Source organism: Lycorma delicatula, chromosome 2, assembly GCF_047948215.1.
Source record: "Lycorma delicatula isolate Av1 chromosome 2, ASM4794821v1, whole genome shotgun sequence".
Classification (NCBI taxonomy): Eukaryota; Metazoa; Arthropoda; class Insecta; order Hemiptera; family Fulgoridae; genus Lycorma; species Lycorma delicatula.
Window position 1 is genome coordinate 225,441,308 of NC_134456.1, and position 144,179 is coordinate 225,585,486.

At 29.6% G+C, this 144,179-nt stretch overlaps 3 protein-coding genes across 4 annotated transcripts; 1 reads left to right on the forward strand and 2 right to left on the reverse strand.

The window, feature by feature from the left end:
• Positions 1-2,629: 2,629 nt before the first annotated feature.
• Positions 2,630-25,737, reverse strand: LOC142319707 (general odorant-binding protein 83a-like). Its single transcript, XM_075357283.1, has 6 exons — positions 25,580-25,737; positions 22,249-22,324; positions 17,461-17,552; positions 8,927-9,026; positions 4,639-4,706; positions 2,630-2,851 (listed from the first exon to the last, which is right to left on the reverse strand). The coding sequence occupies exons 1-6, from the start codon at positions 25,649-25,651 to the stop codon at positions 2,834-2,836; spliced, it is 426 nt and encodes a 141-aa protein (XP_075213398.1). The 5' UTR covers positions 25,652-25,737; the 3' UTR covers positions 2,630-2,833.
• Positions 22,269-56,749, forward strand: LOC142319708 (GTPase-activating protein and VPS9 domain-containing protein 1-like). 2 transcript variants are annotated; one of them, XR_012755257.1, is made up of 4 exons: positions 22,269-22,358; positions 47,335-47,597; positions 51,170-51,304; positions 56,120-56,749. XR_012755257.1 is itself a non-coding variant. In XM_075357284.1 (3 exons), exons 2-3 carry the CDS (start codon positions 47,351-47,353, stop codon positions 51,208-51,210), a joined length of 288 nt encoding a protein of 95 aa, XP_075213399.1. In that variant the 5' UTR covers positions 22,269-22,358; positions 47,335-47,350; the 3' UTR covers positions 51,211-51,661. The 2 variants fall into 2 exon arrangements, 1 of the variants encoding a protein (XP_075213399.1); XM_075357284.1 differs by lacking the exon at positions 56,120-56,749 and having other exon boundaries at positions 51,170-51,661.
• A 1,627-nt stretch (positions 56,750-58,376) lies between these two features.
• On the reverse strand, positions 58,377-98,765 carry LOC142319709 (activating signal cointegrator 1 complex subunit 3-like). The gene is made up of 17 exons (XM_075357285.1): positions 98,630-98,765; positions 97,048-97,135; positions 95,397-95,622; positions 92,127-92,268; positions 91,506-91,617; positions 89,496-89,664; positions 85,430-85,650; positions 85,136-85,241; positions 83,285-83,580; positions 76,818-77,078; positions 73,018-73,158; positions 71,547-71,735; positions 69,471-69,773; positions 66,180-66,370; positions 62,951-63,119; positions 60,392-60,576; positions 58,377-58,620 (listed from the first exon to the last, which is right to left on the reverse strand). The coding sequence occupies exons 2-17, from the start codon at positions 97,105-97,107 to the stop codon at positions 58,551-58,553; spliced, it is 2,841 nt and encodes a 946-aa protein (XP_075213400.1). The 5' UTR covers positions 97,108-97,135; positions 98,630-98,765; the 3' UTR covers positions 58,377-58,550.
• Between the last annotated feature and the right edge of the window lie 45,414 nt (positions 98,766-144,179).

Sequence of the window (144,179 nt, forward strand, 5' to 3'; positions counted from 1 at the left end):
CATAATTTTGAAAGTTAGATAAAATTACAAAAATCCCATCTAGACGTAAGATATGGTGCATTTATAAATTTATTAGTGGACCAGTAGTGCCTACGTCTAGGTTTTTTACAACACAAATGAAAAGTTATAGGAAAAAATAAGTACATTTGACAGTCTCCCATCTACTCCAAACATTATTTGGTTTCAATTTATTATTTCTTTTTAGTTCATCTGTTATACATTTAGCATATCTATTAGTTTTGGTTTTGATCAGTTTTACACTTGATTCAGGAAAAAAAATAGAGAAGGCTTAAAATGGTGTTGATGTCCCATCTATAGCAGCTGTTAATGCCAAACAAAATGGCCATAACCTTGCTTTTCGCCGGCAAGAAACACATGTTGAATAAACTGACAGTTTCAAAAATATCTAACAGATCGCAGTAAGAGTTACTCAGAACCGTTCAAAATGAATTAAAGAATAATTGTATATATCCTAACGAGAATAATTCACATGCCAGTTGTAATAGAATTAAATGTAGAACTCTGGCTTCAGTCATCCATCAAATTAATAACTCAGGCTTTGGTCAAAATTAATGACAAATTTTGTTCAAAAAACTAATTTATACAGCTGATTCAAGAAACTGGAAATTCTGTAATTTATGACAGCACTGAATTATGTATAAAAGCCAGCTCACATCATCTTGCCATTTAGTTATCTATACTTGAAATGGTACACAATGTCCTTTTACCATCAAAGCTTTTAATAATGACAGTGTCGTTATTTTTGATTCTCTACACACAGAAAATTTTGCCGCTAGTTTAATTTAAGAAAACATGATTGTGTAATTAGCACATAGATGTTGGACGGACCTGTTTCAATCTTAACAGATTGGTTAATAAACAAATTTTTTTTGTGCTCAAGAGAATCCTAAACAGCTACACAGCAACAAGGTTACTATGTTGTATACTATGCCATCGTATGGTGTTATAGGCCCTTATTTATTTTTTTGACTACAGACATGATCATGATAATTTTGTTGAGCAAAAACTACAAATTTTTAGAAATGATTGACATTGCTTAGTTTCAGCAAGATGGATTTCATGTATTAATATCAGAGTGCACATGACGTACAGTAATATTGTTGGCTGCTGTTTAGCAACTGTATAATTTAAAAAAAGATGACATTCCATGGTTTCCTGATTTGTTGGTCCGTGATTTCTTTTTGTGGAGTCACTTTAAAAGTAAGGTGTATAGATGTTTATCTGCTACAACATAAGAACCAAAAGCCAAGATCTGATTAACAATTGTAATGTTGCATCAAACCCTGCAGAGTTTCACAAGACTGCAGAAATGGAGCTCATCTGCAAAATGTGATCTTCACAAAAAATAAATTTTGTGTGCGTTCATAAATAGGATAGTAGTTTTTCTATTAAATGTAATAGATACATTTTTTCATAAGAATATTCCATTTTTAAAATTTCCCGTTCTCTGAATTGTCTGTTTGTATAATGTCGATTTTATAAATGCATATATTCAGTATTAACAATTTAACCACCAAAGCACACTAACAGTAAAATCTAAAAAAAACTAATACCAATTTTCTACTTTCATGGGATCCCTGCATCATCAGTCAGTACACAAATTCTATAATTACTTAAAAAATTATTAAAAAACTTAAAATTTATAAAACATAAAACACTGTTAATAACCACAAAAAATGTATGAACCACACAACTCAACTGGCATCAACATCATTTTGATTCCAATAATGGCAGTGGGGTTGTGTTCATACAGATTTTGTGGTATTAATAATGTTTTATGTTTTCTTAATTTCAAGTTCTTTAATATTCGTTTTATGTAATTATAGAATTTGTGTACTGACTTTTAATGCAGGATCCTGTGAAAGTTGACTATGTTGGTAATAATTTTTTTAGGTTTTATCTGCTACTGTGTTATAGTTGTTAATACTGAATGTAATTATCACAGTAGTCAGTATGTTGAATTTTCAAAAAATACATAAATATATATTATGAAACAAATAATAAGTCACATTTTTAGGATTAAATTTTTGTATTTTATAATATATTTGCATTTGTTTTATTTGGTTTTTGTTGAATACCGTGAAAATGGATATGAGTATACTTACAAATTTTCCACTCAGTGTAAACAGTGTGCATAGTTTTTTTTTCAAATGCTCTCTATTTAATTTAAAAATTAATAGATTTCAACTAAAATGGTGTAGAAAAAAGTGGAATTTTAATACAGAAAGTGATTTTTTAAGAAAACTTATTTTTGGAGAAGTAACAAAAAAATTTAACACTAGTTCATAAATGAAATTCAGTCCCCAAAAGATGGCACTACCCAGCCACTTTGAAGTTTGTTAAAAATTCAGAAAGGAACTTTCTTGTCTACCAAAATATGTCCATCAGAATTTTTTTGTCCACACTGCTGTGGACAAAAGCTATAAGTTCACACTTATAACTCTTCCAAGTAAATATTGTGTATGTCACTGTCTGTAGGAACAAAAGTTTTTCTTTCAGTAACAAGAAGGTTCACAGCTGTGTTACAGTTTTAACGTTTTTTATCACAGATGTGGGAAAAAATTGCATTTACAGTTTTTAAGATTTGTTTAATAATTAATCTCATACATAGGTAATATCACTAATATTTATTTATGTACTACTGATTTTTTTAAATATTTATATTATTACATTTGACACTCAATTTTACTGAGAATAATAAATCTTAAGATATTTTTTTTATAAAAATAGTATCAGTATTTTTATTCTTTTCATGGTTTATTTTTCTTTCTAAGTAGAAGATTTAATGGCAAGAAGTAACAGCTGATTATTTCTAAGGAGTAAAGTAGGCCTGTAAAAAAAAAAATTAAAACAATCAGAAATTAATGTTAAAATAGGTTTGATTGTAAGAACAAAATATTTGTTCTTTTTAAGCATGAAAGAGTTCCCATAAAAATATCTTGTTACATTTTCAGTATCCCTGAAATAATGTCCGTAATATAAATAAATAAATTTATATAATTGTAAAAATAGTGTGGCACCATTGCCTAACCTGAAATGGTTTATGTTTTAAGAAACATGTAGGAAGATGGACAAAAAAATCTTGGTTCTGTTTAAAAGAAAAGAAAGATGAATGCCATTTCAGTACTACACATGTTCAGAGGATTCACTGATGAATGGATCAATGTTTGTTTTTTTTCTGACAATAACTGTTAGTGAATTCAATCTGAAGGTGAAATGAAAAGTTACTGTTCTTGTATGATTGTAGTAGTTTTGTTTACTGATATCCCAAAAAAAAGAAAAGTAATTAAAAACGAGTTTTATCACCAATTAATTTTCTCATCAGATTTTACAGGAAATCACATCTTTGTGATTACCATCTTGGTACAAAAAAGTTGTATTCAAGGTGACGAGTAGCAAATTTAAAAACACTTTGAGGTTCAGTTTATTTATAACTTTGCATATCTGGGACTGCTACTTCACCACATTAATATTTGTAACAATGAAATTAACATCCTTTTTTAACTTTTATTATAAATGAATTTTAAAACAGTTTTAAAAATAACTGAATTTATAGAATGATTATTTGTCTATTTTTACTTTACTACGAAAAATTTTGGTTTTCAGATTTCAACAGCGATATCCATTTTGACCATCCTTGAGTCCATTTTGACTAGTTTTGGCGTGACATTTGTATGTACATATGTATCTTGCATAACTTGAAAACAATTACCTGTAGGATGTTGAAATTTTGGATTTATGTTTGTTGTAACATCTAGTTGTGCACCTCCCCTTTTGATTGCAATTGACTGGACCAATAGTGTTCAAAAAGCCCAAAATCCAAAAACATTATGATTTTGGACTTTTTCTTAGTGCAGTAATAGCCCTCATTAAGAGCTTTTCAACAATATATCGTAAGTAGTACTTATTTTCATTGGTTCCAGAGTTATAGCGAAATTAATGAAATAATCTACAGAAGTTCGTGTGAGTAATACAATTAAAATCCTTCAGTATAAATGCTTTGATTATTACATCAAACCTTTACTAGGAAGATTATCAAAATTTCAAAAGCAGGCATTTCCTAGATTACTCAACATACAAGCACTTCTCAGTACTACCAAGTGTATAGTCATTTTTCAGAAATTATTGGTAGATTGTAATTTTTAAATTATTTTTTCTTAAAAAGATATTCATTATTACTGTTACTTTAGACAAAAATCTATGAAAAAGTTATAATTTTTTTATCTATTCTATGTAAGTAAAATAATGAATTTTTTTTTTAAATTGCAGATTTTAATAGTAGCATACTCTGCAGTAACTAGTTTTGTAAGTACAGTTTATATTTCAGTTATATAAATTATAATAGTTATATTTCCATGTTGTAATATTTATAATATAACTGCATTCATTAAGATTTTAAAACTGAAAGGAAGAAAATAGGATTTTAAAAATAGTATGATTGACATGGAGTACATAAAGTTATTTGACGTCACGGTAGGACAAGGAACTTATTGAAAAGGACTAAATGAAAAAGGATAAGGGCTCCCCATGGTTAATGTCAAGCAACAAAAATTACATATATTAAAAAACCCTTATAAAATTATAGTAGTAATAATAAACAGAATTTTCTTTACTTACAGATGAATCTTCATTATAAATGCATTTGTGGATGTTGTATGCTTTATCACAAGGACTGTTTCCACCAGCTACAAAAACACACAAAATTATAAGAAAGTACAGTAACTTTAATATATTTATTATGAATCAATGCCAACCTTCTTGATGGAATGGTAGTGTTTCATCTAGATGGTTCTGGGTTTGAATACGTCAGGTTTGGCAGTTTTCTTATGCAAAAAAATTTATCTAACATTAAATAACTGTAATTGGGCATCAGCCAGTTGTTTCTGGAGTAAATAAATAAGACATATATAAGCAGATTCAATTTAATGTAAGAATCAACTATTGCAACTAGTATCGTTTGAGTGAGTATGAAGCTTGTCACTTATTTCTATATACATCATATTATTAAAAAAATATGTTTATAAATGCAATTATTAATCAATTTATGTATATATATATATTAAAAATAAAAATAAAATAAATAATTTAACAAAATAGAAATACATGTTAACTAGCTAGCCAAATTTATGAAAGTCAAATTTGGCTAGCTAGATTTTTTTTAGTTTTTTTATAATTTTAGTTTAATTTAGTTTTTTATTTAATTTTATTAAATGACTTCATATTTCTACATATGCAATTTTTCCTTTTAATTTCATTTTTAACATTTTTATTTTTGATCTTAATTTCAATTAGGAACAAGAAATTTTAAGAATTTTTAAATTTTAAATCTTAAGTATAATATAGAATGATTTTCAATTTCAATTTTAGTTGAGATTTTAATATGTAATTTAATATGAATATTTGTAAAAAGTTGATGTGGAGCAACTGATGTGAGTAATTTGTGAAAGCGCTCTTGCATGCATAATAGAATAAGGTAAGCGTCAACCACTTTAATTTATTTATTAATTCAGTAGTTCGGTTGATCAGATAAATAAAGTATGTACAATTGAATAAAACATTTTGTATGAATGTTAATTCATACACATGCACATAAATGTGTGCATATATATATATATATATATACATGTGTGTATGTGTGTGTGTGTATGTGTTTGCATGTGCTCGTGTAACTTTTGATGGTTATATCTTAAAAATAACAGTAATAGAGTGAAAAATGAATATTTCACAATATAATTTATACATCCCTTAAAAATACACACTGCTTGTGTAGATGTGCACTCCACTTGGGAAAATGATAATATTCTCACATGATGTAACTGTTCTTGCTACATGTTTATTTTACTATTCTTGCTCAGACTGTTCAGACTAATCTGTTGAAGTTTCACTTACAGTTATGATCTTAAATGGGTTTTCTCTAGCTTTTCTGAAGATCATTAAGATGTAATAAATTTCAATACATCATCAGGTTTCCAGTGACAATTTTTAACCCTCTATTGGTTGTGACTAAGAATACCATGCCATTGGTAGCATGTTAGAATTTTTCTAACATTACTGGAGTAATTGCTTTTATCCTTGATTTTTTTTTTTTTTATTAAGTATTTATTTTTATGAATATATCATTTTTATTTATATATTTTTTTTTTATTTACCACATTTATTTCATGTTTACAACACAAGTAAACTTTATTGCAGATAACATTTATTAAAGCCAAGATATAATTAAAAATTATTCAAATAAATGTAAAAAATATAACAATATCTAGTACAAAGTGAGTTAATTTCAATATAATAATACAAATTTTATTTACTAAAGCAAAGATATAATGTTTAATAAAATAGGTATAAAAAATAAACCCACTGGGTTGGTCTAGTGGTGAATGCATCTTCCTAAATCAGCTGATTTGGAAGTCGACAGTTCAGCGTTCAAGTCCTAGTAAAGTCTGTTGTTTTTATACGGATTTGAATACTAGATCTTGGATACCAATGTTCTTTGGTGGTTGGGTTTCAATTAACCACACATCTCAGGAATGGTCGAACTGAGACTTCAAGTCTACACTTTATTTACATCCATACATATCATCCTCATTCATCCTCTGAAGTAATATCTAAACGTTAATTACCGAAGGCTAAACAGAAAAAAAAAGGGTATAAAAAATTGCCAGCCTCTGTGACACGGGTGGTAACATCTTGGCCTTTCATCCGAGGTCTCAGGTTCAAATCCTGATCAGGCATGGCATTTTCACATGCTACCAATCAATCATCTCATCCTCTGAAGCAATACCTAATAGTGGTCCTGGAGGTTTAAAAAAAAAAAAGTAAAAAGATTACATGAGTTAGAAAAAAACATATTAAAAAACGTTTGTTATGAACTACTTTTAGGACAAGTCTGAATCATGTTGACTGTGCATTCTTGGCAGATGTATTTTGTTTTGCCTGTGTGTTCTTTACAAATATACTTCATGCACAAGTCACACTTATGGCCTATAAACCTGTTTTTTCCCTGGGACAGAAATTACATCTTGGTTTTCTATTGCTTCTTATCCACAAAGTCTTTGCAGTTAATGCAGCTGTAGAAGGTACATACTGATTTTTGATGAAAAATTATAGATAAAGTTGGAATTGCAGCTCTTTTCATCATATGCAGAGTGGTCTTTCCCAATTCTTTTAGGCAATCCTTTTGGCTGACTTTTTTCCCTTTGTTTTCATTGTTTATAATTTCAGCATTTATACCTTCAATATTCAGTAATAACAAAATTTAGTGAATAGCCACCGGCTGTTACTGATCCTAGTTACAAAATATTCTGATTTCATCTTGTCAACCACATCTACTTCTCCTTTAGTCAAGTTGTAAAAACATATAACTTTCAGTTTTAAATCCACGCACTAAGTTTATTTTATCATCATTGTGAAAAGTTGATAAAAGTAAAACATTTTTGCTCATTTTCAGAATGTAAGATACAAGTAAACATTTATTTATGTCTTTGCCATAAGCAAACATACTGTACATTTCATACTTTGCCGTATGAAAACATACATATCAGTTTAAAGTGTGAAAACTGGAGGAATCTCCTTCTTATTTTTTCTAAGAGTCCAACAAGTATTGTTTTGTAATTATACAATAATGCATTTGCCAAAGGCATTGACGTAAAATAATTATCTAAAGTAACATTCCAGCCAGAATCAAGTAAATGTTTCAAAATATCACAATACTTTTTGCATCATTAGATAGATTATAAGGACCGTTGTTGATTATAAGGACTCAGGTTGTTTCCTAGCATATATCTTTAAGTTATAAGAACAGAAAATCCTGGTGTTTACAGCAGTATTCATTTTTATATTGTATTTGGCTGGTTTTTTGGCTATGTACTGCTTAAATTTACAACGACCACGAATCTGTTTAAATATCTTATCCATGGTTACATATTCTCCAACAGAATAACTCTCTGCAGTTCTCAGTGAAATTTTCCAATAATAATTTTTTTTTTCTGTTTTACTTCTTTGTTTATGTAATTTTCTCTAAAGCCCAAGTGATCCTGGCCCTTAATGAGTAAAGCAATTCCAAAACATCTTTTGTAGGTAAACCAGCAGACTATTTATATATGCTGATGTTTTAATGTATGTGTACACACTCTCACTCTCTTCTTTTTTAGTTTATGAGCAATCCTCCCAACTTCCAGTAATTCTTAATAAACTACGTGGCAGAATCATTTGCCCTCTTCAAGTCAACAGCTGACAATTCAAGATTAAGTTTGCTTTTCCTTACTAGTAAATGATCTTGAATAGGCTTGGTTTCCTCCTCCTATCCACATTTTCCTTCCTTTTTGGGGAAAAGGAGACCCCTTTCCTAAACAGTACCCAAACCAATGCTATACTCATTAGTGATTTGACTGTGTCATGTATTATGTGCTTAGTAGCTTTTATATGTTTTCATAAGGTTATATTCATTGTATTAGACAAAAACAACAAATACTTTTATATATTATTGAAAATAAAAATTTATAAAAACTAATTAAAAATAAATTATAAAAGCACAGGGATGAACCAATTACAGAGATAACGACACAAGCTTGAACAAGTAATCAAAAATTGAGTGCCTGATAACAAAGCAAATATTCCTGACACAACACAAAAATTTCCTCTGTTCAAATTAATTTTTTTTACTACTGTGTTAACTTATTTAACATGTTACAGACAAAAGTGACATTCAAGTTAGTTTGCAATGGTAAGCATGCATAATGAACAGATGATACTTTGTATTACTTTGGATTGATGCTTCAGAAACCTTTGATATTGCACCAAACTCCGGCAATTTATTCTCAACATAATGATTTAAGTTATTTACATATGGTTACCTATTATTATTCAACAAAAGTAAATAAATATGTGAAGGTTATTTATCAATTACCTGATTTACACTTAACAATAAGTCCATACAATTTATCTTTTAAATCAGCAGGTAGCAAAACTTGTAATACATCTTCGTCAATTTCACCCTCATCTGACATCTATAAATGAAAAAAGTACATGTGACAGTTGAGCTGTACATACTAACTAAATATTTATTCTTGTGTGTTTATATATATACACACACACACAAGATAATTTCAAAAGCACAGATAATTTCAAATCACTAAGTATTTTTTAAAAGTCTTAAGTATTAAAACTAATTCATTACAAAAAATAAAAAACATAAAATGTTACAAAAAAGTAGAACACATAGGATCGAAGATCCCCACAATATTTAAATTATTTATAACATTCTCGTATCTGATGTAAATGAAAATGATTGGTTTAATAAAAAAATAGATTGTAAATAGTTAATGATGTAAAAACCAATGATTACATAAACAGCTCCTAAAATAAAATTTCTATTCTTTTCTTTAAAAATAGATCACTTTACAATATATAAAAATGTGATTTCGGAAGATCTTGTTGGTGTTATTATCCAGATCCTTTGTAAGTGTTGTTTCAGGTAGTGCTGTTACTAATATATCAGTCTAAAGTGAATAGTATAACCTCTTTAATGTTAGATGTACCAAATATTTAAATATATATATAATTTTTTTTTTTTTTTTGTACATTATGCAGGCATTAACTTCTGTCATTGGTCCTTGTCACATTGTTTAAAAAAAAAGAATAAATTCAACTGCAGGGTTGTCAGATATAAGGGTGTATAGGATCTACACATTTTAATAAAACACAAAAATATGAATCATTTAAACAAAATGTACACATTAACACTTAAAGAGCTAGCATTTACATAAAACTCAAAATTGTAACTAATAAATTAAACATACAGTAATAAAATACCCAAAGATGTTGGATAATACCATGTCAATCTGAGAACTATATTCATGTGTAAAGTGCCTTCGCAAAGAAGATTCTCAAACATAACACATACTGACTTTATTGAACTTTATAAACGTGTTAATAACTCGCTGGCAAGTAGGTAAGAATCTATATTTTCTTCTTGATCATTTTCTAAATTGCAACAATATTATTTCTTAGTCCATACCTTGTTCTTAGGTTTTCATATAGTCTGGAGTCAGTTTCACGAAACTGACTCCATATGAGACGCCTGTGGCATATCTGATTCCATTGTTATGTATGATGTCTAAGTTTCTCAGATGCAACTTTCTAGCAGATGAATATGCAATACACAAGAAATCAAGCTTTGAATGAACCAATGCTTTATGTAATTGGTGTAATGTCTTTTTCTGAGTCCCAATTAATGTTCAATAAGCATTTTACAGTGTTAGGACTTTCTTGCATCTTACATGTAGTCCCCATGTAAGGAATTTATCTAATAATAAATCTAAAAAACGTACATTATCTTTATACTGAATGGGATGGTTATCGATGGTCAAAACAGGACTATGATGAGTTCTCTTCCTACAGAAGTGTACACAGTAAGTTTTCTCTGGTAAAAATTTTAATCCGTTAATTCTTTACAACTTCATTGAGGTTGTTTATCGCTTGTTGCAATTTATACTTCACCATAACTGTATTGCTAACTGGCATTTCAATCTTCAGATCATTGATAAACACTTTTGCTGATTTCTGTTGTATGGCTAATATCGGTTTATTGATGGCGATTGTGAGCAAGGTACTGCTCAACAGTGAGCCTTGTGAAATGCCATTTTCCGATTTTTTTCTCATTATAACCTGAACTTAAAAACTACGGTCATTCATGTAGTTACCAAGTAATACAGGTTAATTGCAGTGAATGCCCCATTCATGTAGTTAAAGTATTATTCCATGATGCCAAGTCATATCAAAAGCCTTTTGCAGATCAAAGAAGACTCTGACTTCCTAGTTATGAAACTGTTATATATAGTGTTTTCTAGGTTGGATCATTTGGTCAGTAGTTAAATGGTACTGTCAAAATCCTGCTTAATGTGAGGATAACTTCTCTTTCTAAAATCCAAACGAGTCGATTATTTTCATTTTTTAACGATTTTTCTAATAGGACACGTCAGGAAATAGAAACTGCTTGCTGATTCATGTTTATTTCAATTTCTTCATTTCTTCGGTGGTATCTCTAGTCGACGCTAATATGGCTACTCCACCTCTAACTCTTATATTTGGCTGATAAATACTATATTTATATCTCAGCAGAAATGTGTTTCTTGCAGATATATTCAAATTGGGTCCACATCATGTACCAAGCATTGGAGCTCAAGGATGTTTGACAAACATCCATTGTTGTACTACTGAGGAATCGATTTGTTTATATTATTCAGTTAATTTCAGTGTTTACCCTTTGGCCCCCATTTCCTTTTTTCTTCTTTCTATCCTTCAAACAGCTTCGTGTTGTAGAAGTATGTCATCGCTTGTGTAGTTTCCAGCCTCTGAGTCGGAGACCAAGCAAGCGAGACTCATGGACAGGCATGACTCAGCACTTGGTTTAGGCACCGATTGAGAGGCAGGAACAATAGGAGTTGCACTAGCCGCCACAAGGGGGGAAACAGGCCCACGTGTTTAGGTGGTTTCTGTGGTTTTGTTGTGAGATCACCTCATAAGTGCATGGCTTCAGAACCTCCTTAGGGGGTCCAAATCAATCTTGGTCTTAACAGGCTCATCTGACAGGTTATGTTGATGATACTGAACCTCATGTTTATTTTCCTTCCTGTTTCTGCTCAGATGCGCTTTTATTCTAACTTGATTTCATTTTATTATCGATTATTCTCTCTATCATATTAGCCAAAGTCAGAACAAGGTTGCTGAGGAGCTGGCCTACAACAACAATTGGAGTAGGAATAGTGGCATATGTTATTGTTGCTCTTGGTTTGCGCTGATTACAGTTTTTTTGGCTTCGAAATCTGACCTTCGTAAGATTTTCACTTCTTGATCAGCTACTTCATCTTTGTAAACAGGGCAGTTTCTTGATCAACATGAATGCTGTTCTTTGCAGTTAATGTACACGGGAGGATCCTCGCATGGCTCTCCCTCATGATTTTCTTCAACACACATGCATATTTGCATCTATATCTAACTGCAATGTGGCAAAATTGCTGACACCTGAAGCATCGCATAGATTGCGGCACGAATTAAGACTGTGTCTATACCAGCGTGCACTTTCTCTGGCAGAGGTAGGTTTATTAAAGATGAGGACATGAGAAGCAGAAGTAGAATTTCACCATTTCTTTTCATGTTCAGCTTTCAGCAATCTACTTCTCCCTACGTTGACAACTTCTCAACGATTTCTTGTTCGGAACAATTAAGTAAGTCTCGACAGACAACAATACTCTGAATTATTGAGAGTGATGTGAGGATCTACGCGTGCAACAAACTTACATATTTTACTTAAAGCAATTATTTTCTGCTACTGAATGTCATTGGTTGTCTTGTCATAAAGACCAGTGAATCTTTTTTGTATTTCTTTTACTAGGTCACTAGGCCCAGTAAAGGTCCAGGGCCTACCCTCGTGAAATTTCTATTTTCCTTTGTAATGACCAGGTATTTAGATCTGGGTGAACAGTTTTTGATAGCAGTTCTCTGCAGAATCTGCTCTTCATGTCGAATTCTTCTTGATTCAGCACTCTTCTTCCAATTTGCTTACAGCAAAATGACCGATTCTAAATTAGGATGTTTACGTGAACCCACTGCAACAATAGGTTGTTCAATCTGCATGATGAATTAATCCCTTCTGTAGCAAGGCTAACTGCCAGGGTATATTCCTGTTCCAGGGCTATCAACTCTGGAAGTCTGACCTGGTACTGCGATGGATGACCTAGATGTGCATTCTCTGTACTACTCCCAGCCCCTACTCACAGAAGCTTTCAGGACTCCCGTGCACCGACATACATTGCACCTTACTAATGTTTGCTATCACGGGGAACATGTGGACAACAGAAGGGTCTCTGTTACACTTTCTATCATGTCGACCCTGGCTGCCACATCACTAGCTCAAAAGTGGTGTACATCCTTTTACATTATCATTTTCAGTCGTGCATGATCTGCATTAGCCAAAAAGTTCATTCCTTACAGTGACTTGTAAAAGTAAATCAGGTCAAAAGAGAGTAGCCTCTTCCCAGGAAAACACTAGGAGCCTCGTTAGCCAGCTACATGTGTTGTACTTATGTATAGCTGTTACTGCCCTGGACATAGAATGTATGGTATGTTCTGGATATGGGATTATCTATGGCAGGGTTATATGTATATATTATTTATATATATTTTCTCTAAAGTACTGGTGAAAACCTTCATCTGCTTGTGGTAGAAAGGGAGCAATGATTACACATACTGCTTATAATAGTCTGTGTAAGCGACTAATGAAGGCTGGGACCGAGCATCTCCTGGGATTTGTAGATCCCCTTCTACAAGTGCCAACAGCCTCTATGGAGGTAGAGGAGCAATTGAAGGCAGGACACCCTCTTGCCCTTGGAATGAGAAACCATTCCTAGGCAGGTAAAACCATTTAAGGCAGATGAAACCAAAAGTTTAATGGCAAAGGATGTGGAAGGTAAGGGGAAACCATCGCATTAAAGACCTTTGTGGTATCCCTAATTTTACTAGCTTATGCTTTACGTTTGGAAGTTCCCCATAACTGATGATGAATCTACAGGATTTGAAAAGACCTTATTAGATTGAAGGTAGTATCAATTTTGCTTTATATATGAGGTGTGTGAGAAAAGTAATGAAAGTGGTAACACTGTGAGTGATCTGGCAACGCTGTGTCTACCGGTTTGTTCATCCCTTCCACATACTCAGTACAAGTTTCTACTCTGTTCAGCCAACACATTATTTTTGACGCCATCAGTGAAGTTGTGTGTTATGAAAATGGAGCACCAGAATTTAGAGCAACATTGTGCAATCAAGTTTTGTGTTAAACTTGGGGAATCCGCGAGTGTGACCTTTGAAAAGTTGAAACAGGCCTATGGGGAACATTGCTTATCAAGAGCACAAGGTTTCCGCTGGCACATAACATTTTTGGAAGACTGAGAACACATTGAAGATCAACCTCGCTCAGGGAGACCTTCAACTTCAAAATCTGACAAAAACATTGAGCGTGTGAAGGTTCTTATGAGATCAGACCGTCGTTTAACAATAAGGATGATGAGTGAACAATTAAATTTAAACACTTTCACCATATATCAAATTTTGATTTGGACATGCTAAGATTTGGTTTGTGCAAAATTGGTGCTGAAAAACCTCACGACGGAACAGTAGGACAATCGAAGAAATGTGTGCGTTGATCTTCTTGAGAGGATTGACAATGACCAAGAATTCTTCAATCATGTGATCACAGGGGATGAATCCTGGATATTTGAGTACATCCTGAAACAAAGCGGTAAAGTGAAGAGTGGCACACTCCGCCAACCAAAAAAATGTTGAATGAGCAAATCAAAGATCAAAATCATGCTGATTTGCTTTTTTGACAGTAGGGGTATTGTGCATAAAGAATCTGTTCCTCCAGGACAGACTGTCAACCAAGTGTTTTACAAACCTGTCCTTGAAAGGCTCAGGAAAAGAGAGATTCACATGAGACCAGACATTGCAGACAAGTGGATGCTTCAACATGACAATGCCCTGTGTACGTGGCCATTTCCATCACGGAATTTTTGATCTCAAAATGCATTCCTATGATTCCTCAACCCCCCTATTCGCCAGATTTGAGTCCTTGTAATTTATTCCTTTTCCCGAAATTGAAACATGTCTTAAAAGGACGTCATTTTGGAAGTCTGGAGAACATTCAAAAGACTGTGACCAACCAGTTAAAAGCCCTACCAGTTGAAGCCTTCCAGCGCTGCTACCAGGAGTGGGAACAATGGAACAATGACTTCGCCGGTGTATAGCTGCCCAAGGGAACCACTTTGAAGGGGATAATATTGTTGTTTGAAAAAAATAAAATCTTTGGTAAGTAAAAATCAGTCTCATTACTTTCTCACACATCTCATATGTGTGCCTGGTGGTTTATAAATACTAATTATAATTCAACACACAGGACAATATATTTGAAATATTAACATATGTAATTACATATATATATATATATATAAGCTGGATGGTGCTCACTTCACTTGCCAGAACAACTAGTCAGGGGCGGAGCCCACAGGATCCCTGGAGCCCAGGCGTACCTCGGATCCGACCCAGGGACTTCTCAGGGCTATGGGACCTACCCCAGGGTCACAGAACTTGTTTCGCTTATCATTTTCATGTGCTTAGGGACTGTACACCCCTGGACCCTGCAATGTTTATTACCCTCATGAATGTGAGAATAATACTGATAAATAACAATTAAAGTTTTCAGGCTTTATATAAACCTGAAGAAGAAACTAAATGTAATGTAAAATGTAGTAACTATGGTAATTAAAGCTTACAAGCCTTTGACGATGAATGATTCATAACTTATTTCTGTTGCCATGGTTACAGAAATATGAAGTAAATGATTGATTCTCACACAATCAAGAACAAACAAACAGACAAACCTTCGGCTTTATATATAAGATAATATTATATATATATATATATATATGTAATCTGTAGTGTCTGTACATTTCATATGCTGTTTTTACCAAATCTTTTGTAAATTTTGTATTTATCAAGTATATTTCAGTTTATTTTTGTTCAGTTAATTTATTTACACAGACAAATTCTGTTTTTGTTTTACTTATAGATACTTCATATGTCTGTGGCTGAAGGGCACATCCCTGTGTGCAACCTCCCTGATCTAATAATCAATGCAGTCACTTAATTTGTATTTGAAGGAGCTTCACAATAATCCTAAAAGAATTTTCTAAATATATATCTGTATGTAAACAAAAATATATAATTTTTTAGATTGCTTTTTTACAGTTTGTCTAACTGGTGAACAAAATTTCCTAATGTAATGGTTTTTTTTTACATACAGTTGAACAAATAATACAAACTTTTTATTTATAAACCATATTTTATGATGAATACCTAATGATTATTTTCCATAAAATGAAATTATTAATAAAAAAAAAAGATTGCTGTCAAAAAACTAAATCAATAAAATCAGTTATAATTTTTTAATGTAAAAAAAATTTCTCGTTTAGGTTGTTTTACCTTTGATTATTGAAATGTCTGTTAATGTAAACTTTATGCTTTCAATTCTGCATGTTATAAATGAATTTTCTCTCAGTTGCTCTTCGTTTATTCTCTGGCAAGGGCCAATTTTTAACACCTATTATATCACAGTTTCCTTGATAAAATATGAGCAAAAGCATATCCAAGGTCATAGTAAGCACTTAAAGTAGGTTAAAGAAAGTATCATCCAGAATTATACTTAAATAAGTTCATCTAATCAAAATTTATCAGTCTAGGAACACACAAAGAAATATACTTTGAAAGAATTGAGTTTGTTATAGATTATCTTGCTCTTACTTTACAGGTAATAATTAAATTTTATCAGTGTTATTAGGCCACTGAGCATAATAAGTTAGTTAACCACCGAGCATAATAAGTTAATGTTTGTGAGCATAAAAATAACTCAGTAGCCTTGTTTTATACTGAACATAGTACAGTGTGTGAAGATGAGATAATAGTAAATCTAAAATGGTTTTTAAACATTTTAATTAATTAATTTGTTGAAAATTGAAAAATAATTGTTAATGGTTTAATAAGTGAGGAAATTAATTACATTTACTTTAATAACATCTATATAAAGACTTCTATAGAAATAAAGTAAGATTATGGTTTCTAAATAGAAATAAGATACACAAAATCTGTGAGTGCTCCTATCTGTATGATTGATCTTCCATTGTGTTTCCCCTCAGTACCTCCTTTTACTTTATCTTCCTTTCTTTCAAATTAAATTAAACCAATTTTTTTTTTTTTGTATTTCTATATATCTACTCTCCTTTCCATTAGCTGATTTACTTCATTGACACTACATTTCTTAAATAAGTGGCTTTACATTCCTTTCATAATATTAAATTCTATTTTTACAACCTTTTTGGTTATGCTAATCTGTCATTTCACTTTCTAATTGATAGTAAAGAAATTTATCACTGCTAAATAACTTTTCAATATTGCTTGGGTGGCAGTTGCAGACCTATCTCTGGAACCCACCAGGTTGATCTAGTGGTACACTCATCATTGCAAATCAGCTGATTTTGAAGTCGACACTTCTAAAGTTCAAATCCTAGTAAAGGCAGTTACTTTTATACGGGTTCTAATATTAGATAGTGGATGCTGGTGTTCTTAGGTGGTAGGGTTTTAATTAACCTCATATCTCAGGAGTGGTTGACTTGAGATTGTTCAACACTATACTTCATTTACGTTCATACATATCATCCTAATTCATACTCTGAAGTATGAATTATACCACCAATAATACCACCATAAGATATTATCTTATGATGGTTCTAAAGGCTAAACAGAAAAAGAAAGAAAGATCTACCTCTGGACTGATAATGAACATATTCACTAGGAAATGTGATTACACTACATAAGATTACATGCCATCCTTACCGCAGACATTGTACTCCATATACATTTGAAAAAACATTTCAGCTTATCATCATCTGGCGGAAAAATTCCTTTCTTTGTATCATCTACTGCCTCTGTAACCAATGAAATAATGCTATTTAATTATAATAGAATAATTTGATAGTTATATATATTCCAATTAATTTTCCACAATATAGTTATTGCGCAAACCACATCTATCTTGTTTTTCCTATAATTTCAATTATAACTATAAAATTTTACTACCTGATTTCATTAATTACATCTGAGGTGGTGTCATCTTGACAGTAGAGAGACTGGCAACTCTATCACCTAAGTTAGCATAATCGCTTTTCAGCTTTACACTATTTATTATTTTTTCGTATCTATGTAACAAAAAAGTAAAGTGATATAATAATTATATCTCTGTAATTAATAAGTTCAAAATTCTATCACGTCTATTTATCATTTAAAATTATATTAGAATACTTCCATCCATAAAAAATATTATTTTATTTATGAGTTTTTAAAATGTGATTATTATTATTAAAAAAAATTGTTAATTTTACCCTTATTTTATGCATATGTAAGTGCACAAATATTTTTCAGTCAGCTTCTTCAAAATATTACTCATTCTGTCTGATTTTATAAATTTATCTTCTGTATTTTTTCTTATAATTGTGATATTTTTACTTCCAGGCAAATTCTGCAGCAGTTTCTTAAGTTACAGAACAGTACCACACCTACTCATTACTCACATGTTTTACAAAATACGTAAAAGTTTAAAGATCTGATCACAATATTTATTTATTCCCTTTAAATCATCCACCTTTATTTCCATCTGTTCACGTTAATCTAAGAGAAAATTGTTCAATATTATTTTTCTGGTCTCCACCCTGTCAAGTTGATTTATCTTTTGATCTACATAAGTGGTCCATTATAGGGAGATATGGAAGCCCTGAAAGTTCATACGGAACAGTTACGGATTGAAAATCCCTCATGTGAACATGATCAGCCTTGGTAGTGGATGCTTGAGGTTAGTAGCCTAAAGTGCAGATATGATTACATCTCCAAGCAGACATTGTAAAAACCAAAACCAAAATTAATTTTGAACAGAATTCTTAAATTTATTCAGTTTGAAATTTGTCCCAGTGTACTAAATTGGGACAGAAATCCGGGTATTCCATGTGAAATAAAAAAGACCAGTGTCAGGATTAGATAGAAAAAATAAGGAAATATTAATCCTGTAGTGATTTTAATAAGCTACAATTAATTACAATTCTTCATTATTTGTTTATGAAGCAGTAATTAATTGGAACAAGACAGATTTTAAATGAAATGTTGACACTCAAAATTATGTCACAAGAAATGGGACAAGTAGGTTTATGGAAGTTTATAATGACATCAGAAATAAGCAGTCTTATATGGATCCCAAGTTTATGGAGAAATTAGATTTGACATTAGATCCTGTGATAATACAGCTGATATGTATAGTACAGTATCGTGTATTACAGTACATATTTGTATTTTTTCACATTTCAAGTTTTAATTTAGATAGTTTCAATGTATAAAATAATTACTAAATCAGTTACAGAGTTCATCAATTTAAGAAGAAAGTTATAGAAATTTTACTCAAGATGGAGGTTTATTTTAGCTTAACCTCCAGGACCACCATTAGGTATTGCTTCAGAGGATGAGATGAATGATTTGCAGTGTGTGTGAAAATGCCATGCCTACCGGGATTTGAACCCGGAACCTCTGGATGAAAAAGGCCGAGATGCTACCACTTGCACCACAGAAGCCAGCCCCCAAAATGGAGCTAACTTCTGCTAAAGATTCTTCAGAGACTGATGCTGGAAACAATGAATGTTATTGTTATCCCTGAAGGACAAGATACCCGCCTTATAACGATCCCGGTCGTCATACCCCCGGCATAGTCCTGATGGCTTTACCGGAGATCGTCTATTAGAACTGATAACACATCACAATCAGCATTTTAGCCTCTGTCAGGATGCCATCGATGCAAATGCCTCGGCAACATTTCCATCACTGTATTTACACAATGCCTTTGTATGGCCTCTTCCAACCATGACCAGCTAACATAAATTACAACCCTCAACTATCAAATTAACCAATTCGCGGATGCATTCCTTCCTCCAACACCGAAGGTTTCACACAAAACTCTTCTTATATCTAACTTCAATTAGACTATGCACTCAGATCATTATCAAAAATACTATCTATAATGATCTTTATAGACTATATAGTATATATACTATATATAGTATATATAATGGTCTTTAAACCAAAAATACTATCCTCATACCAACAAAACAAGTGTTGATCGTAACAATGACAATTTTGTCCTACAATTCAATTTTCTAAAAATCTTGATTTGCTTAGAAATCAAAAAATAGGCTGCATTTGAACACTCTCTCTCTTTTTCTGTTTAGCCTTATTCGTATGATATGTATTCAAATATTTGAATATGTAGAATGAAGTGTAGTCTTGTACAGTCTGAGGTCGACCATTCCTGAGATGTGTGGTTAATTGAAAACCAACCAGCAAAGAATAAAATAACTATATATACATTTTCTTTATATATATCTTTGTTTTTTCGTGATATCCACGATCTAGTACTCAAATCCGTATAAAAGTAACTGTCTTTACTAGGATTTTAACCTTAGAACTCTCGACTTCAAAATCAGCTGCTTTGCGATGGGGAGTTCACCACTAGACCCATCCAGTGGTTACTCCATTTGAACACAATATACATTTAAATAACTGAGAGGAATAGTGCATATATGTTATTATTTAACAATGCCTTATACATTTTCCAACGAAGAATAAACCCATATCATTTTTGTTTATGGTTTCTGCAATGGAAACTCACGAGTTTTGCAGTGAGAATATCATCAAAGATTTCCAAATAGGAGGATTCCAGACGAAGAACTTTGCTTCGGTACTTCTGTTTTTATGAACCACTGGATCGTTGCTTCTTCTTCATATACAGCTGAATGACAAGAATATCATCATGTAATTTAGTATATTGAACGTTGCCCAGGCTTCAGTATCAGAAGAATTTCTTACCGTACTGGTTCTAGCACAAAGTAAGGTATGGCGAATACTTCAAAAAGATAATTCCATCCTTTTAATCTACAAAAGTACAAAATTTACTTTCTAGATATCTTCCTATGCGTTTAAATTGATGTACTAGATTCTAGACAATGTTAATAACGTAGATTCTATTTTGTTTACCGATCAAAGTCACATTTACTCGATGTGGAATTTTTAGTTTAAATAATAACATATGGAGTTAACGAAAATCCACGCGCACCATCGAAACAAAAAACCAACACAGGTTTCACGTAAATGTTTGGTGCGGTATTATACGCAACGAAATATTGGGGCCATTTATTTTCAGTGAGAATATTTTAGGTTCTTTATACTTAAACGTTTTATAGAATAATTTACCAGCACGATCGGGCAACTCCACACTTTTCTCTAGCAGATAGACAACATTTAAATACTTTTTAAACACGTGGATCGGACGTCGTGGACCTATTAACTGGCTTCCAAAATCGAGGTTATCACCTTTGGACTACTCCCTGCAGGATCACTTGAAGTCATTAATATTATAACAAAAATGTAAGAGAAGAGTTAATTATTTAGAATTCTCATTACGGTACAACTATAACAAAATAATTCCATTGAAAAATACGGAAAGCCACCAAAAACATTATTCGTCGGTTGCTGTGCTATATCCACTGCAGCAGAGTATACTTTCACTAGTTTATTTAATTGTTTATAAGCTGGTTTTATTTTTGTTTGTATTTATTATTTATCTAAAATATTTAATTCTTTTGTTTCGTTTTAAAGTTAAAATCTGTCACATATTGATATATTTTGTTTTTAATAAATTTCAGAATTCTTGATAAGTTTGCACATGGTTTCTGTGGACTTTATTCATACCATTTTACTAAGAATCTAAATTCTGTAAAAGTTTTGTTTTAAATTGTTATTTGTTCATTACCCAGTTAACAAAATTATTTTTCCCCACACATAAAGTAGAGTGTTTTTAGAACTCAATCTTTTATCCCAGAACAGTTCTGGGATCTTTTTTAAATTTTTCAGGCCAGATTTTATTTAAAAAACGACTAAATTTATCTATTAATTTGGGTGTCAAGAAGTCTCAGGCGTAATTTTACCTAAGATGTCGAAATCAAGGCGAAATCTTTCGTCAGCCTCGCTAACAAAGCGTTTCCAAATTTATGTTTATGTGAACTTCGATATTTATTTTTACCAGCAGAACATGCTCTGAAACTTTTTCATACATCGTGAATCATTCTGTATAACAAATAACAAAGCACTTCACTTCACCATTGAATCCATCTTTGCAATGAAAAGTCAGAGATCGGCACACATAAAAAACGTACTTATTAAAAATATGGGGGAAAATATGCTGGAGGATCCCTTAATATGCAAGTGTATTAAAACAACATTACAAATTAACAAAGACAATTTAAATCAAACATATGATAAACAAAATTCTTCAAAACTTAATTTAAATACCCCAACCAATGGCATGATAACTTTCTCAATGCTCCCAATAGCAGTCTCAGAAGTTTGATTCAGACCAAAAGCTAGGTATGAATCAAATTAAGTTTTTTAACTTTCATTTTAAAATAAACTATACATAAAATTGATTTCAAACAATTTCTGAAATGTTCATAATTAACATTTAATTACTGCTGAATTTATCGTTGCTGTAAATTTAATTTAAAATTTTTATTTCATGAATAGTAAACTCACGACCAGTTGCCCCAGTTTCTTCTAAACACGTTGTTCGTAATTGATTCATCAATTGTAGTTCTTCATCAGTAAAACCCTGAAACAATTAACACAATACTATATTTCAGAGTGTAAGTTTATTTCTATCAATAATCTTCTAATAAATGTTTTTTATCTATTTACATTAGAGTGTAATAATAAACACCAGCAGGATAACTGGAATAATACCCGTTATCCTGAATTTTCTAACCCCAAAAAGAAAAAATTAGTATTTAATATTAACGATCTGATAATCATGAAATTTAGTAAAGGAAAATATTATTAATAAAATATTTTTGTAACTACTGTTCTGATTCATAAAGTTTTCAATTTGTTTTATTCGTTTTTTTTATATAAATAATATGTAACTTAATAGTGACAGAAGAGCAACGTGAAAATATTTTTGATCGGGGTAAGTTAAATCTTTAGTGATTGTCAGAAGTTGTATTTTAGATAGATTTCATAGGAAAGTTATCCATTGCAATGGTTACCGTTATTCGACTTTCGAAAAATTTCGACATATCTTCGCGTTTCACATCCCCCAGACCCCAAAACCACTGTCAGTTCAAAAGTTTATATATATTTCACTTTCTTGTGGACACGACAACTGCCGTAATTTTCCGCAATTCACTTTCAAATTTATACATAAAATATAACGACCCAAAATTTCGGTCGAGTTAGTTAATGGCAAAATCGGACCTTGGTGTAGAAATGGGGGGCTTTTACAAAAAAAAAACAAGATATTGCTATAACTTTCTTATAAAGTAAAATATCGAATTCGTTTAAAGTTCCTATTATTCTATGGATAAGGGCCTAAAACTTATCTATATAAAGTATTTTGATATCACCAACCACTGGCTCAGGGGGTGGAAAAGATGGGATTTTGAAGACAAAAAATATCATTCCTCCCTTAATAGGCAAGTATCGAATCGGTTTAAAGTGGTTGTTAGTCCTCTAAATATTACCTAAAACTTTTGTCTGAAACAATTTTTGATTATGATCAAGCCTTACAGCAAGGGATGATCAAAATGTTGCTGGAATCAAGCCCCATTTAAAAAGATGGGGCTTGTTATATACTAAACACGTAAAACTTTTTTTCACATGCAACCATTGTCATATTGAGTAAATTAGAAGTTTTTCTTTAAGGTAGAAATCTTTTTTATCCCCTAGTTAGCACTGGTGAAATCTACCTCCACCTTCTAGCATGAAAGGAATTTTTTGTTTTTATAACGAACTAAGAAAATTCTCAGCTTTATCTGATTGGTCGTTATGTGTTACAATCATTTACTCATAGAATCTGTAAATATTATTCCCCAAAAAATTGATTAGATAAAATAAACAAAATATACATTTAATTAGAAGGGATTTTGATCGAAACTAAAAAAAATAACTATAATATAATAATAATTAATTTATCAAACGTGGTTACTGCTGATATATTATTTTATTGAAATTAATCTTTTGAAGATTCATTTATTCCTAAAATGATTTCAATCATGACTGAGAATGCCAGGATGCCACAAAAGTACCATCATGATAAAATGCAGGTAACATATATCTTACCTCAAAATTTGATACAAAAGCCCCTTTTATTTTTAATTTGAAATTTGTTAAATTAATCTAAATAAGTAAACAGAGAAAACAATTTTTTAACAAAGAGAAAGATCCTGGTTTCAAAATAAAAAAAAATGTTTCCAGTATTAATAATACAAATTTTATAAGTTTTGTTTCTGTAGTTTTAGCTGTTGTATTTAAATTAATACTGAATGAATTTTTAAAAAAGAAATGATTTAAAAAGAATTGTTTTTTTTTTATAAAGCCTTCAGCATAAATATGTTATTTGAGAATTAGAATATATTTAATTCATGATTGTAATTACCTTCCGATGCAAGTTTCATTATATTAGGATCATTTCTGTTTTCTATTAGGTGATAAACAAAAAAATCAACAAATAAATATAAATGATAATAAATTGAATCTAACTGAAAGTGCTTGCATTAAATTCTTTAATATTAAAATATAAAACAATCATCATATTGTGAACAATAAAAAGAAAAGAGTTCAACTAAATGCAAGATATATACAGATTTCATTAAATATTGGTTTTGCCAAACATTAATTTTTATGTAAATTGTAATGCTTGACCCAACTTGAGTGCTTGGACAGCTTCAGTACTATTGAATTTTTTACTTCCTTCCAGAAATAGAAGAATTTTTTAAAAAATGTTTAGAAAGTACAACATATATTCAGTGTTTTTTTTCTTAATTACTAAATTTAGAGGGTTCCAAAGGATTCCAATATTTTAAACAACACTATCGTTTTTTTTTCCTTGAAGGAAGAATGTATAGTGAAGCCTACAGTTCCATCATAGTAAGTCAGTTTTTGGTTACATGTAGGCGATCAATATGGTACAAACTTTTTATATTAGCAAGTATTTATTATCTTTCTCCTTGGATTATATATATACATATATATATATATTTTATAAAAAGACAATTTTTTTTTAGAATATGTTTTACTTTCAGAAAAGACTGACAATAATGATGTCTAAAAGTGTCTGATCCCTTGCCTCCCAAGTGTGTTCAGCCAGCTATTTTCCCGTCAATTAACAAAAATTAAAACTGTTGATATTTGAATTAAACTTTTAAAAATATATTCTGTTTTCAGAGAAAAACTAATGAAGATTGAAATATTGCAAAATCAGAAGTCTTTTTTTAATGTGTTATAACTTTCAAAAAAATTAAAAAACCAAGAAGTATTCTTCTTGGTTAGTTCCAAGAAGTATTAACCTTTTCCCTCCAAATGCTTTTAGCTCCCTTTAATTCAAAATTGTAAGATTGGTATATTTGTACCCTTCTTTTTCAGAATATCATGTTTCTAGGGGACCAGTAAAAATCTTATGATATCTAAAGCTTTAATCTAGGTATAGATATTTTATGAGCCTTATAAATTTATTAGTAAGTAGACAATATTTACTGCTTCAATGAGTGTTGGGAGTAAATGATTTCCATCAGAGTGAAACCAAAAATAAAATATATATATTAGTACTAAACCATAATTTATAATAATTATTTTATTGAAATTAATCTTTTTAAGATTCATATTATATCTAAAATGAAATCAATCATGACTGAGGAGTGGGATCCCACAAAAGTACCATCACGATAAGTTGCAGGTAAGATATATCTTACCTCAGTATTGCATACCAGAAGGTTTAAATTAGTAAAATTTAAAATTCAATTTAATAATATTATTACCATTGACATAATAAGAAAAAAATTAATAATTATAAATAAAGTAAGCTTAAACTTACATGAACCAAGCTGCTTAAAAAAAGAACAAATGAAATTAAATATAATTGCTTCATCTCTGTTGTAGTTCCCATTAATAAACCTACTTAATTATCTCTTGGTTCCCACAGATACTCTGTTTCAACTGGTCACAAATTTTTATCTTTCTTTTATATGTATATTGGAAATGAATAATTATTTAAAAGGACATTTTTTAACCTTGAATGTTAGTTGCGTAAATCAAATAAGCAGCCACTGCTTTAACTAGCTAACCATAATTATAGTTGCCTATCTAATCTAGTGATATCTATGACCTTTCCTTTGGCACTATTTAGCAGTAGGCAGGCAACACACGAATATCAATAATGTTAATAAGTAACATCATTAATTGTAATTTACAATTATTTTAAAATTTACTTTTTTCCTTCTTTTTTTTGATGGGCATACAGCTGATGATTATTTATTAATTTATTAATCTTAATATGTTTGTATAGGGTTAACATATTTTTTTTATATTACTATAATAATTCGTTAAGAGTATACAAACCCTTACTGACAACCATAATCCCACCTAATCAGGAGGCCAGCATGCCAGATCATAGTTACAACTTGCTACCAATGTAATGCAGTTATACATTTAAAACTATTAAAAAAAAAATACAATTATTCCTAAAATACAAACCCTTATCCGTAAGTTCAATTTAAAACAAAATTGTCATTCCCTGTAGCTCATCCTAACCCTTGTAGGGGATGACACCTATCTTGTGACAATCCTAGTCACCACACCGCCCCCTTTTTTCTTAGTCATAAGCACTTTTACCAGAGCTGTTTTTAGACCCTCTAAAACTGATAAAATACATCACAGGCTTCTGTCAGGATGCCACCAATAAAAATGTCTCAGCAGATATTTACATGTACTATCATCACCTTCATATGGCTTCTTCCAGCCATGATCATCTATCAAAATTTGCCTCAACTATCAAATTAACCGATTCGCAGAAGCGTGATGTCCGTGCTTCCTCTAACACCAAAGGTTTCACACAAAACTCTTCTTATATCTAACTTCAATTAGACTATGTACTCAGATTTTACTGACTCACACCTTACTGAGTCTTTAAACCAAAAATACTATTCTCATACCAACAAAAGTTGTGTTGATTGCACAGTGACAATTTTGTCCTGCAATTCAGTTTACTCAAAGTCCTCTTGACTTATTCAAAAATTAAGAAATAAATTCACAAATTTAATAAACTTCTAATGAAAACATACCGTATCTCTCTCTGCTCTGGTCCACTTTTGGGAGCAAGGTCAGTGCCCTCACCCTTCCACAGTGCAGCTCCATCTCATAGTTCCCCATACATTCATTCTCATCCTAACAACGAATATATCAGCTAACCAGTGCTCGATGCAAAATGCCTACCTTGGAGAAGTAAGCACCCAAATGGGCCCCTAGCCACATGGGTTACTATTCTATCTATAAAAGCATCAGATCCTCTCAGCCATATTCCGCAGGTCTAAGAATCTAAGGAAGACTGTAACTATGTTTCATTTCCTTTCATTTTCCAAGTAACTTGCAGATCAAAACCACAATTGGTCTTCACATGCTCTCTAGCTACTTTGGTACATTCAACTTTGTAACTGAGGTAGATGTATAAGACATGGTGTACATCATCAGCGACCCTACACTCTGGACACAAGCCTGAATTAATCAAAACAAATCAGGCCGACCTATCTCGAAAAGCACCATGTTCAGAAAGAAACTGTAAAATGTGCCGATTGGGGGAAATCCACTTAAATATCTGCATACTTTTCACATCAGGAAACATACCATGCATATAACGGCCACTGAATGTTTCAGTCCACTTGACCTGCCATAAATAGAAACCTTGGTGGTTTATTTCTTTTATGTGCCTAGAAGTAAGTTGGCCTAACTTCTTGGCATCATAATGTAATTGGCACTCAGTTGTAATATCAATGGCTTAATAACAGAAATCACAAGGAACACCTCGGTAGAGATAGTCCTATAGACACCAATCACAGATAACAATAGGAGATGCTGGACTCCCTCTCTCTCAGTATACTGAAAGTGCTCTCATCAAGGATAGCTCCTAAATTCTTTTGCAGAGGGATACACCTAATTTGATGACTTGCCCATTGATACAAAAGGTCAATGTGTCTGCCCTTGAGCAACATTATCGTTGTTTTCTCTGGGCTAAACACCATCTTACGCTTAGCTACTTGATACGTGGTCATCATTAACAATTCAATCAATCAAATAGACATTTTTAAGTCAAAAGTAATGCAAAAAGAAGTATGAAATTTCAAGTATAAAAAAGTTTTCATAAAAACATTAAACAATTGTAGCTGATGCAACTTGTTTACCACGTCATATAATTCATTTATTCATAATCATACTGCTTAAATTTAGAGAAAGCCTTTGACACAACTATTTTTCCTTCAAATCTTCCACATATGAGTCGCCTTATGGTAATTGGCAACTATAGTAAAGTCTCTATGCTAAATTCCTGGAAAATCTTTGCTAATTTTTCTAGTCTGAACTCAGGCAAGACCAAAGCTAACATGCTCCCAACTGTTTTTTATGAACAATTTCCACTTCAGAGTAGGTAGTTTCTCTCATTTCAATATTATTTCATTGAATATGTTTAAGATCTTTGCAATCTGAAGATTTTTAAAATTTCAAGTTTTTATCTACAGAACTTTGAAACGTTCAAGATTCTTTTCCTAAATTATTTCTTGTTTTATTTTTTCCACTGCTGTATTAATAAGCAGTTTAACAATAAGGATTGAGTTCAGTAGTTAAGAACGATGTGTGTTCAGAAAATAAGCAAACATTTTTAATGACACAACAACGGAGATGTTTATTGGCAGCATTGTGTTCCCTAATCTCCCCTGAAACCATATGTTGTTTGATTGTTGATACCTCGTTTTGTTATCGTGTTATTGTTATTTGAATGCAACATGTTTAAGTGTTAATAACGATTTTCGGGAGCAACAATACAACATAAAATTTTGCGTGAAACTGGAGAAAACTTTCGCAGAAACGTTTCAACTAGTGTAACAAGTTTACGGAGATGATACTCTAGGTCGTACGAAATGTTGCGAATGGTTTACACGATTTAAAAATGGTCGTCAATCAGTTGAAGATGACCTGGAAGGTCTTCGACTTCAACTGATGACACCCACGTTCAGAAAATCAACAATCTATTGTGTGAAAATCGCCGATTGACTGTCAGAGAACTTGCAGCAGAGGTTAGTATTTCAACTGAATCATGCCATGACATTTTGATTGAAAAATTAAACATGCATCGAGTTGTAGCAAAGTTTGTTCCTCATTTCATGACCGAACAACTGAAAAAACATCGAGTGGACGTTTGTTGACAACTTCTTCATAACGGAAGACGAAGCTGGGTTTACGGCTACGACATTGAGACAAATGTTCAATCATCCCAATGGATTGGTACGCCTCAAGAAAGCGCATAAGTCTCGATCCAATGTCCAACTGGTGCCCTCTGTTTCGATTTTAATGAAATTGTGCATTTTGAATTCTTGCCTCATGGTGAAACGGTGATCCGTGCGTACTATCAAGGTCCTTCACGACAATGTACCCGCACACCCGGCTTTGTCAATGCGTCACTTTTGTGTCAAAAATCAGATGACGAAAAAATTAATAATAAAAAAATCAATTTCGGTTATTTTCTGAACAGACATCACAACTGTTGTATTTGTGAGGTTGCAATTAATATTTTTACAATTATAATCTATGCACAATTAAGTCTTTGTTTTCTCTTGAAAACAAAGTTAAGGAAATTTTAGGGTTCTTCTTTTCATTAAAACTTGATTAAGAGGAGATATTGCTTCAATAAAGATAATTTCATCTGTAATAAGTTTTGCCCTGAACAAATTAATGATGGGTTTATAAAAAATATACTCACAGTTTGTTATGTCTGAAAAAAATATGAGTTTTATTATTTTTATCTTCATTATATTTCTTCCCATATCCTTTTATGTCATGTAGAGAAATACCATTTATAGTGTTGGGATTTTCGTAGCTCCATAAACTCGTGTTTTGTGTAACCCAAGAAGTGAAACCTCATTCATGTAGAATATATACAAAAAAAAAAAATACTGCTTGCTGGAAAGATTTGAGATCAATAACAACAGCATACTTTCCATTCATGATCAGTTTCAATGAAACTGTAAAGTATTGTTTTCTAATAAAAGGAAGGTTGAAATATTTTTATGTGTTTAATTACAGGACCAGTATTTCTCTGTAGGACCTTTCTTATATAATATTCTTGTATTAATATAATTTGATAAATTAGCTCTTTCGAAATGTTATATGTTATGTATATTAATAACTTGAAATTAAAATAATTTATAACCTTGTTATTTTTTTCTTTAGTATATGACCATTACTGTATTTCTCTTCAGTGTATTCTAATTAGTGTATAATTGTTATGGTTAGCTTAAATTATGTATGTATTTAGTCTTGAAAGATAGTTACATTTTCAAAGATTGATTAAACTGACTCATTTTTTTTTTAATGTATGAACATTTTTTCCAGAACTAGTATGTAGCATTTTATCGATGATGAAACATTTTTAAGAATGATGGGTTGTACTTTGATAGATCTCAATTTTTGTTTAGTAGAGGTAGCAAAGAGACCTAGAGAGTCTGCAAACCTTAAGCCTCTTTAACACCATTAATTTTTTTACTTTTCCCTGAAGGTAGAACACATTTTGAGAAAGAAAGGCTTAGATATTACATTTTTTCAGTTTTTTCCCTAGTGATTAATGAGAATGGATTATAGATAGTTAAAGTGAATTATGGAATGAAGATTTTTTTTACAAATTTAATTCATTATAAAAGCTAATGCTTGTGCTTGGAAATATGGTATAGAATATTATGTTATAGAAATACAAATATATATATATATATATTATAGAGTTATTTTAGTTGTATATTCCAAGTCATATCAAAATTTGAACTTAGAGCCTTCTGGATGAAAGAGACATGTTATGCCTATTCTTTTGAGGCAACTTACTTAGAGGAGTTTAGCTAGTGAATGCATTTTCCAAGAGGCCACATTAAATAAATCTTATTTGGTATAAGTTAAACATACTTGTCTCAGTTTCCTTTTTAATGATAAACTTTTGATGGTGTAATTATATGTGGAGGTTTGAACTCATTTTTCTCTCTCTCTCTCTCTCTCTCTGTATATATATAAACACTGCACTGTAAAAAAGAATACCAGCCTTATTAAAATTAGCCAATTAATGACAAACCATCTGATGCACTAATTACTTGGGTTTGATTCCTACAATAATGAAAACTTTCAGGCATCAAAAAAATAAATTTTGTTCACAATGACCCTGGTTCATGGTGATAATAATGATATTGAAAGACTGGATGACCCTTCAGAGGCCTTCAAAAAATGTTCTCCAGTTATTTTTTATTAGTATGCCAATTGCCAAAAAAAAAAAATCAAGAAGGACATTAGAAAAAATTTGATAATTTTTCAGCTGTTTTCATAAAATAAATGTCCATAAGTAATAATTCTTTTATAAAAACAAACCTTGTGCACTCTGTTATTAACTAATTTATAATTTGTTTAATAAGTCTCTAATTTAAACTATCTATACAATTTAGATGTTATTGTGTACGCTTTTATAACTACTTTATGACTGATCTCAAATTATATTGTTTTTCTCTACCAAACATGTAATTATTTACATGCAATGGTCATAGAATATAAAGCACTAATTTGTAGTAATACCATTACCTGTATTTTAAATAAACATTAAAAACTATTTCCTCTGTTCACATTATTTTGACATCAGAAAAATAATTAATTATAATCATTATTTGTAGAATTACAGGAAAATATTATTACTTAAGTTGACATGATTACTGTAGCTTACTTTTTATTTTTTGGTAAAAAAATTGTCATGATTTTAAACAACAATTCTACAATCAAATATTTGAATTACTACTTTTTTATAAAATAAACCTTAATTTTAACAAATTCAATGTAAACTTTCAAACATCAACTTTTATTAAATTCCTGTACTTGGCATTCTGAAATCCCCTCCTTGACAAGTGCCAGACACAAAATTATTGATTCTCTCATTTCAATCTCAGTCACCCAGATGTATGATAACTCCCAATTTATTTAATTTTACATTTATTTTTTAATTTTTTTGGGGCCTGTTATGAAAGGCCTTTGGAAGGGTAGTTACATTAATTTGAGAGTAACTTATTTATTATTTAATAATTTTGAATTGACACAAAATCAACCTACCAAAAAATAAACAACAGAAAGAATGTTAAGATATTTTTTAGAAATGCTGTGCACAGTTAAATTTTAACCCAGCCTGAAATCAAATTGTGTAACTGTAATATTACAGTTTTTATAAAGTATCTCTGATAATCATGAATACATTATAATTAATAATAATGACACTAAATCTATAGATAAGTAGGAATATCTGTAAGTATGTTTGCATGGACTGATGACTTAAAAATTAAGACCTGTTGGAGCAATCTGCATGCTACTATTATTATTTTTTACTGAACTTTATGATAGTTTTAAGTATAAATTTAATGATAGAACTCCATTATTGACTGAACAGTAAAGTTTAAACAGATACTGTTATATTTTACAATATCAATTTTCATGTAATAATATTTTGATTCATTGACTAAATAAATACCTTCTGTAAAAAATAGCTCTTCATTTTCCGAGTGGAATTTAAAAAAAGATTTATTTTATTTTGTTATTATATTTATCATAACTGGTAAATATTTCTCAAGATATCAGTAATTTAAAATTAACTTCTACCCTATCACAATTTTTATAGGTAGGTTTGCACTATGTACATATTACATATGTAATTTAAGGTTACATGTTAACTTAATATGCATTTTATCTTTTTATTATCTTTAATGAATTTATTTCAAATATCTCATTAGAATTAGTTTATTGGTGGTTTAAGTATGAACACCTTAACCTTTAATATAATTTGCAAAGAATACATAATCTAATTAAACAGCAATTAATATGATGAAATCTTAGTCATGTTTGTTATTCTCGCATGAAATATTTACCACCAGACATATATTATCATTTGATGAAAAATAGATTTTTCTCCTAAAGATATACTTTACAAATTAAGAATATAAAAGATTTAAACCGCTTCTTTTTTTGGTTAAACATTTTTAATTTATTCACCAGGCTACACGTTTGCAAAAAATTTCATTTGAAAAAAATTTTCAAAAGATTTCCCTCTTATTGGCAGAATTATTTTTACGGTTTACTAGCTCAGAACGCATTTTAGTAAAAAATTTCAAGTACAAAAAGTAAATCAAATTTTATATAAAAAGCTTTTGCACAAAGTATATTGAAATTACAATGTAGGTCCTTAATTCATTTCCCTATCTTGTGTGAAAGTTTTTTTTGATTCTGTGACTGAAAATGAATTTAGTAAAAGATTAAGGGTAAAATAATTAAAGCAAATGAAACTACAGTTTTTGAACAGAATACACTGGAAATTTTATCTAAAGGTACTCTTTCAAGTAATAGATAAAAATTGGTATTTGGAGGATCAGCAGTTACTTCACCTTATAACAATATAACACCATCTATCCAATAAACTAATGAAGTATAATTATTTAGCTTATTTGTGGTTGACAATCCAGCTAACTTTTTTTTAGTAAGCCTTTGATTTCATTCCAAGGATAATAAATCATGTTTACATCTCTTTCATTGTATTTAATTGTTAATCAATTCAGGATATTGCATACTGTTAAATAATGAATTTACTTCTCTTCTTATACATTTAAAATATAGCTAATTAATTACACTTCATTAGTTTATCGTATACATCGATATGTTATATTAAATTTTATTATTACAAGGTGAGGTAATCTTCCAAATACCAGTTTTTATCTATTACTAGTCATAGATCCCACTAATTATATGTGTTATCTGTTTTATTTTAATGAAAGAAACAGGAAATCGATTGAAATTCATTGCCAGCCGTACAGGTTACATAAGATAACTTATGTAAAAGTGAAAAAAAGAAAATGGCTTGATTCTTTTTCCCACTTAGATGTACAGGACGCAACCCACCAGATTGGTCTTGTGGTGAACTTGTCATCGCAAATCAGCTGATTTTGGAGTCAAGAATTCTGAGGTTCAAATCCTCAGTAAAGTAAAGGCAATTACTTTTATATGGATTTTATTATTAGATCGTGGATACTGGTGTTCTTTGAAGGTTGGGTTTCAGTGAACGACACTCAGGAATGGTAGACTTGAGACTGCTCAAGACTATTTTTCATTTACATTTATACATATCATCCTCTGAAATAATAATACCTTACAGTGGTTCCGGAGGCTAAACAGAAAAAAAAAGATATAGAGGATGCACGTTTTGATGTATAGCAAATCATGACATTACCATCAGTGATGTTAGTACATGTAATATGCTAGAAATTCATTTCTTGTCTTATCTTTTTTTGAAATTTCTAGGGTGCTCTTTTGAAAGGCATATCAAACCATTTCATTAAACCGTTCTGGCTACACAGAATTCTAAAAAAAATCTCAACTGCTCACTACTGTATAAACTTGACAGCAACAAATGGATCATTTCTTGGTTACAAAGTTGATTTTACTAACTGATTTCAGATGTTTCTGCACCTGGAGGGTTCGTTCTTTTCCTGCCAACATTTCAATGATGATAAGCTTCATTCCAAATAAGGGACTTAAAAATCTGGTGCTTGATTATTACTTTAAACAGATAAAATAAAAATTAAGTTAAAAATAAAATTAATTTTTTTTTTTTTTATAGTTATTCTAAATGTACCTAATATAAATTACAAAAATACCAGTCCATGGAACAAATATCATTCCAAATAAATTGTAATATACTGGATAACTGTCAAGCAGAATTAATATTGTTGCAAAGAAAACCACCAGTGTTCTAGTTTTCATTGCATGAAAACTAATTGAAATGTTTTTGGCAAACATAATTTACAAAAACCAATGGAATTATTAATGTACTTGAGTATTTCTTATACAGTGTACTTTAAATTAATGATCTTTGTAGATGACTCCTTTGTTGTTTCTTTTCACTTTCCAGTAATACAAGTAATGTTAAGATTGCCATTTGTAAAATTGTAATCACAAAATATTAAACTATTCTTAGTGTGGGAGCAGCAATTTTCCCACCATCAACTTGTGCAATTGTGGGTTTTATTATGTCAGTTACATACGAGGGTTATTTTTTTTTCAAGGTCCGATCGGTCACGAAATTAAAACCACAGTGAAAATAACAAATTTTTTATTTCTCTACATAGTCGCCACTCCGATTTAGACATTTTTCGTAGCGTACCAACTTTCCAAGAGCCGCCTGTGTTTTCAGCTGTATTTCTATGCTGGCCTGCAGCTTGATGTCTGTGCCAAAATGTTGTCCTCCTCGCCAACGTTTCATGTGAGCAAAGAGGAGAAAATCGGATGAAGCCAAGTCCGGGCTGTATGGTAGGTGATCAAACACTTCCCGACGAAAACGCTGCAGGAGCTTCTTTGTTACAGTTGCAGTGTGGGCCTGCAGAAAGACGATGCGTGATGACAACATTCCTCTCCGTTTGTTCTGAATTGCCTTTCATAGACGTTGAAGAGTCATGCAGTATGAGGTTGCAGTGATGGTAGTGCTACCTTCCATGAATTCCACCTAGAGAACTCCATTCCGGTCCCACAACACAGTAGCCGTACACACTTTCTGTTGGAGAAGGTTTACTGAGAGAATGAGAATGCATCCACTGTTTGGATTGTTCTTTTGTTTCTAAAGTTTCGAAATGGACCTGTTTCTCGTCCCCTGTGACAATTTTGTTAAAAAAATCTTCTCCTTCATTGTGGTAGCGCTGGAGAAACGTTAGGGAGGCGTCCATTTTCATTGTTTTGTGATGGTCGGACAGCATCTTGGGAACCCATCTAGCACACGGTTTACGGTACTGAAGTCTCTCACTCACAATGGTGGGTAGAGAGCTGACCTTGAAATTTCAGGAAACGAATCACTCAATACAGAAATTGTGAACCGACGATTTTCTCGAATTTCCTCATCCACTCGTTCAACGGGATCATCGGTTGACACTCGCTTCCTTCCCTGACCGCCTGCATTATGAACATCTGCACGTCCTGCTTTAAAGTACCTGCATCATTATCGCACTGCTGTCACTCATTGAAGTTTCACCGTACACATTACATATTCGTCGATGAATTTCAGCTGCATTACAACCCTCAGCCTGAAGAAATCGAATTACCGCACGCACTTCACACTTGGCAGGAGATGCTATTGTTGTAGACATGTTTACGTGCTAGCTGCATGTTCAGAACTAAACGAAGTGACGCGGCGTGATTGAAGGCCACACTAGAGACGCTGCGCAACACATATGCGCAAAGGTTCATCCGATTTTTGCGCGGGTTTTTATTTCGCGACCGATCAGATCTTGAAAAAAAAATAACCCTCGTATAATTGACTAACGTACCCCGTCGCGAGTATATTGTTCATCCACAATATACTCGTAGATGTAGCTTCACTCGCAATGCTTTTTTAATAGCAAACATTTTTGTATTAATAAAAAATAATTTAATCAACAATATTATATTTAGATTTTCATTAAATCCTGATAAAATGGAAAATAAAATTTTTTATGAAAAATACTGAAGGAATATACGATAAATAATGAATTGTTGCTCAAAACTTAAATAAAGGAAAACAAAAAAGGAAGATAAGAAAATCGAACAATATTTGTTAGACCGATCCATTTTACGAATGAATTAAAATAGTTCAATATAAAAGTCCAATTAGGATAAACAAAAAATTTATTACAATCCCATATCTAACATCCCCATCGCGGCTTCGCCCTTGCTGTATGGTTACTTGTGCATCCCGTCACGATCAGCGGGTCATGGCTCGCTTCGCTCTCCCTTTCCGTTACCTTTTCCTTCTACCGTTTCTATTTCCCTTTCCCCTTCCTCTTTCCTTTTTTCTCTTGTCCATTCCTTTTCCCCTTCTTCCTTTTTCGATTTTTCCCTTCTCCCTTCTTACCCGGTTTTCGATGAATTTCGATATAGATTCATTTTGCCGCTAAGCAGAAATCACGGTAAAACTCTTTGTTATTCCTAATTTAAAAACAAAGCCTTTTCCGGACACATGTTTATTATGAACTTTTTTAATTATTTTAAACAGAGAAATACAGCTGTAAAATTTAACGACATTCTTCTGGAGCATTCACACATTCATGATGTGGTTCTGCGCGCGCACATGACGTATTAATATTACTTATTTGACAGATGCAATGAATTATTCATTTCCATGCATTACCTACGCTTTTAATCTCGACCAATTTTTTTGCATCTGACGTCTTCAATTATTTGCTTTACATATTCTAATTTTTTAATTTAATTACTTACTTATTTTAAATTTAATATTATTTTATTTAATTTTAATTAAATGTATTTAATTCCCTTCCTCTTCCCCCATTTCCCTTTCCACCTTCTTTTTTATCTTTTCCATTTCCTTTTCCCTGTTTCCTTCTTTTTCCATTTTCCCCTTCTTCTCCTTTACCTTTTTCGCTTTCTCCCTTCTTCCCTGTGCATAAATCGGTCCAGTAGTTTTTTAGTCTATAGCGAACACACATGGGAAACATTGCAATGGAATCGTAAAATATTTAGTATATAGCGTATGTTGTTTTTACATCCAACAGATAGCGCTGTTAACATGAAATTTAGTTTATCGATTTGAACCCCTTAAAATCAAAATTTTGCGAAATCCTTTCTTAGTGCACGCCTACTTAAAGATACGAAAGGTACCCTGAAAAATTTCAAGTCTCTACCTATAATAGTTTTGATTGTACGTTGATTATGAGTCAGTGAATCTGTCAGGACATTCTCTTTTATATAAGAGATATAATAATGTTATATTCATCAGTGCACTCCATTTAAACAGATTGAGTATTTAAACCCGTTGGTGGGAGCTTGTTCCTAAGGCATGACATTACGTTCAAAAATTAAGTTACAAGGTATACTAATTAAATTAAAGTATTTATAGATAAAAGCATTAGTGAAATTTAGCCCTTTATATGAAACCAAAAATGATATATTTAATGACCTCTTTATATTAATTAAATAGTTGATTAAATCTTTGTAAAGTTATTGACTAAAGTCAGTAATCTTATTCACAGAAAACAGTTATTGTACTTTCATTTATGTACATAAATATATTAATCCAAAATTGTTTTTATTTTGTTACCAAATAGTTACCATCGTAATAGACAAAAATTAGTTTCAAATCCTTTAAGACCAGGAAGTCAATTAACAGGAAAGTAAATTAACCAGGAAGTTAATTATTTCTATAATTAACAGAAACAAAAAAAATTAGTTTTAGCAGTCTAAATATAAGAAAAGGATAAAAAAAAATGTTAATATAATCAAGTAAATACAATCTTAATGATAAATAGTAATTTACAGACTTTTTCTGTAGTTTGTTGTTTTATTATTTAATGAGTTCACTTTCATCAAATCAATAAGTATAGAAAAATAAAAAACCAAAAACTATACTATAACAATATTTGAGTCTTAGAGTGCTTGGCTCTCATACTAAGACCCAAGCACTCTAAGACTCGAACACTATTGTACAACAGTTTAATTGTACTGACTTTACAGATTAAATTCAACACAAAACAGTGTAAAAAATTATGTAAATTTATTCAGTAATTTTATGTTACAGCATAGAAACAGTAAACAAACACAGAAAGTAAACAAATGTTCGATCCAAATTTTATATTATGAAAATGGCTAACTTTTTATACTATTTTAAGCATATAAAAGTAAATTCAGTGCTTATTTTTAAATTTTTTTTAATATGTGGTCTACTGAACCTAAATGAAATCTCCATAGAAGTTAAGTAATGAGTAAAAAAAAAAAAATTGTCAGATTTTACTATCTAACCAATTTTAACGTTTAAAACAAGAGAAATTATTCTGATGGATGATGTATAGTAGGTTTTAATTCCACAGGGTTCAACATTAAATTCTTACACTAGAACTGGAATATTAGATGAAAGTAAACAAATTACACACTTATTTCTTACTGTTAATAAAACCTCACGATTAGAATTATTTTAGTCAATTCAAATCCTATTTATATACACTAGAAGTTGAATTTTTAAGAAATATTTTTATTAGGATCCCAAGATCTGAGTGGAAATTTCCTATAAATTTTAGTTAATAAGAGTGAGCACAATTGATATTCTACTTACATATGTAAGTAGAATTAATTAATTAACCTTTATAAAATATGTCTTAAATGACTTAATACCTGTATATAGTTTATAAAGTTAGTGTTTTAATATTAAAAAATCCAACATTTCTGTTAAATATGTTAAAATATTTTTTATGTAATCAAAATATATATGAAAAGGAGATAAAATCATTTCTTTTTAAAATTTGAATTTTTTAATTTATTTTCTGTGTTTAGTTGCAATTTTTATATTAGCCTTTATAAAATAATAATGTCTCAATTTATTCTCACATAATTAAGTAAATAAACTTTCCAAGAGATTTAAAAGATTAAGGAAATTAAAATTGTTTATCATCAAGACAAAATATGGATAAATGAAATCCTGAACTGTATCATATTTTTGCAAATCCTTTCTTAGAAATAAGTGCCCTACGAAGATTTCAGTCACAAGTGCAAATTTTATTTAAAGCAAAAACAAATCAAGACCTCAATGTACTTAAAAAATTACCAACTCATATTTGACAAGACCTGCATATTAAACCGGCAAACACTACACTGATTAAACCTTTTGTTACTTATTTAAGAAGTTTCCTTAAGGTAGGTGCCATTTGCAACAATGTCACAGGCTTTTTAAAACAAGTACTTAAGTAAAACATCTGTTTTTCACTTTTCTGTTTGTTGAAAAAGCTACCCAATTATGGAGAGAGCTCAGTTGTTTATACTACTGGGTAGTGATTACATATAAAAAATGTTAAATTCTACAAAATGTAGATATGGTTATTTGAGTAAATTTTTTGAACACATCATTAGTAAAGCATATTGTAAAACTTGCCCCTTCCAAAAAAAAATTAATTGTTCTTATAACATAAGAATATATTAGTCAAAGTAATAATGTAAAAACTTAGGATAAAAAAAATTGTTTTCATAGTTGAATTTTCATGATTCATATAACATTTGAACTCAAAGACTTGCTGAACTTATGTTCAAGAATGTTTATATAAATTCACTTCTTTAGTTATTAGAACTACTCATTCATTGTGTAACTTGCGATCATATTAGTACAATAAATTAAATTGTTTTACATAAGCTTCATACATGACAATGATGGTTAGTTCTTCAAGTTAAATAATAAATAGTACCTCCTCCAGTTTTAGAATTTGTCAAGTTTGTAAAAATGTAATTGTTGAAACCGGTTTCTTATTTTTCTTCTTTAAGATAGCAGTCTGTTGTCTTCACCTCAGGTGGTAGGATATTCAGGTACTTTATGCTAGTGGTATTTACCAGATGCCAAGTCACAGCCGTAGAATGAATATGAAAGAACTACAATGGATATTTTGGATGAATGGTTTGGTGCATTGTCATGCTGAAGATCCATGAAGAAAGAAACTATCTTTTAATGCAAATGCAAAAGTTTTTCCCCAAACATTCTATAACTTATGCTTAGAAAATTTGGTCCATTCGGCCCTGTGGTACAAATTCTCTCTGAACAATCCCTTGAAAATAGAAAATATGGTAATCATTGGTTTGCTCTTGTGAGCTTTCTTTGGGCGAGATGATTTGGTAATGTGCCTTCTGCACTTTGGCTTTTTGAATTCAGGTTGTTTTTGAACACCCGTGATTTATCTAGTGTGATCACTTGAGCCTAGAAATCAGGTTAAGTTGTCAAACGATCCAAACATTTCTTGGCTGTGCACAGATGACTATTTATTCAAGAGTAAAGTTTTTGCAAAATTTTCTACGCATCCAATTCCTGTCTCACAACTTCATAGACGATAGTTTTAGGGAACCCAATTCTTCTGCAATCATTCTGGAAGTTAATTCAGTGATTATTGCTCAAGACTAATATCTCAGATTTGCATGTCATCAATTTTTGATGTGGAAGAGTACTCTGAACATTATTCATCTTCAGTGTTGTCATGACCCTCTTTGAAAGTCCTGTGCCACTGTTATACATGTACCGATAAAATTAGCTTGTTCATAAGATTTCTTTAACATTTAAAGTGTGTCTGATCACGTTTGCTAGTTCCACACAAAATTTGATGGCATAACATTGTTCCAAACTAATTTAATTTTTTTTTCTTATTAAGGCACTTGAAAAAGTACCTTGATACCTTACTTGAAAAAAGACATGAAAAGAGTAATACAAGATTAGAATATACGTGAGTCCTTTTGAGTACCTGAGATCCCAACCTAAGTTGTTATGGAACAGGAATCCCTCAAAGTTTATTCAAAAAAAGATAAGTTATTTCATTCTTATTGCTTTCCAGACAGACCTGTGTAAGAAATATTTATTTGTTATGGGTCTTGGAATCACATATTTTTTGAAAACACTGTTCTAGTATAGGATTAGAAAATGTTATATTATTCTTTATGACTTTTTATTATTTTAATGATTCTCTATAATCTGAAATGTTATTCAAATGATCTAAAAAAAAAAGTTGAAAGATTCTTTAATGTAGTATCCCTTAAAAACTAATTTTTACATAATAATACACGGTAGCTGCAAAATGTTTGCAAAGAATGAGAACCAGTTTGCCTTATAAATTGTTATTTATTCATAAAGTTTGCATATTCTGGATGTCACAGTACGCCCACCTTAGCCCACTTGGTTTTGGTCTAATGTTTAACTCTTCATTAGCTGATTTTGAAGTTGAGAGTTCTAAGGTTCAAATCCTAGTAAAGGCAGTTACTTTTATATGGATTTGAATACTAGATCATGGATACCGCCAGTGTTCTTTAGTGGTTGGGTTTCAGTTAACCACAAATCCCAGGAACGGTCGACCTGAGACTATACAAGATTACAGCACTTCATTTACATTCATACATTTCATCCTCTGAAGTAACACCTTACAGTGGTTCCAGCAGCTAAACAGTAAAGAAAAGAATGCCCACCTTGTTCCTCACCAATAGCTGTAGCTATGTTTTTATGTCATTTTACAATTGTATCTGTTTCCGTCATTTGATAAGGTACAGATGTCAAATTTTGCAAAAAAAAATTGCTGTTAAAAACATTAAACACCACATGAAAAAGCAACTGTGAAATTATAATGAAAAAAAAAGAAAAGATTTATGATTGTTACAAGCATTTCTGTGTGGATTATTTAATGTTAATATTGAGAGCAGATGTCTGTCTATTCCGACAAGTGACAAAAATATTGGGTATGTTCAAAGCGACTTAACGAAATCTGTTTAGGAAATAAGGTCAGAAGTGTGACATCAATTTGAGCCATTACTGAGATATCAGTGCACTAGTATTAACCACATGATCAAAAAATGCATCATTTTTATTGATTGTTCAAAAATGTTGTCAAAGCTTTGGTCTACACTGGTTAGCACTAACATTAAATAATGTCTTTAAAGCATACTCTTCCAACATGGCATCAGCTGGTTTTCTTTTTTAGTTGAAATCAACCTAAAAGAAAGAGGTACAACATTATTATATGAATATTACTGCTATTCTGTTATGCTACAATGATGCTCAAAGAGGTTTGATCAGTAATCAGTTAAATAATTGGTTGAAGGAATGTTCCCAGAAACTTAATTAAAAACTGAAGGGAAAAGTTGCTGTAGAAAACTACTTTGAAAGTATGTCTAAAACCGTGGTTTTTCTAAAATGAACGCATTGCAAAAATTTAGAAGATTCATAAATCTACGGTATGCAGTATAAAGGACTAAAGTCAAAAACTATGATTTTTCAGGAAAGCAAAAACAATATTCAAAAAACTCTGCAATGATTGATTGAATATTCAAAAAATAGCTCATGCTGTTAAACGTATTTTTCTTTTTAATCTGCAAATTCACCTCTTTTTTAGGTTTTAATATCATTTTTCACAATTTTTCATTACTGATGTACGGACTTAATTCTCTTGGACCAAACAAATCTTGACTTAAGCCTTTTTTACCAAAATGTTCTAATGTTTCTGTTTTTAATGGACAGTGATCATAAACTTAGTAATAATTGTAGGATTAGTGGTAAGTAAGCTCTTCAATTATTCTTTTTCACAATAAAATAGTTATTGGTAAAATAATTTCTTTATTAGAAAATCTGATGTGGACACCACATGACTTTCTTGTACGCCTATTAAATTATACATACACGTTTTTTTTTTAATAAAAAGTACATAAAATTTTATTTCATTAATAACTTCTGATATTTTTTTATAAATTTTCTTTATTGTTATTATTAAATTATTATTTATCGTAAATTTTTTTTACAATCACAGGTTAATAATTGAAGTCTGATTTGAACCAATGTGCCTTCCCCTTGTAAGTTCCAAGTATTTCATTTGGGTATATCTCTGGAACCAATGAAAATAAGTACCAATTATGATATATTGTTGAAAAGCTCACAATGAGGGCTTATTATTGCAGTTAAGAAAAAGTCCAAAATCCAATTTTTTTGGGGTTTTTTGGACACTTTTGGTTAAGTTGTTGCAATCAAAAGGGGAGGTGCAAACTAGATGTTACAACAGTTCTAAAAGCAAAATTTCAACAACATACAGCTAATCGTTTTTGAGTTATGCAAGATACATATGTATGTACAGACATCACCCCAAAACTAGTCAAAATGATTTCACGAATGGTCAAAAAGGATATTTCTTTTGAAATCTGAAACCAAAAATTTTTGCAAGTAAAGGAAGTCGCAATACTTCCTTTACTTCGTACAAGGAAGTAAAAATATAATGGTATTAAACAAAACAGTTTGTGAAATGACACAAAAATTGCCTCATTTTACAAACTGTAAACTGCTTCTTCTGCTCAGTGCTCCTTACCAACTCATACCAATCATGCAGATGATATATCAGCATAGAAAGCGGCTTTTTTTTCTTTTCAATTAATCCGTGATCACACTCCATGTGAGAATGACCAGGAACCAAAAATTTGTGATGTATGACATTAAAATGTGGAAAGTCAACCACTGCTTTCAGAAACATAGCAGATATGTGAGAGCTTCCATTCTGCCCATCACAGGTGTCAGAATAAAAGATAACTTCTTCTTTTACATTTTTAGAAATTGTACTTAAATGACTGTACCCATATGAGGCAATTTCATTAGCTCCTCTTATAGCTAAACCCTCATGCCACATATGTGTTGAAGTTCCAGATGTATCATGGATTGTTAAATTGAACATCCACAACTAGCATTTATAAAATACAACAGAAATACAGACAGATGGTGTTTGTAAACACTGCTGTAGGTCAAACACAAAAACCTTCTTTATTTCATTATTTTTTGCAGCTTCCTTATTGATTCTCTTCGATTCATATGCTTTCATCAGCAGCTTCTTGCTGCACTCTAAATTCATCTTCAGCTTCTGATTTTACTTTGTCATCTGCAGTTTTTATCTTCATTGTTAGTGTCACATTTGTGACAAGTGTCAACTTAGTTTTTTAAAGAACAATTTCATGCTGTGGTATTCTCTCATAAATTTTTCTTCAGACTGGTTTTTCTGTCTTCTCACAATACTGATCATACATGATTGTTAAATTCAAATGAGATGAAGAAATTTCTTATCATTTGTCCTTTGCGAGTGAAGGCTTTCGTATGAAGGGAATGATTTTATATGGGATTGTACTTGTTCCAGTTCATTTTCAGTTATTAATTGAAGGATGCTTCCCTCGCTGATCACTTTTAGTAATTTCAGATATACTTTAGGATTTGTTTTTAAAGAGTTTCAAATAAATTTTTGCTTTCTCATCTAGGGTTTTGGTAAAACAGTCCTTGCAAACAACATGTCTTTCTCCTTTGAACTGAATAAAATATTCATAACTAACATTTCTTGATTTTGAACTTTCAGGCTTTCTCTTCTGACTGAACAATACTTTGTTATTAGCATGTGCAGCTATAAAATCTACTCTTACCGTGGGATCCTAAGCTCCAATACTCCCAATATGAAAAATAGCAATGTGAATTTCATCAGTTAAAAACTGATAACATTCATTTCTACATTTTTTTAGTGGTTTCAGTAATTCCCTTGCCGATACTTCTTTCCCACTAAAATTAGTGTAGGCCTTACCATTTTGAATTTTTGTTTTCTTTCTTTATGAATTTCCTTGCCCATTTCTTTAATTATTTTTTATTCTGCTGGTCTAATAGCCTCTCTTCAAGAACTACAGCACAGCATGACTTTGTGAGCAATTTTCAATCTGCCTTATATTTCAAAATTTGCATTATGAATTTCATTAACAATAATTTTAGACTTTTTTTCGTTCTTGACTTTTGTTTCCTTGTAATTGAAAGTGTCTTGAAAATCTTCACTACTATCACTTTCTTGTGGTGGAACATATGTTTCATCTTTATCTTAATAAGTCTGCATAATCACACTGTCGAAGAATTGGAATCAGAGTCATTGCAACTGGGATATACTTGGCGAATTACTGGATGTATCCATGTATGGAAAGAAGAATAATCTGAAGTGTGGGAGTTAGATTATGAGAATTTAGGCTGTTTCAAAGATCCAAATCAACTGATTTGGAAATCGAGAGTTCCAGTGTTCAAGTTCTAGTAAAGACAGTACTTTTATACAGATGGTAATAATAGATCATGGATACCGGTGTTCTTTGGTGGTTGAGTTTCAATTAACCACATGCTTCAAGAATGGTTGAACTGAGACTGTACAAGATTATACTTCATTTACACTCTTACATATCATCCTCATTTATACCTGAAGATTAATTCCCAGAGGCTAATCGGAAAAAGAAAATAAAGGTTATTTGAAACATGAGAACAAGTTAATGAGTTGTACAAGTCATTATGTCAAACAGAATTACTACTCAGGCAAATACTTGGTTGTAACTTTTTTTAAAGTATTTTCTTTATATTTGTACACATTTGATGGCAGAAGGAAATCCTTTACCAAAAATTGAGTTCGAGAAACAGAAGTACATCAAAATATTTCAATAATGAAGGATAATTCGCAGAATTGTGCTAAACAGTAGAATACATTTTATATCGCCTAGAATTAACAAAAAAGATTATGCCATTTACCAGTCTTCTTTTTCAATGTTGCTTCTTAAAGCCATATTCTATATCTTTCATGAGCGATCACCCATATTTTATTACTTTAAATTTTAACAAGTAACTTTAAATGAACAATATTATATTTTCCATTTTATCAAAAAAAAAATGTCATAATAAAACTTAATACTCACACTACAATATTTTGTAACCTTATAGAAAACAGCTGTACAATATCAGGAATACTAACATTACTAAATCATCTGATTTTGTATATAAAATTTACTGAATGTAAAAATATGTTTAAAAAAATTAGTTGGCTGACAAATTTTATGTAATATCAAAATAAAAATATTGACTTAAACCTTTTTGAACAGACCAAAATTAACATGAAAAAAGTTTAAATAGAATTAAGTTGATTTAAGTCTTTTATACCGACCTCACATTGTTAGAAAAATATGGTCAAAAAGAATTAAGATGTCTTATGACTTAAAAAGACACAAGTTGAATTAAGACCATATTACCAACCAAAAGTTTGAAAAATTGAATTAACTCGTTTGTGTCACTGCTTGTAAAACCAATCATAATAATAATTGACTTAAACCTTTTATACCATCTGAAAGAGAATTTTTTTATGCATGTTGTTACCATTGAAAAAAACATTTATTTTTTTTACTTAAGTCCTTTATACCTCTCACCATAGAAATAATACTGATGTGCCAGTTCTTTTATCATTCTTGAAAGCAGCAAATAAAAGGTAAGTTTTAAGAGACTAACCGGAGAATAGAGATGTATAAAACACTTGCTGAAAAAAAGAGAGTAGAGTGTTAAACCAATTTTTATTTTTTTAAAGAAAGTCGACAATTGTAATAAATTAGAACGTAGGATCCAGGATATATGTGTAAAAGAATGGTGTAGAATTTCTGTTTTTTGTCTCATTAAAACTTTTTTTTTTATTAATAAATGAGAAATCCATCAACCAGTAACTAAGTAACTGATAAAAAAAATTATACTACAGTATTTGAGTAGACACCAACCTGAAATTCTAAAATTTTTAAAAATCAATCTACGATATTCCATGTATCTTTGATCTGCATATTTTTGAATAAGTCGGTAAATTTAATAGTTTTCTCACAATTTAATTTTATCACAGGTAATGCAATGTATGTATTAAAATATTATTCAATTTTGTATTTATGTTTTATAGTTAACAGCTTGAAAACATTAGAATATAGTACAGGTAAGCAAGAAATACTCACTGCTATAAATTAAAATTGTTATAAAATAAATTTTTAAGTATATTTTAATTACCATTAGTAATTATTTTGGTGGATAAAAATGTAGTAGCTGCCTTCTTAACACCTCAAAAAGTAATATGTTAGCACTCATCAAATTATAAATGTAATATTACAGTAAAGATAGTTTACAAACAATAAGAATGAAATAATTATTTTGTTGATTTAAAAAATGTTTACTACAAAAAGTATTTTTCTTTTCAGAGTACTGCATGAACACATGAACAAGCTTTCTAAAGTTATAACACCAAGTCACAAAGATTTACAAATTCCAAAGATGTATTATTATGAGTGCCCTTGGCCTTCAGCCCAAGCTGATATAGCAGCAATATCAGCATATAAAACACCACGTGATAAGTTATACTGTGTATTTCATTGTTGTACTACTACCATGAATTTATTGTCATTAGCATCTGATCGCAGTGTTCCTGCATCTTATACCAGTTGTAGTGTATGTTCTCATCAAGGTAACTGTACTCTTTATTTAATACATCATACATTTATATTAGATTTGTTTATATTTAATATTAACGAATAACTGCTTTATAGAGTAACTGAACAAAACTCACATTAAGAGAAATGTGTATGAAATTGTTTTAACAGTTTTAGATTTGTTCAATGTGTTGAGAATATTAATACTTCTTCATGCAATTAATTACTAATCTGAATGTAGCCAGATTTTAATCAGTTATCATAAATATATAAAGTAGAACTAGATTCTGGAATGTTAAGGTTAGGCAAATTTTCTATAAACAATGAATATTTGTCAAATTAGACAGGGCTGATAACATTTCCATTATTCACAAAAAAGATAAGATTTTCTATATTCACAAAAGGCAGATTTTTTCTAGGTTATATAGGCTGTTACTAGATGGATTCAGAATTATGAAAACATTATACCCTTTTTTAACAATTTAACAAAGGAGTTGATTTACTCTACATACTTCAATATTCAAGGTTTTGGTTTTAATTACAAAAAAAAAAAGTATTAAAAAAAAACAGAAAAGTTTTGGTGTCCCACCAAAATACATTAACTGATAAAACTATTATTAACCACAAAATCTGTATGAATGACAAAACTCCACTGCTGTTACCGGAGTCAATGATGACTGCCATTACTGTATGTGGATCCCACTAAAGTTGACTATTGGTATTTTTATTTTTTTAGTGGTTAAGTTGTTAATGTTGGATTTAATTAGCACAGTGGTCAATATGTTGGTGAAAAAAAACAAAAAATAAAATATATATATATATATATTTTTATTCCATAACTATAATAATTATACATAGGGGTTCATAAAAAACATGTGTTGATTTATGCATGGAAATAAAATCATCTCTGGGTTGATTAAAATCAAGTTTAATTATCACATCTCTGTAAAGATATTTTCTTATCTGAAATATATGGAAGTATATTTGTAATACTGGTTATCTAGTTATAACGTTCGTTTTTGTTAATGCTGATTTTGCAACTATGAAATATCATTCGCTGAAAATTTATGAAAAAGTCAGTTGTATGATTAAATATGGAATTAGGATTATAAAAGTTAACTTTTATAATTTGTCAAACACTTCATCTTAAACATAATCTGTATTTATTATTAAAAGGGAAAAATTTAATTAAAAAAAATTACAGTAGGTAGGTCTAGTTGATAACCTGCAAAATAAAGAAATAAAGATAATCTTTTTAATTTTCGGTTGTTGATAAGTAGTGGTATGAGTGTTTATTCAGAACTATGTTTTCTTTCATATTGTAGCAATAATTATTCTTTTTTTTTTTTTTTTTTGTTAGTAGCCAATAATGATTGGTAATATTTGTGAAGAACAGATTGATTCTATTTACAAGGTGAACTGGATAATAATTCCTTTTAACTATTTTGATGACAGTGCCAAAATTAACTTTGAATCTTCACTTTTGAGTTCTATCCTCAAATATTATAGTTTAGTTGGTGTCACGATTTATTTTCTGCTGTTGTTCTAATTAGACATGTTTACTGAATACAGTTCATGTTTACTTACAAACAGTTACTAAAATAATCTAAAAATTAATACTCATTTAGAACAGTTTTCTGATTTGAAGAAACTTTCATAATGTTTTACCCCAAGTTTAATTAATAAAACAAAAGTGTCTTAATTGTTTGTAGTTATTTTAGGTAACAAATTTTACTTTGTTTTAACAATTTATTGAAAGTTTCAAACTTCTGAGAATATAAAGAAAAAAAAACATCCGTCAACTTGTAGGAAATACTTTTCTTTTAACATAATATGAATATATCCTTCTGGTGCTGTATTTTAAGACTAATTTATGGTAATATGAACCATATTTTTCGGTTTGGGGAAAAATATCATTTTAAAGAGGTTAGTGATGCTTTTAAAAATTTATATACGTTTCCAACCTGCATTAATATGTTTATTGCAGTTAAGATAAGATTCATATCATGTATATGTATACTTACATATCATATTCTTTTCTTTGTATGCCTTTCTTTTTTAATTCATATGAAATCTGAAGAGGGTTGGGTATGTTATAGAAAGAAAATTTGGAGCTTATGCAAAATAACTGTATTTGTAGCTTTGTATAATAACTCCTGACCCTTATAATACATTTCATGTAGCAAAATCCATGTTTCAGTGTTAAGATATTATATTTTGTAGTGCAGTAAAGGGTAACATCTTTACTATCAAACACTTTTAAAGCAAATGTATGCATTTCCTTTGTTGATTTTTAACCCAGTTTGGATATTAATAATATGTGTACTTATTCATCTTTTGCAAGAAAATTATTTTGAGTGAATATATACATGTATGCCCGTGTCTACCAATATTGATACATAGTAGTACATAAAATTAAGTATAATCTTTATTTACTGTGCTTACAACAAATGTCTTTTTCTACAACAAAATTTTTACATTTTTCTTTTTATAATAATTGAAGACCTCACGCAAAGTCTTACTTAAGTTACATTTGATTCTTTTCTAGAAAACAGTGATTTTTAGTAAAACAATTTAATTGATACTTCCCTGAATCCATAATATTCAAACGTGAATTTCATGGGCATGGACAGTTTTTTCCACAAAATTACTACTAGTTTAACTTGTGAAACCATTCAAATTTAATAGATGTTATTTTAATATTTATAAATCTATTTATTTAATGATGTTATGTAATATTTATAGACTATTGTTATTTTTCCCTTTCAGATATAAAAAGCATAAGTTCTAAGTTTCAAAAAATTGAATTTTGAAAGAATTATTTTGAAAATCATTAATTTCTGTTTTGAAATGAAAGTATGTTTAATCTTAATAATTACACTAAAAATATATTTTATCTTTCATATCTAACATTGAACTCTGTATTAGTTAATAATATTTTTAACAAAGAACTACATAAAATTATCATATAGATCAATAAATAGATAAATATAATTGCATTAAATGCAAAGTTGTAGGTGACCCTACAACTTACAGACAAAAATGCAGTGTGTACATTACTGATGTGGCCATGAACGACACAGGTTTGCCAACCATAAGGAGAGAAATTTCCCAGCGATCTTTACTTTAGATATCCCTCATATTTTTAAAATTGTAAAAATGTAAGAAAAACAATCAACAAGGTTACACACGCATAAATATTAACTGATTTTTTTTTTATAATTTATAATTTCACATAAATTAATTAAATTTTTACTTTTAAAATAGAACAACTTTCAAGTGGTTGAGAGAAAATATCAACTAAAAGAAATAGTATAATCCATTAAAAAAAAGTAAACAATAAATAGAAATGAATTACACTTTGACATATCAGAAATGGTTCTAAATGGAATATTACAAAGTAACCAAAAATGTCTAGTCCCTACCAAAGTCAATAGAAACTGTGATTTCAAGACAAAATTGCAGAATTGTAGGCCTGGAATGGACCACCAGCAGTAGTACCATCTGGAGAGTATACTAGTGATTGTGTTTGTGACCACACACTTATAAGAATTTTTCTGTGTAAAAAATATTTAGATTAATATTTAATTTTTTATTTTGTTCTTAGGCAAATCCTCCTTCTCTTTTATCAACCATTCAGTATATTAACAGTTTTTATGGCAGTCGTCTGGAAGGTGAAGTTAGGTATTGGTGGGTCCAGTTCTGCTCAGCTATTGAATTCATTAAGACCATGGATTATGTTGTCAGTGATTAAATTATTATTTACTATGATTAAATATGTTTAATGAACAGTAGTGTATATATATATATATATATTTTTGCATTTAATAATATCTGTTGTTTTTTTAATGCATGCTTGCAATATATGTATTGTGGTATACTTAAGGTAACTTTATTGAAAAAGAGCAAGTAGTGAAGTATATATTTAGTAGTGCATTTATAGTAACAGATACATGCACTCTTTTAAATTTAATAGTTGAGGTTTTAGTGATAAAAGTATTAATTTCTATTTAAAATTACGGTAATTTTTTTCTTTAAAAAATGCTACTTGCTTTACTTTGTATATTTATAACTGTAGTTATTTAAATGTATTATGAATTTTCTGTATAACAATTTAACTTTAAGAATAAATAACTTGTTATCAATTTATTTCTCTTATCAGTTTTCACAAATAAATTAATTGAAAGATGACATTTTTACTTATTCCATTATAAAGAATAAGGGTCTTATTATATTAATGTAACTTTTCTGTTTTATTGTAAAATTGCAATAATTCTTGTTTTATATAGTCTGTTTATTATTATAAAAACTCATAATGATATTTAAGTAAAATAATTTTTATTTTTATTATTTTTAGTTATAATTGAACATAATATGTAGTATATATAAAGTTTTAATAATTCTTATAATATATTTATATAAATTTTTTTTTTTTTTTAATTGTGCATAATGTTATACACAAGTATAACATACTGATTAACTAAATTGTTTCTTTTATTGTTAAAAAAAAGTTTAAGTAAAAAACAATGGAAAAGCGAGTTCATAGTTCAGTAAAACTGCGGTTTAATTATTTATTCTAACAGTATTATGTGTCGCCCATTTATTCAGTTAGGGAGAATGGGAGCTGATAAAAGTTTTATAATGTATATTCAGTTATTTTAATTTTAATATTTTATGAACAATTATTTGAGCTTCATTTTTTTTTATCAATAATTTTTTTTGACTGATTAATATATCATTATATGATTGAATTTTATTAAAACAGTGGTTATTGGTGAAAAAATTCATAACTTTTTTTTAACAAATTGTGATATTAAAAAGAAAAAATTAAAGAGAGAGTTAGTTCATTGTAGGTGGGCCCAGGGATGTTGTAATAATTAATGATAAAAATTCTGCAATTTTATAAATAAGATGTGTACATCTGTGCATATACACATCTACATACATATATATATATGTGTGTGTGTGTGTGTGTATTTTATTAATTAGGGAAGCATGTTTTTCTTAATGTAAAACAATTTTATACTGTTATTCAGGACAGTTTAAGTAAGTTGTATGCTCTTGATATTAATAATTTAATTATCTTTCTAATACATCTTAACAGTTCAGTTGTAGTAAGTCATATTATAAGGTAACTAACTTGTAAGTTTACATTCAGTTATTTATTTAACAACTAAATATATGAAGCTTTTCTTAAATAAGGTTTAGTTTTTTATTGCAGGTATGTTTTTAAAATACTAAGTGGTTTATTATTTTTTCTTTGAAGTTTTTATTTACTTCAAAACAAATCTGCAAAAGTAATTTCTGCTTGTCAGAGATAATTATTTTTATAAAAATTATCCATAGAGTTATCAGTAAGAAATTAGGAGCATTCGTATGAAAATGCATTTCTGTCATCCAAAATATAAGTCTATCAGCTTCGTAAAATCTTACGTTTGATAACTTAGGCATGTTTTTGTTAACTTATTTAAAATTTACTTTTTTTTATAAACTAGGTGTTAGTCATATAAATAGTATTCAGAGTAACAATGACTATCATTCATTCATTATATATAGTGCATTACTAGTCGTGCAAATGTATGAACAGAAATACATAATTTTTTTTCTTCATTTTTGTTCTTGTAAAACATAAACCTTTTTTATTTACATAACCTTCAAGATAATACTATATAACAGCCTGCTAAGAAAATATATAATTCTTTTGGTTTTGCTACTTATTTTTTTGTTGTTAAAAGAAGCACCACTGGTAATTGTTTCTCAGTAAATGACCAAATGTGAAAAATGTATAAAATGAAATAGAATGGTCTGAATTAATTTTATATCTGTATTTACTGAATGTTTCTTTATTGCCATGGGCTCAAGTTTTAAGGATAGTTTATGGATTAAGTTTTTATTAAATTTTTTTAATATAATTGTTCTACCAGATCAGGAATTTTTGTTACACAAAAGCAGCAAATGTCACTTCTATTTCAGTCAGGAGTTAAACAGTTACCATTATTTACTCTTAAATTCAGAATAATAATTGTGACAGTTGACAAAGAACATTGTATTAGCTGAATTTTCTTTTTCACCAATCTAAAGTTTTCGGTTTTTTAATTAATTTTTTTTGTGATAAGAGAATTTAATCAGGTTTGAAGGAAAAAGTATTAAAACTTTTCTTGTACTAAAGTTAGTGACGCATCACTCATCATTATTAGATTATAATGATCTTCATCTGTTTGTTTTAATATTAAATCTATGATGAAAAGTCATTGAGACTAATTGTTAAAAGTAAATAGATTTTTTTTTTGTATAGTAAATGAAGGTTTAAAAGAATATATAGACAGTTAAATAATTGAGTTAAGAATGTGACAAATTATTTGTGGTTATATTTTTGTAGTTAAATTTTTTAATTACTATTTTACAGTACAATGGTGCATTTTAAAAAATTTATGTTGTATTTTTTAAGTTAAATTTGTACATTGTTGTAATCATTGTTTTATTGTGTTATCTTTGTTTAAAGATTTTTTTTGTATGTTGTTATGTTTGTTTTTATTTTCTTTTTCATTTATTGGTCATAAATGATTTTTAAATTAGTTTTTTACAGTAATATTTGGTTTATAATTAGTGTTGAATATATGTTTGTATATTTTAAATAATTAATGTATTTACTTTTAATTATTCTGTTTCATGAGGCTTTTCTTTTTGTGGCTGCAATGAATATTAATTTAGATCAAAATATTTTTTCTCCATTTTAACCATTTATATTGTTATTTTATTATATCAATAAATTTATTCAAACATGCAATCCTTTTCCAAATAGGATTTTATTTTTGGCAGTGTTAAGTTAAATGACAATTTTTTTTAGTTTAACAAACCCAATAAAAAAGATGCTAACTTGTGATTTTTTTTATTTCCACAGGTGTGTTGTATTAGTTTTCTTTCATTTTTTCTAAATGGTTTATTAATGCAATAGGGGTATTTTATCCTTATTTTCACATCTTTTAATCTCAAGCAACATAGGGTTCTAAATGTAAAATCTAACAGAATATTATTTTCAAATTTGTTGAGAGCTATTATATAACTATTATCAAAACAATAATTAATATTAATTCTCTTTTGTAAAAGTTAAAAGTGTCTTACAGATGTATCGATTTGATTATTCTGAAGCTCAGTCTGGTCAAGAATAATTATGATAATAGAACAGTTTTGTTCGTCATATTTTGCTAATAATAATTTTGAAGGAATATGAATTACCATTTTGCTAGTATATAAAAAATTATATCTCATTTATGACCTTTAAATAATGCATTTATTAGTAAAGTTTTTGAAAGAATAATATTTATTTATACAATTAAGTAGTATATACTATTTTAAAGAGCATAATGCTTACATATGTTAATTAAATATTGTTTTTTTTTTTGTAGAATTGATAATTTACAATATTCTATTTATTGTGTGTGTGTGTGTGTGTGTGCGTGTGCATGGGCACATGTGTATGTATGTACAGCAGATTGTCTGGCAATGCTGTTATATAGCAATAAATACTTCATTTTTAAAATATATTTATTCTCTTTATGAAATTATGAAACACTAACATGATATTTACGGTTGGCATTTGTTATTGTTATTTTTTTATGTAATATTTTAAGTGCTTCCAACATTTAAAAATATAAAAATTATAATAGCATTCCATGCAATAAGTGTAAATAAAATATTTATTATTATTTTTCATTTATTTGCAAATTGTTTTATCAATAATTGGTAAAGGGATATATTATTAAATTTTTGTTTTTAAAATAAAAGTAATGAAACATGTAAATTTAAGTATAAAACAAATGGATTTATAATGTACAGTAAATATTATGTAATATTAATATAAATATTTTATTTTTTTATGCGTGGATATTGACATTCAATATTGTGTACAGAAATTGTAATTTTATTATTGTGTATTCATATTATGTAATTAAAATGAAAATCTGTCTTTTCAGTAGGAGCAATTCTCGTTTGATTAATGATCTTTGGAGATAAGATTGATATTTTTTTTTAAATTAATTTGTCACAAATTTATCTTTAATGAATAATGAAATGTAATAATAGACTAGTAGATTTTATCATAAACTTAGAAAGTTTTATTTCTCTGTATGCATGTGTATATAAATCTGACATGAAGAAAATTTAAGTTCTGGGTTTTTGGTTAGAAGCATAATTATAACCCACTAATTACTGTTAAAAAAGAAAAATGTTATTAGCATTTGTGTCTGAATTTTAATAATATTATTTCAATATGCATATCTTGTGTAAATTTGTGTTAAAAAGCAAGATTTGCTCTAATTAATGAATAATCAGAATATTTATTTATTCTTACATTTAAATTGCTGAGAAAGTACTTCTAAATAATGATATTTCAAGAAATAAGTAAATAGATATGGATAGAAATTATTTGTTAAATTTATATATTTCCTATCTAGTAAATATAAATACTGTCAATTTTTCCTGATAGTTCACTGTGCTTTTTTAAATATAATGAATTGTAAAATTAGGTAGTTTATAACATTATATTTTTGCTACATAGGACCTCCAGATGAAAGGCCGAGATGCTACCACTTGTGCTATGAAGGCTGGCATGTGTCATTTAACTAGAAGCAATGTTTCATAGAAACAAGATGGATTATTATAGGCTGTTACGTAAGATTAGCATAGCCAATGTAGCTGCATAACAATTCTGTAAGATTTCTGAGCAAAAAAGATTGGTGTTTATTAACATATTTTAAAAAAAAGTGGATGTAGGATTTCCTGCAATACAGATGTATAGATAATTATACACATTGTTGGCACTTCATAGACAGAATGACTATGCTGCTTGAAGTAAAGTCTAGTTAACTATCAGGACTTATATGTATCATATATTCATGAAAAATGTAGCAAATAATTTATTGCATTGTTACATAATATTGTCGTTTTGTTAAATACATAATATAGTAAATTAAATTACAGATCCTTCTTATTAAAAATAAACTCATTCAGTTTGTTTATTAATATTTAAAATTATTTAATGCGCCATACAAGTAATTGTGTATTATTTATTATGAAATAAACTGATAAAAAAATAATTATAATAATACAATTAGATGTATAGCTTTAAAAATTATATTTTTTTAAATAAAATTAAAAAAGTTAATAGAAAAAGGGAAACAAATATTTTTTTGTGCCTTGTAATTAATGAAATAATAAAAAATTATCTCTTGTATGAAAGTATTTTTTAATTAACATTATAATTCTCAATTAAAACAAATTTTATTTTTAAAAAACTGATTGTACTTAATGTATATTATAAAAACTCAAAAGATATTTAATATTTTATTAAAAAGTCATTTGATATTAATTCTTTGAAAATTAGTAATGTTTATTCTATTATTTGCTATATTATTTTAATAAAAAAAAAGAATTATTAAAGATTTAGATGGTAGTAATTGCTTGAAAATATGATATCTTGTATTGTAGGTACATTTAACTTGTTGAAATGTAAGATAAATTTGTAATCATCAATTCTCTCTCTTTCTCTATGTATATAGTCGAAGTAAGCTTTTTTTTGTTTACAGGTATGGCAGATTCATCATTAATAATGTGTAGATATATATAGTAGTAAATTTTATATACAGTTTTATATAAAACTGTAATAGCTACAGCTTAATTGAATTTTGTATAATTTTCACATAAACCATCATAATTAATTTTTTTTAAATTATGTATTGATAAATGTTCTGTTTGACTGAAATGGAACTGATTTGGAAATTGATTTGAGATGGAACAGAAATGAAACTATTTGACTTCATTCGTTTACAATATATTGATGCAGCAGAACAACTCCATAGTCAAAACTTATTGTAGTGATACTTTTAAATTTTTGTTACCCTTTTATATAGCATTTAGTCAAGGCCCTCTTTATTTCCCTTTTTGACGTCATGTCTTTATCTGGCCTTCTTCATGCTTATTTGTTATTAATGGTTGTACTTATCTTTTAATTCTTATTTATTACCTGTTTTCAGTAAATTGAAGTTCTTGAGAAGGACATCTGCTTTATTGTTAATCTGTTCATTGTTTAAAGTGAATTAATTTCATTAACATATTAATTGGGATATATTCTTTTATTAATTAATTAACTGTGTTGATAATTTAGAATTTTGTTTTTTATTTTAAAGAAGCTTAACTTTTATAGCCTTAACTTTATAACCAATTTTATATTTACTAAAGAACTGTTTAATTGGGTAAATTTACTCACAGTGTTAATTTCTTTTTTATATGTAGGTTTCTTTAATGGTAATTTATTATGTAGTCTCTATCTATCATCTATCTAAAAGTTTTTTTTTTTTAAATATTCAAAATCTGGATAATTTCTTTTTATTGTTAGGTCTGAAATTTCATCTGAAAAGATGAAATTATTAATTTTTTAAAGATATCAATAAAAGAAATAATCTAGATTTTGAATTTCAAAACTCTTTTTTTTCATCGTATATTTAATGTTATGGTAAAATTTGTTCATTTCTTACACAATTATTTTTCAGTATTTCTTTTTTTGATAACAAATTTAATTAAAAGTGGATGTACTTTTCAAGTACTATACTGAACTGAAAATTTACAGAAAATAAGTAAAATTAAAAGATAAGTACAACCATTAATAACAAACAAAAATAAAAAAGTGTACAATAAGTTTTGATAATGGGTTTCAAATACTTCTACAATAAATGAATGAAGAAGCTAAGAAAAGTAAAAAGCAGCACCCAATAAACTGTACCTCATGTTCACTTAATAAAAAAAAAAACAAAAAAACACTCTTTCTTATTTATTTTTATTTCCTATAAAAAATATAGTTTTACCTTTTATTATAATAATTAAATCGTATAATTAAATAACATATTTACAAAACTTTATGTACATTATCTATACAAAATATTATTTAATACATATCAACAGTTTTTGCTGCAATTGGTGGCAGTATGTCCATCTTAATGTTGTACTGTTGATCTAGTCCCAGGTATGTATCTGACATAATGTATAGTGTAAGTACATGACGGCCTAAAACAAAAAGAAATTGTCATTACTCAGTTTATATACAAAAAAAATTTAATTTACCTATATCAAAAATGTCAATTACAAGTACTTTCATTTTAATGCTTCAAGGGTATTGCATTAGTATGTGTCTCAAATAAGAATATCCTAATTTTTTGAGATTATGGCATTTATTTAAAATGTTGTTCACTATCTAATTGTGTTTAATGCAAGTTAACCATTCTACTGAGAGTTTTACAGTTAGATGAATGAATATTCAATGATATCGATTACTGAAATGAGCTGGATCCAATTAAACATACAGCCTACAATTCAACAAATGATTATAATAACCGCTGTAGATGTAAACAGGATTTTCAGAAAATATATATGAACAACCACATAAAACTGCCAAAAGTGAAAATTAAAGAAACATTCACAACAAAATATGGTGACACATTCTCGTCCATATCTTTTTATTTATGACGACATATATTTATCAGTATCATGAACCGACAAGCAAAAATGCAAATGCGTTTCAATTTATTACAGACTGGAGATTTGTAAGCTGAGGTTACATCACTAAATTATTTGATAAAACCAAAATTTAAAATATCTTTCATCCCCTGTAACATAAATTACAATGAAATGAGAAAAAAAGTAAAATATCTGTTGCTGCTGGAGTTGTAAATAGAAGCTGTTGTGTTGTATGATGTGTAACAGGCATTACTCTTTTCAATGCAAGCAATTCTTGAGTTTCAATACTGCCAAGTACTAGGAACCAACCAGGTTCTACTGCTTTAGAAAATTTAGGTGCATGTCCTTTTCTCTCTCTAGAAATAATTTCAATAGATATACAAGTTTAGAAAAAATAAATAACTAGCTTTGTTTTAAATATGATATGCTTAATAAAATAAGCGCTCTAATAAATTATTATAAACCTGAATGTACATATAGTGAAAAACTGGCAAGTTTTATGTTGAAAGATACATTTTTTATGCAGCAGACATTATCAGTTTACATATAATTAATCTACAAAATTAATGAATCTTTACCATGAATTGATTAACAATTAATTAGTAATTATTCATTCACATTTTTAAAGAAAGGTTTCTAATATAAATAATTATTACTACGGATAATTTTGTTTTCAACAGCAAGTTGCGTGTGGTTGAATAGAATATATCACACAGTAATTTTAATTACTGCAGCAATATTCTGTCATTACCAAAACAAACAACTTAATTAAAAAGGTATATGTACAGGACTAATCATCACAGTATACGATGATATTGGGGGATGATTGTATAATGTCATGATTTAACCTCAAACTTTTATTAATAAGATCATTTTATCTTATCTAGTGGTCATTGGTAACCAGATAATCATGAACTCGCTTCACAATAATGTTTAGATGGTTTCAATATTTTATGCACTTGGAATTTTTAAACTAACCAAAAACAGCAGCACTTTTTTCATACTACATATTCCTGCACAGTTAACAGAGATGGCACAGGGTTAGACTTGTCTCCTCAAGTATGAGGAAACAATACTAATCAAGGAAAAAAAAATTGCAACAATTGACATAACTGTAATAACAGTATGTATGTCAAAACTCTTAAAATCAACTTGTACTGCTTTAAGTTTTAGATTAGGAAAAGTGTCTTTTCTGTATAGTTATAATTACAGACAACTGAATTAGGTAAACATTATTAATGTGGACTCTCTTAGTAACTCGCTAGTTTTATTAATTAGTATAGAGGTAAATCTTTAAATGCTTGTGAAAAATTTATTTTACCTAGTTTGATTTAACCTAATCATTTTAATGCAAAGTGTATATTCTTGATCAGCATGAAGAACAGTAGGAGGTCCTTTATCATTTCTGCTAATTTTTCTGTCTTTATCTTCTTCTTCACCTTCCCAACAGCCACGAACAAAAAACTGTAATTTTAGATCAGGTAGTTCTCTTATCACTTTATATATCTAAAAACAAAACAAAAGAATTGATGTAATATATATAAGAGATATAGTAATAAATTAAAATGTAATGATGCATATAAAAAAATGTGTGATGTCTTACATTTTAGGCGAAAATCAAAAAAACGATTATAGAATTTCTTTAAGATAGAATATTTTCAATTGAATTAATTAAAAACATTGTACATAGAAATCCTAAATCTCAGAATATTTTAAAAATATGTGGGCTTATTCAATTCAAATCAATAACGTTAGAAAAAAGTTTTTTCTTCGCTGAAATAGTTTAATATCTTTTTCTTAGATATTATAATAATGCAGTAAAAACTGAGAAAATACAGAAATTAAACGTATAGGATGGTTTAAAAATAAAACAAAATTGGGTAGTTTACATACAAATATATATTTTTCTTAAGTCAATACTTATGACCCATATTCCTCTACACCAATATATTGTATTTTTTATAATCAAAAATCAATTTGAACAACCCAAGTACAGAATTATAAATCAAATGAAGTGACTTTTTTTTTCTTTATTCCAATAGCACTTTCACAGGATCCTGCATCAAACTAGATTTTTAGAACACATTAGAAATTATAAAAACGGTAAACTGGGTTTATGTAATGTTACCTTATTGATAAAAAATATTCTGTATCTGATATTCAGAAAATCAAGAAATTTAATTTAAATAATAATAGTAAAAGTTTGGACATCTTGGAGAGATTATATGTATAAGCAAAAAAGAATTTCCAACTTGATCAACTTTCAGACAGAATATGAAGATGACACTCTTATAAAAGCAGCAACTATCAGAATGTATATAAATAATTTCAAATTCAGTCAGTAATACATTGGCTAGCCAGATTCATGGTATACATTTTCTAATTATTTTATTTTAAAATTTAATTTTAATTCTTAATTGACATCATATTTAAATACATGTAGTTATTTTTATTTAATTGACTTCATGTTTTGTATATATGATAGTAATTTTAATCTTTTAATTTTTATTCTAAAAAAAAAAATTGTTATGTTTGATATGTAATTTTATATACAACTGATGATGCGGGATCCCACAAATGTGCTATTGGAATAAAGAAAAGAAAAAAGTAAGGTAAGGGTCATTTCATTTACTTTGCAATTCTGAACTTGGGTTGTTCAAGTTGTTTTTTTATTATAAAAAATATATATAACATTACAGCTAAGAGAGCGTCTGCATTTCTGCAGTCTCACTTAACTGTTTTATGATTTGTCAAGAGGTCTGCTTGACTAATCACGAAACAAAAAAATTAAGAAAATATACAGCGACATAAAATACTCGAGTAGCCCCTGACCTTGCTTGTCTGATTGAATTGTGAATTGCTTATGTGGTAACTCTTTGCAGGTTGAGAGCTGAATATTTCATTGTGTATATAAAGTGCTATACAGATTTAATTTAAAGAAATTGCCATCTGTTATTGTATCAATTTAAATATTATTACATTGGAAAGTTTCTATTCACATTGGTATAAACATAGTCCAAACGTTTAATATAATAAATAATATTTTGTAGTAGCAACTAACGCATTGCTATCATTAATCATTCTACATTATTTTATATCAGGAGCTAAACAAAAATAGGTGGGGGTTTAATTAGTTAGTATGCACGGCTACTGTTAAACAGTTAATTTTAAAAAATAATTTTTTGTGTTTATGAATTTGGTATTGAAAATTTTAATAAAAAATAAAAATTAATATAAGGTAACACACAACTTATGTTTTACAACAAAAATCAGTGTAATCATCATAACATAGTTGTGCACAACCACAGATAAGAATTGGCATACACAGGAATTATGCAATTGTTTTTATTTAAGTCTTGATACTTAGTTACATGGGAAAAATAGTAATAAAAATGTAAACTTAAGTAAAATCAAATATAATACTGCAATACTCGTAGATTAGGAAATCGAGTTAAGTCTACAATAGTACCTGCAAGAGTAATGATAAGTCAAAACCTATTACACCACAAAATTTAATAAATTACACATCAAACAAAAACTAAAGATCCTTTATACTGTTTTTAAATTAAATAAATTACACTTATTTTAAATATAAATAAAACGTTCACAAAATGCTATGTGTATGGTGTTCATGCATAATACTACCTGAAAATAAGAAAGTAGTTACAAAAAACTAAGCCTGATAAAAGAATTTCATATTTGAAATCAGCATGAAAAATACTATAAGAATCAGTTATTCACTCTCATTTAACAAAATCATTGTTGGATGGTGTAATCTCTATCATAAGACCACAAGATGTGCTTAGAAAAACAAAAAAGAAACAGATATTTAACTAAATAATAATATTTACTAAACTGTAAACATTTTATAAATACTTACCTGCAATATTCTGATTGCTTGATCAAGAACAGATTTAAGATCTGTGTAATAATCAGACATAGGTAATGGTAGGCGTGAAAAATGAGTTTGAAATAACAATAATGCTTTTGTGTGTGGAGAATCCATTGTTAATGGGTCTACTGGCAATGGGCAATCCTTGGCCAGTTCACTGCAGAAAAACAAAAATCCAAGTAAAAAAAATTTTAAAGTACTGAAGAGACAAACTAGAGATAAATTTGTGAATATTTAGAACAAAAAATATTAGAAATGTTGCTAACACAAAATGAAATCAATTAGTAGAACTATATCTAGTAACCAATATGAAACATGCAACTTACATCACCAGAGCAAAAAACAATTAACTATAATTAATTAGTAATGCAAATTAATAATAATTATGTAAAATTAGAAGTAAACATAATTTTATACTTAATATGAAAAAAATAAAATAAAAATAGAAACAAAAAGTTGTTCAATAAGAGCTACCAGGTATTATCCAGTTATGCTTGTCAAGTGGTAGCACTGTTTGATAGTTGTGTTCCACATATATCATCTTTTAGTTATGCAGTAATACGCAAAAGAATAAACACATCCCTACCAGAGTCAGACATTGTATTTTATATTCGTATTGTATTTTTCATACCGTATAAGATTTCAATTCCATATTCATACAAACAAGCTTCAAGCTTAAAACACATATTACAAAATCACACTTCAGAACTTTGTAATTTTTTTCAGTCCACATAATTTGATAACAGATAATGCCTAATTCCTGGGAGTTAGGCATCGCATTGTGAATGTTATGTTCAGCACTGTTTTTTACATAAATTTAAGAAAACATGATCTGTAAAAGATGTACAGCTTCCTGAGTGACTTAAAGGGAAAAATATTGTACTGGTTAATAAAAGTGTTGCTGAAGATCCAAGAATGTTAATTCAAAGCTGTTAGCAGAAATTAGGCACTACCGAGACCACTACATGATAAATTAAAAAAAAATATTTGGCTTTACAATCATACAAGGATCAACTGACACAGTAATTAAGCCCAGGAGACTAAAGATATCATTTGCTAGTTGACTGAATTCTTGAAAACAAAACAGCTTTCTACAAGAAAATTATTTTTGGTGATGAGCCCATTTTATTAATGAGGATATTAACTAGCAAAATTGTCGCATTTTGGGCAATGCATATCCAGCAAAAATAATGGGCTGAAAGCATTATCAAGTTCTATTTTTTTTTGAAAATGAAAATGGCTTTCAGAATAGATTAGCATTAATAAATCAATGAAATTACGACTACTGAGAACAAAGTTCAGATGCATAATTTTCCTTCAAACAGTCATATCAACTGACCTCCAAGATCATACAATTTAACACCACTGTTTCCATTTCCTTTGGAATTGTGTGAAAAGTTAGGTACACGCAACAATCCATGAACTCAAAGATGAGTTAACATCTAATTACATAACACTGAACCACAATTGTGCTCAGATGTTACTGAAAATTTTGATAAAAGGGAGGCCATTTTATGTATCAATCATACTACAGAGTGATTTTTTAGTCCTGTTACCCAATTTTAAATGTAATTTAAGAAAGGGAAATTTAGGTGGAATAAAAAAATATATTTGTTACATACAAAAGAGATATAATAAAAAGCTATTACTTACATAATTGTTAAAGAATATGCTCAAAATGCCCACCCCTTGCGGTTATACACGCACAGACTCTTTTCAGCATATTAGCAGAAACCTTTTTAAGAGTTGCATTGGAAATATTTGTGATTAAGTCTGTAATATTGACTTTAAGTTCATCAATAGTGTGAGGATTGTTTTTGAAGGCCTCGGACTTAATATAGCCCCACAAAACGTAGTCAGGAGATGTGAGGTCTCCTGACCTCACTATTGGCCTCCTATTGGAGGCCATAAGTCCTTGCTTATTATTTGATCATCAAAGAACTCTTGCAGAAAATCCATGGTTTCTTGAGACGTGTGGCATGTAGGACGCCGTCTTGCTGAAACCGGCAATACCGTTCTTGAGGTTCCAGGAGGGACATAAATTGTCCCTCCTGGAACTTCAATACTAGTGATACCAATAGTTAACTTCAATACCAGTGAACCAATTTTTATTTTATTTGTACCGAATTACTTGTCATTCAAAGGGCTTTCCAATGAGGTGTCACAAGCTACATAGTCTCATTTAAAAAAAATTTTCACAGTTTTAATCCACAGATTATGATTACTTCAAATGGTTTAAGTTATATCACGTAATTTTATAGTTATTTTTGTTGAACTGAAAATAAAAAAAATACAACCCCAAATGGTTTTTCACACCTACCGAGCGAAGGGGTAGGCGAATTTTAATTTTCTTTTCACCAAAATTCATTATTTTTTTCGGGTTGTCAATTAATGTAGTTAAATGTTATCAATGCCATTTAAGATTTTTGAGTTGAGGTAGGTGTAGCAGAGGGCTGGGTTCCAACCCTACAAAAATAATTTTAAAAAAGTTTCCCCAAGAATGATATACATGCCTACAAACAAAAATACAATGGGACTAATAGCTGTTTAATAAATGCGTTAACTTTTCAAATGAACATCTGGTATATGTGCTTGTCAAAAACCTTAGATCTAAAATAGTTATCATAGCAACATTTCAAACAAAACAAACATTGTCACAAGCTAAATTAATCCATGAAAACTTAAATATGTTGTGAATGTAATTTATAGTTAAGTAAATAAGGTAACTAACCTAATAATAGTAAAATTTCTAAAATAAGCAATTAAAAAAAAAAATTTACTGATTACTGATTTACTGATTACTCATAACAAGTGAAATTCAAAGAATAACAAAAAATGTTGAAATATATTCTTATTAAATGAAACTGAACAGTATTATAATTAAGTATATAAAATAATACAATATTATAAAATATTTTCAGATTTATATTATACTAGAAATCACTTCCATGCACAGTAGTTTTGTTTGCAAAGTGGACATCCTGATCCTGACATTTTACCATCTAAACAACTTCAGATCAGATTTAGTCTGTAGGCAATAGACCCTCCACTCTATGAAAATCTGTTGAGATCCACAGTAAAATATGAGCAAGGCATCAGTGCCAATGAGACCAGCAAAACAATGTAGGTATCAAAACACACCCTTGATGCATTTCAATGTAATTTTTAAAAAAACAAAAGTATTTTAATAAAATAAATAAAAATTCAACTGATTTACCCATTGACTTGATCTTCATTGTGCCTGACGGGAAGTTGACTATATTCAAATGCATTACAAAATTCTTCTAGCAATTGTTCGAGAGTTAGTGACGAGTTTAAATGTGATCTGAAATGTAGCATTGTTAAATGTGATAAATAATAATATGATGCAATACGACCCATTGATGTAGCAGTCACTCCTCTTCCATCCTAAAAAAAATAACACTATAAAAACAAAAATGACAATATTGATAACTACATAAAGATGTTGATCTAACTGAATATTTAATTCGTTTTAATAATGCTATTATAATTATTGTTATTATTATTACTACTTTATGTGTCTTGGTAATGTCTCTTTTAAGTTTTATTCATTTTTTCCTCGGATTACTAAGAAGAAAAAACTTTACATACATTATAAAGTTTCTTTTTTCATAATTTTATTTATGTGTAACATTATATACACTTGTGAAGTAAATGTAAATGTAAATGTGAAGTAAATCATGTAAATGGATGATATTATAAACTTAAATATTATATCAATAATATAAATAAATAATAATAATATAAATATTATATTATATCAAGTGCATAACAAATTGTTCTGGGATAAGATTTATTATATTGTTATAAATTAAGAAAATCGTCTTCTGCACAAAATTAAATCAGTGTGAGGAACATCATAGTTACATTAAGTTCGTAAATTATAAGCGGTGTTATAATGAGTATTAAAAATGAAAAATGTGTCTACTTTCATTTATATAGATTACCAAATCTTTTAAATAAATTTGTTTGATGGTAATAACATTGTACTCATTAAAATGTTTGTTGCTGGGATAACATCTTGGTTTTCCAAGTGCTGCTTTAAATATATTGTTTTGTATTAGAATATTTTATTAAAGTGTATGTTAAAAACACCACCTCATGCTCTTATCTCTCATTGGAGTATAGATTGTGCATATTCAGAATAAATGTTTTTAATTATATTTTTATATTTCATCCACTGATTTTATAAAATTTAAAAATTAGATATTTTAAGTTTTGACAAATAAAATGCTTACTTTTATTATTTCATTATTCTTAAAATTTTATAAATATTTTCAATAATGATTTTAGATATTCTTAAAAAAACATTAGCTAATGAGCATTAAAATTAAATTTTTATAAATAAAAATTATATTTAGATGGTATTTTTTTTATTTATTGAATTACATGCAATAAAATTAGCCTCTTCATAATGGTTCTCTCATTTTAAATATCATAAAAATAGTCTATGTATGTATCTTAGTACAGTTTTTGTTAGCTAATCTTCTTTAAAAACAAAATATTGACTCACTTAACAATATAATTACCTCCGTAATTATATTGTTAAGTGTTGAAAAAAGTATTTTTCTCTATGTGGCATACATTGGCACAGATGGCTATTCTTATGTCAATGTCTACGAATTGACAGTGACATTAATTTACCTATAATCAATTTGTGTGATTTCTTATAATTCTAGTACATTAATTAATATATTAATTTAAATATTTCCTGTCTGTAAAATAATGTAAATACAAGGGGGGCTAATCAGAAAGTAACTTCATATTCGTTACTTAAAAACCAATTTATTACACACAGTACATCTTATAGCTACTTTTCTACATAATTGCCATCCAAATTAAGACACTTGTCATATCTGTAAACAAGTTTTTGTATACCCTTGTCACAAAACTCTGCCATCTGTGAATTAAGCCAAGTATTAACATAATTTCTCAACTCTTGTCATTTTCAAAACGCTGCTTCCGGTAACCATTTCTTCATTTTCAGATAAAAGTGATAATCAGCCAAATAAGCCAAATCAGGGCTGTATGGAGGATGGAGGATGGACTCCCATTTGAAACTGTTGATTTGGCATTGAATGCGTACTGCAGTATGCACTAATGAAGGAAAACGATGCTGAAACTCAGAATGCCACTTTGTTTTGTTTAGCCCTTCTCAATTTCTTCAATGTCTCGCAGTAAGTTTCAGTATTAATTGCCATGCCTCTTTTCATAAAATCAACCAAGATCACACCTTTATGGTCCCAAAAAACTAATGCAATTAGCTTTTTTGAAGAATGTGTTTCACGGGTCTTTATGGGTCTTCAAGGAGAACTGGTATACCCCCACTGCACTGATTAAACTTTTGTTTACATGTTAAAAATTTAACTCATATCTCATCGCCTGTTACAATGAGGTAAAATAGCGATTTGAAAATGACAGGAGAGTTGATAAACGGATAAAAATAAATAAAATAATAAATAAACCGATAAAAATAAATGAAATAATGGATAACTGAAATAAAATGATAATTAAAATAATGGTTTATTGCTACAATTTTACAACAAAATGGATTCAGTTTCTTGCTTCAGCTGTGATACTAAATATGAGATTTCCATATAATATATAGCAATATAATATAAGGTTTCCATAAATAAGAACTAATAATTATCTGCATCATATTTTAAGGAACATAAACAATTCTAATTAAATCTCAACTACATTTCTTTTTATTTAGGTAGTACCTAAGTAGTTTGTACTACCTCTCTCTTAATGATACAGAATTTTAATATAAATCTGTTATTTTTCATATTAAATTTTCTAAAAAAATCTTTATCTAGAAAACCTGAATAATGGTAATTAAATCCTAAATATGCATTATATAAGGATAAGTTAATTGAATAGTTTGAAATAAGAATTTTAAAACAATTGGATATCAGACAATTTTTTTGTAGTTCTCAAACAAAACCATCCAACTAAATAAGACTTCATACAACAAATCAGTAAAAAAATGCAATTAGTTGTCATAGTTAAAAAATGTTATTATAATAATTTAAATTTCATGTCAAATACAAACATTTGCATTCTGCTGTACGAATGTTGCTAAAAATAAGCAAACCTTTATTAAAATGGTTGCTATAAGAGGAGGATTATGATTTGTGACTGCTCAATTTTAATTTTAATCCTTTAGTACATAAAAGGGTTTGACAAAAAAGTGGTATATAATTAAGGTACCAAAAATTCTGAACTGCTAGAACAAAGAAAACTGGGAGAAATGTTAGTACTTACTACAAATCTTTTAAGTACAAAAAAGTAAATAAAAATCTATATTTAATAAATATTTAAATATATATTTTATGTATAAAAATAAAAAAATATATATTTTGCAGAGTAACAACTTATGATATGTTGATTAATCCAACTTCCCTGAAAATATTAGAAATAAAAATTATAAACATTATTTAATAATATAGCATCTTTTTAAAAAAAGGAATAAGTTTCAACTAACCTCTTCAAAATAAATACAATGAGCATCAGAAAGTGTGTTTAATGATTTTTCAATAAGAGATGATAAAAACATATTAATATCTTTTGGTTCAAGTGTTTCTAAACCATAATAAGATGGATTTTGTAATAATCTACGAGAGAAGTAAGTCCATGTCAGATAATCTAATGCTTCTTGACGAGTCTTAATAGATCCAGCAACAATTTCAGCATTTAAATGATCAGGTAAAACAGAAAGTAAGCTAGATTCAACAGGAAATGGCTCGTATAAAAACTTTTTATAAAAGTTCTTTTTCACATCATGAACCTGCAAAAATTGTAAAACACAGCTATTACTACAGTTTTAAAATCAGTGTGTTTTTAATAACTTATTTACTTCTTACACTTTATCAAATAACAAATGTAAACAGCCAATTTCAGGGCTAACATCAATCTATTAATAATAACAGATACTACTAACTATTACACAAAATAATAATCAAAGATAAATATAAATAAATAAATCCAATCATAGATATACTTATTTTTAGATATTAATAATAACTAAACATGAATATTTTACATAATTTGCATATACTTAAAAAATAAATATTAAACAAAAATTGAAGGTTACATAAGGAATCTAAATCTCTTAAGTCCTTTTCACTTAATAATATGGTAATTTGATTAATTATTGATGGTAATTATTAAAGTAATTTATATTATTCCTACCAATAATAAATTTTTTTATATATATTTTATAATGGTATATAATACCTATCATAACAATTAACTTCCAGGATCACGTATCTATTAAAAAGAAGTTAATCATAACACATTGAAAAAATGTGAATATAAATATTAATTAATACGATTAAATTAGTGAATTTAAATCTTCATCAAATGCAATACTGTAACTGCAGACAACAAAATGGTGATCAAAAATTCCTTTCTCAAATCAAAAAACTAAAGTGGTTTGCTGCTGAAATGGAACATTCGTGATAAATAAACAAGTTATAAGTATTAGTTATGCAATACCAAAATATGTTTGGTTTATTTATTTAAAAAAAAGAAGATACAATAAATATGTACACAAATGTAACACTTTGAATGTTAACATTAATATTGTGAAAAATACATAACAGAAAGTTTGTAGAATTTCTTCTCTTTAAGACAATGAATATCAAAATCTAAATTTACACTCCTGCTTTTTCAGAATATGAGCACAAAGTATGAACAATAATAACAAGTCCGTTTATGAGGCAGGCTAACATCACGAAAATTACAAATTCCAGGGATAAATTGGTCTAAGATTAGGCCTAGGCCTACTTGTTACAATACTATATTATAATTTGAATAGAATATCTTTCTTAAATGAATAAATAATTACATACTGGAAAAAATTATTAAAAAAAAGCATCAAAAGTATAATTTTTACATAACAAGGAAGACTATAGAATTGTTGGCATTAGAGAGTTAACAATTATTTCATTATCTATCAACTGCATATTCTCTTATCACATTCAAGTAATAAAAAGTATAGTTGATGATTTTACATTTGGTTTGAATAATGTGTGGTAGGTATAGTCTTTTGTTTAACGCTCTCGTTTTTGTTTAATACAGAGCATTAAACAAAAACAAGATTATACTGAGAGTGCTCTAATTCTTACCACACTGTACACAGTCAACTTTTAATTTTTGTACAATTAGTGTTTTCTATAGAAGTTTTTAATTTTTATAGATTTGACCACATTTTTAGAATTACACGTGTACTGCCAATTATTTAGAAATTACAAGATTTTTCTAAGTATTTATCTTTCATCTGTGTGAAAAACACATGAGCAGATGTCAGTATGCCTTTGCCACAATTATAATTTGTTATTATACTTATATTACAGATCTAGTGATCCGTAGTTAACATGTACAACAAATCTATTTATCAAATTTACAAGAAATAGCAGTAACATTAAAAATACAATAGTATCTTATCAACACTACATTTAACATAATTAGTTCTAATTATGTTTTTGTCACAAACATTAAAGAATAAAATAAGCAGAATCATTTAAGTGGCTCAGAAAATAAAATTAATATTATTTACCAGAACAACAGCAATTACCTGATTATCAAACTGTGGTCGACCAGCACGGCCCATCATTTGCAATATATCAGTAATGGGCATGTCCACATATCTTTTGACTTTACCATCATAATATTCAGTCCCTTTAACAACGACAAGATGTGCTGGAAAATTAACACCCCAAGCTAATGTAACAGTTGCAATTAATACCTGTGAAAAATTAGTTATGAGCATGTAAACTTTACATAGCAAGATGATGCTATACAGAACAATACATTATATAACTGTAACAAAAGTATAAATAAAATTAGCACTAGTTTATAAGTGCAGCATAACAGTAGACTTCAATTTAAAAGAAAATAAAGATGTAATTTCCTATGCCCAGACTAAAGTTATTATTGAAGTTTATACTATATTATCTATCATATTCATCAAAAAATTACAATTATTTCATTATCTATCAACTTCACAATCGCTTAACATACTCAGATAAAAAAAAAATTGCAGTTTCTATGATGATTTTACATTTCGTTCGAATAATGTAAGGTACGTAATGTCTAGTTTTTGTTTAATGCTCTAGATTCTTACTAAGGCTTCGTACCATACAGTACAACAATCAACTTTTAATTTTTGTATAATTAGTGTTTTCTACATAATTTTTTAATATTTATAGATTTGACCACATTCTGATTTGTATAAGTATTTGCCTTTCATCTGAATGAAAAAACTGAATGAACTTGAACTGAATGAAAACTTTCATCTGGATGAAGTTATGAGGAGAAATGGAATATTCCACAGAAGATAAGTAAAAGGAGCAGAGAAGAAAAGGAATATTCCGTGGAAGACAAGGAAAAAGAGTGGTACAGCAGGGATAGATGATGATAAGGATGATTCTTGTTTGTAACGTAGACCCAAGAGCCTAGAGTTGATTGAATAAGTTATGTTCATATATAAATACATTAATGCTATATATAAATTTAAGTCTCTAAAATATAAAATTATACTTATACTAGAATAAACATACCTATAATGGATTTACTTAACCTAATGTTAACAGGTCTCACTATATAACATTACTAATATAAACAAAATATCATTTTCAAGTAAAATCAAAATGATTGATAGTGTTTGAGAAGAGGGCACTCCCTCAAGAGAAATTAAAGGTGAGGTATGGAGGATAGAAAGGAAGAGAGATGATATAAAGACCAAAATATTACCGCTAAAATCAGAACTTGCATTTACATTAAACTGGGCACATCATAAAAAGAGAAATTTCCAGAGATTAAAGATCTATGGAGAGGAAGAATCTCAGGATATTCAGAGCACAGAAGGACCTAGCTGCAGAAGATGGTTAAAAGACAAATTGCCTAACAAGTCCAAGAAAAATCCTAGTGTGCTTAGTTTCTCTGCTACAGTAGTAAATAAATACAATTAATATCAACCAAAAATGGTCAATGTCAACCATAGTTAATAAACTGAATTAATTAATAACCTGAATCTTTTGATTAACAAATAATTCTTCAACAGTTCTTCTATCTCTTTCTTGTAACCCAGCGTGATGCATACCAATACCAAATGCTAATGTCAGTTTCAGATTTGGATCTTTAACAGATCCAACAATTTGTTCCATTTCCTGAAAATAAGAATAATAATAATACAAAAAGATTTGCTATTACAAATTTAAGAAATGACATACAAAGTATTATAATGATAGTACTGGTGACTTAAGAAAAATTATATCTGTAGAAAGATAATGTTCTTTAAAAGAAATTAAACTTGCATTTTAATAAGTTAAAATATTAAAAATTAACACAATTTAAGCTGATGTTACTGACGGCAGTATTTTTCCAGTAAGGCAGATAAGATATTTAGAATATAATTGAAAGATAAATTGGAATTCCACCTGTTCATTAGTAAATCAGTGTTTGAGTGCATTAAAATGTCGTATGTTTTCATGAACATATAATTTAAAACCAAAAATAAATACAAAAAATACCCCATCTTAGCACACTTAAACATTAAATAACAAATAAATATACCAAATACAAAATCCCTACTGAAAATATTCATGTTATATCTTTTTATAATTTCTGTTTAATTTTCAATTAATATTTTTTTACATTACTATTTATTCTTTTTAGTGGATTTGAATCCAAGACTGTTAAGAGATGCCACCATTTAATCACAGATGTTGATCATTTTTCATTTCATTAAGACTGTCATTCATACAAAAAGTTCACATAAAAATTGAGTTTCATGGTCATTCATTCATTCATTCATTGATGAAATTGTTTTGCTATAATTAAATTAGGAAATAATACTTTAAAAATTAATGTAATTACATAAATGTATTCGCAATTTATTTCTTTATATTTCATTAAAATGTGCTTATATATTTTCCAGAGCCATGTTTTGAGTTTCATGTTTATGATACGTGATTACATGATTACAATTTTTTTGAAAAAATATATATCAGGGGTGAGTGAAATGTAAGGCACTGTCGCTCATAACTCACAAATGGAGAGACAGATAAATGAAACAAATATAGCATAAAAGTACATTTTATTTGCTACAAAAACTTACATTTGTTTTTCCACTTAATCACAATTTACAGATATACATACCAACCTCCACCATGTATCAGTTTTCTTATTCAGTCAATAAAGAATGCTGGTGGTCCTTCCTTCATCCATGATCTCACTATGTCTTTCAGTTCATCATCCATGGCAAAATTAATACCTTTAATAGCCGCTTTAACCACAGAAAGAAGATCGCAGAGTGCCAAATCACATGGTATAGAGGGTGTAGAATAAATTCAAATTTCAACTTCACAATAACCTTGGTAGTTGCATGCGATATGTATGGCTGAGCATTATCATGTTCCAGAATTATCAGCACCATGGATTGTTGAACATGACACATACACACACACACACACTTCTTCTAAGGTATTTTGACTCTATGAGTCACACAGAATTTAGTCTACCCAGTTTTCACAAGAAAATATTAATATTTTAACACAGATTAATAATTATTAAATTTTTAGGTATATTTGTGACAGTTGATGAGACTTGGGTTCATCATTACACTCCCAAGACAAAACAGCAGTAAAAAAAATGGGTTAGAAAAGGTCAACCTGCTCCAAAAAAAGCGAAAATGACTTTTTTCATGAAAAAGTTATGGCAACTGTTTTTTTGGATTTTTTGGGGACTTTCATTGATTATCTAAAGATGAGTAAAACAATAAGTGGCGAATAATATTATGCAAACCAATTGCAGCATCTCAACGATGAAATATCCAGATCACACTTGTCATTATAATGGCAAGAATCAACGAATTATGGTTCAAATTCCTCCAACACCCTTTATATTCACCTGATCTGTCTTCCAGTGATTAACACCTGATTCCTAACTTTAAAAAATGGCTTAGAAGGAAGAGATTTTCAACTAATATGTAATACTTTTCCAAAATATCTAGATTTTTATTATTATTACTTTTTATATCTCCTTTCTTAATTTCCAATATTCCTAAATTAGTATTAATATCTGAAACAGAATGTTTATTATTAATGAGGTGATCAGCAACATTAGAGAAACCCAACTTTTTATTTTTATAATGCCTAAAATGTTTTAAAAAAATCTGGCTTTAAAAGATCTATTGGTTTTACCTACGTAAATATTCTTGCAATCATTACACTTTATCTTATAAACCCCACATAAATTGTATAAATTATATGAATCAGTATTATTATTATTGCTTTTTAAGTAATTTATTATGTGGTTGTTTGTTTTATATGCAGGTTTAAATTTATTATTATGGTAAACTTTAGTTATATTTTCAACAACGCTATCTGTGTATGAATATTTTAAGTAAACATTTTCAACCTTCTGTGAGTTATTTATTGGTTTTTAAAGTTATTGTACTATTAACTTTTGACATTTGTTTTTTTTTATATATTATCAATTAACAAATCACTGTATCTATTAAGAATTGTAATATGTTTTGTTTTATAGTATTTATTTCCATGTTTAATTTATTTTTATTATTTTGTGTATAATGGATTGCTCTATTAATCATATTTGTATGTATGTTGATTTTGTGAGCCCAAGGCTGATCTGATCTTCTATGAACTGTGAATTTATCGGTTATAGGTTTCCTGTATACTGAAGTTACAGTTTAATTATTATTAATTTCAATACTAACATCTAGAAAATTTATTTCTAAAGGAAATTTTAAATTGTTATATATGAATTAAGCTTATTTATAATTATGAAGTGTTCATTATATATAACCAAATTAAACACAAAACATCAACATGAAGAGTCCATAATAAAACATTACGTGTATGAATAATGCCATAAACATATTTATTCTCAAAATCTTGTAAGTAAATTTCAGACATGATAGCTGACAAAGGAAATACCGTAGGCAAGGTATTTTCCTGTGCAAAACACTTATCATTAAATCTGTCGGTAAGTAATTTTGTTGGCATATATTCCTTATAATAGCGATGATGTTATCAATAAATTTAAGTCTTCATGATTATTTATTAGTTTATTTTTTATTATATGAATTGTTTTTTCAATAGGTATGTTAGGATACTTAATTTGATCATAACTTACCATCCTAGTATTTTTTTCCCGAATGAGACCTTTGATTGATTTTACATCTGCTCCATCTTATATTATTTTCAAAATAATAGATAACATTCTTAGGATAAAAATGAATTTACATTATCATTATAATATAAAACATGGGTAAGAACAGAAGGAAATTATAATTCAAGAGTTTTGTTTTAATTAGACTTCCAAATGTATTTTAAAATTAGTGGTAATTTTTTTAACAAATATATGATCAAAACGTTACAAATCATGCATATACATTGTGGGTAATGAAATTTCCTTTACTGGAAAAATAAATGATTTTATCATTTTCTGAAAAATAAAACTGGCACCTTTTGAAAGCTAGAAAGGAAGACCCCCCAAACAACTTTATATTTTTTTAAAGCATTTTACATATAAGTCATTCATTCATTCATTCACATAATTAGAAAACTTCCATCTTTTCATTCACAGGACTTTAATTTATATAAAAGGAGTCCATATCTATTTTTAGTGCTTGAGCTACCTAATTTATCTTGTAACTTTAAAAACATTATATTTTTAAAATATAAGATAAGATAATTAATGGTATACAAAACTGTATGTTCTATTTCCCCTCACAAACATATCATTTTTAATCAAAATTACCAAATAAAAAAAAGTTAAACTGTATTTAGAGATATAAAATTACCTGTTCATTTGTATGTAACCACTGTTTTGGTTCTTCTTCGCCAGCAAGGAATGCAATTAGATCTAGAGCTGTTAATCGTGTTTGACGACGAGACGACACAAATATTAAAACTGGCTGTGCAGGAGAATGCTGCCGTATTGCCTGAAAAGTAGGTCTATTCATAGTTGCCATACGCGGACAATAATGTTTACCGGGAAATCCAGATATATGAACTTCAAGTGGTACTGGACGAACAGATGGTCTGAAGTTATATAATCCCATCTACAAACAAAATAAAACATACACACACAATCTTCATACTAACTAAATAAACATCAATGTACACTAAAATAGATTTTAGCTTTATGGTATTACATGTAATATTTTGAAATCCAAAACAGAAAACAAAAAAAGGAAAAGAAAAATTAAACTAGATGGAAAGTCTGGTAAAGTAGAGTTCTGCACTACAATAATTAGTTAATTTAAAAATTAAATAGCATCTACTGTTTGATTAAAAGATATAATGGCATATACGGAACAAAAAACATTTACTTAAAGTTAGTTTCTGCAATAAATGTTAAATTTAAAGGAGCTTTACAAAACAAAGAATAAAAGCTACTTAATAAAATAATTATAAAGTCTCATGTCTCCTATGTGGAAAAATATTTACACCAGTTGTTATGTACAAAACAGATTAAGGGAAGAAAATAGCCGTTACTCTTTAAAAATTCACAAATATTCACTTAAAACTTTAACAAAACATTTACTAGTAAAGATTAATAACTTTTTTTACTACTTATAATTATATCTACTTTTTTCTTTTTGCTCATGGGCAGTTACTTCAAATTAACATTCACTAACAAAATAAATAGTTTTCTTCAAAAAAAAAAAAGCACTTAAAAATAATAAAGTAATTTTTACTCGTTTTCTCTACTTTTCTAAAAAGTTTCTGAATTGAAACTTCACACTGTTTGTACTTTGAATTCTTAGTTTTAAATATTCTCAATTTTAAAAGTGTAAATGTTTCAACATTTACATCAAGCTAAACAACATCCAAATACTATTTTTTTAAACCTTTTGTTTATAAAATTGTATTAGGTATACTTAATTAAGTCGTAAAAAATTTCAAGGAGCTACAAAACAAGCCAAATCACCAAAAATCAATTTAGTATTGTTGGCCCAGCTGTATGTTCCCCCTTTACTTCAACTGCAGATTACATTTATTATACATATATACATATAATGTTTTTTTCCTTTCTCACTTTTGTCATACATTCTGTCCACTTCAACTTTCTCTTCTTAATTCTATTATTTTAGGGTAGTCATAGAGCTTTTTTTAATTCCCTGTTCATTCACAATCTCTATAAGCTGGTAATATCTTCTTTTATTACAAGTTTATATGCTTTGAAAAGACTTGATTTTCATATATGATTATTCCCATCATTCTCACTCATTCAATTCTCTCTTTCTCTCTCCCCCTTCAGACTCTTATTAGAATCGAACAGCCACATTGACCAACACTGAAAGTACTATATTCCTATCTATTGAGGTTTTTAGTTCTGCTGATAACTTTTTTCAAATACCCTTTTAGGGGGTACAACAAATCAACTTTGGTTATGCTTCTTTTGCACCCACACTTCTTTCATCCTTAAAAAGAGTTGTTCATTCTCTTCTTGCGTCCACTTCCTTCCACTGGTAGATTTTTCCTGAAAAAACCTGGTTTCTGAATTACCTCTCTAAAAAGAGTCCTGTCATTTATTGTGTCTGTTGATTCTAGTGTTTTTCTTGCCTTTTTCTATTTCCTGAAACCATTTGGGTTTGGATTTGTAACTTCTTAGCAAATCAAAACATCATTTAGTTATTTTGTTAACACCCATCCTACATATATGTCTATAGAATTGTAATCTTTTCCACATCTGTCAGTTTAATATATAGTTTAAAATATAGTTAAAATATAATATAGTTCTCTATAAGGTCATAATTTGAATTCAAATTCCCTGTTACTTTTAGGTCCTAGTATTCTACTCAAAACTCTCCTTTAAATCTTTTCTAATTGTTCAAGATCTATAGTTTCAATTAGTTTAAGTGTTTCTACCGCATTAAGTATTTTGGGTCTAACCACTGTTTGACAATGTCTCAGTTTTATATTCCATGATAGAAATTTGTTATGTGTTTCTTGTAATGTAAATGCTCTTTCCATTTTTTGTGTTCTAGTTTCTATCGCTTTTTTGTGGCATTTGATATCCGTTCTCAAAGATATTTAATGCAATCCATTTTGTGTTTTATTATTTATCTTAACGTATTGAAGTGCATAGCTGATGTTTGTCATAAACTGTGTTTTTCAAATGATATTTGAATGACCTTGCCTGCTTGTTTTTTTAATTCTGTGATTTGTTCTTGTGCATTTTCAAGTGAGTCTGTAATTAATGCTATGTCATCTGCGAAAATTAGACAATCCACCTTGATCTTATTTAAAGTTGTTATTGTTTATAAACTTTCTACATTCTCTAACCCACAATTGAAAAGGAGGGGATAAACCATCTCCTTGAGTTACACCTTATGTTATTTCAAAATTTTCTGAGAGTTTCCCCATAAATTTAACTTTAGCATTATGTTTTGCAAGACAAACCACAAGGAAATAGTTGCCATTAATATCCCACTCATCACCACAGAAGAGCTCATGGTGGCCAGTTATAATATCAAGCGCAGTAAGAGCCCTGGCCTGGATGGCATGGTTTGGAGGTGGTCAAGCTTGTTGTAAAACTTGCTCTGAGGTGCAAGGTTGACACATTCAATTATGCCATCACCCAGGAATGGTTTCCAGACTCCTGGAAGTCTGCCCAGCATGTGATCCTCAGGAAGAAGGGGAGGCAAGCCAGCAAACCAGCATCCTTTAGATTGATCTGCTTGCTCAATTTACCTGAGTAAACTTTTTGAGGGTGCAGGTCGACTGTAGATGCCATACGTAGTCATGACCAACGGCCAGTAAGCCAGATTGAGCTCAAGGCATACATGTTTGATTCCGGTGATGAACCTTTTTGATGTAACAGGTTACATCAACAGTTTATTCATGGAACACAATATTCCAGGCTATGAAGAGTTATGGCATTAGTCTATACTAAGAAGGGTAACCCAGTGCTACCTTTCAAAAAATTGGCGACGGGTAATTTCCACTGGGGGGAGAGATATGGATCAGGATAAGTTGTAATGTTCCACAGGGTTCAGTGTTGAGGCCAACACTATGTAATATAACATATGACAAAGTCCTGTCCCTCGCACTTCCCATTGGGGCAGTCTTTACTGGGTTTGCCAATGACTTGACACTTGTGTTAACAGCAAAGTTGGAACGGGCAGTGATGGACACTGGAAACAAGGCAACAAACATTATTGTTTCATGCTTGCAGGAGATCAGCCTTCAGCTTTTGCCAGAGAAGACCTAAGTGGTTGTAGTCTTGGGTAGGCATAAGCTGACCCTAATTTTGTTAAGGGTCGGTACCATGATAGTCCACCCTACCCAGGCAATGAAATACCATGGGGTATGGATAAACAAAAATGCTACATTCCAGAGGCATATGTTGGTCAAAGCTGAAAAAACACCTGTTGTGTTCAGTTAGACAACAGCCAACATCAGGGCCCTCACACATCAAAGTGGAAGGTCTTGTCTCAGGTGATACTCTTGAAATTACTCAATGGAGCCCCAGTCTGGTCCATTGCTGCAGAGGGGGAGAGCCCATGCAATCTTAGTCAGATGTGCAATCTTTATCCCTTCCCTTTCAGGTATACTATGGGTAAACAGCATCTCAGGCGATGTCGCCAGCATAGTGAGAATTGCATCCCCGGATTTCCTCGTTTGGAAGAGAGGAGATGTACAGGGGAGTGAATAAGGTGGATGCAGAGGGCAGCAGAAATGGGATCAGTTGACAAAAGGCAGATGGACTCCAGTAAAGGCTGTATTCAAGTTAGTTTAACTCAAACTGGGGTATGAGTTGACAACCCACCGGGTTGGTCTAGTGGTGAATGCATATTCCCAAATCAGCTGATTTGGAAGTCAAGAGTTCCAGCGTTCAAGTCCTAATAAAGGCAGTTACTTTTATACAGATTTGAATACTAGATCGTGGATGCCAGTGTTCTTTGGTGGTTGGGTTTCAATTAACCACACATCTCTGGAATGGTCAAACTAAGACTGTACAAGACTACACTTCATTTACACTTATACATATCATCCTCTGAAATAATACCTGAATGGTAATTCCCAGAGGCTAGACAATAACAGAAAGAAAGGGTACAAGTTGACACAGTTTCTTACTGGTCATGGATTTTGAGACCTTCTGTGGATTGCAATTACTGCTGGGAGAAGGAGATCGTGGAATACATGACGTTCAAGTGCAATAAGTTCCTGCAGCATAGGGAAGCACACAAAGGAAAATTTGGCATGCTTACCCCTAAGAACATCACTGGGAAAATCCTACAGACCAAACAATGCATGATGCTGGTTAAGATCATCCGAACCATGTTGATGGAAGATGTCCAGGGATGAATGTCCGAGTTTCCTTTGGTGCAGGCAGCCAACCCCAAGACCAAATTAAAAAAAACCACAAGATCCTGACAAGTTTGAGACATGGGGCCAGTAATGGAGATAAACACACAGCGATGCTGTGATAGTACCATAAGTTGGGCCCAGCATCCCTTGCTGTATTGGGGGAGGGGATTTAATGAGTAGGCCTGCAAGGGAGAGTCCCACACTACACTATGGAGTATGAGACCACATGGTGCTTATAAAAGGTTTCCCCTCCTCTAGAAAAAAATGTGTTTGTTAAGGTTGCTTTAAATATTTCAGTCATTTTACTATCCAGTCCAATTCTTTTAGATTGATAATAAGCACATTTCTGTCAATTGAATTGTAAGCATTTTTAAAATCTACAAAAGTAACCACACATTTCAAACTCCTGATTTCCCCAATTTCTAAGATGTTTTTTTTTATTTTTAGGTTTGTGATTTGTTCTGCACAGGACCACCTACCTTTCCTAAACCCTCCTTAATACTGTCCTTTTTGAAGGTAGAGACCATTTTAGCTCAGTTTAAGAGTTCTTTGGATAGGGTCTTACATATCAGTGGTAAGAGGAATATTCATGTGTAGTTACTTTGATCTGTTTTGTCTCCCTTCTTGTGCAGTGGATGTATTAACACAGATGCCCATCCATCCAAATGGTAGAGTTTTGTCTCACAGATTTCTTGGATTACTCCATCAACACTTTCATCTTTTCACTAGAACGTTTCCATAGCATTGTCTTATCCAGATGGTTTGTTAGTTTTAAGTTACTTTATCATTTCTTTAATTTCTTCAAAAGTTGGTGGGTTTGAATATGCTCGACTTGGAATGATGTTTTCAAAATTAAAGTTTTCTTGTGGAGGGTCGCAGTTGTGTAGTTTTTTGAGTATTCTGTAATATTCTGTGTTATTATATGCAGTTTTGAGAGTTTCTGGATCTTTAAAATGTAAAGTTGGTGGTGTGCAACTTGTTAAGTTAGTTTTGGATGTTTTATAAAAGTTCCTTGTATTATTCTTTTAAAAGTCAGATTCTATCAAAGTTACTTGGTACAAAATTAGTCCAAGCTTTCTGTACAAAATGCACATCTACGTTTATTTTTTGTTGGGTTAGAAGAACAAGTTCCCTAAGATACATCTCAAGGTTGGTAGCTCTTAGCAGAAATTCCCAGCTGTACCTCTGGTGAACAGACTGCGACCACTTTGCCACATGTTGGAAATCAGACACGAAGTGTATTTGAGGTACCACTTTGGTCTCTGGGTGGTATTTTATTTTCCATCTACCCTGCATATCTGCTGGGAATTGCCCTATCCACCACCTGAGAACATACCAAATGGGAGACGATAAACTCCTCGATAACTTTATTAATAAGAATTTATAGAGACCACATCTACTTCTGTATATTTATCCTTATAATAGATTTACAGATGTACTCTTTTACTGACAAAGAAAATTGTTTAAGAGATAACACTTCTTTCTTTTTTTCCACCTAGCTTACATAATTTAATGCATGTTTACAATCTTCTCATATATTTTAAATCCTTTATGTTTGAATTATTTATTTTTATCAAACAAGCTTTCAAATAATTACTCTGACAATATAAAATAAATTGGTTTAAATGTAACTCTATTGATCCATTTGATATGTTGAGCTTTATTTTGATGATAAAGAAATTTTTTACATTTTTGTTTATAAGAAAGTAATTCTTGTCATTTATTTTATAAAACAAAATACTTTCTGACCAAAAAACTTTCTCACATTCTTATGTCTCTGACATGTGAACAAAATATTATTAACTACATAATAGTTAATAAGGTGTTCATATCAATTTGGAGAAAATTTAATTATTTATTACAATTATATAAGTAACACATAATAATGAAAGAAATTTATTATTAACACTGATAAAATATATTTACTGGCTTTAATAATAAAACTAACCTGTCCAATACCCAACCAATTAGCAAGATCTCTAGCATTTGCTAATGCTGTAGAAAGACCAACAATCCATAATGTTTTAGAAGTATGTGAAGAAATAAAATTTGTACGAGACACAATTACTTCGAGAATAGGACCGCGATCTTCACCTAATAAATGTATTTCATCAATAATAATAAGAGAGACTGCACGAACATAGCCACGTGTTTGCCAGCTACGTGATATACCATCCCATTTTTCTGGTGTTGTTACTATAACATTAGCGCTGGCAATTGCTTTTACATCAGGTGTTACATCACCTACAAACATATAAAATAATATAAATAGTTATATATACTTTACAATGAGAAATTATTCTTAATTTAAAAACAATAATTCTTGCTTGGTAATCAAGTAAACCAGGGATGTAGTAAACTACAAGTACACTCACTATATGAACAAGTGACACAGCTGCTTACAGGCCTCTGATTCAATCAATTAATATAAGCATAACTGATTTAACACAACACAACATTTATTAATGAATAATTAATTTGTAAAAAAAGGGAAAATATAATATCAAAGAGCAACCAAAGCATTTACATCTGGGCTTGCAAAATTTAACTGTAACCTCATTACAAGAACTGCAGTTTTTCAAGAGAACAGGATTTTTTTAAATAACTACAGAAATTAAAAAATTAATCTCTGAAAACATCAACATTTTCATCTCAGTAAACTGTGTCAGTTCCAGTAGAAAACTGCAAGACAAGCAATGTTTAATTTATCAATGTTCTTTAATTTAAAGAGAAAATTGTGAGTAAGTGTAGCATTTTCCTACCTAAAATTTCTTCTATGCTTCATTAATATCAATCTTCAGAATGAGGCATACAGCTGTGTGGTACATTCTAGCAACATAAATCTGGAGGAACCTATCCTAATTATGCAAATTGATCAGCAACAATATATAACATTAATGCTGAGGAAAGGTACCAATGGAGATTGAAAGTTCAGTCAGTTATAAATGTAATACATTCTAATAATAAACAAGTCCAGAAAAAAGCCTTAGGAAAGAAAAGACTTTAAAAATATTGAGAACCTCTGGGTCCTAACAGCCATTTTAAAAACAGCTATCAAGAGTTTTAAGAATAATAATATAATAATATTTTTAATGTTTATCAGTTCATATCAGCATGTTCTAATTTAAGTTTCAAACTATGCTGATTTGAAACTTGCGTGAAAACTGAGTGCAGCTGTACTCAGTTGTCCCTCAGGCAAGTAAGGCAAATTATTACACATGCACATAAAAAATACATTTTCAGTTTATTAAATTATAACTTCTAGAGCACTACACTAACAGGAACCTTTACAACATAGGCAAATTAAAAACAACTGACATTTTGCTAATCCTTAATTTGATGCAGACTTTTAAAATCAAGTTTAAAGACGCGAGTATTATTCTTTAATCTGGTGGAGAATTCTGAAATCTAACAATTTATCCAACTATTTTCTAATATTGTTTTCTGGTTTTATTATGCAGTGATTTAAACATGAGAGATATATGTTACATTCCATGATTGCTTATATATATATATTTGTTTAATTTAACCAATAAAATTGAGTTTCAGACTTTTAATTTTGTGCAGATAATATTAATATCACATTTGTTTGAATTAACTAACTGAAATTAGATATAATGTTTTAAATATTGCTTTGTTTAATTGAAACTTTGTTTAGTCTTAGTATCGGTTTTTATTACATGGTAGAAGACAGTATATTTATAAAAGAAAAAAAATCGGTAGAAGGAAAAAATCTTAAATATAAAATCATGCAATACAAAAGGTAATACTTTTAAAGATATTTTTTCAAGCGATTTACCTGTGAGTTCAACAACAGAATAATTTAATTTATTCTCTAACCTAACTTTCCAATCCTCAATTCGTGCTCTACTAACAAACGCCTTTAATGGTGCTATATACACAACCTGTAAAAAGTAAATAAATGTTCATTTCTAACCGATATAATAATTCAACACTATTATAAAATAAACAAGATTTCTAAACAATTTAAAAAATAAATTAACACCAGATATAAAAAAAATTACTGAAAAGAGATTATTCACACCCAACTTAATAGTAATACATAAATAATGAAACAGAAATAATAAAATACCTTAGTTCCTGGATATTGTTTGAATACTCTAAACATAGCAATTTCAGCAGCAATTGTTTTACCAGAACCAGTTGGAGCACCAAGCAATACATTATGATCAGTGTGGTAAAGACAATGGAAAATTTGTGTTTGAATAGGATTAAAATGAGTGAATGGATATAACAAATCAAACTGAGTATCAGCCAGTGCTGTCACTGGTAATGGTTGCAACTCCAGTAAATCTATAAAAAAAAATACATAATCATTACGACTAATAAAAATGAGCTAGGAACTAGTAAGTACTTACTTATGGTCTCAATTTTCTAAATATTAGATCAAAATTGAATAGCCACGGAGATCTGGCTTAAAGTCTGCATTATGCACAATGAGTCTCCTGAGGCTTATGAGAGCAATTTTCTAGTCATTTTCATGTCCTAGATTGGTAATAACAATTTTTTTGTTGATACTTTACTAATTCCTGCTCAGAGAAAAAATAAAGATTGCAGAGATCTAAAGCACAATTATACAGAGCAACCCCATTATACATGCCAGTTAGCTGAATATATTATTTCTTGTTTTCACCTTCTGTATTGCAGTGTTGAGGAGCTCACAAAAAAGATAATGTATGATTTAAGGTTATCCTCAGGTTGTTGGGGTTCAGTCAATATCCTCTGAACATGATGGTCAGATGATAAATTGAGCCTTGTTTGACCAAATGTAAGGTGCAAATGAAAATCTTCCTTGGAAAATGAATATTCTGTCTTGAAAAATATAAATTATATTTTTAACCAGAAATTAAGACAAGGCTTTTTGGGCTACATTGAAAAATATTAAAAAAAGACAAAATGATCAAAATGATATATTGAAATAACATATGGTTCCAACAATATATGGATATTGGAGCTTGTAGTATTCTCCTTGATGCCCTTTGATGCATCAAAGAAATATTGTTAGCAATGACAAAATTGAAGCAATGCATATTGATCATTATGTAATTTTACTATTCTCTGGTGACTTTACAAGGTAAGACATAAGTTAAAATTCATTCAATTCTCTAATAATTTATTATCTTTTTTGTTCTTGATGAATGAAACTATTAAACAGGTATGAGGAATCAAATCATTACAATCGCATTCAAGCCAATATAATAAATTTTAGTCACTGAGAACTATACATGTTTCTACAACAAATGCACCTGAAAAACATAAACTAGCACAATATTTTTTAAAAGCTATATTTTTTTTTTTTAAGAATTACACTACCAAATCATTCAATTGTTCATTGAACAAAATTCCTGGAAAATAACAAAATTGCAGTAATAACATCAAAAATTAAACCGACTAAAATATGAATATGAATAACTAAATTCATGAATTGTCATCAGCAAAGTTATAGGTCTCATATTTCATTAAGAAAAACTTGTAAATAAATTATTTATACATAATTTATCCTCTATGAAGTGTGTATATATAAATATATTATAGGAGTTACTGAGCAAATAAATGCAACAAATTTCATTATCTGAAAAATCAGTATGATATATATTTCAATAATATTAACTGAAAACAGTTCTACCTTACCATTCACGGTTTCTCTGATTAAGGAATTTACTGTATGTGTTATGACTTTTAGGCAATTTACAAATTAGAATTTACAATTAGGCAGGACTTTGTTGGCGGCTAACTTACCATCAGCTGTTTATATACTGTAAGTGAGGTTAGGTTTGGCAGCAATCTTTGCCGGATTTAGACCAAACAACTTTTGATCCCTTCAGTTCCTACCCATAACCCTCTGGATCTTCATCAATCCGGACCCCCTCAACCACCACCCAAATTCCAACCCTGGATTTGGGGGGATACCGTGTGAGGTATCAAATCAATCAGAATTTGATCCCTTACAAGTTTCCAATGATCTAATTAAGAATGGATCAACCTGGGAGGAGGGAGAGAAGAAATTCACTTCCCAGCATGAAGGTAACATTGCCATATATTTCAACGGTGGCCCTGATGAGTCAATTCACTGCCACATTCAGATTAGAGAGTGAGAAGAAAGATGCTTCCGATGTTGGGTCATCAGACATGTTTCAGCCGGTTGCAAAGGGGTGGACCAGTCAAACTTGTTTTAACTGCAGTAAGCCTGGGCACAAGCGTGCCCAGAACAAGGTGCCTGTGATTTGTGGTAGGGAGGACCACGAAACGGAGAAATTTTTAGCCCCGAGTGAAATATCTCCAGATCAATACAGGATGACGTAGACCAGTACAGGACCTCTGCTGGGTCACTGCGTTGAAAGAGCATGTAAACATCATCATATTATCAGAGCCGAATGTGTCAATAATTTTGGGGCCTGCGTGGCTAGTAGACCGCTCCTCAGTGGCAGCGATAAGCTTTCCAGTACTTGGTGTTCTGGTAGTTAGAAGTGGAGCCAGATGCGGCTTTGTATTTGGAGATCTAGGTAGCGTGATAGTATTTTCTTGTTATCACTCTCCCGATACGAACATTGCTTAGTTTATTATCTTCCTGGACAACCTTGCTGAGGAAATCACTCAATACAGGGGGAAGAATATATTAATTGGGGGAGGGGGGATTTTAATTCCAAAAGTCCTGAATTTTCTGGTTAATTTAATAGCATACGAGGCCAATATCTTAGCCACAGGGAGAGTGGGCTGGGCTTGGTATTTATGGCAGTGGGGCGACCTTCCAGAGAGGGGACTCCCATTCCACAATTGACGTTGCATTTGTACCAATGGAGGGAGTCAACAATTATGTGAACTGGTCAATTCTAGAAACTGAGTGTCTTTTGAATCATTTATATATAGTCTATGAAACTAGGACAAGTGTTGGCAGAACCAGTTACCAAGCATGATAGTCTCCAAGAAAGGATGTATTCAATTTAGTGGCAAATACAAACCAGACTGACCAGGATCATATCTCCAATGGAGTTGGTGGTGATAGTCCAAGAGAGTGCAAAACATCCAGTGCACTAGTCCCTAAAAGGACAAGTAAACATGCATATTGGTGGACTGAGGATATAGAAATCAGTAGGAAGCAGGCATGGAAAACAAGGGCTTACCAAAGCTCAAAAAGGAGAAGTGCTCCTGACAGGGATACTGCTCAGTTCAATTATGTTATGGCCAGAGCAATAAAAGCAGCAAATAAAGCACCTAAAAGACCTGTTGGAAGAGTTAAGAAAGCCCAGGACCAGACAGTACACCGGCTTATAAGATTATTTGAGTATTAGTTGAAAAGGTATTGGAAGGAATGTTTAGGGTCATAAACGGAATGCTGCTTAATGAATATATACCTGCATCCTGGAAAGAAGCGAGTGGTATTTATTAAAAAAATGGGTGCTCAGAACTCCATAGGTGGATATAGACCAATGATCTCATAAATAATATTTGCAAGCTCCTTGAACAAGCACCAATATAGCTTCCATAAAGGTAAATCTACCACTGAGGCGGCAGGTCAGGTGATGCAGATAAAAGACAAAGCTGTAACAGGCACTTGGTGTATCAGGGAGGTGGCTGTACTTATTTTACTGGATGTCAAAAATGCGTTTAATTCCCTATGGTGGGAGACAATTTTTTGAGCACTCAGGGAGAGATTTTTTAAATGATAATCATTTATTATGATAATTTATTATTATGATCATTTATTAATGAATGTATAATAAGTCTTTAATATTAATTTGTAAATAAAACATGGTGATTTTTAAGGTGACAAAGCTGAATGTTTTTAACAATACATTACCTTAGTTTTTGTTTTTATTCATGAATAAGTGTTATTTTTCTATTATTCTAATAATTTACTTTCTAAATGGAAACTTAACAATTATGATTTTTCAAAATAATCTGTACAAAAACCATTGACATTCTTTCCAAAATTAAGAGAGCAAATAGTCAATAACAGAATTTAAGAATGAGTCAATGAAGATAAATATTACAATATTAAAAGAGTTGTTACATATATATTAATTATCTAACTGCATAAGATTGTATTGATCTTGATTTAAGTACAGGAAACCTGCTTACCTCTACACAATACTTATGTTCCAACTTTTGCATATTTCTAGATCAAATAAGTAAATAACCTGTATGTGGTGGATGGCTCTCTGGTAATATTAAATGCTGAAATGATAATGGCTCAGTAGTGGCTGAACCTAGCCATCTATCAGCTGTTGCTCTGATCATGTACTGTGATGGTAATGGTTCATGAAGTGGTATAGTCATCACCAGCTCTTGAAGCTCTTTGGAAATTACCTGAAGAAGATATGTAAACATGTTTTTATCAAAATTTTAATAAATAATAAAATAATGTATATTTAATTAAATTTAAAAAAATATATATATACATAAAATTACCAAAAAAATGCATATATAACAATAAATATCTAAAAACATCAATGTATGTTAATGTTCATTTACATAAACACATAGTACCTTACCACTTCTGTATCAGATCATAGACTAATATTCATAATAAACTATGGTAAAAATTTTGTGGAGTAGATCTGAAAATGTAAAATCAGTGTACTCAATACAGGAGTTGAATTTTCTCTTAATTCTACATCAGTTAATTAAATCATCCTGTTTAATACCACTTAATATTTTATACTTTTATGTTCAAATTAAAATTTTTAAATAGAATATTTTTCAAATATCTACATTTCTTTTGTCCTAGTAACACATTACATTTTTTTACAATGTAAGTTTGGTAGTAATTATCACTACAAAAACACTCATGTACGAAAATAGAAAAAATGAACAGAATTTAATGAGAAAATATGATAAATTCAAGGTAGGTTCAAAAAGTTCCCATAATTGCCTCATATACAGGTGTTCCATAAGTTTCCATATATACAAAAATAATTTTTTTATGAAAATGATTTTTATTTATATAATAAAACCTATTATATTTTATATTATAAAAAGTATAGGCTCTACAAAACTATTATTATTTTGAAAACAATTTCAATGCAGTGGATGTCCTCCACTGCAGAAGAACATGAAACCTATGCATTTACATACACAGGAAAATACACATTTTATAAGAAGGGCGTGGTGTATCAGTAAAAGATATAAAATATAAATCATCTCAAGCTGTGCTAGCACATAACTCCAGCTGGGTTAGCACAGCTCGGACATTAACAAATGGGCATAATGATCGATTAGAAATTTACAAGTAACTGAAGAAAGAAGGGCATGTAAGATCAGATATAAGAGCAAGAGAACAAATATTTGCTATTTTACCCTTCATTCACAAAAAAAGAAAAAATCAATTAACACTACGAGAATGAAATAAAAATTTCATTAAGCTTATGTTAAAGACCATTTCATATTTATTCATTCCCACTATGCTCATTAAATACAATTTGAATTACTCCAAAAAAGGGAATAAATATAAAATCAATTGTATACAGAGTGTACAATCAAGTTTTCCTGGGCCTTTCATAATCTATTCTACTCGTGAAAGCAATGGAAAAAGTTCACATAAACATACATCCTAAATACTTCATTTGTAAGTTATGGCTAGTGAGAGATTTCGCTTGGATTTCAGTTACCTGGTAAAATGAGGTCATACTGAAATCTTTAGGTCATTAATTAAGTGGCAGTATTAGTGATTTCTTATGGTTTTTGACCTGAAAAATCAAATAAAATAGGTTTCAGAGCTGTATTTGCAGTAATTTCTGAGAAACCTGGGGTGAAAACCAATAAATTGGGATAAGAAATCCTGTTTTTTTTTTGTTTGACATTCAACTCTGTTAAATGTGCAATAAACACATATAACTTTTAAACAAAACTTATAGAGAATTTAATTCTGAACAAAATAGTGGACATATATTTATATGAATGTTTACCATAATTTTCACAAGTAGATCACGTTGAATCATATATATATATATATATATACATATATAAGTTTATTTTGTTATAATAAAGTTTTTTCTATTTCGTTTATTTCAATTTTTATATCAAAACAGCCCATACTTAAAAAACATGCCTTGTAATATTAATCGTAGTGGTTGAAACAAAGTATGGAAAAGACTAAATTAAATAAATGAAATTAAGATCCATAAGAGAGGAGAAATGTTCATTTTTACCTGTTTACGTGTTATAAGAAAATATTCTGAATGGTACATAAAATTGGAAGCAGGATCTTCTACCCAAATCCAAAAAGTTTCAGATGTTTTCCCATGAACTTTATCATTCCACCTGAAAAAGAGTATGTTTCATTCTAGTGCTAAAACATTAATTCTTTACTCAAGTTTAAGAAATAATTAATATTATGAAGTTCACTGCACGTAAAATAAAATTGCTAAAAATTTAATACAGAGAGAAACGAAATGAATGAATAAGACTTTAAAGAGCAAGAATATGATCTAAATATAAAGATAATTAAGCTTACTTTAGTAATTACATTATTAATAAATTTGTTGGCATAAGGAAAATAAGCAAACAGATAAATATAGTGTAAAATTAATAATAAACTGCAATTTATGCAATTATTATCAAATTTATTAATGGTGCATATATAGAGAGAAAAATACTGCTATTACTTAATATAAATGTACAGTTTAAATAAACTAATTTAATGTAATAATTATGACCAAAAATCATCTTCCTATATGTTTCTGAAATAACACTAATTAGGGTGGCATATATTATTATTTAATTAAAATTCAAAAGAAAACAAAACATAAAAAATCAGAGTTTTTCATTACCTAAAATTAGCAGTCAACTGTAATTTTATCTTTAATACAGTTCTAGTGATAGGATGAAGAGTTGATTCAATATTTAGAAGTGGGAATTCATGAGCACACTTCTTCACAGTTTCTCCCATTCTAGCATGGCGTAACATTAAACCTTAAAAATGAATAATTACAGTAAATTTTAAAAAAACTAATTTTAAAAATTAAACTTAAAATTTTTTTATATGTGTATGATAAAACCACTTCCAAACTAAAGAACACAGCAAGTCATAGTAAGAGCTGAACTATACTGAAGAAAATTTCATCATGTTGAACTACTCATTACTTGACTCTCTAACATGTCTATATATATATATATATATATATATGTCTAGCTTGACATGAAATGACATCATTTGACTGTTATGTATCAAATATAGGTCTACACCATGCATCACAATATAAATCAGATATGAATAAGCTAACATACAGATGCACTAACTTATTTGTATTGTTTGTTTCATGAATGATGGAATAAATAAATTTAAGGGTTGTAACTTAAGAACGTGTGATGGGTTGTTTTGGAATACATTCAGATTCAGCATATGTAATACTATATTGAACACCTACTCCCTTTTCAGTTCCAAATTTTATGTTGAAGAAAATTATTGTTCTGACAGTGGGTTTTGCTTAGTAAAAATAATATTTAGTTTATCTGTTCACAGCATATAAAAATGTTAAATTTGATTTTCTCTAGGCCATCTATCATTTTATACATACTTAATTAAAAAATAAAGTATGAACAAAGACTGGTAAGAATAATTTATGTAAATTTTATATTTTTGATTTGTGTGTTATAAAAAATATACTGAACTGTAATCAAACTGATTACATTTCCTGTTCATATCTTAAGTTCTTATGAAACAGCTTAGCGCACAAGTCATCAGATGCACCACAGTTAATGTTTGTTTACTAAACCACATATGGACTCATTAGCTCAGATTTCATACATATCACAAATCAAAACATTTTGCACATTCTAATCATTTAATTAAAATGTTTTCATAAATCAAGATTTCTTAAAAGGAAATGTGAGGCCTAACATAAACAGCAAAAATAACAAGAGTAAATAGCAAAAACTCTAAATATAGTATTATATTAATTGATACCTTTATAAACTAGAAGCAAATGTCTGTTAAATATAAAAGAAAGAAATGTTTTACATTTTATTTTCTCACTTCACAACAAAACCATGAATGTAATGACAAGTTTTTATACAAGGTTATGGTAACAGAAATTCATCAAATATTATATTGTATAATGAAGTGATTGAACAATTATAGCTGTTAAGAAATTAGTAGAAGTGAAAGACAAACTTGGTTTTGGGATTGTATTATGACACTTTTTTTTGGCCAAAATAATTTATAAAATTATGTTATTTTAACAAAACAAAAAAAATTATTTATTTTATATTACATAAATTAAAAATTTTTAACTTCGATTAAAAATGTGCCGACAGTGAGTAATATAGTAACATAAACAAACTTTTATAAACAACATTATTTTTAAAGGAATATGATTTATAGTGTTAGTACTCATATCAAATGCACAATTATAATAAATGCAATTTTGCTGTAATGTACAGTATCTCACATTATGTGTCAGACATAAATCTACTGTTATGCCGATTAGTAAATGACAAATTATAGTAAGTTAATAATTTTACAATAAAGTACCATGTCTGGCATTATGTGTCAGATATAAATCTTGGAAGCTTCTATACTACACCAAATTTAATTTTTTTACAAAAGTAAACATTTTTAAAGAATTTGTTTATAAAAAAAATGAATTTACTAATGTTGGGAATTGCGAAACAACGTACTAAGACTATGCTGCTTGATAAGTTTATATCCTAAGATTGCTCTCTTGAGTTTTATATAAAACCAGTTACATAAACTCAACATATCAAAAAATGTTACTAATATCAATGAATATTATACATTATTTATTCGTTATGAAACACCATTTATATATAAAAAGAACATATAAAGCAAACTCTTTTTCTTAGTGGATATTTGACTCAGAAAACCCATTATTAAGCTACTTGAAACTCGTAGAACCCTTATTATTTATCTACTTGAACTGATATTTGCATATCAGAATTTCACAAATCATCTTATTAATACATACACTAATATGGAATTGACCAATCCGAAATTAATTCATTATAATTTTGAACATAATTTACCATTATAACAAGTAGCATTTTTAATAATTCTTTATTAAATAGTCGACGGATTAGTAATATTGTAATGGATGCACTCAAATATTTTTGCAGAGAGGTCTTTAATAATAGTTTCTCACACCTATATCCAGAATAAAACATAAATTGCAAACCTCCTGAACAGTTTTCCGAACAAAGTCACTGCACGCAAGCTCACACTGACGAATCCGAACACAAACTGTCTGTTGATGGACTCTCAGTCTAACCCCCACCACCATTCCTGAGAATTACTCAGTCTATGTGAGTGCGTGTATGCACACCAACATAACACTTTTTGTGGGAAATGTTTGTTCCCATTGTGAGCACAATCTTACTAAGATAAAATTTTATTTTTAGCATTAATGTGCGATAAGAACTGAATTACGCTGTGATTATCCACAATCAGTCTTCTCTGAATAAATTCATTCAACCTCGCATTTTTAGAACCGTCCGTCGACGTAATACAAAATTTATAAAATAAAAAGTATATAATACAAACAAAGTAACCAACTTAATTAAGTCCTATGAGCCGATTTTAGTCAAAATTTATAATGGTTACAATCTACTATTATGCCAATTAGCAAATTCATGATACTATTATTTATTTTCAGGACATAATGTAATGATAATGATACAAATCAAATTTTCATTAAAACTTATTTTCCCATTTACAAGTAAAAAGATCTAATAATTTATACTTATAATTTTTTCTTTAATTATCAGACTGTAGTAAACCACAGAAATGTTACTTATACTAAAATTTGGCAATTTACAGACTTCTCATATTGCTGATATTTATGGCATTACAGCCTAGCAGTACATATTCATATATTTATACTAATACACAAATTACTTTAACAGTAAATCTAAATATCCCTACTTATTAAAACTACAGTAGCTTTAAATAACACACACAAACAATGAATACCATATAATGAGAAATGGGTAATAGGTTATACATACACATATAAGGAGTGTAAAATTTCATTAATGTACTATAAACAACTATAAAAATTAATAACCAAGTACCACATACATACCAATTTCCTTAGAATCCATTTCTCTTAAGTCATGAACAGTATGATTCTTTTCCTCTAATTTAAAAATAATTTCATGTGATAAAATATTAAACTGTCTCAGTTCGCTTTCAACTTCCCACTGTTCACGCTCAAACATCTGACTAAATGCAAGAAATCTACCGGCCATGAGTGGATTATTCTTACGTAACATTATGTCAAAAAGAGCACGCACAATCCTTACAGCATCCTGAAACATGAGAAAATAAATATTACCATTGCTTATTTTCATTTCCATCATGTAGTCATAGAAAGTGATTTTTAACATTAAATAAATATTTTTAAAAAAAACTGTTGTATTATTTAAAATATATTTAAATTATTTATTAAAAGTATACTACTTAATGAACTTTTGTAATAATTAACTAAAATCAAAACCAAAGATTTCACTAAGTGATGTAAAATTAAAAAAAATTGTGAACAAATAAGAACCTTCAATGAACTTATGTAGCCCAACACTATAGAATCTTTTCATAATTAAACATTTAATTATTTCCTTATAACTTTGTATCGTTAAAATAAATTTCAACTATAGAGAAATCAAACAAACGAAAACAAAATAATTAAAATTAAAATACTTTGGTAAAATTGCATTAACACCTTAATGAAGAATCTTCTAATATCAAGAAATATATATCTAGAATTAAAAAATTACTATGATTTATTATTATAGTAAGTAATTTATACTGTACATTAAACATAGGACGAAGTGCTAATTAAATTTTAATGAAAACACTATATGTCATGCTTTAGACACCACTTTCTCTGCTGTTGGAACTGTACATTCTAATATTTTTTTTTTTTAGTTTGTTAAGATAAAACTATTAGCTAGATTCTCTTGGTTATGAAAACACATTAAATACACATAACCAAAACACACTAAGATTCAAACACAATGTGATGAAATTCGTGTTATGTTCAGTATTTCTCTTTAAACTGATTTCAGTCTTTAACTACAACAATCATTAGCTACTAATAAACAATAAAAACATGCAATGAAACTGTACCAGATGTTATCTAACTTCAGCAGATCTAAAGAACTGGTTTAACTTTAGTCACTAGAATTTTACCTTACTTCACACCCATAATTTTTAAGTATGCTATTACTTTACGAGACATTGCAGTTGATATCCCTGCAATCAGCTTGTAAGGATGAAGATTACCATCTTACCTAGGACCTCATATTCTGTTGAAATCAAAAAAGTAAAATAAATGCATTTTATTCTAGTTATTATTTCAGAAAATAATAATGTGCAACTGATTTTTTTTTATGCTTTATAAACTGAAATATAAACAAAGTATGTTGTTTTAGCATTATGGGGAACACAAACTAGAAGTAATGCAAGTCTTCATCATAATGCACAAACTTGGTTCAACAGTTTTGTTACAAGTTCTATTAACTCAAAAGAGTATTTTATACTGAATAATGAAACGATGTGATGTAATTGTATATGCAATGTGATGTGTGTAGTTATATATGTGAAATAATACTGTTAGAAGAAAATTATAGTAGTTATAATAATTATCTGAGTAACAAATGCAAGATCTGAGATTAAAGAGAACGAAGTAACTCTTCCACGAGAAAGGAATGTTTGTAACAGTATATTAACTTTACCATAAAGATTTTCACTACCGCCAAGTACTTGATAATAACAATTAGTGTCCAACAGTTCATCTAACTCTTTCATTTCATCCTCCCGTATCTGTAACAGAAAATAAAGTAGAAAACAAATTAACTTAACCTGTAACTTAATTAAAATAATCAGTGCTTTCTAATTTTATTAGTGTGTATGAAATATTTTATTTTCAATAAAATAAATTTCTTTTAGCTAGTTTTCTTATGCTATTGCATAAGAAAACTAGCTAAAACCAGGATCACAAAATTTTATTAAAAAAAAAAAGATTATAAAATAATAAAGTTATGGGTGTAATATTATTCCATGCCAAAAAATCCAAGTCATAACCTTTTTGTCTCAGATTTCAGTGATTTATTTGTTTAATCAATACTAAAAATATTTTTCTTTAGAATTTTTGAACAGTTGTTTAATTTTAAACCAGATTTAAAACAGTATTTATTTCATATTCTGGTATTCAGACCAGAATAAACTGAATCAACTTTAAAAATATAACTAAGACTACAAAAATATTTAAAAATAAGTTAAATTATACAAAAGAAGTTAAACATTTAATATTCATTACATTAATTATTTAATTAAGAATTTATTAAAACATGTAAAAATATTTTTAAATAGTTAACTTAGAAAAGATAGAAATTCTTTTAACAATTTTTCACTTACATTTTCACTCAAACCATTCCCACTTTATAGAATACCCCTGTCTTTCTTAAATATAAAGAAGGGAATTCTAGATATAACTTTGTTAGGTACTAACTGAAAGAGAGCCAAGAACTAAAAACTTAAATAAGATAACAATACCTAACTTTGAGCTGTTTTCATGTTTAACAACTGAAAATAATTTAATGTACATCTTGGATTAGTGTATATTATATATATATATATATTACAACATAGCTTGGGGATCACTGCCCGCCCACACACTGTTAATTACACAAGTACTACTGCACAATTAATTTCCTAACAACCCATTACACTGGTGTAGCATTTAATTACATTACACTGTTGCGGATACACTATTGTACCCTCTTTAACTAGTAGAGCAGTGTATTACCCATGTAATATCACTCCCACGTAATGTATATTACATATACAACGTATACCTCAATGTAATCATACCACCAGTGGTGTACCACTGGTATTACCCATTAAACTAGTATACCAAAGTAACTATAATGGGGAGGAGGTGTTTAAGGTTAAAAAATGAAATTTTAAAACTGAGACAAAAATGAGATACAGCAGCCGAATTATATTACTTCTGTAATAGAATAATACAAAATTTTGGGCTTTTTGCAATTTTTTAATAATAATTAAAAATCGATTAGTTATATAAAACTACTACCAAAAAATTCTATATCTTTAGTATATTCCAAGTTTTCCTTTTTGAGTACATTTTATATTTATACACAAAGATTATTCAAAATTTGTATATAAAGTTTAAAAACAGGTGTTTTTTACTGGATAATTTGAAGAAACCTTTATAAAGTGATATTACAAATATTAATTGAAATTACAAATGTTTATTTATTTTACTTATAAATTTATACAAGAAAATGGTTGTACCTTAAGCTGTTCAAATTCTTGAGCTTGAGATATTAATCCAAGAATTTCAGGTTCATTCATGACATCTTTCAATTTCTCATTAAATAATTCAATAGTATCATATTTTATATAGAAGTAGCTAGCAGTCCTACCCAAGTCTAAGAATAAAAACAAATTTAAACAAAACAAAACATATACTTGAATAAAAATAAAAACTTGCATTTTTAGTAAACAATAAATATAAGTTTGTAAATTACAAACTTTATTAAGAAATTTTGTAAATTAATCAAACAGAATTTTTTCAATATAAATTGATAAATTAACAGAAAAAATAAGTCAAGAGATGAATAATAAATATATACAATTATTAATTTAATTGTGATGAATGAATTTAACTCTATGATAACCAGTTTTCAGTTTTTCCAGTTGCTGTTTTTTTTTTTTATATCCACATTTAATAATTTTGCAGAGAACTCTCTGCCTCATCAGGAATTTTATTTTATATATCACTTAATTAACCCATTCAGTATACAATATACACTGGGAAAAAAAAACACTATTTTTTATCTGCTACACTACAAATTCATATTTTAAATCTAATAAAAAAAATACATAAAGCAATTTTCTTAACTTTTTTTTGGAGATACTTGTTTCATTTTTCTTAATAATGTTCAATTTTGTCCTAAAATAACAAGTGTAAGTTCACTATTTAGTGAGTCTATGTAAATAAGCCTAACTTGAATTCCTATCCTAATCCTTATAACTAATCCTACACTTAGTTTTTAATTACATTTAAAAATTTATTTTTAATGAAAGATTTTGAAACATTGTGGGACATGAAGAGAAATTTGAGATTTCTCACATTGTCACACAATTTCACTTCTTTTCTTTTTTTTTTTTGCGCAAACAAACATCTTTTTGTTGGATTTAATTTTTTAGCAGGAACAGGAATTTTTTCAACAAAATGTGCCCACTGCTTTGTCTCAAGGTGTACAGGTGTTGTGCCACTAGATGGTCTACCTCGAGTTTTATAGTGGGTGAGTTTTTTATACAATAACTGAAAAACAAATATTCAAATGAAAATCACTTATTGTATAACATAAGTAATGTAATATAAGTATTGTATATTTTTTCTAGTTGTTTTTTTTTTTACATAATTTATAAGGGGTTAAAAATAGCCATATCAAAAACGTAGAAAAATATTTTTCTGTAGCTTTTGACATAGCACCTCATTAAAGAAAAACATGATAAAACTTTACCAATATTTATGGCAATGGTTTTGTTTTTTAAAAAAATGTTTAATTATTACTGTATCTAAATTTATTATTAACATATAAATAAAAAGAGATTTATATTATAGCTGAAATATGATATAATACGTCAAAAATTAAAAATTTTTCCCTGAGTTTATGCCTTTATTTCATTCCGTACAAAGAAGATTAGTCTTCCACTGCCATCTAACGATAAAAGCACAAACTATTTAGAGTCTAATATTCCTTATAAAACATACAGTGAGCGATACGCATCAAAAGAACAGATGGCCAGGAAACATAATGACATGGTGAGCAGCACTCGTCAAAATGTCATAAGGTTGTGTCATTTTCTGATGAAGTAGACTCGTGAAAGTAGCAGAATGGGTTAAAAGCATAATTTAAAATATTAAAACCACAAGGGTAATGTTTATCATCTCAATCACTGATGTAAAGTTAATTAATTTTTTACTATAAATAAATAATAATAATTTATTATTGATAAATAATAAGAGAATTGAAATTACCATAATCTGATTATATTTTTAAATATAAATCTGAATAATTTAAATTACTAAGGCAATTCATGTAGATTCTCCACATTCTATTACATAAATTTATAAAAAATTAGATTTTTAAAAATATACATTGGTATTATATTTAAGTTTAGATTTGTTAAATAATTTACACTATATTTGAGAAAAAAAATGTAAAAGATTAATTTTAATAAATAATAATTATATTTTGCTCCTTGGATGCAATCTGCTAAACAATCTATATACATAAAATCATTATTATGTGGTTATCTGCTCTCAGATAAAATCTTACACCATATCTGTCGCCATTCTTTCTGATAGTTGCATGCGCGTGCGCGCATGTGTGTGTGTGTGTGTGTGTGTGTGTGTGTGTGTGTGTGTGTGTGTGTGTGTGTGTGTGTGTGTGTGTGCATACACAAAGCATAATCTGTTTTTTACAATGAATGTTTTCTTTTTCTATTATCCATTACTTATAACAGAAACTTAAATTAGACATTTCTACATTATTTACTTTATAACTTTCTAAGAAACCTTCAGATTGAAAAATATAGTTTTAAAAAATATATCTAGAAGAATGCTGATGACAAAAAAATATATAACAGCTTAACTTGTTTAAAATCCCCTGAAAACAGCTCACAAGTAAAATATAAATATTACAATTATTTTATCAGGAACATCAACAAAATCCTCAAAAATAGCTTGAATAATAAGAATAGTAAACTGACCCTACAATCATAAAAAGAAACTTTAAAATAATAATGAATGTAATTTCTAAAAGAAGCACAAAAAGTAGAAAATAATTATATTTAATATTTATTTATAATGTGACTTTTTGACTTGGTGACCAAAAAACTGACAAACTCTTAATTTAACACAGACTTCAAAAAATCAAACTAAAAGAAAAATTATTTTTATTACTTTGAATATTAAAGTTTTTAATTTTAATTTTTAAAACGTTATTTTTAACATATTGTTTTAAACTTTCAGAAAGTTACTAGGAAAAGACTTAAACAACCAATACATGATTTTCCTCATTTTTAGATCAGTTAAAAATTATTCAATTTAATTTATATTCTTTTTTAACCCTTAATAAAAATTTTAACTTGATTATAAAAATTGTTAAAAAATTAATAAAGATCTTAATAAGTTTAATACCTAAATAAATAATTTTATATAAGAATGAATATATTTTTTATCCTTTATTGAAAAAAATATAAGTTAAAATAGACTAATGCTACATATGATATAACAGTTTGGGAAAATCTACATTGCACACATACCCGCATACTTTGGTATGCTTAAGTTTGGGTTTTGGTAAGCTCTGTCATGGCATACCATTTAATAAGCTATAAAAATACATAAAAAAAAACAATAATTATAACAACACAACACACACCAGTTACAGAAAGATCTCCAGTTCTATGAATATAACGGATCATTTTTGCTTTGTCCAAATCAAATGCTGCAGTATTGATCAGTTCCTTCCTTTTTCTTTCTAACAATGGATCATCCTGAAATTAAATAAAAATAACACAATAATAAATTTATTATTTTTTTGTCTTCAGTCATTTGACTGGTTTGATGCAGCTCTCCAAAATTCCCTATCTAGTGCTAGTCGTTTTATTTTAGTATAACCCCTACATCTTACATCCCTAGCAATTTTTTTTACATATTCCAAACATTGCCTGCCTGCACAATTTTTTCTTCTACCTGTCCCTCCAATATTAAAGCGACTATTCCAGGAATAAACTAAATAAATTTATTTAAACATAAAATAATTTATAAGAAATAAAAATAAAAACAGACTGTAACATATAATAGTGCTTCAAAGTTACAAATAATTATATTTTTATCTATATTTAGTTAATTAACAATTTATCTATTTAATTAATTATCTATTAATTAAAACTAAATTTTTATCTATTAAAACTTCAAAAATAGTTAATTTTTGAAGTCGGTGCCAGCCAACACAAATTAAACAAGTTACATAAAGTTAGTATCTCAACCAACTGCTAGGCGGCTAAATGGGATTCCCACATGTAAAATGGGATCTCAAGAACATATAAGAGAGAGAATCTTATTGTCATATCTCATCTTGAGTTTGCAAAGGCATATCTGCTTGGTAGTAATATATATTCCTAAGCAACCTATAAAAGTATTCTTATATCATATTTTCGTAGACCTCATTTTATTATAGTAAAACTTCTATTACCAATTTTGCATTGTTTGAAGTAGGATTTGTATTATATAGATCATAGATTTTTTTAATTTTGATTAACTTGTGTGATAGGTAGCATCAACTTCAAAAATAGTTATTTGTTACAAATGCTTTTACTTTAGTTAATAAATAAAAATATAATTACTTGCTACTTTGTAGTATTATTATTTGTTGAAGTTTGTTTTACTTTTATTTTTTATAAATTATTTTATTTTACAATTTTTAATGTTTTTTATATATATATATTTGTGTTTTGTTAAATCTCACTAGATTTACAGAAACACAAAAAACCCACATATCTTTTTTTAATCGTCAACTATACATAATATTTGCTATTTTCAGTAATTTACAGATGCCTAAAAATATTGCCTAAATTTCTGCATTCTTCTAACAGAATTAACTTTTTTGCGTTGACCAATAAAGTAATGAACAAAAATATTTTTACCTTCTTTTTTTATTCTAAGAACTACATACTAGTTTTCTTAGTTTAATTTATACAAAAATCTTTTTATTAACACTGACTTGAATTTGCAATTTCATTCTCAATGTTTCATTTACAGTACGCAAATACCCACACATATATATATATATAAATAACACCATTTACTCTGGGATATGCAATGTAAAGCAAAAAATTAAAGTAAACCTTTTTTGATAAATACAAAAAGTAGTTTTCTCTCTAATCAGTAGAGGTATCAGTAGCATTATCAGTTACAAAGAAATAACAATAATAGACAAAAAAAGATTATTTGCAAAAAATAAATAATAGATTCTCTCTCTCTCTCTTCCCCCCCTCTCGCTCCATATATATATAATTTTAACAGGACATGAAATACACCTGGAATAAGAAAAATGTATAAATAAATTATTTCTTTTTTAATTTATTTGTTTATGCTTTTTCAGCAATGTCTGCTGATTATGATTGTTTAACAATCAAAATGGCCTGTAAGTAGTATAAATTTTAAGTAAAATCTTTGTAAATGATTTTTGAGCATAATCTTATTTCTATTAAGATGGTTCAAATATAATGAGAATCTTGTTCAGGAAAAAAGAAAAATTAACATCTGATATTGTGGCTGTACTTAAGAGAATATACTAGTAGACTCCACCCTAGCCTATCGCAGTTCTGTTTGCATCGCTGGCTTGGTCGGTAGCATGATGAGCAAGCAAGAGGTACATGTGTCCGTTATGCAACATATTATCATTAAATTTTTAATTAAAAGAAATTGTTAAATCCGCAGAAATTTACACCAGACTATAAGTACACTTCAGTAATGACGTGTTATCAAAAGCATTAGTATATCGGAGGTTTAATGCTTTTAAGGAAGAGTGTGGAACGGTTGAAAATGAAGCCGATGATTAACATCTTTGCCAACAGTGTCCCAAGAGGAGTATTCCATTTTAATTCAATTAATTTTCAAAAAATTTATTGCATCGCTACTTTTGATTTTGATGGCAATTGGTGTATGATAATTTCCCACCTTGTAGTGGCCAAAAAATATTTTTTTACATTTTTAAAAAATTTTTTTCTTGACTATTTTCTGAGTTGCCAACAGGTAAAAACAGCCATTTTTGTCACTTTTCCATGAGCTGTGGCATTCTTATATTATATCATACAGATCAAAAAACGCTTTTTGAAAAGAGTAAAGATGAAACTTAATCTTAGTGTACTCAAAATTCATTTTGTTACATAAACAAATCGTAATGTTAACTTAAGTTATGTTTACAAATTGTTGTTTTTTTTTTCAAATTTTGGCCTAAAATAAATAATGAAGGGCTTAAGGTAACAGGGCTGTTTACCTTTTAACTCTTAGATACTAGTAGTACTTATAAAAAAAAATTAGTGTTGCAGTGTCCTTCATTAAAAAAAATGACTGCCAATCATTAAGATTTTAAAAATATCTCATTTTTGGGGCCCAAAAACCACATGTGGGACAGGTGGAAAAAATCTGAAATTTTTACAGCAGTTAGTACTTTTTATGTACTTCAAGAACCATATAAAATTTACTTTGTTATTCAAATGGATTGACAAGTAATGAAGCCATCAAAACCGCTAAAAACACCATTCCTTCTAACTGTGAAGAATGTATCCAAAAAATTCACAGCATGTATTTTTTTCAGGTAATAATGTAGGGCAACTATACAAAATATTTTGATATGTCTATAATGAGATAGCTTACATTCTAGATAGTTTGTTACTTAAAGTAAGAATCCATACACACAAACTCAAGTTTAAACATAAACGTGAATAGGCATGCATGGACATGAATGTTTGCATAAGCCTGAACATAAGCATTATAGAAGGCTCAGTTACTGTTTTGATTTCAATGTGATATATTGTATTGTTGCTAATGTTAACTGTGGTAAGGTAGTGTACATTTGTTTATAAAGTAATTTTATTAGCAATAAACTTCTCTTTCATGCGGTATCTTTTATTTTTAATTTTATTAATTAGAGAAATTTTTATTTTAGCTGTAGAGAAACTGGGATAAGACAAAGTGAGGTGCAATTGGGAATTTTATAATTTATACTAACTGTAATGTTATTGTAAGAAGCCTTGCATTTTATAAAAATGGATTATGGAGTGTTCTCTTCTATACATATTATAATTCTACACAGAAGAATTGAGAGGAGAGTGGAAGAAGTGTTGGGAGAAGACTAATTTGGTTTCAGGAAAAGTATAGGGACAAAGGAAGCAATTTTAGGCCTCAGATTAATAGTAGAAGGAAGATTAAAGAAAAACAAACCAACATACTTGCCACTGACAGACCTAGAAAAGGCATTCGATAACGTAGACTGGAATAAAATATTCAGAATTTTTAAAAAATTAGGGTTCAAATACAGAGATAGAAGAACAATTGCTAACATTTACAGGAACCAAAGAACCACAGTAATAATTGAAGAACATAAGAAAGAAGCCGTAATAAGAAAGGGAGTCTGATAAGGATATTCCCTATCCCCATTACTTTTTAATCTTTACATGGAACTAGCAGTTAATGATGTTAAAGAATAATTTAGATTCAAAGTAACAGTACAATGTGAAAAGATAAAGATGTTATGATTTGCTGATGATATAGTAATTCTAGCTGAGAGTAAAAAGAATTTAGAAGAAACAATGAACGGCATGGATGAAGTCCTACGCAAGAACTACTGCATGAAAATAAACAAGAACAAAACGAAAGTAATGAAATGTAGTAGAAATAACAAAGATGGACCACTGAATGTGAAAATAGGAGGAGAAAAGATTATGGAGGCAGAAGAATTTTGTTATTTCGGAAGTAGAATTACTAAAGATGGACGAAGCAGGAGCGATATAAAATGCCAAATAGCACAGGCGAAAGGAGCCTTCAGTCAGAAATATAATTTGTTTACATCAAAAATTAATTTAAATGTCAGGAAAAGATTTTTGAAAGTATATGTTTGGAGTGTCGCTTTATATAGAAGTGAAACTTGGACGATCGGAGTATCTCAGAAGAAAAGATTAGAAGCTTTTGAAATGTGGTGCTATAGGAGAATGTTAAAAATCAGATGGGTGGATAAAGTCACAAATGAAGAGGAGGTGTTGTGGCAAATAGATGAAGAAAGAAGCATTTGGAAAAATATAGCTAAACGAAGAGACAAACTTATAGGCCACATATTAAGGCATCCTGGAATAGTCGCTTTAATATTGGAGGGACAGGTAGAAGGCAAATGCAATTAAATGTGTCCAAGATTTTTACCAGAATGATGAGCACATCCAAATGATGCCAGGCAAGAAGAACTATGTCTCTGTAAGACAAGCTAACAGAAAGAAAATTAATATTCAAAAACGGCTTATCTTATATATCTTAAAAGAATTATACACAGCCTTCAAAGAAAAATATAATTTAAAAATTGATTTTTCAAAATTTGCTGACTTATGACCTAAATTTTGTGTTCTGCCTGGTGGGTCAGGAACTCACTCTGTTTGTGTTGGTGTGTCACCCACCAAAATGTAAAACTCATGTTATCTGCTCTAAAAATGAAACTTGATTATAAAATTCTCCTTTCAACCATGGTATGTGATATAGAAAATGAAACGTGCATGCTATCATAATGTGAAAAATGTCCAGGCATTAATGAAGTGCTCAGATTATTACAAGAGAGCTGGGATGATTTTGATTATTAAATTATCTTCAAACAGTGGGTTTCTGTTGACCGTTGTGAACTAACTACTCAAATTCTTCCATTTCAAGAGTACTAAAACTTACTGAAAATGTAAATAATCTAAAAGAAATCATTTTGCTGCAAAGAAACAAGCTATTTTCCTCAACATTAAAAAGGAAAACTTGTTGGAGGGTGAATGTATTGTAACGAGAGACTTCTCCCAAAGTTTTCCTTTTGTGATACAGTCTAGTCATATCACTAACCAAAACTTATGCCACAGTACATCCATTTCTCATATATTTTTAAAAAAATGGAAAATTACGAAGCCAAAGTTACTGTGTGAGTACTTGAAGCACAATACTACATCGTTCTTCTGCTTCCAAAAGCAAGTTATAAATAAAGTAAAAACATTGTTACCATAAGTTAAACAATTTTTTTTATTTTTCTAAAGGCTCCTCAGCCCAGTATAAAAACAAAAAAGATTTAATAAATTTGTGCTACCATCAAGAAGATTTTGAAATCACAGCTGAATGGCATTTTTTTGCCTCATAGCATGAAAAAGGACCATGTGATGGTATTGGTGTAAATGTAAAAGGGACTGTGACTAAAGCAAGCCTTCAAAGGACAGTCAACAATAAAATTTTTACACCTTCTGAAATGTACAATTATTGCAAAGGCAATATTAAAGATATAACATTTACTTTCTACTCTAATATAGATGTTCAAGAGATTGAAGAATACCTCAGTTCTCGTTACCAGGTAATCACACCAGTCCAAGAAACAAGAATCTTTCACAGTTATGTTCCAACAAGTCAGAAATGTATTCTGAAAGTCCGGGAGACCTCTGAATCAGAAGCATTCACGTTAGCATCAGTACACAAGGGCATCAGTTTTTCTGATTGTTTTATAGGTTTACCGAAGCCAAAATGTAAAATTTATGTCTGTTGCGTTTACGATGGCAAGCGGTGGTTAGGCGAAGTCAATGAAGTCAAAATAAATGAAAATGAAGTATAAAATCGAATACACTTTTTCCATCTGCAAGGCCCTTGTATTTCATTCAAGAAATCATTGAGGGATAATCATACATGGGTTCAACTGGAAAATATTTTAAAGATTGTCACACCTGCAGAGCTTTTTCTATCAACTAATGGAAGAGGACACAACATTACATGTACGAGGACTTATCAGTTCTACTTAATAAAAAATTGCAGGACCACTAAGTTATGTTAGTTAAGTTTGTTATCAAAAAGAGCAAGATTTATTCAAAACTTCCATTAGCAGGAGTAAAATAAGGTAAAAGTGAATTGAAAAACTTGTTAATGTATTTGAACTGTTTATCATTTTGTAATTGATTATTTATTATCAATTTATTCATTCTAATGAGTTTTGTTGTTATTTTTAAAATCTGAAAAAAATACATAACACCAGTATTTTTGGATACGTTGTTTACAGTTAGAAGGAACAGTGTTTTTAGTGGTTTTGTTGGCTTCATTAATCGTCAACCCTTTTGAGTAACAAAATAAATTTTATATGGTTTTAAAGTACATAAAAAGGACTTACTGCTGTAAACATTTCAGATTTCTGCCACCTGTCCCACATGTGGTATTTGGATCCAAAAAATGAGACATTTTCAAAATCTTACAATTTGGTGGTCATTTTTTTTAATGAAGGACACTCGGTAACATTCCAATTTTTTTTGTAAATGTATTGCAAGTACTACTAGTACCTAAGAGTTAAAAGGTAAAAAATAGGCCTGTTACCCTAAGCCCTTCATTATTTATTTTGGGCCCAAAATTTGAAAAAAATAATTTATAAATGTAACTTCCGTAAGATTTTGTAAAACATCCTGTAAACCCATGTGACAAAATGAATTTTGAATACACTAAGATGAAGTACCATCTTTACTCTTCCAAAAAGTCTTTTTTGACCCTCTGTATGATGTAAAAAAAGAATACTACAGCTAATGGAAAAGTGATGAAAATGGTTGTTTTTACCTGTTAGAGAGTTAGAAAATAGTTTATTACTCAAGAAATTTTTTTTTTTTTAATATAAAAGCACATTTTTTGGCCACTACAAGGCAGATAGTAATCATATACCAAGTATCATCAAAATCAAAAATAGTAATCCACTGATCATTTGTTGAATTAAAATGGAATACCTCAAGAGCATTCACCACAACAAGCAACTGATTTTGGATGATAAACCCATCATTGTGCGGGAGATGGCGGCAAGAATGGAAATTAGTATTGGCAGCATCAAAACAATTATTAATGACCATCTCTGATACTATAAAAATTTTCACCACATGACTACCTTACCCTCTTACCTTCAAGCAGAAGTTTACACAGGAAGATCTCTGAACTTATCTTCTACCATGTTATGAGTAGAATGAGGAAGATCTATTGAAGTGTATTTTCACAATGGATGAAATGTGAGTCCACCACTAAACAAAAATAAAGTAAACACATGTCGATGTTATGGTAACAGAATGATGAGTTAGCCATGAAACTAAAAACCATGCCATCAGCTGATAAGATTTTGTATACCATGTTCTCGGACAAGTACTGTATGTTGATTTTTTGTGTCAAATGAAAGAACAGAAAATCATAAATGCTGCCTACTACAGCAACCTCTAGTAGGAACATGTGAAGCCAGCTTACAGATTGATATGCCGAGATATTCTAATACTCACATCTTGCTTCATGACAACTTGCAGTCCCAAACTTCCCATTTAATGTGCAAGACATTCATCAATCTTAGCTGAGCGACTTGAACATTCAGCGTACAGTCCTTGGGACAATCATTTGTTCAGCCTGTTTAAGGACACATTAGATGGATATCATTTTGTACCTGATGAGGTTGAAGAATTTGTGTGCAATTGGCTCAAAGCACAGCCAAAGAAATTCTACAAAATGAGTATTCAAAACCTTCCAAAATACTGGAAAAAGTGCGTGGAAGTTCATGGACACAATCTAGAAAAAAATGTTAAACTCCTTTTGTTGATTTTAATAAACTATTTCTAAGGACAAATTCTTAAATCCAACTTGTTGAAAACTGGACTATCAGAATATAATTAATTTAAAAATTCATTAAAATAATATGAAAACTGTATTAAAAATTAGACACAGAGACCACTATTTTAAAATCTAAGTGTCATAATAATAACTATTTAATAGTCTAAGAGAAACAATGAAAATATAATTACCATTATATCCTGATAAGATATTCCATACACTTGGGGATTAATTCTCATCCTGACAAACAGATATGTATAGCTCAACCATTCTACAGCTTCTTCTACATTTGATATTGTTCCCAACATGATCTAAAAAATAAACAATAATTAAAAAAAGAAGGTTTTTATAAAACAAGTTACATTGAAAAAATTACTTCTTTCTGTTATACTCAGAGAAGTCTAAATCAGAATAATCAACTGGCTGTGTTTCATAAATTCTGGCATATACAACAAGTGTAACAATTGAAAAAATTTCATAAAAATTCAACTTACGATCAAGAGGTCCGTCTTAAAACATGTTAACTAAATTAGCATGGCTCCATATCTCGACCAAATCAATTCTTCTCAGAGCTCTGATAATAACCTCCGCATTATTTATTGGAATGCAGAAGGCCTGAATGACAGAAAATTTTGCAATTCAAACAAAACGTCTCCCAGGCAGATGTGGATATATATTTTATTGCTGAAGCAGGTTGCTACAGAAACCCCAAAATATTACCATACTAATGGTTATGCTGTGACTATACTTAAAAGATCCCGCCAAATACTATCAGGAATCTTTGTGGGAGTACAAAGTGAAATGCAGTATCATGCATGAAATGGAGAAAAACAAAACATTGGAGCCAGTCATGGTTGCCATATGGAAAAATCGTCAACACTTCACAGTTTTTTGCTTGTACAAGCCTCCAGGAAATTATCCTTCCTATGAACCCCTGGAAAGAAACATGCAACCAAATACTATTCTTGTTGGAGACTTTAACAGCCCTTCTCCAAGATGGGATTACTCAAGACTGATGCCATCCAGAAAGTGCCTTGGAAAGATGATTGATAACCTTCTGGATGTTGTGGATACACCACCTACCTACCTCTCATATTCAGGTCGTGATAGTTATCACGACCTGATTTGGTTGTTATCCTCCCACACTAATCTGAAAAAACCAAGGCCCTCTTACTCAACGATGCTGGTGGATGTGGTCACAGAGCACTTATAGTTACGTTGGCCATGACAAAAGTGCCATACAATGAAAACTAACCCCTACGTTGGAACTTTAAAAAGGCAGACTTGAATATAAAAAGCTTACTGATTCCGACCATGAGTTGAAGAGTTTTCACAAGCCGGAGGCAGGCCTGACAGCTCTGCTCCATTGGTCCATGATGTTTTGGCGAAACTTGATGACTTCTTTTCCTATCTAGCAAATCCCCAGAGTACCAATGCACCTACCACGGGGAGATTATTGCCCCGTCAAGAATTCTTTCGAGTGACTTTCACAGCTCTCATGGAGGATTTTGAAAATCTTGCCTCAAAGCCTAAGGAGGTAACTGCAGTTCAGAAACTGGCCCCAGCGCAGCCGCGTAGGTATGCTGAGGTGATTAGGAGCAGACGTGAAACCCAGCCAGTCCAAGAAACCTGAAGATGCATTTGTCAGCAGAGCAGAGGGCTCGACTGTCCAGCAGTCAGCTGAAGAAAGACCTCCAGGTTGCACTTCGGGGTAACTGGAAGGATCTTAAAATCGGAAAAATCAAAGAGACAAACAAGGGATTAGTTGTAGTAGCAGATAACACAGAGACCATTCAGGCAATTAGAGATTTCACTGCGGTTAAGCGATTGAAGTAAAAATAGACCCAGAAAGAATGTATAGGCCCTGCATTATAGTCACAGCCTTACCGATGAGGATGTCTTGTCCCTCATTAGGGAACAGAACACTGATTTGGATGAAGCCGCCTTTCGGCGGGACTGCTGGCTGGTCTTTAAAACAGGTAGGCGTGATACACAGCAATATCACAAAGTTTTTGAAGTGGGTTCTGGTTTCTTTTAAAAATCTACCTCTGCAGGGGTAAACTAACTGTTTATCAATTTTGGGTCCTGCTGAGTAAAAGAGTACGTGGATGTCCAAAGATGTTTCAGGTGCTGCAGATACAGTCACAGAGCTAAATTTCATAAGTTTGCCTTGGTGTGGGTGCATTATGGTGAGGAGGGCCACCAAAAATAAAAAAAAATGGCATACTGTCAAGTATTATGAAATATGTCACTAACATTTACTGTATTTATTTGCATAATGTCTACATGTTCTACTCCTACTTTTCAGCCCTAAATTGACAGTCTGGACACTGAGTAGATTTTTTCCTATCGAATACCAAAACTTACAACTGCATTTTGATACATACATCTGGTTCATGAAAATAAGTGTAAAGATTTATGGGTAGAACGAGTAAATGAATAAAATTCAAGGAGTCCCTTGAATATGGATAACCACATTAAGAGACCTAACTTATGTTCAAATGCAGTAGTATATTTTTCTACACCACACAGTGGATGGCAGGGTCGTACAGGTCCTCAGTTGGCCACAATTGTATTAAATCTACGTAAGAATCGTTACTTTTACTAGCAAGTGGTGATCAAACACCCACTCAGATATTAGCCCAATTGTGAATCTACAGTCAGATTCACAACAGAAGGCTTCCTCTTCTGTTCTTTCCTCTACTTGTAATTTTGAAGATGATTTTGAGTAAGTAATTCTCTACAGTCCCTGTCCGACCCTGTCTGAACACTTGTTTTTTAATGCATTTCTGAGAGATCCTTAGCGTGATCAACAGTGATAATTGTTCAATGTTTGTAAAAGTCAACAAGAATCAACAACTGTGCAAAATATTATATTTCATTGTTAAGATACTAAAATCATATGAACCAACATCACTGATGTGGATATTGTATTAACATTTCACCTAATGATGCACTCATTACTTTTTAAATGTTCCTTACATTTACAACAAAATACTAAAACCTACTTATACGTATAAAAACTAAAGAATACAATTTAAAAAAGGTGATACTTTTCTATAAATTATTCAATTTTCCTTTTCAACTCAAAAAAGGCTTGATATTTTGAAATACAGTGCACGTTCTCTATTGAGGATAAGGCAACAGACTTCAGATCTAAAATATGTTACATCTTAAAACCCATTAAGGAACAGCACCTATATTGCTGTATTTCTAAAAAAAATGATTAAAATGACGAGTAAAATTTTAAAAGGAATTTAGTACAGCAAGCAATTTAGACCAAGTAGTTTAATAAATAAGAAATTTCTAATTCTAAAAAGACTTTACGAGTACTATGTGACAACCAATAAAACTGGCACTATATTCCTTTTTAATTAAAATATATTACATTTTGCTGTTATCAAGCTGCAGATTTATTTTTTTACTGTACAATTAAATACACAACCATTATTTTTAATATTTTATAAAATAAAACAGATATACTAACAATAATTTTTTTAATATTAATTTTTCTTCAACTATATACACTTCCTTTGTTTGATACTTCCTTTGAAATAATTTATACTTACTTAAAATAACTATCATGAAAAAAAAATTATTTATTTATTAGTGCCATCAATTTTAAACCCCTATTATTAATGAAACTGTAATGAAAATAACTTTACCAGCTAAACCAATAATTTAGTTGGTTTAGTAAATTTTTATCGCCTGAATAGATGTTTTATTTACCAATAACTAATAATAAAGACAGAAAAAAATTATAAATAAACAATAAATACCTCAGCATTTAAATTATCTGCAAGACAGGCAGTGAAATTACTTTCAATAGGAAACTGATTTGTCAACAACGATAAATTATGTGATAATTTATCATGAGATGTTATAATAATACCATGACCTGACGTATCAAATTGAGGTCTGCCAGCATGACCAAATATTTGCAACACATCCAATATACCCAAATCAACAAATGATCCATGTTTTGAATCATACAACTCTGTTCCCTGTTACATAATAAACAAAACACAAATTATCTCAATTATCTATTATCTATATATTATTTGTTATCAATATATTATCTATTATACCTCAATTATCTTTTCACAAAAAATATATATACATTTTTCATTTTTTCATTTATTTTCTAAACCACTCACTCTCTAGTTCCACACTTACATTTATTTCTGAATATAGGCTGTTACAATATATATTGCATTACTTTTTAAATTCAATAAATAGGGTACTTAATTATTAAATGGAGATATATTTGATATATTTTTTTTCAATTGCTGCTTTAAAGTAAAAATTAGATTAGTAAGTGATAATGCAATAAGTATGAATCAATGAACACAAGGAGATCAATTGCAAAGCTGCCGTTGCAAGTAATAATGTAATACTCCACAATATAAATAAGATATGAAATGGGTGCAGTTTAGATCAATAGTGAAGAGCAGAATACTGCATAATATGGAAATTTGGGCATCTCATTAGTATAAGAAAACTGAATGCATTCATGTTGGTTTTTTAAGATTGTTCCACTTTGGCCGCACCACACCCAAAAATTTTGTTAGAGCAAAGATGGGAATCTCATAGATCAAAGTTCAAGTGAATCACAGAGTGCAGAAATAGTTATTGAAGGTGAAAACAAATAGCTGATAATTGACTGCCAAATATTTATTTGAAAATGTTGATAGTATTGAATGAAGATTGGAAAGGCAGTGTGGTTTTAAACTAGTTAACATATCTGAAAGAAACATGAAAGAAGGTGTTGGCTGAACACATTATATAAATAGAATATTTTAAATCTCAGAAAAGAAATATTAAGATTAAGAAGCCTATTTTACTCAGTCTGTAGGTGATGTCAATAGTATTAGGTAGATTTCATAAGAAAGCTACCTATTGTAAAGGGTACCATGATTTGACTTCTGGAAAATTTTGACATATCTTTGCGTTTCACATCCCCCTGACCCCAAAACCACCGTCAGTTCAAAAGTTTATATATATATTTCACTTTCTTGTGGACACGATAACTGCCGTAATTTTGTGCCAATTACTTTCAAACTGTTTCTTAAAAATAACTCATCCCAAAATCTCTGTCAACTTTCTTAAAAAGTAAAATATCGAATTTGTTTAAAATTCCTACTATTCTTTAGATACGGGCCTAAAACTTATGTAAGTGAAGTTTTTTGGTATCACCAACCTTTGGCCCAGGAAGTGGAAAAAATGGTAGTTGAAGACAAAACAGAATCATACCTCCCTTAATAGGCACAGTATTGAATTTGTAACAATTTTTGATATGACCAACCCTTACAACAATGGATGATCAAAATGTTGCTGTAATTGTAAGAAGATGGGGCTTGTCATATGCTAAACAAGTGAAAAGTTTTTCAAATGCAACCATTGTCGTATTGAGTAAATTTGAAGTTTTTCTTAAATTTAAGGTGGAAATCTTTTTTATCACCAGAAATCTACCTCCGCCTTCTGGCATGCCGAAAGGGATTTTTATGAATTCAAATTAAAACCCTGATTATCAGTTATGGAATGTTCTTGGAGTTGGGAAAAGTACATAAAATTAAGGGTGTCCAGTCTCAAAAAAAAAATCTGTTGGTTAACATAGGATGCCAAAAGCTTGTAGACCTCAAATTTATTTGAAAAGGCAGTTATATAATTTTGAGGGTGACAAAAACTGCTGTATCTGTAATATGCAAGAGCTTGAAGACACATTTTTGCTGGTAAGTTCAGTTTATTCTACGCTACAATCAAGATATACTTGAGCCTTTTGTTAATAAGAAAACCCAAAAGAAACTACACAGTTTTTGTTGTGAAACATAAAAGGCAGCTTGACTTGTGTATATGTATATTAGTGAGGCATTAAATCAGTGTAATTGTGTTGTAATTGTTTGTTCTCCGTTTAGTACTGTTATATTTATTTTATTGTTGATTTATAATAATGGACAAAAAGGGAAGAATGAAAGAGGATTTATGAATTTAAGTTGATTGTTTAACAGTAAAAGGCTTTAAATGGAGATTATTAGAATGAATAAATAAGTTACAATATAGTAAGTACATAAAATGATATAAGTTAAACATACTGCATACTCAGTTCCTTTTACAAATAAACTATTACTATCATATTATTATTATAATTATTGATATTATTATCACTTTTGCAGTTCCAATTTTTCTATATATATTTTTTTAAGTATAAAAATTAAATAATTGTGTAAATTTGTACGAAACTGCACATTTGTATCTATCTTTTTTTATAAGATCCCTCTTCTTTTTAGCCTATCATCAAATTAATTACCGATTTACTTGTTACAAGGAGTATAGTGTTTTAGGTAAAATGGTTTACTTTTTACTTTTTCACTAAATTGAATATACTAATGTGTATCAATGTGACAAAGCCCACTGAAATGATGCATATTCGGCCTACAAATGGTACCTTAATTCTCATAGAAAGCAACTTATACTGCTAATTTCTTAGTTTTTTTTTTTTTTTTTTTTTATATTCAAGAAGTAAGGAACCCAGCCTTTTATGCAACAAATATGCCAATATTCATTTTCAACCCAACTTATCAGTAAATTAAGATCCTGAATATCTGAATATGGATCAACCCACAGATTTGGAGAAGCCCTTAGAACATTGAAGAATTTAATATTTAAAATTGTGCAATAAGTTACCACAACTAATTACATTATTTTACATTAATCAACATTATTTCATAATAATGAATTGTATTTTAGTTTTAAAAAAACTGACCCGAATTATAACAGCGTGAGCAGGAAGGTTAACACCCCATACTAATGTTGAAGTACAAACTAGAACTTTTATCAACCCTTCACCAAAATATTTCTCAACCATCAACCTGGAAAAAAAAATAAAAAAATGTATACATATATATATATATATATATATATATATATATTATTTATAAAATATATTCACATAATATGTTTGAACAATTTTCATATAATCTTGCAATAAGCCAATCACTCTAAAGTTTTAAATGAAGAAATTTTAAAATTTAAGTAGCTTTTAATGATCTGGACTGAAAATTAATGATTTGGTTACTCATACAATACAGGAATAATAGTAAGATAGGAAAATTTATTTATAAAACTAAGTACATGTTTAAAAATTAAGGAAATTAAACAAAAGACATAAAATAAATCCTACTATTACACAATTTTGAAAAGAAGATATGAAGTATCACATCATTACAAATTAATCAAACTCTTAATTCTTAAGAAATTAACATATCCATCGTGGTAAATCCAACTGTTCATGTCAAAGCATATATGACAGGGTACCCAAAAATAACTATCATCATTAAAAAAAAGTTCAATAATTTTAATTTTCTGAAAATTTAATCTCTTTCAAAGTGTTATCATGTAACTCAATTGCCTTTAACCTAATAGTTTTCCAAATACTGGGAACTCCTTTTTTTTTAAATACTTGCCCAAAGGTTATAATAATTTATCTCTGACTTCCTCCATGGCACAAAAATGCTTTCCTTTGGACTCTTTCTTCATATACAGGAAAGGAAAAAATCAAATGAAGTACGATCTTGTGAGAAGGGAGGGTGAGGATCAATGGTCATCTTATTTTGTAACAAAAACTGTTTGGAGTATAGAGCAGTATGGATAGAGCTGTTATCATGGTGTAGATACCAATAATTACTTTCCCATATCACCAGGCATTTTTGTCTCAAAAAATCTTATCAACATGTCCACGTAGAAATGCTGATTCACTGTCCAGCATGAGCAAATTCTATGTGAACAATCCTGTTCAACAAAACAAAATTGTCTTCACATTTGATCAAACTAGCCATGCTTTTGTGTTATTGGTGAACTCTATGATTTCCACTTGCTTGATTGTTGTTTTGTTTCCAGATCATAACTGTAGCACCTGCTTTCATCACCTGCCACAACTTTAGAAAGAAAGTATGAGCCATTTTGAAGTTCATCCTTCAAATCATAACACACATTAACAAAACTGATTTTTTATGAGCAGCTGAGACACAAATATTACGTGTTCCAAATTCAAATCGCCTATTAAAATTTATTGGCAAGAACTCATAAACATACTCGTACAACTCAATTCAGAAATCTCTGTTTATCAGTCTGACAACAATCTTCATAATTCTATTACAAACTTTTTCAAGATTTTTGTCATTTCTAATTGTGAAAAGCTAGCCAGGTCTTGGTTGGTCTTCAAGTGGTTGTGTTTGAAACACAAAAACCACTTGCAGACTATTGTTTTACTTAAAGCTTCCTCTTTAAAAGTATTTTTAAATACTAGTAAAATGTTTCAGCAGCTGCTTTCCCAAAGAGGAAACAAAACTTAACATGGACTCTATGTTTTTCTAATAAGTATCAAGAAAAACCACCACGAAATGCCTTATAAAAAATACAGAACAAAGCCATTTGAAAGAACATCGCAGAACATTGTAAGCTTGCTACAGCTAGAGGTGGAATTCACAACTATGTTTAGATTACATGCAAAGTACAAATTCTAGTTATTTTTGTGTCCCCCTCATATACTCCTGCACCAAATAATCACATCAAAATAGCTAATTAACTATTCTTCTATTCTTACAGATCACCTTACTCTACCAGTAAAGTAACTACCGCCTTAATCGTAAAATAGATAACACAGTAAAACTTCTTTTAAGGATTAATATTTCACACAATTGATTTCCTTAATTCTTGACAACATTCACATAAGTTTTGTCCAACTGACTTATATCAGACTTCCTTGCTTATACAATGATTTTTACACCCCTGATAAAGTTAAAATATTTAAAATTTCCTTGAATCCTTTTATTTGTTTATTTAGGAATTGTTGTCTAAGTATAACAAATTCCAAAAAGGTTGTTCTAACACCTGGGCAATTGTAGTAACAATGAAGTGAGAGGATAATGACCCCACCATCAAGTAACTGACACAATCTTTTCAATTTTACTCGTGTGAAAATTAATGTTACCATTATACAATTTGCTCATAACAACTGCACACTATTTTTGTTTACACTGATTTATTCAATTATTCAGGTAGAGTAACCTATCCTACAGAAGACGTTTACTTTTATGAAATGCATACTTTTCCCTTCCATACAACATGCCTGTTCACAAAATAATGTGAGAAGCCATTATTATAACACTAACTGGTATACCAACTGACAACAACTGTGAAAGCACACAATAGTGAAAGAAACTTAGAAATTAGTTACATTTACTGTCCACAAGATAGATTAGAACATCCATAAAAGAAAAGGTACTTAATACATACAGATCTGAATGCAAATAAAAATGAAAGCTCAAATTGTTAAAAAATTGAGTATACTCTAAAAACAACTTTGTCAAAGGTAGGCAATATTAAAAAAATTTGGATAGTCATCATTAATATATGTACAATTTTAATCACATATAAACAAGCCAGACAATGAGTAAACTAACTTAACTAGTTTGGACAAGCCAGATCTTCAGTAGTCATTTTTGTCCAATGTTCAAATGCTATGGAACACTAAGGAATCAAATGCTAAAAATTGCTTTCTGGCTCAATGGTCACAATTTTATGGTATCAAATACCTGGCTAAAAATTTAAGGAAATGCACGGCATAGTTTCACAATGTCCACATGGTAAAAGCACAACTGTATTGATATTACTGTTGAGTTCAAGGTTAATTGATTATTTTTCACATTTACTTAATTTTTAGAGATATTTTATTTATTAAGCTATTAAACTGTATTGTTTTTACTTTAACTTCTAAACTAAAATTCTTTTTTACTATTAAGATTAGATATTTTATTCTATAAAAGGTTAACTTTTTCCAACTGTATACTCTATTGTGTTACAATTGACCATTAAATAGTTAATGGTCAATTGTAAAAAAATAAAATCACAACCTTCTAAATACTAGCAGGTGTTACAGTAGAAACTTAATTACAGTAATCATGATAATTCTAATACAGTTACATAACATGTGTTCAAAGATTGTAAGATCATGGCACTTACTTTTAATTAAATTTTAACACCTATATAAACAATACACTTTTGTTATTTTGCATTTAACCTGTGATACTTTCCCAGGACTAGCCTGACAACAAGCAAGACCAACTGCCATGCTGTAAAGTTGATCAACAGCATAATATAATGAAATAAATTATCAAAATAAAAAATTTAATTGTATAAAAATCAAACAATTTTGTCACCTGTCACTACGTAATAATCCGGCATGATGAACTGAAAATCCAGCCTGAAACAATTCTGCAAGCTGTTTAGACCGAGCTCGTTGAAATGTTTTTCTTGCATTACCAGCAGAAGGTCCATCTTCTGGCTCAAACAACCTTAGCTGACCTTTTTGTGATGCCATTTCTTTTAAAATCATTGCCGTACGAATGGTGGCATTACGTGCATGAACAAAAACCATAACCTACAATAAAAAATTATTAAAAAGATAAGTTAAAAAATTTTAAAATACATTAAAAAAGAATAACAAAAAGAAATTCTAACTCAAAATGTGAACAAACTCATTACCATGTTCTCTCAAGTTATCACTTACTATTCATCTCCCTTTAATAGTTTTTTAACCAGTTATCTACAAGTGACAGAAGATGTAGTATTAAATGAAGATCATTTTGGTTACAGAAACAGGACTGGCACTAGGGAGGCTATTATAGCTCCTTTGTGAAAATAAATATTTAGTCCAATATTTCTTTACACTTCAACGTGTATAAAAAGAAGCATTAGTAATGCTTCTTTGCATTGGTGCAATGAGGTGCTCTTATAATATCTGCAAATAACCGTTCAATTTTAAAATTCAAACAGGATATTTGTTAGTAGGTCAAAGACTAACTTTTGCATGCATCAGGCAGAATCTCAATCTTAACAGATCATGGTTAATCAGAAAACTGACCGATTACTTTCAAATTTGCAGAATACATTCATGTTATCCTAGAAAAGGTTTTAACCAGGCTTAAGATATTAAAAATATTCATTATTTCTTCACCACCAAGGAGGGTGAAGTTGTGAATTAACCAAATGTTGAAGATTTTGTACCCGATTAAAAAAAAATTAGTTTAAAACATTCGTTCTCAAAGTGGGGAATAATGCCCCCTTGTGGGAGCTGGGGCATTCAGACAGTCTAGGAAGACAATGGCTGATTAAAAAAAAAAAAAAGGCAAAATTATGTTTTCCTGATATTTCAAACTAAAATTAAATACCTACTACACTAGTACAAAAAATATTTCAACTGAAACCTTTGTTTTAATTATTCTATTGTTAAACTGAATATGCTATCGCTATTGTTGTTAAGTAGTATATACATACAATTGTATTTTTTTTAAAGCAATTTTATGAAAAATACTTTAATGCGTTTTAACTGCTCTCATTTAAAATGTAAGAAGTTTCAACTCAGAAATAGGATATGACATGTTTAAAAGCAATTGCAATTATTATTTTTAACAGATGGTAAGTTTAAAAATGTTGGAGGCCCCTAGAAAATTTTTGTTTTCAATGTGGACAGTGAGTGTAAAATTTTGAGAATCAATGGTTTAAAAGAACATTATTATATGTAAAAGAAGAATCGTGAATACTTTCACTGTAGGCGGGCCAAGGGTTTGTTAAGCCCTTCATCATTTGGCCATTAGCATTTTACTTTACTTTATAATCTTCAATTTCCAGGATCTTACTCTGCACAATGTGGAATCATCAAACTGTAAGGAGTTATGGCAGGGTATCATCTTACCCAAGTCTTCCTCCCATTGCTGACTTAGTTATAATTTAATAATGGAAAGAATGATCTACTGTAAAAACTATGAGAAGATATAATGTTAAGAATTAAGATGTAATATTTATTAAACACATTGAGATCTTTGAATAAGTGTTAAAGTGGCATAACTTGAGCTTATTTAGCTTACAATTAAAAATAAATCTTGAATTGTTTTGTAAAAGGGTAAAGTTAAAATTTGTTTTAAAACTATTAAAATAAAATCACTTCCCTTGGAGAAAAACTGATTCATTAACCTCTTCCATGTTTTTCTTACTTTAAAAATCTGAATTCTAGTTTTAATTCTCTAAATACCATTTTTTTCTTACATTTAATTTTAATTAATGAGTCTATATTAGGTTTAAAGTTTGACTACCGGTTTCAAATTAATGAAACTCTTTCTTCCAAAATGCCTTATGTAGCTAATTACTGCCTCATTACTATTTACTCCAGGAAGGTGCCAATTAGCTATAAATGGTTTGGAGGAAAAATTAAATTAATTTGAAACTCTATTATTAATAACTTTAGTTTTTTGCCAACCTGTTCAATGAATAAATGCACTATGGATTACACAATAGCATTATTACAAATTTGAGTTTCTAAACAAAACTTTTTGAGGCTTACATTTAAATCATTTGTGTGAGGAAGTAAATCTTTAAGCACAAGTATTAAACATTTTAAACAAATCATAAAATAAATAGCTAGGATGGGTAAATAATACCTGATACTTGTTATTCAGCAGGAATTACCAGTATCCCTTAATAATATTGAAAATAATTAACATGGAAATTAGAACTAACAACACGCATAAATAATTAAACTTTGTTCACGAACACAAAATATAATATTAAAATAGTAAAAATTTCAGATAAAATAAACACCAAAAGTTTTCTAAATTAACTATAAACATAACGTCTTAAAAGTTACTTATAGTTTTATATTACCTAGATAACACACTCAGTATGAAGTACAATTGTAAATAATTAACATAAAGCCGGTTCAGAAACACATTCACATAACATACAATTAAGAGAATTAACTACAAGTCATTACTTTCTTTCAGTAGAGACCATGACGCAAAATAGTATTTCATTATTCGCAGAAACGAATCAGTAGACCTATCTAATTATTTCTATTAGTAAGCATTCGACTAAGATTATTTGGACTAACAAATTAATCTACATAGTTATATCGAATAGCCGTTAACGGTACCGTTAGAAAGGACGCCACCATTATACACCGCCACGTGCGTTGATATATTTAACGCATTCTATAGTTGATTTTTGAGAAAACTATTTTATTCTGCCGCCATTTTGATACATTTTTTAAAATCTACGCGGTAAAGAAATCAAGTGAATTTTATAATGCATTTATAAATTAATTTTTATTTATTTAATAATTTTTATGAGATACCTCATACAAGTAGCCTTTTGAAAACACTCTTACACTTTATCAATGAAACTTGTTATATTTCTTTTTATCTTTAAACTGTTAACTCACCACAAATGTAACAAAAAGTATCTACAGAATTGTTGCAGCCTCTTGAAGCCATTATGAAAACGGAAATTTGCTTTATGACCTTTTTTTTCTTTTCAAGTTTAGCCTCCGGTAACTACCATTCAGATAATACTTCAGAGGATGATATGTATGAGTGTAAATGAAGTGTAGTCTTGTACATTCTCAGTTCGATCAATCCTGAGATGTGTGGTTAATTGAAACCCAACCACCAAAGAACACCGGTATCCACGATCTAGTATTCAAATCCGTGTAAAAATAACTGGCTTTACTAGGACTTGAAAGCTGTAACTCTCGACTTTCAAATCAGCTGATTTGGGAAGACGCGTTCACCACTAGACCAACCCGGTGGGTTTCAATAAAAACCCAGATGCAGTATATAATTTATATAATTGCATACAATTGGAATTCATATATTTTATTGTAGTAAAATTTAAAATTCATGAACATAAATGTATTATTCTGTGATTTGGTTCACTAAAATTGATGATACATTATTAAACCTTCAAATAATTTCACTGTTAAATCTTTTTTTTAAATATGTAAAAAAAATTAGGGTTCAAATACAGAGATAGAAGAACAATTGCTAACATGTACAGCAACCAAACAGCAACAGTAACAATTGAAGAACATAAGAAAGGGAGTCAGACAAGGATGTTCCCTATCTCCGTTACTTTTTAATCTTTACATGGAACTAGCAGTTAATGATGTTAAAGAACAATTTAGATTCGGAGTAACAGTACAAGGTGAAAAGACAAAGATGCTATGATTTGCTGATGATATAGTAATTCTAGCCGAGAGTAAAAAGGATTTAGAAGAAACAATGAACGGCATAGATGAAGTCCTACGCAAGAACTATCACGTGAAAATAAACAAGAACAAAACAAAAGTAATGAAATGTAGTAGAAATAACAAAGTGGACCACTGAATGTAAAATAGGAGGAGAAAAGATTATGGAGGTAGAAGAATTTTGTTATTTGGGAAGTAGAATTACTAAAGATGGACGAAGCAGGAGCGATATAAAATGCCGAATAGCACAAGCGAAACGAGCCTTCAGTAAGAAACATAATTTGTTTATATCAAAAATTAATTTAAATGTCAGGAAAAGATTTTTGAAAGTCTATGTTTGGAGTGTCGCTTTATATGGAAGTGAAACTTGGACGATCGGAGTATCTGAGGAGAAAAGATTAGAAGCTTTTGAAATGCGGTGCTATAGGAGAATGTTAAAAGTCAGATGGGTGGATAAAGTGACAAATGAAGAGGTATTGCGGCAAATAGATGAAGAAAGAAGCATTTGGAAAAATATAGTTAAAAGAAGAGACAGACTTATAGGCCACAAACTAAGGCATCCTGGTATAGTCGCTTTGATATTGGAAGGACAGGTAGAAGGGAAAAATTGTGTAGGCAGGCCACGTTTGGAATACGTAAAACAAATTGTTAGGGATGTAGGATGTAGAGGGTATACTGAAATGAAACGACTAGCACTAGATAGGGAATCTTGGAGAGCTGCATCAAACCAGTCAAACATACCGTCACTGTTGGTGAATTTATTATTCGGAATCAATACGTTATAACCTAATCTGAAATTAAACTCGATGTCATCACCGATCCAAGTTCGGTCGATATAATAATTTGAAACTTAACGTTACTATTACTTAAGTAAAAAACAAATCCATCAAAAATTTTTCTTGTAATTTTTATGTTCATATGAATTACGTTTAGGGTTAAAATACAATCAAGGATTAAAATTAAAAAAATCATTTACTTCTATTGTATCGTAGCAGTCATTCGCTATCAAATCATTTAATTCATTATTTTAAGGCGTAATAGCATAAATAGTTAAGTTAACATCATTAACATGTCTCATGAGAAATGAAAAATAAACACAATAGCAATAATAACAACACAATTAAATAATAAATCTTAAATACCAGATTCCTGTCGGGCTAAAATTAATATCTGTTATCTGAACAATCAATTAAATACGTAAAATATTAAATTTTGTTACCCGTTAAAAAATTAACGCCTACACAATTATAGTGAAACATAATGAAAAAGAGTAAATCAGAATCAACGTATTTTATTCATCGTTTTTTATTTCGGTTTTTTAATCCGTTTTACAGTCTTTATAGGGGATAATACTATTTCGCTATAAAAACATCTATATCTGTTTATAGTTTTATTCGGGTCATTTTATCAAATAATATAGCAATACTAATTTTACGTAACATTTGCATTCTATTTCTGTTTAACGTAGAGAGAGAATGTGTCTACGAGCGAATGTGTTATATGACGTCGATAATTAGACGCAAAAATTATTTTACTATTTAATTTAATTGTATTTTTAAGGGCTCCTTTTTGCATTTTGTTACAGATATATTTATTGATTGGTCAACTTATACTGTACTTTTTAATGTTTGTGGTAGCTTTATATAATAAAATTATAACTAAGGTAATAAATTAATAGTTCAATTTAAAATATTTAATTAATCTATCCGTATACAATCTACCGATTAAAAAAAAACAACAAAAAATGTGGCATATTTCATTGTAGTGTTTCTAATTCTGGTGTATATTATTATATTGTTTTTTGGGATAATATTTAGATTTCAAATAAAATAAAAAACAAACGTGTAATATTAAATCGATTTTATTACGAGACCGGTAAAGGATTTTGAAATTTCAAGGAATGATTTATTTAGGTTCAACGGCACAAAACAATCGCGTATTAGTTAAACAATCTCTAACCTATGAATTCGTTTCAAAATCAAAAGGCAAATTTATAAATTGACTACGTATATTTCGATAAATGGATATGCGTTAGTGTAATTTGATACGATAACGGCATTTTGAGTATAAGTAAACTAATTTCAAATTCTTCTACCTTTTTATTACTTTTTCAAAATTAGACGTTCATAATTAAAATTAATAATTATTAATTTTAATTAAAGATTAAAAAACAGATCACAAACTAGAAAAGTTAGGTCTTATTCCGACTAATGAATATACAAGGATATTTTCACTAAACAATAATACTTATGCGATAAAAAGCAAACTTACTGTATTAGCGATAAAAATGGTAATTAAAAATTATTATGGAATAAACTGGAAACAGTGTTCATAATTTCCAAAATAATGGATCGTATTTGTTTTCCGATTTAATAAATCAAAAGGATATCTCGATGGTGTGTGACACGACTGAGTGTCGTCAGTACGAGGAAATCGTACTGACGTCGGTGTTTTTGGTGTCACCTTCATAAAGAGATTGCGCTAACCGAATCCTGTACGGTTTCATAAGCAAACGACACACAAAACAAACCGGATAGATGTTCTGAGAACGTTTACTTTTCTACCGGCACGGCGAGTTTATTTTCGGGGGCTGCTTGAGAAAGTCAGACGGATTCGTTCCATATCTTGGCCTGACACACGGGGTAGTCCGCTTGATTTCCCTTACGTAGACAACCCGTGTCTTTAAATCGTCTATACGAGCCTAATTCTCTTATCGGAAGGACGTTCAGCGCCGTACTCGCTATGGAAATCACACCGAACAGTAAATACGAACTCACGCTGTGTGAGAAAAAGCGTGATTTCTGTCGTGAAGTCGCCATTTTTTCTAACGTTGAAGCGAACGAAGTTCTGGAGCTACCCGGCGGCAACCTCGTGAAATTCGAGAGTTCCCGCTTTCTAACGGTACTTTGCTCGATCAAAACGGACTAAAAGCTAAATAGTTATGAAATTTCAAAATCGGATGATCTTTTAGAAACACGCATATTATTTAACAGAAACTGTACTTACGTAAGAAGATATTCGAGTTATAGAAGCATCTTATGTAAAGTTATGTTTGGAGTATGCGTAAGTACGGATGAAACACCGAGACTAAGAAAAAAAAGAGGCTTAGGAGATTTCAAATGTGAAATTGAAGAAAAAGACAAATTAACAACGAATCTGAAATCTTTAGATCTGCTGTCTGATGAAATAAGATAACAAAATGCGTCTTAAACTTGACTTCCGTAACAGAAAGATAATGAATATCTCAGCTTTTCGTTTGGAAAGTACTGAATTCAAATTCCGGTCAGGATCGATTTTTTTTTCGTATAAAATTTCAATCGTTTATTTTCACGCTTATATAGCTAATTAATTTATCGACTAAAAAAATTATAAAATCTTGAAAGTAGAATCGAGAGTAGTATCGACGTAATAAATTCACCAGAATAATAAGTACAAAACAAATAGCGCAATAATCTTCTTATCGACATAGGTAACAAATTTTTCAAAATTTGGGAGATATAGGAGACGGGTCTTTTAGTTTAATGAAATATAATCGAAAAAATAATCGGTCACGATTTATTTAATGTAGAAATGAATTTACAAATAATCTACATAGATAATCTATATTATTTAATCTATAGTATTTAATTTCCGATGAAATATAGCATCTTTCATCAGAAATTCCAGTACCTCTGTTTTGACGCGCTTCATTTCATACAGAAGAAATTTATAAATTGAAATCGCTAGAAATTAACTTGAAGTTTTCAATTAGTTATCATTTTTTATTTTAGCTAGTATTTAACGAAGAATTCGCTAATTAACTAAATTACATTAAAGCGGTTGTTTTTGAGAAAAAAATTACAGCATATATTTAGCATAACACCGATTATGTAAAATCAAAGAGTGCGCCTAAGAAGTTCTGTTCCTATCCCGATGTAATTAAGTATAAAGTTGTTTTCGTCTAGACGGTAAAATTATTTCAGACGGTGACAGGACAACAGACCTGTATTAAATCTACAAATATTTTGCACTGATAATGCATTATAGAATTAATATCAAGAAAGGTTAAGGATGGAAATACATCGATAAAAAAATAACTCTTATAATACCGGATAAATCAAAGAAAATAGAGGTAAAACTTTAATTAGAGCGACATATAAAATAAAATTGGATGCGGTGAGTCTATATTAGTTCTTAGAAATATTAAATATCTGCATCGATGATCGGTAGATTAAATAAAATTCAAAAAAATAAACAGCTAAAAGGCATTGAGCGCATATTACACAGCGATGAAAAAAAACAATTAAAAAATCATTGAAAACGGAATATTATTTTTTTCTGTAAAAGAGAATATTTATGAAATGTTTGGATCTTAAAGGGAAGGCTCATCGATTCCAATCACACTTCATAACGTTTTTTTATTTTAATTTTTTATTTATTTTTTTAACTTTCATTTTTTTTTGTTTAAATATATTATATTTAATATATTGTATTATATTGCTTTAATATATTAACCCATTATTTAAAAAAAAAATTACAATAATAAATACAATAAATTACAATTCAATAATAATATATATACATATATATATATATATATATATATATATATATATATATATATATATATGAAAAAAAATCAGAAGTTATTAGTGAAATAAAATTTTATGGAATTTTAAAAACGTGTATATCTAATAGATTTGGTGAAGTGTCTGATTATTTAATATTAATTGAAAATTATAATTTATAATCGTATTATTTTTGGATTTTCTACTTTAATTTCTGTTTAATTTTATCTACATTAAAGTTAATTACAGACTGACTGAAAAATAGACCCTCATAAGAACAACAACATATACACTGAGACATGCATGCCCGATCTTTAATAAGGTGCAAAAAATTTGTATCTTTTAGTTCATTACTCTTCTGATATTGTCGCACAATATTCTTGCCAAGTCGGAGCTGATCGTCATTTCGTTTATTTGTTTTTTGTTGGCGATCGTTTAATCGCTCTTTGATTTCATATAATTCGTTATATTATACTTAAAAATTTACGGGCGATGTACTGAATATAGATATTTTGAAATAAAATTAATAGAAAAATGAAGAACGGCAAAGTTAAGATCGTCCAAGGTGAAACGATAATCGACAGAAAAATATCATTATCGGCCATAATGATGTACCGCAACGAAAACTAACAGAAAATTTTGAAGAAATGAAGCTTCAGTACATCGGTAACAAACACGCGGATGAAAAATCGCTCGATCAGGAGAGAGAGAGTTAATAGATACTAGGTCGATAAGGGGAAAAGCACAGATCAGGAATATTCTAACATCAGGGTATGGAGTAGGGAAAATTAGTAATCTCAGTTAATTTTTAAAATTTCAAAATACGATTTTGAGTTCTAAAAATTCAAAAAATAAACGATATATGGGATGTATCTTATTTAGAAAAAGGAGGGCTAAGAGAGTAGGATAATCGACTGTATGAATAATATGTAACTGATATTTTATGCGACTGGAATAGTATCAACAAAAATTAGAATAAGGAAAAACAAGTTTTTTTTGTCTTCAGTCATTTGACTGGTTTGATGCAGCTCTCCAAGATTCCCTATCTAGTCTAGTGCTAACAAAAAGTAATGGAAATATTTATGCTCATTTGAAATAATATCGATCGAGAAAAAAAATTGTGAAGATTTTATTATTTAATCTAGCGATACAAATAAGAATTGTAAATATGTTTCTTTAGATGTTAATGAAAATTTAATTAAACGGATATAACAGAGATGCAGTATTTTTTGTCAAGTGTGCCGCAAAAGGAAAAAATAAAAATTATTAGATTTTGTGGTCAAGGACACACGTCGCAGACAGCAGTTTTGTCGATTTCGCAATACCGGGCTAGAATTTGTCAACAAATGTAATAAACGTTGTAATAAACAACTTACCAACGAATTACACACGCAAGATTATTGTTAATAATAATGGGTGGGGAAGACGATGTTACCAATCTATCGAGCATTCTGTTCGTGATGCGAGTACGTAAACTTCGGTTGTGCAGTGTAAATGTTTTGTTATCGATAAATCATCGCGCTAAGCTCTTTACAAGATTTACGTTATATAAATATTTTATTTAATTCTTACTTACGGTTCGCGGCTGTTTCTGGATTGCCGGAATATAATAAAAAAAAAGGTAAAATTAGATTTTATTATTTTTGTATTTGCGAATGTAATGTGTATTCGATGCAGAGTGTAATATTTTCTGTTTAGTCTTCTGTTCTTGTAGCGTAAATGTTATTTACCGTATTGATTTCCTTTATTATAGTTGACGCGTAAACTCTTCTTGCGATTCTGGTGTATAATTATAAATCTAACAAACTTTAAATAGCGTTTATGCGATTTATTATGTTTTTCTTTTATCTTTCGTAACCGCTACCCGATTAGATCCTCTCAGAACATTAGGAAACGATAACGAAAAGAGGAACGTATCTCATCGATCCCAATAATAGTAAAATTTTATATAGAAATAACCCACTACTTTACGCAAGAAAGAGTTGCAGGAATCCAGATTTTTAGACGTTAGCGAATTAAATTTTTATAAGGCTCGTATTTATGTATTGTATTGTAATCAGCAGCTCCCGGGTATTTTTGGGGGAAGGAGGAGTTAGTATTTAGCATATGCAAGCGTTTTCCTGGAATAGTAGTAATTCTAAAAGATATTACGTTAAAGTCTATGTTTTTTATTTTTATGAAATCTATCTTTATCTTGTGCACTCACTACATAGCAATAGCTGAGATGCGCAGAGCAGCATGGCGCATCACGTGTTCCCTCTGCACCAATAGCAACAGAGAAGGGAAGCGCAGCTGGCCTGGCAGCACACACACACACACACACACACACACACACACACACTCAAAGGCGAAGAAGCATCCAAACGTGAAATTGATCAAATCACTTGAAAATGTTCACAAAAATATACTCTATGCCCTAATACTAATCGAGTAAATATTTAATAAAAAACAGAAAACTGAGGGACGCGAAAACACGTGGTTTTAATACGGCCCTCTTACCTAAAATATATCCTTCTTTACACGTGAAAAAGATATTGTTTTAAACGGTTAATTACTTAAGAGTTAAAAACTACATGAAGTCAATAAACGAACCCGTAATTTAAATGCTAATGTTAATCGGAAAAACAAATAAAATAAATTCGTGTGATGTAAAGATTATTAAATATATAATCAAGTTTTTAATTTAACTCTTAACTGGGCCCGCAAAGGTAGTCTTACCCACGAGTGCGTGGGGTCGCTTTCTTTCATTAATTAAAATTTTATTGGGGGCTATAACTCTGGAACCGATGAAAACAAGTACCGCTTACGATATATCGCAGAAAACCTCTCGATCAGAGCTTATTACTTCAGTTAAGAAAAAGTTCAAAATCTAATTTTTTTAAATTTTGGCTTTTTTTGGACGCTTTTGGTTCATCCGATTGTAATCAAAAGGGGAGGTGCACAACTAGATGTGTTACAACTGTTTTAAATCCAAAATTCCAACATTCTACGGCCAATCGTTTTTGAGCTACGCGAGGTAATTACGTACGCACATACATATGTACAGACGTCACGCAAAAACAAGTGAAAATGGATATTTCCGTTGAAATCTGAAAACCGAAATTATTCGCGATTACAATACTTCCTTTTACGTAAAAATAAAAGTTGTAAATTATAAGTAAAAAATAACTAAAACACTTTAAGGAATATATCTTATCGATCATAATAACGGTAAAATTATATAAATAAATAACCCACAGTATGCGATAAAAGTCCCGGGCATCCAAAATTATATAATGAACTAAGTTTTGATTAGTCTCGACGCACAGAATTTTATATAAGTTTAAAAACATTACATTTAGATAAAATTAATTTGTCACCTGTTAAAAAGAAAAAAAAATTATTACTAGTGAAATATCTATTAGAATTTTGTTATCGCTTGTAATTTTAGTAATCGTTAATTGTGTAATGTAATGTAGAATATTTAAATAAAGATCACTCGCTACCAGAAGAACGTTTATTATTATTTAAAAAAAAATGTATTTTCAACGGAAAATGTTAACACACTTAAAAAGCGCGTAACATTTTTTTATAATAAATAATAGAATCCGTATTTATCATTTTTCAGATTTTTCTTTCAGTGGTAAATCTATTGGTTCTCTGATGTGTGTAATTTTCACGCGAATAAATAACAACCGACTTAGATTTTTCAAAAGGGGTGAAGGAAGGTAAAAAAAAAAAAAAAATTGCCCCTGCCTCCGGTTAATTTACTAAAAAAACATAAATAAAAATAATAAATTTAACGAGATATGATGTACTGCCACCTCCAAGATTAAAAGAACCGAGCCAGGTTGAAACATAAAGTTCGATTGTTTTATAAATATTTCCGTTTGATATGCAGATTTCTTTAATTTCTAAGGCGCTATAAACATTTTATAAAAACTCGGAATTCGCAAGCAAAGAAATCTACTTTTTTGCACCGCTCAAATTTATTCGTTATTACGGGCAATTTTTCTTGAAATAGATAAAAGCAAATTACGCCTTCCAAAAATTTACTAAGCATTTTTCAAAAAATAACATTTCAATGGATATAAAATTTATTTTATTACGCAAAAATAACAAAAAAACATAAATATGAATCCGATTTACCTATCTTAAAATAATAATCGCAATCTTGACGGGTAATTTACAAATAATATCTAATTCTTCATCTAAACTATTACTTACAACCAGCTCGAACAATACTTATCGTTAAAATTTACGGCTTGTAAACATTACAATTGCTTTCTATTTTAACTTTAACTTCATTGTAATTACGGCAGCTATCGTATTAATTTTGTTCGTAATTCTAACCTAATTTTATTTTCCGAATTTAGAAATAATTGCAAATAAAATTACTGTTTACTCGCAGACGATAATAAACCGATGAAAACGTTACTAATATGACACGATGGTGGATAAATTGAGAAATGAAGACGGAAATGATCATAATTTTATAAGGAATACGTTGCCGTTCGTAATTTCAAAGAAAAATCTGTTGTTTAATTGAAATCCATCCAAATCGTTTTCGGTAAACCGACCGGGTGTTGCGTGCTGAACGGATTTTGATGTCGGTTTTGCTTGCATTGTTTTATAAAGGTGTGATATTTGTTTGATACGTTTACGACCGTTGCCTATTAGTTTTACGTACCTGTAGTTTACAGAAATAAAAACTCCATTAACTCAAAGATGGACTACTTCTTTTAATTTACGGTTATTATCAAAACGATATCCACCTTTCCTTTTCCTGATTACGATGAGTTAATCGATCTACCAATGTATTATGGATTTATTCTACCGAATGTTTTTTAAATCCCGTTAAAAAACGTAATAAATCTTTTAAAATGTTTAAACTTTCTACATCCGTTTATTAAATATAACGGAATAATTAACGAAACGTTAATTGTGTTTTAAGCACGATCTGAAGCAGAGTTCCAAAAATTTTGAGAAACTACGTTAACCGAATATATTATCGTAAAATACGGTAAAAAATAAGAAATTATGTATTACTCGTATCTTAAAAGTTATTATGCGTATAATTTCTTAAAAATGTCGTGTTGGCTTTCTAGTATTATTATGGGGCTTAAAAATTCCACAGTAGAAATAAATGTACATTTTTAACGTGGATAACCTATATATATATATATATATATATATATGTCTGATACGAGATAGTAATAGCTACTATAAGTAATTTAAGTGTTTATTGTGGCGATTTTGAAACCGGGATAAAGTTGTACATATTCATTATGCAGCATTTGTATGCTTTTTATATTTACCTTATGTAAAAAAAATATTTTGTTCTTGTGAAATAGTTTTCTCATTTTCGAGGTTTATTTATTAAATCGCTCGCTAATTTACGTAACTTATATTGGATTTTACTATAAGTTTCATTAATTTTTTATACTGTATTCACTTCTCTGTACAGCGTTTAAAAACAGCTGTCAAAAATGGGAAATTGGAATACGGGTAGAGTTGAAATTTAATAAAAATAAAATGTTGATACCAGTATTTTTAATAATATTAATTTTTTTTTCTCTTTCCGTAGGGGGAGGAAAAACCTCTCCCTTCCCGAGACCTGTGGTTAATTGAATTTCAACCGACAAGTATTCTGGTATTTACTATCTACTCAATTTCATATAAAAGTAGCTAACTTCCATCAGGATTTCAGTCAGTCGGTATCAGATTTCAATAATACTTGTTAAATATATATATATATATACACACACACATAAAAACATGATGTAAGTCATTCATAATGAACGCCCATTAAAAACTACTGAAGATCGTGACGGGAAACACAAGTAAACCAAACAACACGAACGAAGATGCGATCTTCATTCGTGTTGTTTGGTTATATATATATATATATGTGTGTGTTTGTGTGTGTGTGTGTGTGTGTGTGTGTGTGTGTGTGTGTGTGTGTGTGTGTGCGCGCGCGCGTGTGTTATGCTACCATTTGTTCCTGATGCGTTCATACTGTTATATGTTTTATAAGTCCGATTCTTTGAGAGAATAAACACGTATAAAATTCACTGGAGCGAATATTTGTCAGATAAATGTATTTCTCTTATTTCATATATATATTACATACACACAAATACACACTCATACTCACAGTGCAAAAAAAATAATCCTTGTTCCATGAAATTAAAAGGAAATTTTAAATAATAATGCTCTTTAAACATTAATAACCAATTTTTTTATTTGGGCTGAACATAAACCAAAAGATAAAATTAATCTTGTTTTAATGAATGAGTATAAAAATTGTAATAAATTTACAAATTAATACCATTAAATGATTAAAAAAAAAAAAAAAAATTAATTTGTGATGTAAAAATATTATTAATTTTTAACTACATAGAATCTGATGTTGACAACACATGATTTTTTGTACGCCTATTAAATTACACTTACACTTTTTTTAAATGTAAATACGTAAAGTTTTATCTCATTATACATCAAATTTTTAAGGCTTTATATAAGGGGTAAAATTGATGGTTTCTTATGTTTTTTGACCTGTAAAATAGAATTTAAAAAAAACAGTACTATCATCCCTTATTTTCACGATATCCAGCGTAGAACAGAAAAGTTCAGTGACGAAAAACACGTTTTTTTAGGTTTGAAGTAGAATAACTCTGTTAAACAAACTTGTAGAGTTTAACTTAAATTCTATTATACCGTATTTAAAAATCTAGTAGTTTCTGAGAGTCTGTTTTTCACGCAAAAAACTACTAAACCGACTTTTCTGAAATGTTACGTAACCTGGAAGGACCATATGATTACTGTCATCACGAATGTTTCACCGTTTCAAAATTGTGGGGGATTAACTAACTTACGGTAACAACCGGATTAGGTCCTTTTCGTTTCTTGCCCTTCCTTCCATAAGTTTGCAAGTTTCTTGCATGGAAATATCTCAAATAGTAGGAAATATTTTTTTACCCGTACGGAGGACAGGTAACCGACTATAACTACTATTTTTAACATGGAAACCGACTTTTTTGAAACCCGTATACTTCAAATTATTAAAAGTTTCGAATCCTGTAATGACCAAACTGTGGCTCTGCAGAGATTACAATAAGTGACATTTTTAAAAATTGAAGAGATTTTGATTGTTATTTGTCACAAGAAGGATAATAAACGCAGTAGGGCTAGACGGGAAGTATTCGGTGTAGTGACCGGTTAGTATTTTAGATGAAAAAAGCCAGTAGCGTAATATTCGTTGAAATAATTACATAATGATTAAAAGAGATCATATAAAAAGAAAATAGAGAAAAAAAATGTTAGAGGTAATTATTATTTATTAAAATTTTTGCAGGTAGCTTTGAGATGAATCGCTGGAAAACATTTGTCGTTGGGGATATATACTATATTTTTGTAATATATGTTCTATATTTGTAAAAAATGTTCCAAGCGATGATACTGACTGTCTCACCTGAATTTGCGTCAGGTGTCGCAAGAACTTTGACAGCAACGTTTTGCACATTGTTGTCAACGGCATTGATTTCTGTCGAACGTTCGCCTTCAGTTCATCGATACTGAGGGTTGTAACATTTGATAAGAAGTTTATTAAGTAAGTAATTATATATGTATATATATATATATATAAAAAATATATATATATATATATATTTTTTATATATATATATATATAAATGAATGTTTGTCTGTCTGTGTGTCTCTTAAGCCTTTCTAAACCGTTCATCCGATAGCATGAAAATTTAGGGAACGGTTGGACGCATGCCAGGGAAGGTTTCTGAATTAGTTTGGACCCGCTAGGTAGCGCTTTGGTCGAGATATTTTGAAAAATTGTATTTATGGTCCGATTTGCCTCGTATTCAGAATACGTGTTACTTAAATGGAAAGAATTATCTCCGCAAAAAATGGTCCCGCTAGTTGGCGCCGGGGTTGAGATATTTAGAAAAATTATATTTATGGACCGATTTGGTTCGTATTCAGAATATGAATATTAGTTACGTGAAAATAAATATTTTTGCAAAAACTGTACCCGCTAGGTGGGGCCGGTGTCGACATATTTACGAAACAAACAAATATTCAAATAGACTTTTTTATTCTATATATATATAAAACGCATGTTCGTATGTGTGTCCGCTAAAGATAAAAAAACGAATGGACTGATTTACGCACGGGGAAAAGGTGGAAAGAGAAAAGGGGAAAACGGGAAAGGCTAAAAAGGAAACTGGGTGAGCGATGATGGAGAAGAGCGAAAGGGAGAAGTTGGAAAGGGAAAAGGGGAAGGAGAATAAGTGAAAGATAAAATTTGTGAAGTTCAGATTTTTAATTTTTTTATCAAATTTTCAATTGTGTATCAAATCTATCAAATTCTCTCTCTCTCTCTCTCTCTCTCTCTCTCTCTCTCTATATATATATATATATATATATAGCAATAGCGAAGCATTGCCGGGTCTACTGGTATTTTAATAAAAATTAAAAAGCAAAAATTGTAATTATGGAGTAACAGATTTCATTTGCTCGCGGTGTGTGTGTGTGTGCGTGCGAAATCTTGCATTACTGATAAAGACATTACATAAGATTGAACATTAGATTTGATTAAATAATAGAAAGCTTCATCAACCCCATCTGTATCTAGTTTTGAAGGTATATTTATTTATTGTAATACTTCATTTGTGCTAGATTTAAAAAAAAAATCAGTTGATTAAAGCGAAATGTTAATGATAAATAAATGTAATAAAATAAATTTCTTATAGTAACAAATGCTTTAATAATAAATAAAAAAAAATAAATAAATGAAAAATAAATATTTCAAGAGTTAATGATAAAATAATACCATAACATAATTTATAAAATTGTATAGTTTATACGTTGACAGAGGACTTTTGCTAAGAGGAATTTTAGAGGTAAATCTTTTTTTATTTAATTTTTTTGGGATGAGGCATAAGTAAAAACTTCTGTCAGTCTAACTAATGCGACGAGGGGGAGAGAGGGACGGGGTTTTTAACAAACGCAGGTGGCTTTCTTCGCTCTGATTGGCTACCGTCAGACAGTACTGGTCAAGCGTTGTACAATTCAAATACAACCGTAAACATGTGTACATGTGTGTGTGCGTACGTATGAGTATTGCTGTGCGAGTAACACGTTAATATAGACGTTTTCTTATAAAGACATTTCTTATATAGACGTTCGATATAATTAAATTAAATCAAGATTTGTCGATTATTTTATATTTATTACATTTTATTTAAAATAATAATTAATCTCCCTTAATATTTATAATTTTTTTTTTTTTAAATATTACGATAAAGTTTATCTGTTTTGTAAAGTAATTTAAAAAAAAAAAAGATTCTTATTTAACTTATTAAAAATAAATCAATTAAAATAAAAAAAAAAAGATTGTAATAACATCTTTACGGGAAGGAAACGAAGCTATATAAATATATTACTAGGATGAAAAATTATGATGCAAGTGTTATCGCACATAAAAAAATATAACAAGACGGTCAGGAACCGCTTTGCTGGCCGTTCCCGTGTTACTAGAGAGCCTCCTAAAATTTTTAAATTTACCATCTGTTAAAAACAATAATTACAATTACTGTTTTTAAGATGCTTTTTTTCTAAACGGCAATTGCAATTATTATTTTTAAACATTGCATATCTTAGGTTAAGCTGAGAGCGGATGATACTCGGTCCGGTCACAGTCTTTCAATAGATTTCAATGCCTCGGCACAAAATGAAGGAAAGCCAAAAACTGTGACGCTACATTAAAGACTTTACAATTTATCATTAAAGCTAAATCGTCTAGATGAAAACCCTTTTTTTTATTTATTTTATCGCTACGTTGCTTAGATAGGGAGATATGCAGCGTTAAAGACAAAATTGGCCTTTTACCTTTAAAATGGAACATTTCCGTTTAGCAAAATCGGAAAAAAGAAATTAAATGTAAAATTTTAAGATTTAAACTATTTTATTGCAGTTCACTTCTTTCTTTTTCCTGTTTAGCCTCCGGTAACTACTTTTCAGATAATACTTCAGAGGATGAATGAGGATGATATGTATGAGTGTGTACATCAAGTGTATGTAGTCTTTTACAGTCTCAGTTCGACCGTTCCTGAGATGTGTTAATTGAAACCCGACCACCAAAGAACACCGGTATCCAAATCCGTGTAAAAATAACTTACTTTAGTAGGATTTGAACGCTAGAACTCTCGATTTCCAAATCAGATGATTTGGGAAGACGCGTTCACCGCTAGACCAACCCGGTGGGTTATTGCAGTCGCTGATAAACTTTATTTCCCCTATGGGCTCGATCAAACACGGAGAAATACTTTAAAATTTTTTAAAATGTTTTTTCTCGCCGATCTTTTTTTTAATTTGATGATTTTTAAAATCTGAAGTATACGGTCAAGAAGTAGATTATTCATGCTTTGATTTTTTATTTATTCGCCTTTCTAAACCTGTCGGTTGCAAAGTTAAAGTAGTTTGACCAGAATCATTTTTTATCGTGACACATAGGTGTCCTTTTAATTTTTACTCCTTGTACGAAGTAAAGGAAGTATAACGATCAGAAAAAATTTCGGTTTTCATATTTCAACGGAAATATTCATTTTGACTAGTTTCGGCGTGACGTCTGTACGTACGTATGTATCTCGAATAACTCAAAAACGATTAGCTGTAGGATGTTGAAGTTTTGGATTTAGGACTGTTGTAACGTCTAACTAGACGTTACAACAGTATCTAACTAGACGATAGACAACTTCTATCTCCTCTTTTGATTGTAGTCGACTGGACCAAAAGCGTTCAAAAAAACGCAAGATCAATAAAATTTGGATTTTGGACTTTTTCTTAACTCCAGTAAAAAGCCCTCATCGATAGCTTTTCAATGATATATGATAAGTGGTACTTATTTTCATCGGTTCCAGAGTTATAGAAAAATTAAATTTTAATTAATGAAATAATTAAATTCGGTACGAATCCGACTTCGTCTCCTTTTTTTTATCATTTTTTTAAAATTGATTTGTTAATAATTCTTAACATCTGATTGTAAAAAAAATTACGATAAATAATAATTCAGGAATAACAATAAAAAAAAATGAAAACCTTTCAAAAGTTGTAAATGAAATAAAATTTTACGTTCTTTTCATTTAAAAAACTGTGTATATGTAATTTAATAGGCGAACAAGGAAGTCATGTAGTGTGCGCATCAGATTTTTTATGATTAATTCACCATATAAGATAGAAACTTGTTCGTGGGAATATAAAACGGAAATTTTGTAAACTATGTGGCCGGGATTCAAACCCGGGACCTCCGAATAAATGGCTGAGACGCACTATTACTCCGACATGTGACCGGAGGAGTGGTATAATTTAAATTTTATATAGATCCGCACTTCTGTATTCCGTCTAATATCCCTCAATTTAATATATGAAACCGATTTTACTTTTAATATTTTATATTTTATACTTTATTTATTATTTATTTATTTATTATTTTATATTTTTACTTTTAATATCTTTTTTTTTGTCTTTAGTCATTTGACTGGTTCGATGCAGCTCTCCAAGATTCTCTATTTATTGCCAGTCGTTTCAATTTCTTTTACATATTCCAAACGTCGCCTGCCTGCACAATTTTTCCCATCTACCTTTCCCTCCAATTTTAAAACGACTATTCCAGCAAGCCTTAATGTGGCCTATAAGTCTATCTCTTCTTTTAACTATATTTTCCATGTATGTCGGTTTGTTTTTCTTTAATCTTCCTTCTACTATTAATCTGAGGCCTAAAATCGCTTCCCTTGTCCCTATACTTTTTCTGAAACCAAATTGATCTTCTCCTAACACTTCTTCCATTCTCTTCTGAATTCTTCTGTACAGAATTCTAGTTAAGATTTTTGATGCGTGACTAGTTAAACTAATTGTTCTGTGTTCTTCACATTTATCTGCTCCTCCTTTCTTTGGTATCGTGACTACAACACTCTTTTTGAAGTCTGACGTAACTTACCCTTTTTCCTAAATATTACCCACCGGTTTTAATATTAACCTATTAAAATGTGCTATTTGAGGAATGTTCAAATTGTACAATTTTAACATAGGTGTGGAACAGAAAAGTCTATTGAAAAAAAAGTTGTTTAAAATTTTAATAACAAATCATTTTTATTTGTCTTTTTTTATCCGGTATTGATTTACATGTTATTTAAAACCCTTCAACTAGTAAAAAGATAGACATCGACGACAAAATGTTGTCAATTATATTTTTTCATCGTCAAATGAAAACGGGTAATGAAAATTAATAGATTTCATTTTATATTTAATTATTTTACGCCATTAACATTAGATAATTACAATAGCAATGTTATATCTTTGCAGATTAGTTTGAAACTTAATAATTTACTTCAAAATGTAGGTACATTATTACGCATTTCCTAGTTTAATTTTTACATGTCCGTGTAGTTATATTGTTAGGTGTAAAAATAGTATCGTTATTTAGGATGATAATTAAACCCACCGGATCGGTCTAGTGGTTAACGCGTCTTCGCAAATCAGCTGATTTGGAAGTCGAGAGTTACAGCGTTCAAATCCTAGTAAATCCAGTTTTTTTTACACGGATTTGAATACTAGATCGTGGATACCGGTGTTCTTTGGTGGTTGGGTTTCAATTAACCGCACATCTCAGGAACGGTCGAACTGAGAATGTACAAGGACTACACTTCCTTTACACTCATACATATCATCCTCATTCATCCTCTGAAGAATTATCTAAACGGTAGTTACCGGAGGCTAACCAGAAAAAAGAAAAAAAGAAAAAGGATGATAATTAAGTATAAAAACGGTTCATGTTTTAAATCGAGGGATACTAGGAGATATAACAAGTGGAGAGCTATATATAATTAAAAATTTTGTTAAATATCTTCATTCATCTGTCTCCTTTAGGTTATTTTTGGGGTTATGTCAAATATAACGTATGCGTCACCGTGAAAGACCGATATCTGGCAAATTGTGGACGTTCTCCGGGAAATGTCAACACGTACCAATATATCGTTGAAAAATCGAAAATATTTATTTATTCCGACCTAAGCCGGTATATGTCAACAAAAACAGATTAGCTCCGGTGGGATCAAAACGATACTAAAAATTAAAAAAAAAAAATCTGTAGGTAAATAAATAGATTACGAGAAACCCTCATAAAAAATCTGATGTGAACACATGACTTTCTTGTACGCCTATTAAATTACTTATACACATTTTTAAATTAATACGTAAAATTTTATTTCCCAAATAACTTCTGATTTTTTCCCATATTTTTTTTATCGTTATTATTTATCGTAATAAGTTTTTACAATCAGATTAATAATTATTAATAAATTAATATATTTAAATAAAAAAAAAAAAAAGTTAAAAAGGAGATGAAGTTGGATTCGAACCGATGCGCCTTCCCTTTGTAAGATCCAAATGTTTCATTAATTAAAACTTTATTCGGCTCTAATTCCGGAACCGATAAAAATAAGTACCGCTTATAATATAACGTTGAAATCTCTTAATGGGGACTTATTACTGCGGTCCAAATCCAAATTCTTTGATTTTGGTTTTTGTGGACGCTTTTGGTCCAGTCGATTGAAATCAAAAGGGGAGGTGCACAACTAGATGCTACAACAGTCCTAAATCCAAAATTTCAATATCTTACGGTTAATCGGTTTTGAGTTATACGTACGTACAGACGTCACGCCGAAACTAGTCAAAATAGATTCAAGGATGATAAAAATGGATATTTCCGTTGATATCTGAAAACCGACATTTTTCGCCATACTTACTTTACTTCGTACAAGGAAGTATTAAATTTAAGCCAAACATAATCTACGTTTGCTCAGCCCACCGGGCGGGTATAGAGGTTAATTCGCATTTTTTAAACCTAAATTTTTTTTATTAGTGCTTGTCACGACGTGTAATAATAATTATGCATTTTTATTAATTAATTATTTTATTGTTGTTATTAAGATAAAAGTTAGCGCTATATTTTCCGCTAAGATCACTATATTACTATTTTGAGTACCGTTTACCTTTCTTTAATATATGTCGACGCGTTTTGGAATAACTTCATTATCAAAACTTACTGCACTAATAGTTTTAAAATTCTGTTAATCGTTATATAGCGTATAGTCAACGTCCCTCCATTTATTTGACGTCATCTGGCCTTCTTCTTGTTTATTTGTTATTAACGGTTTTAATTATATTTATCTATTTCCTCTTTTCAATAAATTAAGGTTGTTAAAAAGGACATCCGTCTTTTCGTTTAGTTGTTACTTTTAATTTAAAGATTTCTAAATTCTCTTAAACGATCGATGTTCTTGGTTTAACGCTTTTGAGAATTAGTTTTTTCGATTCTTCTGTGTCCTTTTTCTACTAAACGCGTTGTATAATTAGAATCGTTTTTTGATTTTTAAAATATCTCACGTGGTTGTCATATCTTAATTTCAATCTTTTTCCTGTTTGTCCAGTATATGTCGCATCGCATTTGCATTTTATTATGTATATACCATTACTGTTATATATATATCTTTTTCTTCCGTGTTACTATTAAAAATCTTTTTCAGTATATTATTTGTATTTATAGCCGTTTTTATAACTAGTATAATACGATATAAGATCTAAAAATATAAAACAAATATTAATAATCTAGAATTTGAAATTTATAGAAACGAAACTTATACAGATAACATCGTAGCTTACGATTCGAATCGCCCGATGGAGAATAAATTAGCGGCTTTTAGATTCACGATAGATGGACTACGTAAATTACCGTTAAAGAAATCGGCATATAAAAAGTCGTGTGAGACTGTATCGGGACGCACAGCCGTCTATAACGTTAACGTGAAACGTTATAGACCTTGAACGAAGTTCCTTCGAGCTAGAGTTAAATGGGAGAGCCGCAGTCATATTTTTTTAACAAAACTGAAAGTCTCCGAAGGAGAATTTTAGTTCCCTCATTTGGCCGACTTTACAGATAAATTGGTCGGTCTATTCATCGGCAAGTAACTTTTAGTGTATCGGATCGAAATAAAAACAAAACGTTGATCGCGTACTAAATTTAATTTTAACGTAAAACAAACAATAAATGGTACACGATATTTATTTCGACTAATATTCGACGTCAATTTTGTTCAACATCGGTCTGTGATATGAGAAATAAGAGACATAAGGCATAATAAGCGATGGTACAGGTTCTCGCGCCGTCGGCGTAATTCGCCGAGCGCGCCGTGCAGTTTTGCGACGCTTCCGAAACAGTCTCGCTCGCTCGGGATCGGACATCTGGGTACCTGTACGTGGCCCATAACCTCCCCTTTTCCAACGATATGCGTAATTTATATTTCCGGCTGAGTTTTGCGCGGGCTGAGGCTGACATATTGAATCTTCATACTTTGTTAGAGTTTAATTTAATTTTTTACGCGTAAATATTGTTTAAAATACACTTATTATTACTTAAATCGATGTATCTCCACCGATTGTAAACGCAAATACACGAAACACCTCGCGATTACGTCTAAGTCGTGACCTACACTGAATGAAAATGAGCAAAAGCGCCGGTTTTACCGGATCTGCGCTGTGCCCCCTCCCCGCCAATCCGCTAGCCAGTGATACAAACTCAAAGCTGTATCGGCGAGCTGACCGTGTAAGTTATAAAATGACACCGCTTGAGACTAATAGTTAGGGAGTTATTAAGGCAGGACGATATAGTCCTTTTCGTTACGCTACAAATTTCTGTTCTGGTACCCGTATGTTTCGGTGTGATTTTAAAGACGTTTCACATCAAAAAGAGTT

What these genes read in the sequence shown, in the direction of transcription:
- LOC142319707 (XM_075357283.1), bottom strand. Translation starts at nt 25,651, where the DNA reads ATGGGAACTACAACAGAGATGAAGCAATTATATTTAATTTCATTTGTT. An exon ending in TATGGAGTACAATGTCTGCG is followed by an intron (nt 9,027 to 17,460) that starts GTAAGGATGGCA and finishes TTTCATTTATAG; the next exon opens with ATGTCAGATGAGGGTGAAAT. An exon ending in TATTGTTAAGTGTAAATCAG is followed by an intron (nt 4,707 to 8,926) that starts GTAATTGATAAA and finishes GTGTTTTTGTAG; the next exon opens with CTGGTGGAAACAGTCCTTGT.
- LOC142319708 (XM_075357284.1), top strand. Translation starts at nt 47,351, where the DNA reads ATGAACAAGCTTTCTAAAGTTATAACACCAAGTCACAAAGATTTACAA. An exon ending in TAGTGTATGTTCTCATCAAG is followed by an intron (nt 47,598 to 51,169) that starts GTAACTGTACTC and finishes TTTTGTTCTTAG; the next exon opens with GCAAATCCTCCTTCTCTTTT.
- LOC142319709 (XM_075357285.1), bottom strand. Translation starts at nt 97,107, where the DNA reads ATGAACTGTTGGACACTAATTGTTATTATCAAGTACTTGGCGGTAGTG. An exon ending in TTCTTATAACACGTAAACAG is followed by an intron (nt 89,665 to 91,505) that starts GTAAAAATGAAC and finishes TATCTTCTTCAG; the next exon opens with GTAATTTCCAAAGAGCTTCA. An exon ending in GAGCCATCCACCACATACAG is followed by an intron (nt 85,651 to 89,495) that starts GTTATTTACTTA and finishes TTTTTTTTATAG; the next exon opens with ATTTACTGGAGTTGCAACCA.